Raw genomic sequence first — 131,239 nt, forward strand, 5'->3', positions numbered from 1 at the left:
TTATTGCAATATTCAAGCCACCGTTGACGCCATACGGCCAGATTTATTTAAAAAAGTAGTCAAAAATTGGACTGATCGAATGGACCATACAGATAACTCGTAGCCTCGCGAACATATGCCGGTTATCAGATTCAGTGATTAAATGCCATGAAATTATCTACCAGATTATAATAAAAAAGCCATTCTAACATTATTACAGGGTCCACCACTCGAAGTGCAATCACCTTCAGACCGTTCGCCCAGGCTGATGCACAAATACAAAATAAACTAGCGAGCACGGGCTCTCAAATTCATCAGACGCGAATCCGATAGATTATTCTTTTTGGGATATTTTGGAGAGCAAGGTCCAACCTAAAAGATTCACTAGTCTCGAGACGCTGAAAAAAACCATTGTTCGCGAGTGTGCCAAAATACCTGCAAGTCACATTCGGGCAACTTGCGATTCATTTCTGGACCGTCTCAAGGCCATAGTCAAGGCAAAAGGTGGTCATATCGAGCAAAAGTAAATTGATTCTTAATTTTGTATTATTTTCACACATTTTTTACTTGAATAAAAGTAATTTTCCAAACTATATATTTTAATTTGTTACACTTCGAGTGCCGGACCCTGTATTTTTTTGTGTGAAAATAGTGAGTGACGCTTGTCAGAAAAATTAAATTGAGAAAAGCTGCTTTCGATTCACCAACCACCTAGCGAGTAGTGAATAAGACAAAAAATGCCTCTTCTATTCGCCACTTCTCTGCTCGCTATCTCCTTACTCGGCTCACTGTTTTCAAAGCATCCCGCCTGAAAATATGCAAAATATAATTTACAATAATATGTATACATATCGCACTTGTTACGTTAAAGCGTAACAACTTAAAATTTCCAAATTTTAGTTTTTTGCAAGAAAACAATGTACAGTGGTCATCTTTACCTACTGTAAAAATCGTTCAGTGCTTTGTCTAGTCTTTCATTAAAAAACCGTTATGGCTCTCTCTTTGTTTTCAGAATGACTTCTTTTGTCTCAACTAAAGAGTTACATTTTTCGTTGTCTCCAAGTGTTTGAACAAATTTGTGTCACATAAAGTGTAACATTTTGAATTGTGCCTGTTTACAACTAAGTGTATAAAAAAATTTCAGGAAAAGAGTAACAACTCAAAAATTTGTTATTTTAGCGCAACTACTAAAAAAATAAGAATAAAACAACCGATATATTGTTTTTAATGATATTTTCGTGCAGATACATATTTTTTTCCTTGTAATATATTACACTGTGCGACAATTTTGGGGTCATCAAAATCAAACCGCACCGGACCTGTTTTTTCTGAAAATATACCTATTCAATAGCAAAACCCTCGCTGTGTTTTTAAAAGTTAGCTCGATTTTTTTTTTTATTGCGTTTTGAAGTTTTCTATTTTCATGAGATTTTGGAGTTTTACCTGTACGCTAAATTTGACTTATAAATCGACCTTTGTTTGATTTAATCGATTTATTTTGTCATAGCTTGATGCAGAAATTTCGTACATGTACAAATAAACTTATTTTGCGAAGAACCTATATCTCAATACGCAATTTTGAATACCAAAATTTCGAAAAATTGTATGTTTTCACCATTTTTTACTGTAATTATGAAAATAATTAAAATTTCTCACTATTTCTTTTAGCAAAAATGTTGCAAAATGTACTAAAAAAGTCATTTATAAGATAAAAACATAAAACTGAACTTTAAGTTTGTTATTTTCTAAAAAAATAAATTTTTAACAAGATTTATCTTCATAAAAATAATTTTTTTATACTCTGCTTTAATTTTTTTTTTAAATATCTAAAAACTCTGTAGGTAAAAATATTAAATAGATTAAGTAAAAAGAATATAGACTTGAATTCTTATAATTTTTTTTTTTTTTTATTAAAATAAAGAATTTTTACGTACTAAAACCTTAGAGACGAGCTCTTTTCGACAATGATTGAATTTCAACATCATCATTATCAGAGTAATCAGATTCATCAGTAAAGAATTCCATGCCTGTCTCTTCTTCTTCTACTTCATATTCTTTTTCCTCCTGGATACTCCATTTTCCTTCATTTTCTTCCTGGTCGTATTGAAAAATATGTTTACTCCACCAACATATTTCGGCTAGTATGGCACCTGGAGCTCGTTTTCCTCGGTATCTTGACTCAAATGGCATCGCAGTTTGATGGTAGCGCTCTCCTTGCTCATCTGATTCTGTCGATAATTGTTGACTAAAATAGTCCAAATGTTGGTGAAGAAAGTGAATTTTTAGCGACATATGAACCCCAATTTTGGAAAAAGCGGGTGGTTACGTATAAAATTATTTTCATAATTACAGTAAAAAATGGTAAAAACATACAATTTTTCGAAATTTTGGTATTCAAAATTGCGTATTGAGATATAGGTTCTTCTCAAAATAAGTTTATTTGTACATGTACGAAATTTCTGCATCAAGCTATGACAAAATAAATCGATTAAATCAAACAAAGGTCGATTTATAAGTCAAATTTAGCGTACAGGTAAAACTCCAAAATCTCATGAAAATAGAAAACTTCAAAACGCAATAAAAAAAAAAATCGAGCTAACTTTTAAAAACCCAGCGAGGGGTTTGCTATTGAATAGGTATATTTTCAGAAAAAAAAGGTCCGGTGCGGTTTGATTTTTGATGTCGCACTGTGTTATTAATATTTACGGAAACAGTTTTTCGTCTCTACTGAAAATGTTCAGATTGTTACGCTTTAACGTAACAAGTGCGATATATAAAATATACCAAGGAGTATCTCTATTTATACTTGGAAGTATTGGCTGCAGTAGGTGCCCATTTACACAGGGAAACATTTAGAAGAGAAACATTTTGTTCAGAGGAGAAGGACAGCCGCGGAAGAGAGAAGGGAATTTGTCTCCCGTACTGGCGACACGCTTTGCGTTTCTTATTCGTATTTTCAGTCTTAAAGTAAATTTTGACAGTTGCCTCATTCGTTTCCTTCATTTGTGGGAGAAAGTTCTAAATTCTGTGATTTCAATCACACACTACTAAACCGTAAGAAAATAAACAAATTAGCTGTCCTACTGATGCCACCTTTTGCGGATGCTCCTTGATCTTATTTGAATATAGCAGCTTTACGTTTAGAATTTCAAATTTGCCAATTACTTTCCAGGAGCCAATTCGCAATAGTATTTATTTTTTACTTTACAACACTACTACTAATCTACACGGGTATTGTTTAAGGGGGTAGGAGTAGTCAGAGACCAGAAAAAATTATGATTTTTAATAATTTTTTTGCTAGTCAGTTGCTTTATTTTACAAAAATAAAAATACATCAAGTCTCGAATTGACTTATTTAAAAAAAAAAAAAATTATAATTGTAAAAGTTATCGCAGTTTGTGTGAAGCCCGTTTCTCCAGAAGTCCCTTGCGGAGATCATCACAAGTCCTTCGAGATTCATCTAAAATCAATCGGACAAGAGAAATTAATTCTATTAATAGATAATCTGGTACCTGATCGAAGCTTTGTCTTCAAAATTAACCATATAGTGGAATCAGGACATATTTTTCAGATTTTCGCGAGAAAAATCGACAATTAATTGTTAAAAAAAAATCGAAATTTTTGCAAAAAAATCGTTCGATCAAGCATGAGTTTTTTATGTTTTTCAAAAGCGGTTTTTAAGTAACAGTGATCACCAATTAAAAAAACATAGTTTTGAGAGAAACGCATTTAAAGTTTTGCTATCGGTTTATATACTTGCTATCCAAGTTTTAAACTTGAAAGAAAAAAATTGTTTAGAAAAATTTATAACTCAACTCAATTTATAACACACTTAACATGGCTTACAAATCGTGTAGATTTTTAACATACTTTTTTTTTGCTGGCGATCTTAAGCATTTTCTCTATGTAACGAATGATCGACATTTTTTTATATGGCATAAAATACGCATCACAGAGTAGCGAAAAATAAACTAGTAAATTGAAATCAGCTGTACAATGCTCAGCCTGAAAAAGATAGACTACCAGGTTTTGCCATCCGAAGCGAAATTGTGAGAGTAAGAGTCCATTCGCACGATGGCCTCTTTTGTTTGCACTTTTTGTTTGCGGCTTTCCTTGAGTGTTCTTGACATTTAAGCGGACAATTTTCTTTAGTCACTCGTTCGTTGAGCGCGAGCCGTCCAAAGTGCACTTGAATAAAAATACCACAATGTGAATACAATGAAAGCGAAATGTCAAAAACTTCTCGATTTCGCTGACCATGCGTGCATGCCTACCATCCAGGGTGAAAAGTAATCCAGGTAAATTGGCTCTTACTTAGGCTGCCACATAATCAGGTACTCATCATCAGAATTCGACACGATCATTTTGTACATATTCACTGTTTACACTTTTTTCGTGTATATCACCAATACAATCTCAAGGCGCTGACCCCAGTTACGTCAGCCAATCAGCTGGTTCTTTCAAATTCGCTGAAAGCCGGTTAACGGTCTGATTTTGTGCCACACCTTTTAAACTTTTGTCCACCTTAGCTCACCCTCACTTTTTGTAGAGGGTAGAGAATGCCACACATTTGATTGACCAAAGTGCGAAAGTCTGACAAAAAAGAGCACGCAATCCTAGAGATATGTTGAGAGAAGAACTTCAATCTTTTATAGTCCAGAGCTGAATACTCGTAAAACCAAAATTGTTGCGCATTCTCGTACTTCTGCTAAAGAAGATTTTTCGGTGACTTTATAATTATCGGACCCAGTCCGAGCTGTATGGTAAAGAACTTCGTTTTTGTCGGGACAGGCTAACAAGTACAGCACTCAGACACAATTAAGTCCATTGTACCTCACTATATACTAGTTTTGTTCTGCATCATGGCGTCGTCAGAGCGTTGATCGCGGCTTTCTATCGGAGAAAATGTTAATATCTCCCTCGTTCCCTATGCATTTTGCATGCCTGCTGGATCGCAAAGACTTATGCCTGAAAAACACTAGCAGTATTCGGCACTTTAAAGGAGATAGATAAATTGGCTGATTTAGAAAAAAAAGCCCAGATCCGACTCCCGATTCCATCTTGGAACCGTCAGTGAAAACAGAGGTGCAAGCTTCGGTGTAGATTTCCCCCTTGATCCACTCCTGCCTCTTTGCAAAGATTGCCCTAACGCGACCCTCAAGCTCTAGCTTGCGGATAGAGAGATCTGTTCGAAGTTCGGATAAATACGGTGTTAACTGCTCAAAAATGCTACCATATCCCTTGAAAGATTGCCGCCAGAGGCCAATCTCCTTAAACCTGATTGCACTTTGAGCTACGATGGAAATAACGTAAAAGTCGATGGGAAGTAAGTGCAAAAGGGCATTCAGGGCAGCTCTGGGGCAAGTTTTACATGCTCTGGTGATGCACCCTCCTCTGTTTAGTGATATTATAGGCCTTCCGAAGAGCTTCCTACCAAACCAGGTATCCGTGTAACTTCATGACTGAGGAAAACGGTTCCGAGATCATCAGGACCAAGTCGTCGGCGTATGCTACTATCTTAATTTACCCACCCTTATTTAGCATTTTCAGAACTTTGCCAATGGCAACTAGCCAAAGTAAGGGCGAAAGGACACCACCCTGTGGCGTCCCCCTGTAAATGAATCTAGTGACTTTAGCCCCTCTTGCCATAGCATTAACTTCCCTGCAGCCAAGCAGGGACGAGATCCAGAGACGGATAGGTCTTTCCACCTCTAGTCTCCCTGCCCTAATGTTATTAAAAGCATCGTATTTATCTATGAAGGTCGCCAAAGTGAATTGCTTGCCTTCTAGAGATTTTTCCACATTCCCTACCACCTCGTGTAAGGCTGATTCCATAGATTCCCTTTCAGGTAAGCATGTTGGGCTGGAGATAATTTGGATTCGATGTGCTCTCGGATATGATAATATGGGAGTATATAGCATAAATATTTCTACAAGTCGTATTGGGTATACTCCATGTATGGGCCATGCATTTGCTTCACATATTAACGTGGTTATATTAGATCTTTTACATAAAATCCTCAACGTGGTATCGTTTTCCTCTGAATTTTCTTCTTCACTTAGCTCTCCCAAGACAGGCTCAAGTTCGTCGACTCATCGATTCACTAATATCATCCTCCTTAGCCAGAAATTTTTCAATTTCGCCGTCAATTAAATTTGTATAGAATAAGTATGTATTTCCCTCCATTTGCGGGAAAATATCAAGACCCATAGATTGGAGGAAGAGCTCGGCTAAACACCCAAAAAAGGGTGTAAGCGCAATTATCTACTTATCTAAAAATGTAAATAAAGGGTTTTTCGATTGGCGCGGGTCGATTTTGGCGCCCAGTGGCAGCCATTTTGTTTTGGTGACATCTGTCAAATCTTTTGTTTGTTATTCAGTTGTTTATACCAAATCGTCATGGCTAGTTACACGATTGAATAGCACGTTAATGATAAAACTTTATTATCAAAATGAGTGTTCATTAATGCAAACGTTGCGCGCATTGCGCCCATTTTTCGGTAGACGTCGTGGCCCTTCCAATTTCTTATGGCCCATATTGAACCATATGGACCTAGACGACATGTGGTTCCAGCAGGACGGCGCTACGTGCCACACAGCAAACGCCATTTTATTCCATTTCAACATCTACCCGCCCTTATTGAAAAACCCTTTATATATAAAACACATAAATAAATCGATAAAACGGTACTTACAAGCAACTACCACACCTGAGCGTGCGCACGCAACTTGGCCTCACCAACGACCAAAGCTGCACGAAAAATTAAAGCAAAATCAATGGGCGAAAACAATAATAAAATGTAAACTACCTTCGAGCGCCGACGAAACGATGAAGAATGTACGTCTAAGGTAAGAAAAAAAAAATCTAAATAATCGATCTTAACAGAACACCTTGCACAATTGTTTTCTTTCTGACCGCCTAGGCGAGTAAACTTTATGCAAAAAACAAACAACACTTTTTGTCCACAGTTAACATAGTAACGGGCAACCAACATTGGAAGAAACGGCCTTGTGCCACTGCAGCCACCAATTTGGCATAGACAATCAGCATTGTTCCGCGTGCAAGCTGCCATTAAAAACATTTCTCAACACAGCCAACGTTTAGATGGCTTTTGGCAAATTTTTACTGCGAATTTTGTTTTTATTCTTCAATAATAACTTATAAAATTACACTCAAATATTCATGTAATTTTGGTGGTTGCTACTTAATACTGGTCAGTGCGCGTTGAACTGCTAGACGAGTACAGCAAAGTTTGCGGATAGGTTTAATGCAGCTGTAATTTAAAAATATGCATACACTGATATATGTATATGCAACTATTTTTGGGCTTTAAAGAAAAAAAACTTCTTTGAGTTTAGTAATTTATAATTGTCCAGTAATAAATCATAAGCTTTTGTGGAAATATTTTTGTTTTTATTTAATTCTTGGAAACCCAGGTGAAATCACAAACGAATCTGTCCATTTATAAATTTTTATTTCTCTAACATTTGATTGTATTTGTTTTCTTTTTTTTTATAATATACTAGGAAATAAATCTTTATCTTCTGGTACTTTTAGCGATGATTGGAAAATCACAACTGTGGCTAGTTCTTCCAAACATCTTCATAGCTGACAATAACAATGGTTTTTGGTTAATTTTATTCATCGGAATTGCATTCAAATTGGCGCTAAACACAAATAATCGGACAAACCCTTTTTTTACCTTATATCCGGCCAAGGACTGTCAGTTCAGCAGCATTCTCCGTATATGTATGGGAAATTTTTATGTTGCTACAACAACAACAACAATGAATACCAACTGGATGCTTAACACTTCGGTGAAGTTGTCAATTATCAGTAGAACACCGGGACCAACGTATGCAACTATTCGCTCAAAAGAAAGATTCACCCGGCAATGATACGTTTGCCCAATTCCATTCTGAATTTGCCTTACCCCATGCAAGTTTTTCTTCAATATGTAATATTGAGAACAGCGGTTTTTTTTCGACATGTTCCGGAATTTGAAATTCTTTTACTAGTAAACGTCCTCGAATCGGTTTTTGGATACATTAACACCACTTTTCCTTGAAACTGCTTCCACTTAACGCAACAGTAAGTTTGGCTTCGTCACAAACAAATCAAAGATCTTCTGACCTTGCTTTGGAGAGGTATTTTTTTGTTGAGCCTCGTCCACGAACTCGTCAACGTTCTTAACTTCGGTATATCATTGCACTCGTTTATTTACGGACAGGACATTTTTGGACCTTTAGGGTGCGCACATCGGAGCATTGCTTCAAATCGTTTTTCATACGTGGCATCCATTTTGTAAAAACAACGTACGCTTTTTAATTTTCTCACAAAACTAACAAATTGCACAACGTGTATTGTGAAAGGATTCGCCTATTTACTTACTTACATACTTAAATGGCCGTAACAACCAGCTAACGAATTACAGCCTGCCGAATAATGGCTCGCCAGGTGTCTCTGTTTTCCTCCGCCTATTTAGCAGCATTTACATTTTTTGCAACATTTTTTAACAGAACTCTAAGTTTGAATTTTGCCAGTCATGCAAAGGTCTGCTAGACGGACTGTAACTATAGCAGTAGGACTTATTAACAAGTTTTGACAATTTTTTTTGTAATTTTTTAAAAATCAAATAAATCAAAGTTTCAAACCTTGTGGAAATTTAAAAAGGGGAACAAATTTTCATCAAAATTTTACACTTTTTAATCAGCATTTTTATTAAAAATTCAGTTATGCAGTTTTATAGCCCATTGAACTTTGGTATAATAAGTAGAAGTTTTAAATGGATCAAAAATTTCATTGATTTTTGAAAAAAAAAAGTTTTTTTTTTGCTGGCAGCCTTTTGATTTTCTTCTTTTTATAACGAATGGTCAGGTTTAATATGAAAAAAAAAAACACTGAACAGTGTGAGTGATTTTTGAGCCACTTCAAATTTTCCCTTCGAAAAATTCAAAGAGCTATAAAGCCGCATAACAGCAATTTTTATAAAGAAACGAATTAAAAAGTGTTAAATTTTGCTGCAATTTTTTTTTTATTTATTAAATTTTTGTAAATTTTACAAAAAGTTTAGAACTTTAGAACTAGAATTATAAAACGATGAAGGGACTAATTATGTGAGCACAAGTGAATATCTCACTCAGTTTTCGGCTTTTAACACCTACCATGTTTTCTGCCCATAATCCATCGGCTGCCCCTTCTCTTCGCCATCATCCGAGACAACGTTATGAGCCGATTGACCTTGCACAAAAGAGGCATCGTATGGTGTTTCACGAGACATCTTAAGTACCTGGACTTCGTCGATGACATCTGCCTCCTCTCTCACAAGCTCACTGGCATGCAAGCGAAGGCGGATAGACTTAGTCACGCTGGCACGCACTGTCAGACTGGAAGTCACCAACGCCAAGACGAAGGTTATTAGAGGGAACCATAATAAAGCAAGACCTATAATGGTTGACGGCTGCCCGTTGGAATATGTCGATCGCTTCTGCTACCTCGGCTGCACTATCACAGCAGACGGTGGAGCAGATGAAGTTGTCAACTGCAGGCTAAGCAAAGCAAGGTCGGCGTTCGGGCGAATGCATAGAGTATGGACGAGTTCGCGAATCGGCAGGCCTTCGAATATTCACCGCATGATTGAAGTCAGTATTGTTGTACAGAAATGAAACATGGCTGGTATCTCTAAAACCATCACACAGAGGCTACAATTTTTCGTCAACAGATGCCTCCACATCATCTGTAGAAAATTTTAGCCGAAACAACGACGCGCAGTGAATATCAACGAATGAGAAGCCCATCCTATGGCAAATCAAGCGCAGAAAGTGGCAATGGATAGGTCAAACGCTTAGAAACCCACCAGATAGCATCACGAGAATGGCACTGATCTGGAACCCGCAAGGGACCAGAAGTCGCGGTCGGTCAATGATTACTTGGAGAGGGTCGATGTTGCGCGAACTAGCAGATGCCGGCAAATTATGGAACAGCGCAAAAACAACAGCCCAGAACCATATAGGATGGAAGATTCTTGTCGGAGTCCTATGCTCCCGAGCGGAGTGAATAAAGATAAAAAATAATAGTAATCCATATACATAATATAATTATGGTTATTAGTAATTCAAGCCTTTCTTCGTTCAGAACTATTAAAGTCCACAAAAATTGTGATAATACACCCCTTTGCGTCCAGCCAAATGGCTGAAAACTTCTGTTTCTTCGTCAGATTCGCAGACGAAAAACGGAATATTTATTTTTCAGCCAAAAGATATGCCAAAAGTCCACCTCAATTAAATAAATAGTTGGCGCGTTCACTTCTGTTTGGTGTTTGGCCGAGCTCCTCCTCCTTTTTGTGGTGTGCGTCTAGATGAAATACACTCGGAGGTTTGCCATTGCCACAAAGGAGCGACCGCTATTAGAAAAAACTTTTTTTATTATTTCGTGTTTCACCGAGATTCGAACTTACGTTCTTGACCGCCAAATACTGAAATACCAACTACACTGCATTAAGTAAGTATATCCCCAAAAGTTCAACATATTTTCATAAAAATTTCACACTTTTTAATCAGAATTTAAAAAAAATCGTGTATGCAGTTTTATAACCCATTGATATAAAGGGTGTTTTTTTTAGAGGTTAGGTTTTCAAGTTGGCACTACTTTTTTCGTAGATGGTCTTTTTGACAGCTGTCACTTGATTTATGCTCAGTTTGGTTTGCCATTTCATAATGAATAGACTTACACCTGAACAACGTTTGCAAATCGTGCAAATTTATTACGAAAATAATGGTTCGGTTCGCGCGACGCATCGAAGAAAATTTTGTTCAGCGATGAAGCTCACTTTTGGTTGAATGGGTATGTCAATAAGAAAAATTGTCGCATTTGGAGTGAACATAATCCACAAGCCATTGCTGAGACGCCGTTACATCCTCAAAAAGTCACTGTTTGGTGTGCTCTATGGGCAAAGGGAATCATTGGTCCATATTTCTTTAAAAATGAAGCCGGCCATAATGTTACAGTCAATGGAGAGCGCTATAGAGCCATGATTAATGACTTTTTCGTACCTGAATTGGACGATGTTGATGTGGACGACCTTTGGTTCCAACAAGACGGCGCTACATGCCATACAGCCAACGCAACAATCGATTTATTGAAGGAAACTTTTGGTGAGCGCATTATCTCGCGCCGTGGACCTGTGGCGTGGCCTCCAAGATCGTGCGATATAACACCGCTGGACTATTTCTTGTGGGGCTATGTGAAGTCGCTTGTCTACGCAGATAAGCCCGAGACGATTGACGTCTTGGAAGAGAATATTCGGCGCGTTATTGCTGACATACGGCCCCAATTGCTGCAAAGAGTGGTCGAAAATTGGGCCTCTCGGCTGGAATTTTTTCGAGCCAGCCGCGGCGGCCACTTGCCCGAAATCATTTTTAAAACATAATGGCAAACCCTTATCTTTATAATAAAGCTAAATTCTTGGCCATAACATTAAATTATATACGTTTTATTTCATCTTGAAAACCTAACCTCTAAAAAAAACACCCTTTACTAAAGTGGAAGTTAGAAGTGGCTTAAAAATCGCTATGGTGTTGAGAGTTTTCTTGCATATAAAAAATGTTAGGCATTTGGGAAAATACACAAGGCCGCCGCAGCAAAAAAACAATTGTCAAAAATCAACGAAACTATAGAGCCACTTCAAACTTTCACTTAAAAAAATGGAACCATCCCTGCATACTCAAAAATTTTCCAGAAGTTTTGATTAAGGCGAATCTATTAAAAGTGGTAGCTGTAGGCCAGCTAATTTGTTCTTTTTTTCTTTCACCGTGTACATTCGGATGCCAGCACAAAATTGAATCACGAAGCAAATTCCTTAGAATCAAATTTGTATTTTGAATATTGAAATTTTGTAATGAATTCAAATTCAGAAGTTATTATGAATATTTGAAATTTATAAGACCAAGGCGTATCTATTAAAGGTGGTGTTGGTAAATCAGCGGAGTTGTAGGATGGGACGTTTGGTTGAACGGTTTATGTTGCAAAAGTTACACATTGGCTGCTGACTTCTTGACAAATTGTGTTGGTGTGTTAAAAGAGTATGGCCCAGTCTTAATCGTACAAAACATCGGTTCGTCCAAGTAGTAGTCGAGGTGAGAGCGGAACCGTGGCGATTTACGTCTTTGTATTCGTGCTGAAAGAGATACCAATCAGTGTTGTACTAAGCGGGTTACAGAAGTGCAGGCACGATTTTAAGGCCAGTTTTGCGGCATAGTCAACATGTTGATTGCCGAGTATACCCGAATGTCCAGGTATCCACATTAGTTTCGTGTTTGGTGATGACTTAATTCACAATTGTTGCAGGTGGTATATTGGGCCTACATCCATTCGAATGTTTCTTGCAGAATTGAACACTGATTGGCGTGATAACGTCTTATAATTCTATGTAGCCGGCTGCACGCACCAAAAAATGCGTCGTTATCTTGCTCATGCGTCGTTACCTTGCTTGAACAGCATGTTATGTTATGTTATGTTATGTTATGTTATGTTATGTTATGTTATGTTATGTTATGTTATGTTATGTTATGTTATGTTATGTTATGTTATGTTATGTTATGTTATGTTATGTTATGTTATGTTATGTTATGTTATGTTATGTTATGTTATGTTATGTTATGTTATGTTATGTTATGTTATGTTAACTCATTCTCTATATCCATACAAAATATCTATCAAACAAATAAAATTAAAATTTTCTTTTGAAAAATGCAACCATTCAATCAGTATTTTCTTATGACGTTATCACGTTGAACTATCGTCAGTAAACCGACTTTACAGACAACCTCTTTTTTTAGTTCAGTCTTTTTTTTTTTTACATCGCCTTGCATTTTGCCTTCACAAATCGCTTCTTTGTTTTCTACTTTGACTCAAAAACATGTTGTTGTTGGCCTAGTGCCACCGTCATTAATAGATTTACCTTGGTTTTGTTTAAAAAATTTGAAATTTTGATGCAAATTTGTTAATTTTTATTTTAATTTGCACAAAGTGTGAAACTTGAATTTATGTATATGGTGTGGGTTTTTAGAAGAATAAACTGTATTTTCATTAAAAAAATTAAATGTGAAACAAAAATTTTTCAAAACGTATCAATAAGTCCCTGTTCTACAGTTTTTTTAACACACTGTAGTTCTGAAGTAATTGAAATGCTCACTATTGCAGGCTTTTCCTGCAGGGTATGCAGCCACATAAATTCCTACATTAATAGTTGTTAAAAAGTATAGATATGCACATAAGTTTGTATGTACATAATTACAATAGGAACATAAATTTTGCTCGAATTTCGCATTTGAACGACGACAAGTGTTGTATAAATGCTTCCACGCGCACATATTTTCGTTCATGGAGGTCAACTTCTTTTCGTTATTTGCTTTGAGTCGTTGCGAAATTTACACCAATTACATGCATTTTTTGCATTAGCACTAATAAATGGAAGTGCAAAAATAAAAAGCTGAAAAACAAAGTAAATATAAAATTTATAAATTTAAGACCACAACAAATTAATTTGTGTGGCCAACTCGCTTCTGGGTAATTACAAGTAGATTGAAAAGATTGTTGTGTGGACGCGTACATTCGAAAACTTTGTTGGTTGTTTTATTACGAAAATCGCTGCTTATATGCAATTAGTTAGTGAGCTTCACAAGCTCACTAACACACATACATACAAGTATAGGTGTGTGGTATATACTCACATACTTACAATACATAAAACATTCACACATACAATGATGTGCTTGTATGCGGATATAACAAATACATACATATATACAGGGGATAATCATATGATTCTTTTTGGATTGTTGTTGGCTTAATTAATTAAGACACAATTTCTTTAAATTACGCAATAAGGTCATTATAATGTGATAGTGTGTGTGTGTGTGTGATGTATAATTTTTCAGCGATAAACATGCTTGATACATACATACATACATACATATATGCACATACATATATCCTAATGCATGTGTTTGCGCGTGTATGAACGGAATTCTAGCATAATAAATGACAATTTTTAATTCTAAGCAACATTGGACAATTATTAAATACAAAAATCGCGCTTTTTAATGAGTGAATAATTTAGAATAATCGCTGTGTGATGTACATAACTGTCTATATGCATAATGCATATTTGAGTAACATAACAATTTTAGCATTTAATGCACTATTCATAGGCCAGCTGTGGTCTTTGCATTCATATTCTTACATAAATACTCGTTTGAAGAAAATTAGTATAAGGAAAATCGTTTTAGTAGAATAAAGAATAGACACGAAAAAAAACTAGTCGTTTGTGTTTACACATCACTTGCGTAAAACTAACTGTAATTAGGCTGCAGATGGACACAACTGATGTCGAACCTGTCATGTCCGAGCGACTGTCGCAGTTCCTCCTGTCACTGAGCAGAGGAGACTGTAGGCAGCTTATTGGACTGATGACGGGCCACTTTCTATGGGCGAAACACATGGAACAGGTAGGCATCTCAGACAGACAGACCCTCTGCCCAGCATGTGGAGAGGAGGATGAGACGGCGGACCATTTTCCGTTTGCAGCAATGATATTAATAAAATTCCGAAAATTAGAATGGGAGCGCAAAGCGATATACATAATACCCAACAGATGCTCGGATGCGTCGCCCAAAGAAGCTATTTTGAAACAGATCTCCTATGGGAATGACACGAACGCGTGAGGTAAAGTCTTAAGACGAACCCAAACATATGACAAGTCGATATCGAGTAACGATGTTCAAATTTTCCGATGCCCCATTGGAGACAAATGAATGGATGCTATCGATAGCGTACAACCCCAATACACAATTAAGAGCGGAACTTGGACGCAGGTACCTGGTGTGTCTAAAAGGCATAAACACGGCTCCAACTTGATGAAATTTCTTTTAGCAGTCCCAGGGTGGAATCAGCCAAGAGGAGAGGAATGATATAGGGTGTGACGGCACTTTTGATGATGTTTCTGACTTTTTCGATTTTAACCTAATCTACAAAAAAAAACAAAGGCTTGAGGTCTTTGGCACTGATATGTTAAGACGCGACCACCTTGGCTCCTTGGCACCGCAAGATTGACTGATATTTTTTCGGAGGTCGGGTAGATTTAAAGAAAATTAAATGGGAGTCCAAGTGTAGTACAATGGACTTAAGAAAGACTAATTAAAAAATTAAAAAATTTGTAACTAAAATATAAGTGCACATATTCACAGTGTTTGTTGTCATTCCACAAATATGGCTGTGCGATTATGGACGTTGAAACATACGTCAAAGCGGGCTTTAAGCAGATTCAGGGTGCTGAGTTTTAAACTGCAACGAAGAGAGGCGGAATCTCAGATGCCTTTAAGCTAAAAATATTGGGCAAGTGCCCTAAAAAATGTTTGGTTTACCAAGCCAACTGCCAGTGTGGTATGAAAAGCAAAATGTTCATTACCACGGACATCATAAATCAGGAAATTTATAAGAAGATGTGTTTGCAAAAACGTTTGCTGCCATTCATTAAACAACATAAAGACGCAGTTCTGTTCTGTCTCGATTTTACATCGTGTCGTTATAGCCGTCTTAGTATGAACTGGTATGAAAACAACAGGGTAAATATTTTTCACTATAGGACCACTACCCACCAAACTGTCCATAACTGCGAGCAATTGGAAAGTGATGGCCACTTGATAAAAGTGAATTGTTGAAAGAAAATTGCTTAAGCTGAAAAAAGAAATTAAAAATGAGCAGCAGTTTAGAATTAATTGGCAGAAAGCGGCAGATACCGTAACAAAAACCGATGCCCATCGCTTAGTGAGCGGAGTAAAGAATAAATTGCGTTATTTTGTTTATAATTCAAAAGAGTTTTTTGTTAAAAAAATACGCTTAACAAGGAAATATGAATTAAAATTAAGAAAAAAATAACATTAAAAAAGATTAAAATAATAAAAAATTTAATTAAAAAATAGATAAATAAATAAATAAAAAATACAAAAAAAAACAATATAAAAAATGATTTCTTTGTTTAGAAAATACGTTTAATAAAGAAATATGAATTAAAATTTAAAAAAAAAACTAAAAAAATGAAAAATTAAATTAGAATAAAATATTATAGGTAAACAAAAAAAAATAAAAAATAAATAAAAATATAAAAACTTTAAATAAAAATATAAAAACTTTAAATAAAAATAAAATTAAAGAAAATTAAAAAAAGCACAAAACAAAATTAAACAAAAAAATAAAAAATGAGCTTTTTGTTTAAAAACATACGCTTAATAAAGAAATATGAATTAAAATTAAGAAAAAAATAAATAAAATAACATTAAAAAAAAGCATTAAAATAATAAAAAAATAAATTTAAAAAATATAGATAAATAAATAATTAAAAATAAAAAATAAAAAAATAATTTAAAAAAAGTAAAAAAACAAAAAACAAAATAAAAAAATGAGTTTTTACGCGGAATACAAAAATATGAATTAAAATTATAAAAAATAAAAAATTGCATAAAAAAATAAAGAATTAAACTTAAAAAAATTGATAAATAAAAAAAATTTAAAAAAAAGTTAAATAAAAATAAAATTAAAAAAAATTAAAAAAAAATAAAAATAAAGGAAAAAATAGTTTATCTAATTTTGATGTTATAACGATATTCGCTCGATCAAATATTTTTCGTGTCCATTCTTTAACTGCATTTCGCATGCAAAAGTAAATTAAAAATTTACACAAATCTATATAATTAGCAGAATAATTTAATTCAGTACAAATATAATAAACATTTTCTGCGTTTTGTTTTTTCTTATTTTTTTGTGTTCTTTCTACAAAAAACAAAACACAAAAAAAAAAATAAAAAAAATTTAATAATACAGAAATCACTACAAACATAAATATGTGATGTCACAAACTACTAGGTAGACTTATTCTAAAAAAGTACATACATACATACTAAAAAAATAGCATTATATTTCGAAACATCAGTCGCTTGTAAAGCTTAAGACAAAAAACGAAAAAAAAATTTGGCGCCTAACAGTATGCTAAACTAAGAGCATACTTGGAAAATGCCGCACCATTGCTAAGGCATTCACTAAATACCCCTACTGTAATTCATAGTTTTAGGCTGCTCTTCATTTGCATTGCTACAAAGCTTCTGACCCATTGCAGCCTCGCCACTCTGTAGGTACTTCTTTACTTTGCACCATTCATATGCTCAAGCTCACGTTTTCTTTTCTTTCTCTGTACTTTTCACACGCTTCGTCGACTCTTCTGAGGGCGGCCGCACCCAACCACCGTAGCGTCGTTCCATTTCGCGCGCCACCGCCAAACAAAGATGATCTTGCCCTGGATTCGCGACCACCTGTATGCCCATTGGTAGATTTCGCCTATCCAAACCGATCATACAGTTGGTGACTGGCAGTCCCAGCGTATTGAATATCGCCATATACATGGGCTCCAATAGTTTGTGATAAATTTGATAGTGCCGATGCGCCGTATTCGGGAAGGTTGGATAGAGGAAGACGCCATCGGTGCCGAGTAGCTCTTTGAATTCAGTCTTGAGCGCCTCAATGATGGTGGCCAAGTGCTTGTGGCGTGAATTTGGTATAATCTTCATGAAATTCTGCAAATGTCCGAATATCACCGACGGCAGGATGCTATCCGAACAACCGAAGAAATATTTGACGGTCTCTGTGCAAACTGTTTTCGGGCGTTCGCCTTCCTCTGTCTTATAATAGATAGTCTCGATATTTTTCATGGTCAACATGGCGGAGAGTGAAATGTCGAGCGAAAGTTTCATTTTTCGTATATTCACGCGCTTCGCATTGAAATCGGTGGCCACGCGATTAATGGCAGCATGCAAATCGCGACTCAGCGGGCGCATCATGCCCGACGGGCCATCATTATCCATGAAAAAGAAACGTATGCTCTGTATGCAAAGCTCGCGTTCGAGCGTCAACTTGGGACCTGTTGGATCCAACATGCATTTAAGTAGTAATGGCAGATCCTTCGCATAGCGAGTCATCGGTGCAATGGTAAAGAAGTCACCCCACTTGGGATAGTCACTGGTTGGATGATGTCCTTTGAATGACACTGAGTAGGGTGTGGGCTTATGGCCCCATATGCCGCTAAACATGGCTGGCAGACGTGACGAGCCGCCAATGTCGGAGGTGAGTCCCAATAGCGATGCACCGCTGGCCAATAGAGCGGCTTCTCCACCCGAAGAGCCGCCAGGTGTGCGCTTCAGATCGTAGGGATTCTTTGTTTGGCCCGTCACATTATTGTAAGTCTCCCAGAGCAAGCACAGTTCGGGTGTGTTGGACACCAGCAACACTATGCCACCACAGCGCTTGATTTGCTCCACCACGGGCGCATCTGATTTGGCAATTTGTGGCGTCTTGAAGACACGACCCGCCTGATTGGTCAAACCTTTGACGGCGATGCTCTCCTTCACCGTCACTGGTATGCCCAGCAGCGGTGTGTTCTCCTCCATTTCCTCGATGGTGTTGATGCCGGACGCAATAATACGATCGGTTTCGCGTGCCTCTTCGAGCGCTTCCTCAAAGCGATCCTGTACGATGGCATTGATCAACGGATTCACCTGCTTACACCGCTCGATATACGCTTCGACTACCTCTTCGCTTTTAATCTGAAAAAAAGAAGAAAAAGGTTGATCAGTTTATTGCGATTATTTTAAGTATTCTAATGGATAGCTGCATATCAAATTATTACAGTAATAAATGCGTTTTATTTGAAAGAAAAGGAGAGAAGAATTTAGTTTGAAAGAAAAAAAATTTTAATAAATTTATCAATAAAAAAAAGTTTCAAATTCCCAACACCAAATACGGGTGAAACGCAAGTGAACCAGACGTGCGGCCAGCTCAACGGAATGAATAAGTAGTTTGGATTTATTTATTTGTTTTTGTTGTTATATGTGCAAGTAAATATTAAAATCTGCCTACAAATACATTCGCACAATCATCAATTAAATGGAATTCACCAATCGTTAAACTGAAGCTGTCATTGACTGCTATCAATTTGCATAATTTCCAGTAAATTATAGTCAAAACTCTCATTGTAACGAAGACTCTGTTCTGTTGGCCCTGCAACCCTGAATTCACGAGAACGCTAATGCACATACATACAAGCTACTTACACTTGCACATACATATATTTAAAATTCATTGTTTCTAAGACAACTTGTTGCTAGCGCCAATAAGGCTGCTCCGGCTAACTGGGTGACTGTTGGAAAGGCTACGTCGGGTGCTTTGTATGAACATTTCGCCTTTAATTGTCTGCTGTTAATTTTAATGAATACGGTTATTACTCCATTTCATTGCGACCCATCATTAAAACTGACATTAAAACCCCATTAATGGCGCTTCCGAAGGCGATGCGCACGCGATTGAAGGTTTGAGTGCACGAAACACTCGATTTTGCATTTTGGACTTTGATTGAATTTCATAGAAAATTTCAATTGTGATGAAGAAATTTCTCTAGAAAGATGTAGCATTGAAAATGTGTGTAATTTGGAATAGTAGATAGTAAAGGCGAATACTGAGAAGAATATAAATTACGAAATTAAATTAGCAATACATTGAATGAGTCGTACTGAGATTTGCTTACGGAAGATATTTTCCATCAAATGACTACAACGTCACGTGAAATGGTTCGAAACCTGAAGAAGCGACTTGAGAGAAATCGCCGACGAAGTGCTAATCAAATGGTGAAAGAACTGAAAATATCTGACCGTAGCATCCGCCGCATAATGAAAAATGATCTCAAAGAAAAGCCTTGCAAGATCCAAAAGGTGCATGATCTCACACCACAGCAACAACAAGACAGACTAGAGAGAGCGAAGGAGTTGCTTCGCTTCACCGAAAGCGGCCAATTTCCGAACACATTGTTTTCTAACGAGGACATTTTTCAAAATGAGGAATTCGTGAACTCCCAAAACGATAGGGTTTTTTGACCGGCCGTTCATACGAAAATTTTAGTCATCGATCGGCCACCAGGAGGCAGCACCCGCCACAGGTAATGGTTTGGGCCGCTGTAACCGCAGATGGGCGCTCTCCAATCATTTTCATTGAGCCTGGCATCAAGGTAAATGCGAAATGTTATCGGGAAAGTATTCTGGAGGTTGCTTTGAAGCCCTGGGCAGACAAACATTTCGGTGGCAAACGATGGCCGCTTCAACAGGACTCGGCACAATCTCACAAAGCTCGAGTGAACCAAGAATCGCTAAAAAAACAACGTTCCGAACTTCATAACGTCTACTCAATGGCTCTCAAATTCACCAGACGCGTATCCGATGGATGGATTATTCTCTCCGAACTAAAAGACTCACCAGTTTCGTGGCGCTGAAAAAAAACCATTGTCCGCGAGTGGGCCAAAATACCTGCAAGTCACATTCGGGCAGCTTGCGATTCGTTTCTGGAACGTTTCAAGGCCATAGTCAAGGCAAAAGGTGGTCATATCGAGCAAAACTAAATTGATTGTTAATTTTCTATTATTTTCACACATTGTTCTCCATTGAGATCAAAGTGCCATGAGATGGAAAACCAAATTTTCGTCAGAGTTCACAATGAAAAATGCAAACAAATTTATCCGAAAGTAAGCTTATGTACCCTTCGGAATTCTTGCGTGTTGATGGGAAGATGATATTAATCTTTTAAAGTGTACTCACAGCTCACCACACCACCATAGAGATCCGCCGCCTCTCCAAAACTTACTTAATCCATCAGGCCCAACTAAGTTAAGCTTTTTTTCATCATAAAAGATATTCTTAAAAAAATGCTAAAATTTGGAAAACTTACATTTTCGGAATATTTTCATTTGTTTTACTCTGCCAGATCCTAATTACGATCCATATTATTGTATAACGAGCGAAGGTTTTCCGTCTCATTTTGTTGTCAGCTGCAACTTTTGGCGCTGGCGTCATTTTAGAGAACTTAACATTTTCCGAACGCTTTAAAACTCGGCTTAACGTAGGGCGAGAAGCATTGAGGTCACATTCAGCCGTAAGTTCTTTGTATTGTTTCGCGCCACGCGAATAACTTTTTGCACTTAGAGGGTGTTTAAAATTTGTTTTCATTCTGTAGGTCCGCAGAGTGAAATATGATTGTTTTGGATTGATTAATGTAAGAAATTTTTGTTTCATAGTTTTTAAAAATTTTTGAAGTAAATCATTTTCTTAGAAAAAAATTTAAATTTTTTAAAGTGGTCCTATTGCGTGAATTTTTTTTTTATAAAAAAGTCACTCTTTAGATAATTTATTAAACTTTAAAAAGCTGCTGTGTGTCTTGACATTTTTTCACAAATTGAGGGGACCTAAAGTTTCAATGCCGCCTCCGAATGGCAGATTGTTTTTCATGCGAAGCTTTTTCATGGCAGAAATACACTGGAAGGTTTGCCATGGTCTGCTCAGGTGCGATCGTTATTAGAAAAACAAATTTCTAACATTTGGTATTTCATGTCTGGGGTTTTTACTTATTCCAGATAAAACAAAATTCCATTGGCTTTAACGCCTATCATGAAGGACTGTCCGACTCACGCGGAACCATGTTTTTGTGTTTTTAAATTCATGAACGTGGAAAAGTTCTAAGTTTATTAGTTTCCTGGTGAAATAAGTTTGACGAATTGTTAGCAAAATTAGTTGCAGATAGGTAGGTAGGTTATTTACCCGTCTACCCTAGCTTGGTGATAGGATGTCTATCGGTACCTCCAAGCAGGTGTGCGCTTGTTTTGGTACGGGAAAGATATTTTATTTCCTACCTACTCCTATGCCCCAATAGGAGTTAAAGGAAAAAAATTAAAAAAAATGCAATAAAAATAGTCTCTCTCAATAACAATTTATCCGTAATCAAGCTAAAGAGGTGATCATAGGAAGAAGAAAAGTGTGGAGGGCAGAAAAGTCACGTTCGCAGAAGGTTGAGCAAAGTCATGGCAATTATGGCGATGAACGGCAGAATAATCCACATTCGACCAACCAAGCGGCCACTGAAGAGATGGCACGAATGCTGGACTCCGAATCCATTGAACTACAGTAAAAGTTATCCGAATATATTAGTGTAAACAGGAATTTTCCTAACTAAACGAAGAAGAAGAAATGAAAAGTTTGTTCACCATTCAAATAAACCATCTAAGGTTCTTTTTCAATATTCAAAAAGGGAGGTCTTAATTTGACGCTACATAAAAAGTTTTTGAATAATAAATTATGACAGTAAATTATAAATAATGAGATATAAAACACGAACAGATTACAGCAATCAATAAAAGTACCTACATACGTATACATACATATATGGATACATGTTTTGTACATTTATTTATAGTTCAACTCATTCAATTATTTAGTCGACTATAAAAACGCTTGCATTTTAATTATTGACACTTTCAACATTAATTAAATACAATAACTATAATTATACAATATAATAATTAATATGTATGTACGTATGTTTATACATGAGTGCTGACAATAGTGCAAAGTTTTGGCTATATATATATTTTTTTATAAAGTTTTTGGGGCTATAAAATTTAAAAAAATCAAAAAATATTCATAACAATTTTAAGCTCATTAATTAGAATATATGTATAGAAAAATATAGAATATGGAGGTGAATCTGTAGAAATCAGCAATAATGATGTTTGGGCATGGCGGAAAATTACCGCGTCGGGAAAATGGCAATTTGGACGTAATACTAACTCTTAAGGGGTATTCTGGTCAAGACGCCTTAATTTTAGATATTTTAAAAAATAAGATAAAAAAATTAAAAACATTTTTACTATCCATTTTTTAATGTTTTTTATTAATATTAAAAAAGTATAAAAAAAAATTTATAAAAAAAAAAAAATGGTGGGTATGATTCCAACCCTTGTAGCGATGTAAAACAAACAAATTAAAAAAATTCAACATGAGTTAGGATGTCGCTATCGGATTACGCCAAAGCAAAGAAAAAAAAAATCACAAAATGGCGTCAATTTGAAAAAAAAAAAAAAATTGTTTGCTCTGTTTTTTACCTTTTCAAATTTTTTAAAAATACTTCAAAATCGGAGGCAGACGCGATAGACAGATGTATACTAAAAAATTCATATCAAACTTCAAAGCAATCGGTGAAGTAGAATCATGACGACCATCTCAAAAAAGTAGTTTTGAGAAAATCGCGTTTGAAGTTTGAGCAACAATTCCAATAGAATAACTTAGATCATAATATTTACTACTCACTCTGCGATATATTTCCTGGTATATGATATATTATAGAAGTATAAGGTATATATATAATATACTATACGTATAGAATAAATAAAGGTTGTGTGGGATACAAAAGATTTTCTGAAAAGAACGAGTCTTCAAGTCGTCCGATAACATCAGTGGTTCATTGTGCGATTCGCTCCACTCGGCCGACTTAGACGCCACGTCACAAAATCCGCTGTATCTCCGAAAATAATTCGAATTTTGAAAAATCCGTTGAAGAGCATATTTTTGAAGGTCTAAACTTTGAAAATATGTAAAAAAAAGAAATCGATTTTCCCTTAAAGTGAGATTTCAAAAACACTTTATAAAGCGTAAAACTTCCACAAAAATTATTGTAGTATAAATTCAGCTTGGACAAGCCGCTTTTCTACAAAATATATAAATCTCAGCTCAAAGGTGGCATATTTTTCAAGTCATACGCATGTCACTCAAAGTTATGCCGCTCAAGTAGGGGATGGGACTACCCTCTACTTGAAAACTTAAGCAACTTTACTTTGTTAAATAAATTGTAAGGCTTCCGGAATGCTCGCCTAATTATGCCACAATTTTGAAACCGAATTTGGAAAGTAGGTGCATCTACACTCTTGCACTAAATCTGAATTAATATACAAAGAAAAATTTTTGAGTACAGCAACAAAAGACTACCACATAATCTGACACTGAAAGTGTTGCGAAAAAAGATTTTCTAGGCTGAAACACTTAGTACAATAGGAATGAAACTCAATTTAAGATGGGAAGATGGGAACCCAAATGTTTTGAAATGAAAAACGGAAACGCTTCTAATGATAAGGAATAATAAAATTCGAAATAGAAGGAGGGAACAGTACCAAAAAATTATAAAATTGGTAGATAAAAGATATCCATAATATCGGGTCAGTCCATAAGTTCGTGCGTATTTTACGCATAATTTCACTTTTGTACGATTTTGGCATACAAAAAATTATTCGCGGAATATAACGGAACTATTTATATTTTCTTTGACATATTGTGCATTCAACAAGTGATTCCAATGGCGGATAGAAGCACGTGTTGTTAAAAAATAAAATGGAATCTTCGAACGCGTGTAAGAGGCATATTTTGTAATTTTTTTTTATAAAAGTAGTAAAAATGCAACAACTGCTACTACAGAAATAAACACTGTTCACGGAGAAGATACCGTGAGTGTGAGGACTGCGCCAAAATGGTTTTCAAAATTCCGAAGTGATAACTGCGACGTGGAGAATATCCCGCGCGTTGGTCGTCCTGAAGTCTTTAACTCGAGCTCGTGGAAGCTGAGCCCAATTTGACAGTCGATATGATATGACTCAGAGGTTAAATTCATCGCATGGAACAGTTCACAGGCACCTGGTTCCAAAAACTAGCTTCAACAAATTATGATATAGGGAATGTGTTGAATGGAAAAAATTATGAGTTCTGAAAAGAGCTAATTTCTCACATAACTGATGTTTTAAAGTAGAGAGAATTAATTGTAAATGCAATTACGCGATACTCTAAAAGTATGTATAAACAAATTAAATTAAAAAAAATTCATATACAAATACTTCACTTAAAATTAACTTGAATATCTAGAAATGGAAAAAAACATTTAGAACTCAACAAAACCATATCACATAAGTTTTTTAAATCATGCCTACTTTAGTAGTAAAAATCACCCTGTATTCCCCAAGCAACGCTCTGCTGTTTGCCATCGTTGATTTATTCTAGAACTCAGAACTTCCCACAAAGGAAGAACACGAAGCACCTGTCGAAAATTGTTTTGCAGACAACTTTATATTTGGCTGTACGAATAAGAAGAAGCACAAAGCGTGTCGTCAGTACAGGAGACAAAATTCCCTCGCTTCCAAATGTTTCCCTGTGTAAACTTAAAAAGTTATTAGGTGTGCAACTAAGTTCTCGCTGTTTTTTTTTTTTTTTTTTTTTTGAGAAAATACAACTTTGATCGAAAAAAATGGTTACCAGTGAATCATTGAAAGTATTGCCCATCGCTGGCTACTAATTTTTCCCATCTTTCTGGTAGATCTCGTATACCGTCGCGGTAAAATTGTTCATATTTTGAGGTTATCCATGGATCAAGCCATTTTTTGATGTCTTCATATGAATGGAACTGCTGGTCAACTAGACCATGTGCCATCGATCGGAACAGGTGATAATCAGACGGCGCAATATCTGGAGGATATGGCGGGTGGGATAGGATTTCCTATTTCAGTGTTTCCAGGTAGGTTTTAACGAGTTTGGCAACGTGAGACCGAGCGTTGTCATGCTGTAGAATCACTTGTTCATGCCTCTCCGCGTATTGCGGCCGCTTCTCGCACAGGGCTCGGCTCAATCGCATCAATTGAAGTCGATACCGATGAAGTCGATCCCCAGTGATGGTTTCGCTTGGTTTTAACAGTTCATAATAAATAACACCAACTTGGTCCCACCAAATACATAGCATAACCTTCACAGCATGAATATTCGGCCGAGGCGACAACCTAGAAGCATGACTGGGCAGTCCCCATGACTTTCATTTCTTTGGATTGCTGTAATGAATCCATTTTTCATCACCCGTCATGATGCGATGAAGAACACCCTTCCTTTTTTGCCGCTGGAGCAGTTGTTCACAGGCGAAAAACGACGTTCAACATCCCTTAGTTTTAACTCATAGGGAACCCAAGTCCCCTGTTTCTGAATCATTCCCAAAGCATGCAATCGCTTGGAAATTGATTGGCGGGTAACTCCTAATACTGAAGCAAGCTCTTTTTGTGTTTGACACGGATCCTCATTGAGCAATGGCTCCAGCCTTCAATTCAGCGTCTTCGGAGGTTTTTGGCCTTCCTTCACGCGGACGGTCGTCAACATTAAAATCACAGTCTTTGAAGCGATGGAACCGATCTTGGCACGTTGTTTCACTTAAAGCAGCATCTCCATAAACTTTTTGTAGCTCTCGATGCGCTTCACCCGCCGTTTTTTTTTAATGAAAGAGGAAAATCAACTCTTCCCGCAAATTACGATTATTCGGCACAAAATCAGAAAATTTCACAAAAGCAAAAGTGTATGATACCAAAACAAAATCACTAATGTGTCGAAGCAGTTTGTTTACCATATGTCTAAGCTTGGTTTATGACGTTTAAGTTATGTTAGAACCAACTAGCACACACCGCTGGCGGCGTCTATTGGCAAACAGCGGGAACTTGCGGGGAAGTTGCGCACCTAATATTACAATATCAATTAAAAAAAATGTTTGTAAGCTAGCGGAAAATAAATAATGAAATTCGCAATTTGAAATATTGCTTAACTACGAGTATTAACTTGAGATTTTAATATTAATAAAAATATTGTAGTACTAAAAAATATAAAAAAAATTCCAAAATGATTTATGATGGTCGTAAAATTAGCTGAAGTGATTTATAATAGTGATGACTTGATGATTTTGGATATTTATTTATTTATTTAAATTTTTTTATATTCTATTTTTCTCTAAGTAAAGAGCCAAGTCCAAAATTGCATTTTAAATGATAGTGAGGACAGACACAGGTATAATTAACACTAAACATACCGGAATTTTATGTATTCCTTTTCCTAGCAATGTGGGTCAAATGACCCGTCTTTAAAATATTATATATATTATTAAGATCACATATACTTCTCGGTAAAACAATTAGAAAGAGAAGAGCAAATCTTGAAAAATACATTCGATGTATTTTTTAATAAAAGTCGTGAAGGCAAACGACGATTTAATAATGTTATTTCTAAGAACTTCTGACAAAAAGTTTAAAATGGGTCAGTCATTTGACCCGTCCATGGTAGGTTTAGTGTTAAATATATCTATGTACTTGCATTATATACTATTTTATTATTTATATTTAGTACCTACTATATAATACAAAATTAAATGTGTGTAGCAACAACAATAATTGCACATTTTTCTTTGTCTAGAAGAAGCTAAAGTTTCTGCTTGACTAATTTTCAACTTCATGGCTACGGTCTAAAAACTTCTATGTATATATACATACAAACACATACTTATGCATTTACCCGCAGTAAGCCGAAGTGGTACACCTATAAAATAAAGTTACATGTCTTCGAATAAATTTAACCATTGGCAGCTTTTACAAGTAAAATAAAGACGTATACGCGTTATGTTTCTATTAACTTTAGCTTAGGTAAAAATAAGCACCTAAATATAATATTAGGCAGTACGGTGATCGATCATATGATTTTTTGGTTTCTTCGAAGAATTTCCAATTTCACCATTTACTTCCAAAAAATATTTAATATCTTTTGTAGCTTATCATAATAGAGAAAAGAATAGCATTGATTTGAAGTTTGCACTTCAACTTCACGACCTTTTATGCACTCTACTCATAACCGTACCTCATCTAAATCCAGCTTCCTTATAAAACTTATAATACCAAAAATATTTACAGTGAAAAAATATAGTTCCCCAACATTTTAATAAGTTTTGAGTATTTAATTATTTATTTTTTACGATAATTTAAATTATTTTTTTATATAAATATATTTCATTCTGTAGTAAAGACCATAGTAAGACGCAGATAGTTCGTGGGACTCCTCGCCATTCCATTTCCAAACTCGTAGCTGTGCTTACCACTCATTGGGCGATCGGCACTCATGCAGAAAAGCTGAGTTTACCAATTAATCCCCATTGCAGAAGCTGTGAGACCTTTTAGAGAAGGAGACTGTTGAGCATTTTCTCTCGCCTTTGGCAGGTAGAGGATTGAAGTCACTGAGTGTTCCTATTCGATCAATTGGATTCTAACAAATTCCATTGTATGAGGGTATAATACTTATAAAGGGTTTTCCAATAACAGGTGTTATTTTGAATAGCCTGCTATTTAGGTAGATGTCACTTTTGAAACTGCCATTTTTTGATATTTGACAAGTAGAAGCTACGCCATTAGTAAAAATGGAACGATACAGGCTTAAACAACGCATTGAAATTATTTAAATTCACTACAAAAATTTGGCAGAGACGGTTCGTAAAACTTGAACATGTTTCTGTCATCGTGAAGCACCTTGTCGGTCCGCAATACAGAAATTGGTGAAAAAATTCGAGCTGTTGGGACAAGTTAGTGATGTGAAGAATAAAACCCGTGGATGTCGCTCAAGAACAGCCGAAAATATTGCTGTTGTAGCCGAAAGTGTTGAAGAAAACCCAGGTTTGTCCATTCCTCGTCGTTCTTTGGAATTAAGCATTCCACAAACGTCATTACACCGTAGTTTGCATAAAGATTTGGGTTTTAAGGCTTATAAAGTCCAATTAACATAAGAACTCAAGCCGGCCGATCATCAGCAACGTCGTGTCTTTGCTGATTGGGTCGTTGAAATGTATGAAAATTTTCCGGAATTCGATCGAAAAATTATCTTGAATGATGAGGCCTATTTCCACCTCGGTGACTTCGTCAACAAGCAAAATTGTCGGATCTGGGGCTCAGAAAATCCTAAAGTTATTGTTGAAAAGCCTCTCTATCCTCAACGTGTGACTGTTTGGTGCGGTTTATGGGCCCACGGAGTCATTGGACCTTAATTCTTCGAAAATGAAGCTGGAGCAACAGTTACGGTGAATGGATTACGCTATTGCGAGATGATTAACGATATTGTATAGCCGAAATTGGATGGTATTGATCTGGACAACGTTTATTTTCAACAAGACGGCGCCACGTGCCACACAAGCAACGAAACCATCGATATTTTACGCGATAAACACCTCTTATTGGAAAACCCTGTATAATACTTAAATAATTTAAAGTCAATAGCCACCACCATAAGCTATAATGGCTTCACGCCTACGAATAATACTGCGCAAGTTGGGAAAGTAATCGGCTCCAAATCAGCCGAATTTGCTTGATAGCAGTTTGACGGTCCATATTTGTTTTTCTTAGAGTTTTTGCTTAATTATTTCCGAAACATTTTCAATACGGTTGGCATCAGACGATAGTGAAGACCAATCCAACATTTCAATCCCATTCTGCTGTTTCCACTCTACGCACCTTCCACTTCGATGCTTGTGATCGTTCTCTTCTTCTTAAATCCAAACTTGGCTAGTTCTTCCAAACATATTCGCAGCTGATAGTAATAATTTTGGTAAATTTTATTCACCAAAACTGCATTCAATTTGACGCTGAAAATAAATATAGCGCCAAATCCTTTTTCGAAGAAGCAGCCCCGAACATGAACCTGAACAGGTTGGAACTGAAAAGTTCCATGAAGTTGCCGGTTATCAGCAAGGGGTCGTTGGATACAACAATTCGTACAAAACGAAGATTCATCTGTGAATATTACGTTTGCCCAATTAGGTTCGGAATTTGCCTTATTCCATGCAAGTATTTTTTTAATGCATGATAATGAGACCAGCGGTTTTTTCAATGTGCTCCGGAATAGGAGGCCTTCTGTACGTGAAAAAATTCGAATCCGATAACGCGGAATTGTGGAGTTCCGCGGAAGCCGATCTGCAGCCTACCGGACGGTTCAAAGGCTGCGAATAGTGATACGAACTTCAGATATGAAGGGTAGTTGTAAATAAGTATTTAATTACAAGTAAGCGGACAAGCAGCGGGTAGGAATAATAGATGTGGGTGGTCTTGCCTTGGGGTATGGCAAGTCCTTCAAAAAATCTACAGCGCCCGATAATTCCTACCGACAAGGCGTACAAATGCCGTATTCAAATAAGCATTCTGCCTTGATTCTATATCACAGCGTCGGGGTTCATTTGAGGAGCGGCTCAAACAACGTCTGTCTCATAGCGAGGGTTGAGCGGAAATGCTATTACTCGCGATGCTATACCAGAGATTTTAAGCTAACAACCTATTACTCCAAAATCACATTGTTACTGAAATCAGACTAGCACTATACGCCCAGTGATCGACTCGATAGCAATTAATCATCATCATTAAAGGTCCTCGAATCGGGTATTTGTATACATCAACACCACTTTCCCTTGAAACTGCTTTAGCTTCACATAGCAATAAATCCGGCTTTGTCACAAACAAATCATTGGTCCTCTGATCTTGCTTTGGAGAGGTATTGTTTTTTTTTTTGCCTCGCCCGGGCAAGTCGTCACCGTTTCTAACTTTGGTATAGCATTAGACCTATTTATTGATTAACGTCTTTGACTGCTTTAAATACTCGTATTTTGCTGCAGATGGATATGAATGTTTTGGATTTGTTCCGATGTACTCGGAGCACTGCTTCATACGCGGGACTCATTTCGTAAAAACCACTTACGCTTTCTATATTTCTCGCAACACTAACAAATTGCACAACACGCCACGATACGCCCTTTAGCAGCCTTGAATTTTTTTTATAACGAAACTCAAAGTTTGAATTTTGTTGGTCGCGCCTCTAATATACAGCTACAATATTTTCACAGGTGACAAGTTGTGGATTATAGAATTTGATTTGATTAGATTTGTATCAAAATGTCAATTACGAAAAAATGGCACATACGATAATTTCGCGCAAAGGGGTTAATATACTCGAGTGCAAAAAAAACAACAGATTTCCAATTGGTTGCACAGGAGTTTGAAAACTGAAACGTGAAATTTTCAAGTATCTACATGATGAACAATATGAAGTGTTACCTATTGAAAATACCATCACTTTTTTGTGTGAAATCAGATTTATTGATTTCAAAGACAAAATTGTTCAAAAATGATTACAATTTAGCATATATTCACTTTAGCTCGATATGACCACCTTTTGCCTTAACTATAGCCTTCAAACGGTCAAAAAATGAGTTGCATGATGCACGAATGTTATTTTGAGGTATTTTGGCCCATTCTCGTATAATAGCTTTTTTCAGCGCATCCATACTGGCATATTTTTTAGTCCACACGTTGCTCTCCAAAATGGACCAGATGGAACAGTCCATCGGATTTGCCTCTGGCGAATTCGTAAGCCATTGTGTGGACGAAATGAAGTGTGGAACATGATTTTTTAACCATTCTTGGTTCACACGAGCTTTATGAGACGGTGCCGAGTCCTGTTGGAACGTTCAAGGTCTACGACCAAATGTTTGCATGTCCACGGCTCTAAAGCAGCTTCTAAAACATTTTCTTGATAGTAAGTCGCATTCACTTTGACTCCAGGCTCGATAAAAACGATTGGAGAGCGTCCATCAGCGGTCACTGCGGCCCAAACCATCCATTTCGACGTGGATTTCGTTCAAGTCGAGCCTTCACTTTCCGAACCATTTCTGGCGTTGTTGGGGTTTTTTTGATCCACATCCATAGCGTTTTGCAATACTCCCAGTATCATTGCAAAGTTTTATAGTGCGATACATAAACATTTTATTCACTTTGAGGTGACTGAGCTCACGAACAATGGCTGGTTGTGATTTTCCAGCCAAATATAACACAATCACACTATTACGTTTGAATTCCATCACACAAAAAAAAAATTAACAAAACTGAGACGCAAATGCTTTCGATGGCTAATAAACAATATATTGAACTATCATTAGAACAATTTTGACGTTGATGTCATAAGCTGTTTTACAGATACAAGCAGTGTGAAGTTAGTAACACTTCATATCGTTCACACTGTAGATTTCAGATTTTTTGACGGGAAAATGTTCATAGTAGAAGTAGCGTAATAAAAAAAAAATTAAATTTTGTCGTTCGACTTGAAAACGTTTTTTCCGACTAAATCACTGCAGGCACCGAAAAACTTATTCATCCAGTTTTATTTATTTCCTTATGGACGAATATGACCACTTCGCGCCAAGATATCGGACTTTGAATCAAAATCATTTGATGATCTTCGATATCTTACCTAGCAATGAGTCCACAGAAAATTGAAGAGTGATTTCAGAAACTCAAATTAATTCTCGGCAGGGATTGACCATCGTTTTTTGGAGAGCAAGAAAAGCAAACTTCTTTTGGAAAATCCAGCGCTAAATTACAAATACTGATAGAGAGACTAATAAGCAATGTGCTTTTTACAGCTCACTGTAAAAGCACCCACAAACAAAAACGTGGAGTAGCTGCAACTATCATCGTTCGCTAGTTCGGAGTATATGGCAACTCGGTATAGATGTTGTTTAAATTCTTATCTAGACTCCGGTTATTTCGAACTGGTTTATTAACGGAACTTCCTAAAAATTGTCAACTATTTTGCATTTGTTGTTTGGTAAGTGAATACCGGTTTTCTGGTCTTCTAAGCTGATTTCTTAAAGTGCTAAAGTTTGTATATGAATAGGGCACTTTGAGCGAACTTTGTATGAGCTAGAATAAATAATTTAATTACTAAACATTTTAATTTTGTTGGCGGTGACCACTTTTTGGTAAGAATAAAATATAATCTGAACTAACAAAAAACTAGTTTTGAATTATGAAATGTATTATTATACTCGTACTAAATAGTTTGCTTTGAGTCTATAGGGTATAGATGAACATATCGGGTGTTTTTTTCAGCTGCTGTGAGAACTACCGCCATACGACCAGATTTATTGGAAAAAGTAGTCAAAAATTGGACTGATCGAATGAATCATATGATTTGTAGCCGCGACAGACATATGCACGAGACATATCATATTCAAAAAATAAAAGAAGGTTGCTGGGACTTAGGTGAGAGCACTGCCTAGGGTACTGAAGAAAGGAGCATCCATCTAGCTGCCAAACTGTGACATTTACAGAGAAATGGCTCAACAGTCCTCTTCTCTGAAAGGTCTCCACAACTTCTGCAATGGGGATAGGTAAGCAATTGGTAAGCATAGCTTTTCCGCGCGAGTGCCGATCGTGTAATGACCGAGCTACAAGTTTCGAAGCTGAATGGCGACGAGTCACAAAAGCATTCTGCGCCCTGCATCTATTATACTAGGGCCAAAAGGTTTTCGAAATAGCACACGAAGAAATGGAGCTCCATTTGTTCTGCGCTTTTCAGAAAAATGAGTTGTGCAATTCCCCTATAACAACGGCCAGGCAGATGCCGATGGCCGGACGGCAGACCTCTGAGGCTAAGTCCGTCGACCCATTCCTGGTAAGCTAATCAGCAAATTCATTTCCATCTATGTTCCTATGTCCTGAAACCCAGATCAGCGATATGTTACCTGCACACACAACCTTCTCTTTACAGGAGTTGGCCAGTTTGGATGTGTATCATGTCATCGTCAGTGCCTTGATCGCGGCTTGACCATTAGAGAAAATGTTAATATCTCCCTCGCGTTACCTAAGCATTTTGCATGCCTACAGAGTTCTGCCTGTAAAACACCAGCAGTGTTCGGTAATTTTAAGGAAATAGATAAATTGGCTGATTTAGGGTAAACCCCTGCTCCGATTCCCGATTCCATCTTGGAACTGCCAGTTAATACAGAGATACCAGCTTCGGCGCTGATTTTCCTCTCGTTTCAATCTTGCCTACTTGGAAAGATTGTCCTGGCACGACTCTAAAAATCCAGTTTCCGAATAGAGAGATTTGTGTGCAATTCCGAAAAATGCGATGTTAACTGCTTAACAATGCAACGATGTCCCTTGAGAGATTAACTGATTATAAAAAAATTCACACCAACAATATTTTTGTTGTATAATCATTTGAAGTTCTTAAGCTCTTAAGCCTCATACATGCGTGCCATCAATTTTCCCATTCGCCCAGAAAGGTTAATCGAGAAAGGTTTAAATGCATTGGCATTTATTGCCACATTAAGGCATTTGCAGGTTATTGCCTTCAGCTGTCACAAAGTTCATTTACACGCAGAACTGTGTGCGGTTAACTCATTCATGTTTTGTTTAACGACAAGTTTGAAGTTGGTAAAAAATCGAGTTAATTTTTTATAATTTTTTTTTTGTTGTCGTGCAGCTGTTAAAAGGAAAAACACCATCGAGCAAAAAAAAACAAAATTATAAAAATTAAGGGCATTTTTAAGCAACTTCAAGTCGGCACCTTAGTACACTAAAATTTAATATATAATAAAACTGCATATCACAAACAATTGAATTGGGATGAAAAGTTTGTGGAATTTTTCTAGTTTTTGTATAACATTTTAAAATTGGATTTATAGAGTTTTTGTTACGCAATGAACTATACTTTAAAATAAAAAATGAAAATAGGAAAATTTATATGAAAAAAAATAGTCAAAACCGGTCAACATATTGGTGTATTATCTTTTTATTGCAAAATAAACTGATTGCAGAGAAATTACTTCTTATTATTTTATATCTTACGCTTAAGAATACATATTTTTAATTCATTTAAATTCGAAATACTTTTTGGTTGTAAGACTGCGCATAAGAGTTCATTCTGGTCGCACGTTTTTTATTTAAACCGTAAATTAAGTACATACTACATCATCAGCAGCATAGAGAGGTTAATACAACCGCAGACCAGTCACCGTTCATAGTCCACAAACACTCAACCCTCCCCAACCCTTTCCCTTTCGTCCTATCGTCCTTTTCCTTCACCTCTTTTTCCCCTCTTGCAATGGTATCACAAAGGATGAACTAAACTCTTTCGTCCAAGTGAGCCCACTCTCTGGGCAACCATCGCTAACTAACCTAGCCTAAGTACATACATATGTAGGTATATTCCTAATTGAGCTTCATATCTTCATTAAATTCATGTACAAAAGAAAGCTTGTATTAGATGTATATCAGTAAAAAAACTTCGAAATAGATTTTCTTCATAGAATAGGGGGCATACAGTAGCTGGCCAAAGTTTACGTTCGTAGAATACGGATTATTTTCCTTCTTTATAAATAAAAGAAAGTTTTTGTATATTCAGATAAGGGCTTTTTTTATTAACTTCGACTCTCCTTACTACACTAACGCCTCTTCGACTCTTCGATCGCTGCTGCCTCTTCTCGCACGAACACAGATTAAGCATTTTATTTCATTAAAACTTACATTAAACAAAAAAATATAGTATACAGTTTTAAATAAAAATTAATTTCATAAAAAACATTAATAAAATATTAATATTACGAGAAAAATACCATATAAAGCCATCTCAGAAAATTGCATTGCAAAATGAAGTTGTCATATACTTAATAACCACAATGACCATAGTTACGAGCATTCAGCCAATTCATAGTCGGAAGATGTAATTCTTTAAATTTGAAAACCTTTGAGGCTTATCCTGATCATTTTTAAGGTTGCCCATGCGTTATCGGGGCTCTACGATGGTCACTTCAAAAAGTTAAGATTAGTTTGGGAAAAAATGTCCATTATTTTCTCGGTAGATGGCTGTAATGATTGATATCTCGTAAAGTATCGATCAAACAATTTAAAGTTCCCAAGGTCAAATTTCTCGCTAACAAAATTCTTTTCCTGCTTTTTTTTTGAGTATTCCATACAGTTGTGAGTTACAGAGTGTTAATAATGGTCGTCAACAAAGAGAAAATTCGATAGATTTTATAGTTTGTCTTTAATAGGCGAAAATGGAAGATAGGGCGCTGAAATTGTGTATGGTGTTTGTGGTGCAATTTTGGTTTCGTCGATTCCGTTCAGGCATTTTTGATGGTAAAGAAAATGTCGATAATGTCGAAAATGTCGTTAAAATCATAGAAATAATCGAAGTTGACCGACCCATGAGCTAAAGATCGACCATAAAATAGTTTTAAACTATTTGCGCAACCTAAAATTATTATTTCTACTGTGAACAAAATTTCTACTGTAGAACAAAATTTGTGCCTATTAATCAATCATCTTCCCTCCGGAATGGCGTTGTTTTCTAGTATTTTTAAATAGACATCGACGGTTATGTCACCTTCTAAATTACATTTTGTCTCTCCCAAACCCCTCTTATCCGATGTAATAGTGGGTAGAGTACACTTATACCAGAGTTTTTCGGTAGATCGACGCCATACCGCATCATGCGAATTTTTTAATCTGATAACAGACTATCGGCCCAAAGTAGTCTAGTAAAAACTTTGAAGTTTTATTTTGTGCTCCTCATAAAATTCACGTCTGTTTTCTACAGATTTCGCAGTTGTCTTCGTACTGTAGAGGATTTAAAGTACGGTTTTCCCCTCATCAATGAGCTGGTATTGAATTTTTGTGGCAATTTTTGTGCGTTTGTCAGCCGTTGCCATGATACTCGAAGAACTGGTTTTGCAAAAGACACGCTTGCATTTTTTGTGAGATGAGACTACTTTCTAGATCGAGTTTGGAGTCTTACTGAAAATATTTGCAATATATCTTTAGGAATGGCTATCTTTATTGAAATTAATTATAGCAGAATGCTGCTGCTCCGTTAGCTAATTGAATTTCGCATTCTTGGTATTTAACGAAATTTTTTTGAAGAAATGTAAGTAAAAATGCAATTTTTGTATTGCAAAACTCATCAAATTAATGAAAAACAACTACTGAAATTTATAAATCTCCACTGATCCGCACAGATATTTTTTAAGAAACCCAGTTTTTATCAGAATGAAACTAACTTTTGCACCGTCTCTTTTTGCACCATTTCAGTTAAACATAGCCCCAATAAAACATTTCCCAGTAAAAAGGCGGTAACCCTATTAGTAATAGATTAATTTTATTCTTGGCGCTTACGGTGACAACTTCATTTTGGCACCTACTGTATATACTATCAAATTTGGAAAGATGGATAAAATGTAAAACCTTCCACTTGTAAAATTACCAAGAAAGCATAAACAAGCAAATTACAGCATTCGTGTGACTCTGGCCTAATTTATTAGGCGAGAAGGTGACTACCGAAACATCTGCCAGATGGATGGTTAAAGTGCTAGTCCAATGCAGTCTTATTTTACTGGCTTTACTTTATTTTGAAAACTTCTTTGACCAAATTTTAGCTTTAAACACTGTGTGAATAATGCACTATGAACAAAGCAATGCGAAAAATTTAAATATCAGACGCCTATAAAGCGCTGTCAAATAGAATTTTGCGCGCTATTCGAAATTTTGAAATGTTTGAAACAAGTGAAGCCATTGGTCCAACCTTCGTACATTTCAGTACATTACTTTTCCTATTTTATTTGTTTTTTTTCAGCTCTACTTTTTCACACTTTTCAGATCAGAGCAAACGTCCATATGGCCAAACCGCTTTAAGGTAATTGTCAAAAACATAATGAAAATGTGGGGTAGTGTTGTTATGTCGAAGGTTGCCATGAATCAAGTAAGCACAAGGGTCACTGTTTATATTATGAACCTTGGCAACCTTAAGTGCTGTTTAGTGCTAGCTGACATTATGACTGGAAGTTTTGACTTTTTAGATTTGCGTTGTTTACAGTTACGCGAAAGATTTGTGCCAGCAATAACAACAAATTAAATGAATACAAATTTTTATGTTCAGATTTATTACAACTGTCAAAACAAACGTAAGAATTACCTATTGAAACCCTAAGAAGATTTGAATGCCTGTGAAGAAGAGATGTTCAAAGAAAAATACTTTTTTTTTTAATTTAAATTATTATTTTTTATATGATTAATTAAAAATCCGAAAACTCTGTTTTTGCATTTCCAGGAGTGTAGCATAAATATTTTGTATATTTTCGAGATAAGTAGCTAATAATTTTTTTTGCTGATCTGCTAGCTAAGCAAACTCGACTGAGAAGCAGAATGTGAATATCGTTTCTGACTATGAAAAAAACATAAAACGCAACTTAAAATTATTAAAATTGCGGCGCAAGATTTGCACCGTACGGCGGTGAGTAAATTTAAGTAAGAAAGTTCAAGGAAAAGATAAATAATTTGCTATTGTCATAAAATAGGTACAGATACATATACATGTACACGTCTAATGCATATTGAAAGGGAAAATTACATTTAATTCGGTCTGAAAAAGGAAATGCTTTGGTTCTTGTTGGAAGAACAGCCCATTTGACGCTTAAATTGCCATTGGATTTGCATTGCTTGTTGGCTCTAATTTGTTACGTTCTAAAGGTGTGGCATACCAACTTTTTATAAGGTTATAAAAACTTGCAAAGTAATTGCATGGAACGAATGCATCATGGCTCATAAGATATCGCCTGAATACTATAGCTTGATTAAATAGCTAAAATCTTGTCTTAAAGCATCCCATCTGTGGAGACAAGCTCGAAAATTCAAATTAAAGGCGAATATGCGGGTACTTTTGCAGCGCCATGCATCGCCAGTCACAATTGCAAAACCGTTTTTGCACATTGGTGAAGGCGTTAAAAAGCATAAATCATTGGGCGTTATTTGAAGTGACTTTTTGTTTAATTAAAATTAACATTTTTTATCTAAATGAAGTTTGTGGTTATAAATTGTGATAGCGTAAAAACACGACGTAAGTAACAAATCTTCAGGTGTTTTCGGTTTTCCATCAGATGCGGCTTTGTTAGGAAAGTAGATTGAGTTCTGCCAGAGGAATAATGCATTCAATCCGAAAACAAGTCGCATATTATTTATTATTGTATTATCCACAAAGCATTTTTCAATTGAATACATCGAAAAGGAGATGGAATTTAATTTGGGCAAAAAATAGTTTATTAATTATTTGTGCAGAATATATGTAGAATATCTTAAGATTTGCGAATAAGCGATTTCTAAGGAGAGATACTGTGTACTGGTAGTATAAAATACTTGAACATGTTTTTGAAATACTGCACTGTGACACAAATATAGCTGCAAAATGGTGCGCCAATTATGCAATTTCCTTTTGCCAAATTCCTAAATTTAATTTAAAACCCACAACTTTTCACAATTTCCGAATTTGCTAACCACGTTTGTTTTTTGTTTTTTATTCAACTAACCACAATTTACAGTATTTGTTAGACATGCATTTTGTATCCATTTCATTAGTCTGTCCCAAGTGACGTGGCAGCCAAAGTTCCCCTCACAATTTTTTTTGCTCACTATAGCTATCAAGCAAACCTTATAAATCTATTATCGTTGTATGGTTATATCTCATAAAACTGGTATGCGCTTTCTCTTTTCCCGTTGTGTTCTACCACCTTGATCAAAAAGTTCCCGGAACAACTGCCAGGTGACGCCCTAAATCAAATGGTGCAAGTTCTATTTTTTTTTTGTTAGGCTCTCACATCTTCAGAAAAGAGCGTGACTCCATCGAGAATGACGAACGATAACTGATGAAAAAAAGTGATAAATAACCGCAAATTAACAAAATGCTCATGCAAAACAAGAACCGCATTGATATCGCCAAAGCCATGATTTACAAGGCTGAATCCGACCCAACATTCATCAAACGCATCATTACTTTGGACGAGGTGTGGGTTTATAAGTACGACAAGCACTAAAAAATCATGTCGTTTTCAATCAAAGAATATGTTCACAGTTTTTATGAAGCGGTATTCTACACAACGAATTTTTGCCAGAAGGTCAGACAGTTAGTAATGACTATTATTTGGGTGTTATGACACGATTACGTGAAGCAATTTAGCAATTCGCTGAAAAAGAAAGGATTTGTGGCAAAATATTCGTTCATTCATTATTCGTGATTTTTTTACCACAAACTAAAAGAATACCAGTCAACAGCAGTCGCAGCCATCGATTTCACCTGATTCATCTACGGCTCCCTGCGACTTTTTTCTGTTTGATCGAGGCAAAAAACCACTACGGGGAACTAGCATTAACAACCGAAAGAAAGTAATGGAAGAATAAAAGACGGCTCTGATGGCTTCACCGAAAATACAGTTCCAGAAATGTTTCGAGAGATGGATCAAATGCTGGCGAAAGTGTGTTGCAGCTGATGGGGAGTATGCGGGATGGGAATAATACCACTTTTGAGGAATAAACTTTTATTTTGAATTTTCTGAATATATTAATTAATTAATTTCTAGCACACAATGGACAACAACATTGAGAAGAACGAGAACAGAGGGGATGTTGACAGAGCAGGATCATCAAAGTAACGAGTTGAAGCTACAAATGTCAACGCAGTCTTTGTAATAATCATTAAGAGCTTCCAAATAAATGAAGTTTTCGACAACTCCCTCACATATGCTTATTTATGCCAGTTATTCATCTACTCGCCACTAGTTAAGGAATGATTTCCTTCACAAATAATAAATAAAAATAGTTAAGTGAGTTTATAATCATGCAGGGCTGAGCAAATCCAAACACATGTATTTTAAGAATACCAAAAGGTAAACATATTGTAAGAAAAACAAGAGATAAACATGTTTTCCTTAACAACAGACCAAAAAACGAATATACAAGTCGTGTACCTGAAACAGTAAGATGAGCTATAAGTATAAATACGACTGTCAAATATGTTGGCCGTCAGTCCAGTATTAACATAGTGTTAAGAACTACCCTAAAATTAAATTCATAAAAATAAATCTTTATATATTTTCCAAAGACGAGCAAGTCTTTAACTCACTTGACGAATCGTAGGCGCTTTTTATCAGTTTCAACAGCAAATTACAGTCAATATCGAAACATCCGAAAATTAGCAACTTGGCATTTGCCAGAGGGTGCAAAAGTTTATAAATGCTGCAAAGCTGCCCCTTTTATTAATATACATGCCACAGAAAACCTCAATTTTAAATAGAGAAGATTGGTTTATAGGTCAAACATTGCATTCGTTATAATTTAACATCATTTACGAATAGTGGATGACTCCACTATTGGTAAGTAGTTTACACCGGCTGAAACCGTATTTGATCGCCTTTGGTGTGCCACGGATGATAGGTCATTCACTTATTCACTCGTTTAAGTTTTGAAGTAGCATAAACTTACACCTTAAATAAGCAGTATTAGACCAATCCTTATTTGATAATTATTTGTTGCATGATTAAATCAACAAAAAACACACACACATACACATACATACATACATATGCACAGACACATACATACGTACGCGTGTGAGTTATGCGCCAAAGCAAAAAACCACAAAATAAAGGCTATTAGTTTCAAAACATTTTCATAATAGAAATATCACACGAAGCCATTAAATGCGCTACAACTACAATTACCATACACACATACATGTATATGTACATATGTATGTACATACATATGTGCACAAATATGTCAAACGGCAATATAACTAATAAAAATGCCAATGAAAGACGCATCACTACCTTCATCAACGCTGGCAATTAATGACCTCAAACGTGCATGTAGGGCAGCGACCGCAATCTCAAGCGTTTGAGCAAACGCAATCGTAGTCAAATGCGCGAATTTAAACACCCAGGCGAATGAGTAATCCAAGCAAGTGACAGCGGAGATGGCAGCGGCGTTATTACGAACCTATACATATGTATGTGTGTATGTGTGTCCATATGTATGCTGCAAGGGAAAAATATCTACATGAAAACAATCGCGGCCATAGATCAAGCAACAACTCAACCTAATAGGCAATAGAAGCTATCCATATACTTGCATACTCAAACTCGTATGTATGTGTGTATGTGTTGCTGTGGCATGCAAAGGGCACCGTTCGCACACGATATTGATACCTTTGGAGGTCGGTCGGCCATCAGCGGCAATAGCGTAACACTTTAAAGCATAACAAAAAAGAAAAAAAAAGAAAACGAAAAACAAAAACAATCAAAAAAAACTACTAGCTAAGCAGCGTCTGTACGTCTACCGCCAAGACCGCCATTCAATTTGGCATACGAGTGTAATTTTTTGTTATTTGCCTATTTGACAGCAAGTTGGGCTCGTTCGCATTGTGTTTATGTGTACTTAGATTGCTGGCTAACTAAATGACAAATCTGCAATTTATTTTTGTTATTTATATTTTATTTTTCACTTTTGCTGTTCTTCTCTGGGCTTGTTTATGGTACAATGTGTTTATGTACGTGCCGATCGCTCACATTTCATGCAAAGATTGGCCCGCAGCATAGTTGCAGTTGGCAATGAAGATAGACTTCGTTTCGCTGTGGTGTATGAGATGTAGCGTTACGAAAAATATAAACATAACATTCTACATATGTATGTATGTACACAACTTCTACAATGTAACCACAAAACCAATGTTTCTACTTTTATTAAGCTACATATATATGTATGTGCATGTGTGTGTATGTGCGTTTGCTCGTTGAATGCACAAATGCATAAACAACCAAAACCAAGAGCGTGAAGAGCAGCCCAATTATTTAACTAACTACATTTGCTTATGCTTACATATGCACGCATACATACATACATACACGCATTTTCATGCACAAGCCTTTGTTGTCTAGCATCGGCTTTTTATTATTTTTTGAAGGCAATGGAAACGTCAAATTTGCGACACATAAAACGATTGCTAAATATCCAACAAATTTAATTGTTTCTGCAACTTCTATTGAAAAGCAAATCGACTTTTTGAATTGCTTGCAAAATGTTGCAGGTTTCTATTGCACAGTGTGGCGCAAAATTAATCATCCAGTTTTGTTTCTGAGCACTTTTTTTACTAAATAAAAAAAAAATAATTTGAGAAAATCTTTATTTGAACTTTTCATGCCCCATTGCTTGTCTATTTTTATGCTGCAGCTTTCTATTTCACAAGTGACAAATATGATTGCAAAAATTATAAGTCTTCCTATAGGGTGATTAATCTTGCACCACCTTGTAGTATTGTGCAAAATATTACCAATTTTTTCTTTTAGCTAAAAATGGGCTTCTATAATACATACAATTTTTGAACTATCAGGTTAGTCCATAAGTTCGTGCGTTTTTTAAAGGTGGTTTTAAAATTAATAAAAAAAATGTTTGAAGTATTTTTTAATCAATAATATATTTTCCTTCATTATTTACAATGTCTTCCCAACGTTTAGACAAATTTTTAATTCCCTGCTCAAACAATTTTTTGTCCTTGGAGCCAAAATACGTTTCGATATCCCTTTTTATAGCTTCTTTTGAGGAGTAGTTCTTGTTACTCATATGGGATTGAAGTCCACGAAAAAGGTGATAATCACAAGGTGCAATATCCGGAGAGTATTGTGGATGCGGCATTAGCTCCCATCCGAGCTCGTTCACCTTGTCTAATGTTTGCCTTGCGGTATGAGGTCTTGCGTTGTCGTGGTGAAACAAAACTTTGCATCTATTCACTAAAGACGGTCGATTTTGGTTCAGGTTTGATAGCTGATGGAAATAATAATCAGCAGTTATCGTCTGGTTAGGTTCCAGAAGCTCATAATAAACAATACCGGCCATATCCCACCAAATAGACAGAGGAATCCTCTTGGGGTGAAGGCCATCTCTAGGGGTCGGTTCTGGTGTTTCATCTTTATCTAACCATTGGCGTTTGCAAATAAGATTATTGTAAAGGACCCGCTTTTCATCACCAGTAACGATACGGTTCAAAAAACTTTCTTTTCAAGCCGTTGCAGCAGCTGAGAACACACATTCACTCTCTGCTGAAGGTTGGCGACGGAAAGTCTATGCGGAACCCATTTTCCCAGCTTTGAAACCTTTCCCCAAGTGAAACAGGTGCCTGTGAACTGTTCCATGCGACGAATTTCACCTCTGAGCTATCATATCGACTGTCAAATATAAATAGTTGCGTTATATTCCGCGAATAATTTTTTGTATGCAAAAATCGTATAAAAGTGATATTTTGGGTGAAATACGCATGAACTTATGAACTAACCTGATATAATTTTATTCAATTTAGCCTAAAATGCCGAGGGGTTCAATATTATCACAAGAGAAGCGTGAAAAAATTTTGGCCTACAAGGATTCAGGTTTGTCAATCCAATTAATCGCAAAAAAAAGCAGGCAGAAGTCGTTGTGTTATCCAGCTTTTTTTACGGAGTCCTGAGAATTACAACATTTTGAAGACCGTTCGAAGAAAATTATCACTATCAAGTCGAGAACAGCGAACAATCACAAGAAAAGCTTCTAACGTGGCTTGGCGCAAGACCAACTTGGCTGCTGTTGTTCAAAATAAGGTTTCAAAAACAACAGTTTGGCGCACATTACAGAGGGGCAATAATTTAAAATTATGAAAAATAAGAAAAGGACCCCCACCTTTTGCCACGGCAAAAACTGGCGCGTCTTCAGTTTGCAGAAAAACTCCTAGACACCAACTGGGGCACAGTAAGATATTTGGAATATTTTCAATGTTTGCCCAATTTCATATTATTTTTTAAAAAGGTTATATTCTCAGATAAAAAAATGGAACCTTGATGAACCCGATGGTTTTTAAAATTATTGCGCATGTGCCCCCTCTTATTTTCCAAGTGCAATTTCAGTGGAGTTTCTGTTATGCTTTGGGGTGCATTTACATCGAAAGCAACTCTTGATATACAGTTTACATCATCGCGACTGAATAGTGGGGACTACAAAAACGTTTTGAAAAACAGTCTCCTTCCTTTTATTGAGGATAATCGGGAACTGTCCTTCGTTTTTCAGCAAGACAACGCCCGAGTCCACGTAAGCAGAGAAACAAGGCACTATTTGACTGATTGTTCCATAGAAACTATAGACTGGTCAGCGTGTTCTCCGGTTAGAATAGAACACATTTGGGATATATTAGTCAGCAGAGTTTACGCCAATCTGACAACACCAACGAGCTTAAAGCACCAATTAAGGCAGAATGGGCTGGAAAAGGTTATTTTTTTGTCGCTAAAGCAAAGCTTCCATAGAATACTAAAATATTCTAGACGACAGAAAAAAAATTCGAAAAAAATACTTTTGTTAAACGATCACTTTAATTAAACAGTGTCTTATAATTTTGAAACGCCTGGGAATACGTTTTTGTATGTATTTAAAAAAGTTCTAAATTCTTTAATGAAACAAATAACTTTTGTTACTTTAATCGTTGCGTAAATTTTTTATTTTCCTCTGAAATCTATAAATTAAAATACTTTGAAAAATTAGGGGTGTCTTACGATTATAAAACGCGCCTGATCTTTCTTTGTTTTAATCAATCCGAGTAATATTGGAAGCTTACAATGCACAAATGGAAAAGTAACTAAATGATTATCAGCAATTTAATGATTAAAATAAAACAGATATATGACTATTAAAGTATTTATAAACAACCCAGGCAAATTTTGTTAATTTGGTATATAATCATTACCATCTCGCTCGTCTTGCTTTAAGCCGCATGCCCTAAAAGTAGTCAAAAGCGCGTTTTCTTTATACTTCGCCAACAAGTGCCAGGCATGCCTGCTTTGCCATAAACGCACAACAGGTGGGCCAACACAATAACAAATCAATCAATACAACCCAGCAAGCACATGAAAAAATATTATCCAACGTTTGATAAACCTTGATTTCTTAAGTTGAGTTTCAGCATTCTTTATCAGCTGATATTAAACATTTTCAGAAACTTTATGGTATATCTCAACTAGTGCTGGTGTTGGTATATGGCTGAGAAATCATTGACAACTTTCTGGCAAAATTTATATTTTCTTACAATTTTATTTTATATGCAAAAAAATTAATAATTAAATAAATAAAAAAAAGTGGCAGATATTTTGGGTCGGGACGTGCCCCACTTTGTAGATTTACTCTACTTTGGTTTTTTGTTTGTTTGGAGAAATCTCAAACCCCTAATTTCTCAACTTGAAATCTAAGAGAATTTCTATAAAAAAGTTTCTTCAAGTTCCCTCAGTTTCCCTTGTTGGGATGCTGTTGAGAATTAACGTTGGAGATTTGAGAAGGCTATTTCATATCAAATGCATTTCAAGTTGATATCAAACAAAGCGATTTGTTGGGAGAAATCAGAGATCGTTTGATTTACCTGTTTATTTCCTCATAATCCCACTTAGTGGAGTTTAACATAGAAAAAATGCTCCATTTGTTTTCAAAATTTAAATAGTAATAGGAAATAATTGACAAATTTGATTATGACACTGACAGCACATAAAGGGTTTTCCAATAAGAGGTGTTATTTTGATATTCAAAGAAAAATGCTATTTTTTACTATAAATGATCGGATGTTTATTCCATTATACGATAAAGAGGAAGGTATGCCGCTAATAGTGGAAAATAACATCAGACCACCACGACCACACTTACAGGACAATATCCTGTTCATGAAATTTTCCAAAATCGAATCCCAAAGTGGCTTCCATCTTTGAGGTCTTGAATCGACCCTCGGCTGTTGGCATAGAGCTTCTCTTTCACGTAGCAGCAAAGAAAAAAGTCACAAGGTGTTAAGTCACTAGATCTCGGTGGCCAATTGTGATCACCTCTTCGAGAGATAACACGGTCCGGAAACTTTTCCCGTAAAAGATCAATGGTTTCGTTGCTTGTGTGGGAGGTAGCGTCCTCTTGTTGATAGTAAACGTTGTCCAGATCAATACCATCCAATTCCGGCCATAAAAAATCGTTAATCATCTCCCGATAGCGCAACCCATTCACCTGTTATTGGAAAACACCTGTTATTGGAAAACCCTTTATATCAAAGTTAAAAAAAAAAAAACAAAAACAATGATTCAATTGATTGATCAATTTTTGATTTACTGCAGTTAGGAAATTCCTTGTATGACTTTAAATACATATAATATATGGACTGATAGGCACGTCTCTTTTGTTAGTTTAAGTCAAAAAGTTTAAAGGTATATAATTCAAAAATGACCTTCCAGAAGTGACTAGCTTTAAAATGCAGAAAACTCTATATAAACGTCTAATTACTTAGTACTAAGCCAATCTACACTTACTGAAATTGGTTGAAATTTTTTGGTGTTCAAGGGTCGTGGCGTATAATTATTTTATTTAATTTCACGAACTGTCCAGTTCCATGCTCAAGGACTGATATTCGAGAACTCCTAGACAATTTTTTGTTAATTTCTGTAGTGCATTTTGACCTACTAACTGCCTTTTATTTCGTATTCTGGTCCGAAGTAATTTTTTTTTTATTTATTTAAGAGCTTTTTAGCCTTCTTTCGTTTCTTTGAGCGCCTTTCTTTTCTTAATGGCTTTTTGCTACATCTGAAGAACTTTTTTTTTTTTGTTTGTAATTTCCCAGTATCCCTAGTATAATTTTCTATTTCAAATTTATGTAATCAATTTTAAATGTGGCCCTTTGTTACTTTGTGAACTATAGGAAATAATAATAATAATAATTCCCTTTATCAAAAACTTTCATTAAACTTATTTTCAAAAAGGGCACAAAAGACCGATTCAAGTAAAAGCTATGAGGTTGAGATATCCTACAAAATAACTGCATGCTAAATTGCGAACTACCTTTCTGAAGTGACACCAATGAAATTGATATATAAAATAATTCAATTAAAATAATTACGTTCCGGTTCGAACTAAACATTGTGGGTTCGAATACCACGAATGGCATGTATACTGTATGAGGGTCGTTTGAAAAGCACGTGCAATGTCAGAAAGATGACACCACTGGCTCGTACCGAGGTTATGTTTAGCTAATAGCATCTCTTGGCGGGGCACACACCAAGTTTCAGCCAGATCGGTCTATTTCTTTGTGTTTGGTATTAGTTTTAATCGAGTGATTTTTCTTTTCCATCACGACAGTTATGTTTGCAAAATTAATAGAAATATGATTCCAACTTGTTTCACATCCACTCTATACTCCAGACTTGGCTCCATCGGATATCGCGGACTACTAACATATTTTATCCCCAATTTGAAGAAATGACTGGTGGGAAAACGATTTTATTCATACGAGGAAGTGATTGCAGAAACGAATGGCTGCTTCTCAGACTTGGACCAATCCTATTATTCGGAAGGGATCAACAAACTAGAACAGCATTGCACGAATTGTATACCTAAGGCTGAAAGGAGATTATATCGAAAAATAAAAAAAGGTTTACCCCAAACAACTAAGTAATTTTTATTTTTCCATGGACTTTTCAAAGGACCCTAGGATATATCGTATGTTTTGGGATTGATTTAGTTAAGACTTCAGAATATTTTAGAATAGCTGTTCCACTCTCTATGTAATTCAATAATTTACGGATTTCATAAATTTCTCCACATCTCAACGAATTTTAGTATTAATGGAAAAAAATTCAAAATTTTAGTTATCTGAAGAAAAATTAAGACATTTGCCGAATTAAAAGTATTCAAGTATTTCATATTTTTTCTTATGTCTTGATATAGTGCTAAAATCTTGTTTGCAGGATTTACAATAGATCACATCAAGGCCCACACCTATAAATAATTATAAAGCCCACTTTTTACGAACTTAATTTGTAGGTGTCTTTGTGGTTGCTTTGGTGTTGTATAGGAACTTATAGGAAAATACAGCTGGCACAAGAATTGAAGCCGAACGACCTACCGCAACGCAAAATTTTTGGTGAATGGGCTCTTGGAAAGTTGGCCGAAGATCCACTTTTTTATCGAAAAATTGTGGTCAGCGACGAAGCTCATTTTTGGATCAATGGGTACGTAAATAAGCAGAACTATCGATTTTGAAGTGAAGATCAGCCAGAAGAATTGCAAGAGCTACCAATGTATCCAGAAAAGGTCACAGTTTGGTGCGGTTTATGGGCTGGAGGTATCATTCGGCCGTATTTATTCAAAGATGCTGCGAATCGTAACGTAACTGTGAATGGTGAGCGCTACCGTGAAATGATATCCAACTTTTTTTACCGAAAATGCAAGAGCTGGACATGCCACACAGCACGCGTAACAATGGGCTTGTTGAGAGGCGAGTTCGGTGAACATTTTATTTCACGTTCGGGACCTGTCAATTGGCCACCCAGATCGTGCGATATAACGCCTTTAGATTATTTTTGGTGAGGCTATGTTAAAGCTCATGTCTATTCGTCTATTCAGACAAGCCTGCTTCAATTAACGCATTGGAAGGCAACAGTAAAGCATTTATATGTGAGATACCGGCCGAAACATTGGAAAGTGTATGCCAAAATTGGACTAAGCGGATGGACCTTTTGAAGCACAGTCGCGGTCAACATTTGCATGAAATAAGCTTCAAACATTAAATCATATGGACTGTACTATGCCGGTTAGCACGAGAAAGAAACGACTGGCGCGCTTTGTTAATCTCGGCCAAAATCCCGTAAGCGGTTATCGCGCCAATTAAGAAGAAGAAGACTATCGATTTAAATAAAAATTTCATGCATTTTTCTGAATTTTACGTGTGTTTTTTTTGAAAAACTTTCCTGAAGCTCTTAAAAAATCTCCCTATATAAGATTCAAGATTTCAAAAAAAACACTATTTCGAATCAGCACAAAAAGTAGCTCAGAATTTTTTTCACTATACTGTATCTTGCACACAAAAAAGGTCAATTGCGTCGATAATACAAAGCAGGCATTTTTTCGTTCGAAGCTATTCATAAAAAAATTAAATATTGTGCAAAGAAGTGCTAAGGTATTGAAAATGATTTATTTCTGTATCCGAATTTATGTATTTTTGCAGCTGTACAACGGATGTAAAGCTCCTCAACTTTGCAAAATATTTCCAATTACTTAATTTTAGAGGTGGTTTAATCGTTTTTTATTTAAACCTCGCACACTTGTACATAGCGCACTGGGGTTATTAAAACATAGTTCACATACGAGTTGTTTGCAATAAGCCTGAAGACGTTGTGGTAAATGAAGTCTTGCTTCTTACGATATAATGGAATTTTCCAAAAATGTAAAAACAAAATTATGTTTAATATGACTTTTTTAAAATGAGCTTAATTATTAATGAGCTATAAACAAAACTTTACTTTCGCAAGATTTATAATTTTTGAATTTTGTAAATGGCGTCGTAATTCAATCATATTTGACACTTGCAAACATAACAGACAAACAATGAAGCGCGTAAAAGTCAAAGAAAAAATTTCCATTACTCAAATTTTTGTTTATTTACATAATAGAAAAGGTATTCAAAAACAAAATTGGATGATTAATTATGGTCCAAAAGGACAAATTATCAACACAAAAATTTAAGAAATTGCCCCGCCATCCAAGCGTTTAAAAAAAATTTTCATTTCAAAAACCACGACATTGCATTTGATATCATCTTAACATAAGATGATGATGATTAATGATTTTTTATGGCCGAAATTGGATGATATTGATCTGAACAACGTTTATTTTCAACAAGACGGCGTTACGTCCCACACAAGCAACGAAACTATTGATCTTTTGCGGGAAAAGTTTTCGGATCATGTTATCTCTCGAAGAGGTGATCACAGTCGGCCACCGAGATCTTGTGATTTAACACCTTGTGACTTTTTTCTTTGGGGTCACGTAAAAGAGAAGGTTTACGCTAACAGCCCAGGGTCGATTCAAAACCTCAAAGATGGAATTCGTGAGGCTATCGAGGACATCGGGCAGCCACTTTGCAATCCGGTTATGGAAAATTTTAAATATATATAAAATAAATATCATGAACAGGATATTGTCCTGTAAGCGTGGTCGCGGTGGTCATTTGCCTGATGTTATTACGAGTATTCACTATTATATAAAAAATAGCATTAAATAGTTTATATTAAAAATAGCAAAATTCTTTATGTTATCTACTTAGATATCATCCATAGTATCTATAAACTTATTTATGCGTTGTGATTTCGCCTAGTATTCCGTTTTGAGTGCTGAAATTGATGGTCCTCAGATCACTCCTCGCAGCTACCAACATAGCGCATGGATTGAATTACTGCAATTTTTTGTAATTTGAAAAAAAATTTAATCAATTCGTATTTTATCGAAATAAGTAATCTTGTAGTGGAAATTATCAGAAATCAACACGACTCATAATGCTGACAAGAATGCTAATGCACTTCGATCTTCCTTCTGTCAGTAAAGAGACCACTTATTGCGCCATTAAAGATAATTTTATCTGAATGAACATTTATACCAACACATCAATGGAGGAAAGTTTGTTTCGATGTATTTCTTGATGTTGCTCGGGCATATGTAGTTTTACAAATATTCCTGAATCCCATATTGAGTAAAGCGTGGACAAAAATATTCACAACTACGTTAGTTCGACGCTGGAGTACCCTGGAGGTGGTAGCGATAAGTATGAAGCCAATGTTATGAATGAATCAATGAAATCTGAAAAATCGAACTCGATGAAAACCAGTCGGTTAAGATTAATTTGACGCACCGGAACATTCGAAATAAATTTAAAATATCAAAGCTTAAAGTGGATCATTGGAAGGAATAATATCAATACAGAATATTATATCACGACAAATGTTTGTTGAAAGATCTGCATCACCCTTGAATCATCATCTTATACTTCTACGAGGTAGCGCCGTTCGAGCTGGAAACATCCACTATCTTCATTAACAGTGTGACTGCACTGAAATCTCTGCTCTGTAAACGTGCAACGAAATGTTGTAGTGAGCGAAATGATGAAATGGCTGGACTTGGAACAGATATAGAAATTTGCAGGTCACACACCTCTTTACTACCACATTTTGGCCAATCATATTTGACACTTGCGAACTAGACAGCTGCCGTATACACAAACAGTCAAGCAATGCAACACGTAAAAATAAAAATAAAGATATTCTTCGTTCAAAAACATGTTTTTATTTAGAATAGTAAAAACTGTTCATTTATTTTTATTCAAAAACGGAATTGGATGATTAATTTTGAGCCACCGTGTATTGAATACAATCATAAAGATTGCTAACCCACGCTGTTCTTCGAAAATAGTCGGTGAATGCAAGAACAGTGTTGCAAAACACAACAAAGTTAGTCTTATTTGGGTGCCAGGACATTGTGGCATTGCAAGGAATGAGTTGGCTGACAAACTGGCTAATGAAGGCTTTGAAAGCACATCCCTAAGCCTTGAACGCTTTCTAGGTGTCAATTCAACTATGGATTGACGACTTCATGAGGTCTATCCATAGAAGGCGTTGATCTGAATTGGGCTCCTGTAGAGTAGTCATGTGCTTTGTGAAAGAAACAAACAAGAAACTAGCGACCTTTCTGTTAAAACTTAGATAGAACGACCTAAGAGTACTGGTGGCTGTAATCACATGGCACAACGCCATGGCACCAGCATATGGCTATCATGGGAACCATAGACTATCCAATATGCCTATCCTATCTTGAGTATGAGGACACTGCAGATCATTTTCTCTTTTGCTGCCCGGTATTTTCTAGAATCAGATATAGGCTGTTGTAGGTTGCGATGTACTGAGTATGGATAAGGTTCATACTCTTCTTCTTGCAGATCTTTAAAGATTCATCAATAAATCCAAAAAATTTGCGAAAAAGTAACCTCATCGTCTTAATCCTTACTATCCATAGAATATCTGTGAAAATTCTTAAGCGTTTTTAAGAGAAATTATTTTATGTGGGAAGGATGCGCGAACACAACAATTGCCTGTTAAATAAAATGCGAACGCGTTCGGTGGTAACTTTACAAGTGATTTGTTTATTTCAGAATTCAAGTTTTTATAATGTTTTAGCCTAACGGATTAAGTTCATATTTATGTAATTATAGTAAATATGTATTGCTCTGTTACGTTTATGTAATATAGGTGTTTATACATATAGTGCTATTTTTATGTACGAAAATTGAACAGTATTTTTAGAAAACAGTAAACTTAATTTGAAACGTTACGAGAAATTATGGAATTTAACAAATTCTAATAATAATGATTAAAATTAAATTAAATATATAAAATTAAATTAGTAATTAAAATTCTAAGCCATTTGGCGTAACAATCTGTCTTGTCTCTCTATTCTTTTAACTGTAATCTATCCGGGTGTAGCACAATGGTCTTCCTAACTGAGCGCTTGAAATTGTCCAACCACCTCAACAAATCTAATCTAATCTAACCGAAGATTGCCTCAAAATATATGTATGAGAAAAGTAACTTTTATATTAAATCACAAATCTTGCTTAAGTAAAATTATTACATAATACCCATAGCGTAGCTGTTCGTTGTTAAATTATTTTAATAATATTATATTTGTTTTTTTTTAATTTTAATTTATTGTCTACCTTTTAACCCCAAAATTGCACGTAACTGTGAAAATTGCATCAGACCGCCATGAAACGTGGCTTATGGCTTTAGACAATACCGAGCTTTGTATGCAGTGTGACTGAGTGAATGAAACTCACCGCAATTTACGTATCGCACAAGCCACATTTTTAGCTATATCTGATGACTATTCAGGTCTCGAGCTGTCATTCACTGCAAATGTCTTACTCTTTTAATTTGTTATTGTTTTATGTGATCGCACTCGCAAGTCACAGCATACGAGCGGTAACATGACAAGTAGTGTGTGGCGTATAGCGTGTGGCACGTCTCCATTACGTATATTTATTTAATTGTATTTTTTGTTCGAAATTCATTGATGCAATCGAAAGAAATTACAGCAAATGGTAAAATCTTTCTTTTTATGTGTAATTTGTTATAAACAGAAGCAAGTTTTCGAAAAGAAAGTACTTTTGGATGAGTCTCAAATACACGAAAAACAAAAGTTGCAATTGGATTTTTTGTGGTGGCTGAAGTACGCTGATCCGTTTTACCATAAGTGAGCTGCTGCTTTGATGCTTCTTCACCTTTCCATAAAATATACACTTAGCAAAGCTTAGAATGTTAGTATTGTTCGATAGCCATTCAAATAAGTATTTCTTTGATGTAATAATGTATCATCGTAGTCAAGGCGCTATAGCGGCATAGGTGATGTTCCACAATTTTCACTATCTTTTCCTCTCTTCGATCCAATTTTGCGTGCGAAATTTGTTAGAATGTGAGCCTTACATTGTACGCCCTTTCCCAGGGAGGCTCTTACAGTTTCATAAAGTCTCCAAAGGATTTTTTTTAACAGAAAAACATTCAATTGGTTATTTACTGCTTCTAAACACAGAAGAAACAATAAACTTAAGTCAATACTTCGAAGCTGTGCAAGCTTTTTGATTTTTTGATATAAATATACCGCCTAAATGCCATAAAATCAATATACAACCCCGGTGGCTGATAATGAATTCAAAATTGATACATCTCTGCACACTTTAAATAAATCCAAAACCTGTCATCAAATGTTTTTACAATTTGTTTTGGAAATTGTCAATAACTACAAACAAAGAAATTTTGTAACTATTTTTACTGACGGTTCTAAAGCAACAAACACTGCCTTTGCAGTTACCTCAGCGAACAGCAGTACCATTAAAGGTGGTACGCTCCCTCCACACGTATCTGTGTCTACGACTGAGGCTTTTGCCATTCACAAAGCGCTAGAATATATCATTCATCAAAAGGGCAAATTCGTTATATGCTCCGATAGTTTTCCTGCTTAAACGCCTACGTTCAAATCATACGCAACAGCTCACCAATACATAGTAGTCAAGATCCGTGACCTTTGCATTACATATAGGAAAAAATTGCTTTGCTCTGGGTACCTGTCTTTGACGGCATTCCTAGTAATGAACAAGCAGATAATGGCGCGAAATACTTTGAATTAGCACCTACTTTTCAATATGAAACATACAACCATAACGACCTGAAGAAAACGTTACAACACTCCCACCAAAGGAAACTCACAGAATAGAAACATCACCAGCATCGATACTCCATCCTTTACCCGACTCGCGATAAACTTCTCTAGCCTAACAATATTACTCGTCCACAAGTAACCATTTTCAAACGTCTAGGAATCGGGCATACGTAAATAACTTACCAACATCTTTTCACCGGAAGTCCAAAACCAATATGCCCATTTTGCAGCAATATTGTGTCCGTCGATCATATATTCAACACTTGTTTGGTTTTAGAGACTAACAAACTAACAAAACAGCAAAAACATTTTATTACTAATTAGTATAAAAAATTGCTAAGAAAACCATCCTTTATAAATATTTTAAGAATCTATAATTTTTTAGTAGAATGTAATTTGTGTAATTTCATACAATTTTAATGCCAAAAACTTATATTTTTGAGTCGATGGCCATTGTAGCTTGAACTCCTACATGCTATTGGTTTTAAAACCTAATCATTTTCCTAGTAAATAATAATAATAATAATAATAATAATAACTTAGAATTTAATTAGCACATTAAGCGTCATGATGTAAATCACCAATATGTGAATCATTTTATTTCACTTTAGAATTCGTGAAATTCAAACACCGATCAGTATTAACTAATCAGCTTCTCATAGAATTTCTTCCAAGTGGTACCACCAGTTATTCACCAAGTTTTAAAGAATTATCAAGGGAAGTAAAATAAAATATTTATTAATATTTAAATTAAATAATATGTGTACTTTTAATTATATGTTTTCAATATATATAATTTTTGTAAAAAAATTGTTTAATACCCTTTTGCATACCTTTTAAAAACCTATTTAATTGTGGCTTGCGAAAAATTTCTAATTTTGAAAAATGATTGGGACTATCAAGGAGCTTGGCCACGCCTGCCATATACTAGTTTTGGGGAAAATAAATCCATTAATTTCTCGGTAGATGGCTATAGTGATCGATATCTCGTAAAGTATCGATTAAACAATTTATAGTTTATGCTCGTTGTCAAGGAGACATTTAACATTAAAACACTCGTTTACTGTTGTTGGCCTTTTCGCTCGCCTTTTAGCAAGAACCTCAACCGATTGAGAGGCCTATACAGTCAGTCAACGAGCTCGGTAATCGATTTGCAATCTCCGACTGGTGATGCCAATGACAAAAGTCCTGCTTGGCTATTTGAAATTGTTACCCAATACTTTAGAGACCTTCTAAACTCATATTAAGTTCGCTTGAAAAATTCAAGCAAAGCAAATGGAAGATGAACATATTCTTACTCCCTTTTCGATGTATTATAATCCTCCCCAATTACTCTGTTTCTTCTGCAGTTCTTTCTAGAAGGGAACTCTATGAGATATGAGAAAGTTTTTCCTGAAATCTAGCGATGGAAGAAGAATCGCGGTTGACTGTCTGACTGATCGATTAACTGTTTCAAAAAAAAAAGTTCTATCATTTGCTGTGTAATATTCGCAACTGCCATCGAACCTAGGGCATATTGCTAGTACGCAGCGCACAAAGAAACTCTGCTTCAGTTGAAGAACACCGTTTTAGTAATTTTAATCGAGCTTAACATAATGCGCCAGTCATTTCATTCTCGTGCTAATCGGCGATAGTTTAGCACATCAAGTAAACCAAGTCCTTTTCCAAGTGATCTTTTTTAACGCAAATAGGCCTTTCTCCTCCTCGGCTATCACCAGCAGGTACCGCATCCTCCTATTTATAGTGTGCGTTTTGATGTAGTTCCACAAATAGATATTTCACAAAAATATACCTCCCATCCAATACTCAAACTAGCTGAACGTTAGGGGCATCGAATACTTTTAGATATAAAAGGAAATTAGTGATTTTTATTCATGTGACAGCATAACACGTCCTCCATATGTAAATTTTGGGGGGAATGCTGCTCAGCTAAAAATACGGCGTCTGGTAAACGATTCCCGAAAGCTTCTCAATAGCAGAAATCTTTACTATATCGTATTTACCATGGGATTAGCAGCAAAATTCTCTTATTACTATTAGTTTAACCTGGTAGGGTTTCTGTGATCAGTAGATTTTGAGTGTCGCGAGATGCCCTTCTGCATTCCACTACCTAACCTAGTATTTACATTTGACGCGTTTTAAATTTTAAATGCTTGAACAATTAAATTATTGATTATTATTCGTTAATAAAGCCTAACGAAAGCATGGATAAATACAAACCTACGTAAACACATAATTAACCTGTCCACTCAAATATACTATACACATACACATATACACACACCACATATAATATGTATATAATATATCCACATAATTAAGGCGCTGTAGTTGTTTACAATATTCACAATATTTTACAAGGTGAATTTTTTTCGTTTATTTAAAAAAAATATATATAAAATTGTACAACAAAAACCTTATAAAACAAAGCTCTAAAGTTTAACAATTTAAAAAAAAAATTATCATCAATATTTTCAGCCTTTCAATCATAATTTTTTGAGAATTTTTTGAGAATTTTTAGGTACGTACATTTATAACCCAATCATTTTTAGTGTAAGTTTTAAATCACCTAAAGTGTAACTTTTAAGTAGTTCAAAAATTGCGCTGATTTTTTTAAACTATTTGCAAACGATGTTAAACATTCGGTGCCATATAAATGACTTCCAAACATGTTCTTTATATAGAAGAAAATTCTAAACAACTATACTAAAATTTAATGGGCTATAAAAATGCTTAAATTTTTTCTTTAACTATTACATTTTTGTGAATTTTGTACGAAGTTTGGAACTTTGAACCATATGAATTTTATTGTAGAATGAACTATGCTTTTATAAAAAAATACACCAGTCCCTCGATTTGTACGCTACTCGAATTACACAATCTCGCTTTTACCCGGTTTTTAAATCACAAGAAAGTGAAGAAAGGAAGAAACTTCAAATTCATTTGTTCTGTGCAAAAAGTCAATTTTTCAATTTTAAAAAATATCTTTCGTAATAGTGATTCAACTTTATTAGAGTGCCAATAAGGTTAATAAAAATAAAACCCAATGAAAGAAAAACCATCAGTGTGGAGCAAAAAATTGAAATTTTGGAGAAAATAAAATCTGGCCAAGGCTCAACAACCGCAGCAAAAAAACATGAAAGGAATGAGGCGACTGTTAAGACAATAAAGCGAGTGGCAGTTTCTATTCGAAAAAGTGTAGCCAGGAGATTTTTTTTAAGCGAAAAATTTTCCACCACGAGGTGATTTAATAGAAGCAGTAGAAAAATCCCTAGTACCTAATTTGGATAGAGGGCAATAGTAAAAAAAAAGTACCGGTAGATACTAATTCGGTAAGACGCAAACCGCTTAACATTTTTTAGCTCTTTAAAATAAAAGCCACAAAATCCATCAACTACAGAATTCATTGCAAGCAAGGAATGGTTTGAAAACCTAAAAAGACTCAATCTCAAGGAAGGAAGAAAACCCATCTACAGCCATCCAGTGCAATTGATGTAGAGAAGAAGAGAAAAGGGATCTAGGCGGGCGAGCAGTCTCAGGCTATCTCCAAAAGGTACACTAAGGAACCTCAGACCCGGACATTTGCAATAAAAGTGTTCAAGAGCTTCTTTTTCTGCAGTATCCCCACAGCTTCTGCAATGGGGGTTGTGCGGAAATCCAAGAGTCTCCGTATGAGTTCTGATCACCCGGTGAACACCGCTATAAGTTTGGAAGAATCTCCAGCTTTAAGCCTGCCTCTGTCGTACAGAGGCCAAGATAGCACACGATAAATAGATTTCCATCTCTTTTTCGCTTTTTTAAGAAAGAAATTGTGCAGTTTCCCTTTAAAAACGGTCAAGGGGACACCGATGCCTGCGATGGGGAGAACTTAAACCGGCAAGCTCATCGGCAATTTCCTTTCCCTCGATGCTCCTATGCCCTGGAACCCTGATCAGAGAAATATTTTCCGCACATTTGAGTTGTTTGATCTCCTTCTTATAGGGAGTTGACCAGAATAGAGCTGCAACGGGCCGACGACCGCATTCCATCTTGCATCCGTCGATGAAACATGGGTACTTATGGCGGTGAACACCAAACGGTAGGCACGATAGTCCCGCACAAACCCGTTCGGCTACGGCGGCTGCTAGCCCATTTACACAAGGTGGCGCAAAATTAATCATCCAATTTTGTTTTTGAATAACGTTTCTAATAAATAAAACAAAATGATTTTGAGTGATGGAAATCTTTATTTTGACCTTAACGCGCTCCGTTGCCTGTCTGTTTGTATACCTACTACAGCTGCCTAATTGGCAAGTGTCAAATATGATTGACGTACGACGCCATTTCAAAACTTATTAATCTTCCGATAGTGTGCTGAATTTTGCGCCACCTTGTACATATACATACGTATATAAATCCACTTAAATAATGTTTTGCTAGATAAGCGCTAACTTCATTTATGATGCTCATTTCAATCAACTTCGTCATTAATTATATTTTTGTGGTTTTTTTTGTTTTTATTTTTTTATTTCTATGGTGCTTAGTTTTTACTTTTTGTTGTGTATTTAAAGTCAAATATTATGACGTAGTTTTTTTATCGTAGTTTTCTTTACAAATTATTTTGATTGCTAATCATTTTTTATGTGTGTCCCATTTGTTATATTTCAACAGGCATACCAGCGCGAAAGGAAAAGTGTACGAGTAGTTCAATTTTCCACAGCCGTTTAGTTTTGTTTTGCTGTAATTAACACAAATCGAAATGAATAAGAATGTCTTACGCTTTATCTATACCCATATTTTAAAATGTTATTTTATAATTACTATTTAAGTGGTGCAACTCATAACAAATCTTTCCGTGTTCTAACTGAGACTAAATATTTGCTACAAACAATTTTATATAATCCTATTATAAGCGAGTATGTTCGGCTACGCATAAAAGTAATAGTGAAACTAATAACACCCATTGATCTGTCCTTCAATAAGCCAATCACTAACCCGTCTATCATTCGTAATATATTTCGAATACCAGAAGATTGAAGTGCATTCTGACTCTTCAAATATGTATCACCCAATAGTTTGCTTTCACAAAATCTACAAGCTTTTAACCTCGGTACTATAAATATACGAGTTATGAACACTGCACGTGAAATAGTTTGATAACTGAGGAGTAAAAAAAAAGAGAATTACTTAAGAATACAAAGATTAAGTCATAGTTGATACAATAGCCGCTGTCTGTTAGTGGGCTAAATGACATTCCAGAGTATTGTTTACAAGAGCGCGGAAGCATTTTGCTGAGAGTAAACGCGAAAAAAGAAAATCAGTAATGGATTTCAAACTTAAAAGTTTTATTGCATTATCTTCAGCTGGTAAACGGCAACCAGCGATTTTTCGTGAGCCATGACTTGTTGCAACGATACTGATAGCATCGCAACGTCACGTGAAATGATTCAAAAAGTGAACAAGCAACTTGAGCGAAATCCCCAACGAAGTGTCTATCAAATGGCGAAAGAACTGAAAATATCTGACCGTCGCATCCGCCGCATAATGAAAAATGATCTCAAAGTTAAGCCTTGCAAGATCCAAAAGGTGCATGATCTCACACCAAAGCAACAACAAGTCAGACTTGAGTGAGCGAAGGAGTTGCTTCGCTTGGTCGAAAGCGGTCAATTTCCGAACATTGTGTTTTCTGACGAGCAAATTTTTCAAATTGAGCAATTCATAAACTCCCAAAATGATTAGGTTTATTTGACCGACCGTTCATACGACGTATGAAGGATTTGAGTCATCGATTGGCCAGCAGAAGGCAGCACCCGCCACATGTAATGATTTGGGCACCGGTAACCGCAGATGGGCGCTCTTCAATCGTTTTTATCGAGCCTGGCGTCAAAGTAAATTGCGAAATAATATCGGGACAGTATTCTGGAGGTTGCTTTGAAGCCCTGGGCAAACAAACATTTCGGTGGCAAACGATGGCCGTTTCAACAGGACTCGGCACCATCTCACAAAGCTGGAGTAAACCAAGCATGGCTAAAAAACAACGTTCCGAACTTCATAACGTCCATTCAATTGCTCTAAAATTCACCAGACGTGAATCCGATAGATTATTCTCTTTGGGTTATTTTGGAGAGGAAGGTCCAAACTAAAAGACTCACCAGTCTCGAGGCGCTGATAAAAGCCATTGTTCGCGAGTGGGCCAAAATACCTGCAAGTCACATTCGGGCAACTTGCGAGTCGTTTCTGGACCGTCTCAAGCCCATAGTCAAGGCAAAAGGTGGTCATATCGAGCAAAAGTAAATTGATTCTTAATTTTGCATTATTTTCACACATATTTTACTTTGATTTGAATAAAAGTAATTTTCCAAACTAAATTTATTGCCTTTTCAATTAGTTGCACTACGAGTGCCGGACCCTGTACATTGACTATCGAATGCCATTTAAGTATTTGGTTGAAATCTCAAAAGTGTGTAAGGCAAGCCTGCATATAATAGAAGCAAAAGTGAGACACTTCGAATAGTTTAAAAAGTGGGTCGTAGAATATCCAGACAAAGAGAGGTTTGCCAGAGGACTCCCTTTCCCTCTCAAACAATGAACCCACTGAACAGCATACTAAACGACAATAAATACCAGTTTCACCTTAAAACTGATTAAGAAAACTATAGAATTACTGTATATGGATGATTTGAAGCTGTATACCAAAACAAAACAACAGTAAAGCAAGATGATAGGCATCGTGAAAGCTTGCAGTGAAAAAATTAGAATGAAAAATCACTAAATGTCAAGATACGATTGAGCACCTTGAGCTTGGTTAAGCATAAGCATTAACCAACTAAGGAATATTGTCCATTCTGTTAGCAAACCAAAGTTTACAGAATCATTTGGGAATTGGTTTCAAGGCGTCATAAAAAGTAAACTGACAAACGCAAATGCCACGCATGTAGTCAACACATACGCAGTACCCACTTTTACCTATTCATTCGGTACTATCAACTGGCCAAAAACGGATATAGACAATATTTCAACCAAGCTAAAAACATTGCTGCCATCCACTTGTACCAGAAAGCCTAAACCACTGATTGAGCGAGGCACTCTACCTCTGGATATAGGTGGCAGATAATTGATTAATCTCTACTCCTTGCTTCCGCTCACAATTTCATATAAGACGAAAATTATTTGGTGTAACGTGTTTGCCACTCAACCAACCAACATCACTTAACAGAAGTCCGGCAGATCTATATGTGTATGCAACGACAGACAAGCTGTGCTCATCTCCTTAGACAGCCTCCCAACCACATCAGGTCAGAAGCAACCACCTTGTCTCCTTGGCACCACAAAATCTACTCAGATGTACTTGCTAGTCTGTCAAACAAAAGAAAAAGCAGTGGAATAATAATAAATCGTCGAAGGCAAGCGTCTCTTATAAGCGCATGGTAAACAATTATTTTCTACCAATATTGAGTGAACATCCTTCATCCCGTATACACAAATGGTTTCAGTAAAATGATGCCACGCCGCACACGACCAGACAGGCCAGAGCGATACTGCATGATCTTTTTCCCGAACAAACCGATAAGCGATTTTGGTGACATATCCTGGCCGCCCAGGTCGCCCGATCTTACCCCCATGGACTTTTTTCTGTGGCGTTACATCAAAAGGGAACTCTATGAAACAAACCCAGCGACCATCTCCGCGCTAAAAGAAAATATCGTTCGCAAAGTTAATGACATCGCGACATAACTTCTGGCGCGGAGTACGGAGGCTAGTTTCCAAAAGTGTATCCCACGTTAACGGTCAACATTTAGAGAAAATAATTAAAACAAAAACTCCCACCTGTCTGGTTTGTAGTAGCTTTCATCATTAGCGATTCTTTTTTAATTCCTAATTCTGCCACCGGACACCCTGTACATAGTGCCTTTGCTAATTTCATAAACAAAAGAAAAATATCAATACCAACCCACTGCAAAAGAGCATAATTTAAATATAATTTGAATATTTCGTTAATTAAAATTCATATTTTAGTCTGTAAGAAGGGGAAAGTTATTTATGCAAATCGGATTAACTCAACCGGTTCGTAGACTGACTGCGCCTTCCCAGCCGCATGCAAATCGAAAATCACCAAAATTAAACGAAATATGTAAAACCATGTATTTTAACGATTTGGACGAATTCTCAATCTTAGCGAATTAAAAACTTATAAAGGTGTGGGTATAAAATATAAAAATATACTCTTAAAGAATAAAAAACGAATTTCCAAAAGCAAATAATAAAAATATAATATTTAAAATTGGTTTAAGTAGGGCGGATATGTGACTGCCTGCACAGCAACACTAATGAGTTGTCCGAAAACAGGTCAAATATTATATATTATCATGCATTGTACACTTACTGTTATAATAATGTGAGCCTTAACTAAGCTGCACTTCAATGCTTTGACTTTTAAAGTCCGGGGATGCCAAGTCACACAGAGAGAAGTATCTAAGCAGTTAAAAAGACTGAACTCTTTTACTCGGAATACAATCAATTTCCGGCCCTAACTCCTTCGGCAGTCGAAGTAAATGCTGAAAAATGGCTAGATGTATGAATCTGCAGATGGTTCCCTCCGTATTCTCAGGCCCTTGAAGATCTATCTGCACTAACTGTACAGATGAGCCTGCTTTCATTTAGTAGTTTGCGAATTGGCTATTTTTAATAGTTTAAAGGTATGCCTGTGATCGGTTTGCATGATAACCTTTTTTGCTCTGCTGACCAAAATATTATTAAATGGCGAGATCCTTTTTGCTCAAGTACACTCGGTGATCAGATTGAAGGTACCTTTTCTCATAGGGTTTTGTTGCCAGATCACGCGTGACTACTGTCAAACTAAATACATAATTTTTTCACTATTCAGTGACATTTCATTATGGGAAGACTTACACTTCAACAACGATTACTAATCGCTCAATTGTATCACGAAAATCGACGCTCCGTGAAAAGTGGTCATCGCGCGATTAGGCCAACGACGAAGGCTCAGCGATGAGGTCCATTTTTGTCTGAATGGCTACGTCAATACGCAAAATTGCCATATTTGGGCTAAAGAGCAACCCGAAGCCATTCAAGAACAGCCATTAAATCCATTGAAAACAACCGTTTGGTGCGGCCTATGGACTGGAGGAATCATCGGTCCATATTGCTTCAAAAACGAGACTGCCCCCAATGTAACAGTGCATGGCGAACGCTATCGCGCCATGATAAACGACCTTTTGATGACGAAAATTGAAGTTCGTGATCTCTACAACAAACGATTCTTAGTTCCAACGAGACGGCACGCTTTTCCATACATTTTGTGAAATAATGGATACAGTGTCTTACTTTCGGTCAGCAATTTATCTCTCGTCACGGACCAGTGGATTGGCCACCAAGATCGTGTGATATCACCCCTTTGAACTTTCATTTGTGGGGGTATGTAAAACCTAAATGCCTTGTGGACAAACCAGTTTCGATTGAGGCATTACTAAGATTATTCACGAGATGCCGACCGAAGGCCTCCTGCGGGTCATTCAAAATTGATGTTTACGGATGGCCCAATTACGGCGCAGTTGCGACCAACATTTGAAAGCGACTATATATAGATATATAATTGGCACGTACTCCTCTTATTTGTGGCGTGCGTCTTGATGTTGTTCCACAAATAGAGGGACCTACAGTTTCAAGCCGACTCCGAACGACAGGTATTTTTATGAGTAGTGTTTTCATGGCAGAAATACATTCGAAGGTTTGTCATTGCCTGCCGATTGGTGACCGCTATTAGAAAAAACTTTTTCTTAATTTGAGAGGGATTATCTTTAAAAAATTAATCCCATAAAGAATTCTACACAAAAATAATAAAGATTGCCTAATAAATTTGAATTTTCGTTGTTTTATTTCAATTTAAAATCCGCTACACCTAAATTGATCACCCTTTATTAGTGTTAGGCTCGTACAAATGCACGATTTGTCTGTCTAAATGCCATAAAAAATATAAATGCGAAATAAAATTTCAAAATTTCTACCTTCATTATGTTCACGAAAGCTCAAATTAGAGCCTTTATGGGAATTGAGCTTAAAATTCTGGCAATCATTTTACTAACAAAATAAAACAAAAATCATCTCACTCACCTTTCCTGTGCGAATCAGTTTGGCCAAATCGACAGCGGGTATTTCCAGCAGATGACTTCGTATTGGCGGCAGCTTTTTACGGCTCACTTTGATGTTGGTAAAACGACTGTAGGGTACAACGAACCAACTGAAGACGATCATGGCCGACCGCAGAAAGCGCCGCATGATGTACCCCATGATCCTGGAACAAAGTAGCACAGCAATTTTGGCGATTTTATATTAACACGTTTCACAAAGAAAAAAAATATGCGTATATAGGTCACAAAGCACACATATGCAAGGTGTGTGTGTGTATGTGGGTTTAGTTGTTATACTATTTTGCTTCGTTTTCCTACAACTGCTTTGTTGCTAATTTTGTTTTTGCAGCTTGCAATTTTTTCTCTGCTTTTTATGCGCTTTAGATTTCTCAAACTTTTGGTAATTATTATTATTACTATATTTTTTTTTTTTTTTTTTTTGTTTTAATTTTTGGCTTTTGCGTTTTTTATACTTTATTGGAATTGGTTGCAATTACAAAACCAATACACCAACACATTCATCACTGCTTGTATTTTGTATATGAGCTTTAGTGGGCATACACTTGAATGATGGACACAAACACACATGCATTGACACAGATACACAAGTACCGCACTGGCTCTTCCAACACAGCTCAGCTGTGCGCGCAGTTACAACGCAGAGTGGAGACTACATATGATTACAACAACATCTGGCGCATATGTGTATGCAACAATGTGAATAGAGTGAAGCTAAGCGGAGCGCAAGTGTGTGGGGAGAGGCTGGCTTGGCTTGGCTTGGCTTGGCGTGGCGTGGAGTAGAGTGGTTTGGTCGGGCTGACTGGCAATCGTTGTATGCACTTAATTGCTCACAAGTCGTCGACGAAGGATTGTGCAATATGCGATGCATACACATATACACACATACATACGCAGACGAAAATAAGCACAAGCGCGCAGATGAACACAGAATTGCGAATATATGATTCTACGTATGTAGACGCTGGTGTTTTGGCTGTTCGAGTTATCTGTTACTAAAGTTGTTTACATTCCTTTTTTCAGCATTTTTATTGTTTTTGTAAAATTTTGTTGCACAATCAGCAAAGCAAGTAGCATGCAGCACAAAGTTCCTTGGCTTTTTTTGGTTGCTGGTTGGCCAACTAGCCAGCTTTCGATGTATTTGAGTGCAGGTGTATGTATATATGTATGTAATGTTAGAGGAGTGGCAGTGGTAGCTTTGGACTCTTTCCAACGATGTGGCAACTGGTGGTGATAGCAGTTGTTTATTTAGAATTTTAGCACTGCACTTGTAGTGATTAACTTAAAACATGTGGCTGCAGGAGCAGGATATTGTGTGCTATTCAAAACTAAGAATTGTTGGTACATCAATGGGTTATTGTTCGAAATAATTAAAATTACTTTAAAAGCATGTATACATTTTTGTTATTAGTACTCAGTCTTTTCAGTATATTTTATGTATTTTTTTTTTTAACTATTTTTCAACTCCTGGCTTCAGACCTGCTTTCATAAATACATTTCTTTTCAACTTCTTTCAAATTATTTTTTCATTGGCCTTTCCTTCCATCACCTCATTCATATCTGTTCATTCGCAATTCAATCGTTAACTCGTTTACTGCTTTTTTTTAATTGCACTAAAGTTGACTAAAACGCATTCTCGCCCCAAATTCGCACACAAAAATTTTTTTAATTTTTTAACACAAAAATTTCCATTTGTATAAACTAGTTTTGCTTAACGTTTTGAAATATTTTTCGTTAAATGATGCGCACAAATTTGTATATTTATTTATTTTTTTCAAATTTTTCCAGTCTTTCATTATTGCTTTAAGCACAAAAATGCAAACAAAAAAATGCCTACGAATATTTTATCAACTTTAAGCTCAGAAATTACAGTTTTACAGTATTCCTTAATGTTTTGTTTATACTTGATTAAACATGCGCAATCACGTTGGCTAGCTATGCCTATCACCAGAGCGTTCGGTGCCTGAGTCTTTCGTTCGATTTCACTCTGATATACAACAAAATTATTCCGATTTCTTGCACTTCTCGCAGTGTTTTTTCTTTTGTGCACAAATCAAAAAGGAATCCATTCGCAAAAGAATGGTAATTGCATATGTACGAGTATAATGTGAAGTCACACACACACGCGTTCATACACAACGCTGGCAGGCACAATCACGGCTTAGCAATATTTAATACTCGGTGTTTCTCTATTTTATTGTACTTTAGCGCACTCCACGAAAATTCACACCATTCATGCTCGAAATACGTTGAGCAAATAATTTCTGCAACAACTTGGCAATATCATTTAAGCCCAACTCTCAAACAGCAACCACTTACACATAACAAGCCAGCGATCATATAACGGCCGCACTGAGATCAACGAGTTGATGGATGTAGGTAGGAAAGTGTTGCAGTATGCGAGGGGCTTTTATTACAGCTTTTTAGTTTTTGCACATCTCATCGCATGCATACATATGTAACTTATTTGGGTACGCATAAGTTGAGTAGAGCGAAGCGTAGAGTACGAGAGTGAATGCAAAGCGTGCGTGTGTGACTTACCTACGAATATTACAATAAATTACTATAAAGGGTATACTCGTACATGAAATATTCTCTTCATCAATTCTCAGAGATTATATTATTTTTGTTTTCAGCTACTTAGTGCGCTCTCCGGTGGCAAAAGTCAATAGTGTGTTTTATACAAGAATGTTATTCTCTCCATCGTGTGTTTCATATGCACTTGCTTCTCTTTTCTGAGCAGTCATCTCACTTGTTGTTTTGCTGCATAAATGATAAGCCGCTCGTTATCTCTCATTTAACTACAACCAAGTACTGCTTGGCGGCCTGCTTTCATCAAATGGCAACAACGGAGCTAAGCTTTGTATTATGATAATTAAAATCAACAACAATAACAACTTTTTTATGTCGTTCTTCTTCCTTTTCGGCGAGTTTCATTGGAAATATTTATAAACACGCAAGATACCAGCGTGTGCACATACAATTACACATACGCATTACTTTGCTGTTGCTCTTATAGCTTGAGTATAAGAATGGATTAAAATATCGGAAGTGGATTGTCGATAAGTGGAGAATATCATTATTTAACCGGTTGACCTTAATGCAATGGGCAAGATGCCATGATGCCGTACACAGCTTTTGAAGCAAAAGTTCTAAAATATATTTTATAAAAACTCCAAACTTGATGAGGGTGACAAGGCACTCCGGTAACGTACTGAGCTTCTTAATGAAGAATTCTGAGGTGAATTTTGTAAAAACTCTGAACTTCATGAGAATAAGGAATTCAGGTACGGAATGGATTTTTTAAATGAGAATTCTTAGGGAAGTAGCCAGATACTTAAGTGCCGGATTGGGGTTTTTAATCAAAAATTCTGAGAACGAATTTTTGTAAAAAATCTAAGCTTTATGGAATAGGTAGAGTACTTCGGCGCTAGACTGGAGTTTTGAAATTAAAATTCTGCCTCGTATTTTTCGAACTCTCATCGAAAAAGTTAAACTAACTATTATTCTGTAGGCTTGTCATTCTGTCAGGTGCTACAATGGAAATTTTTTTCTTAAAAAAACAAAATGGCGGACTTTTGGAAAAAGGTATGTTTCTCGGGTGGAATCAGACTGTAGTATAAAAAGTTAGAGCTGAAAAGAAACGAAAGTAGCACCTGCCAGAACTACTGATGTGTGGAATAACTGATGAAAATTTCAGATCACTCAGATGTCCTGAAGAGCCAAAAGTCTGTTCACAAGCCTCCTATCTTTTTTTAAGACGCTTACTTTGGTGCCACACTACTACAGAAAAAATATGTAAAAAAAATAATGGTTTTTGTATACTATTTGGCGTCAATAATAACATACTATAAAATAAAAACGATTGCATTTTATTTTCTTAAAAAAACCAATACCTAAAAAATATCTATAAAAAATGAGTATTTTACCAGACTACTACCATAAGTCTAAATCTTTGTGGTAAATCAGCTTAAATTGAGTCATTGGGGGCCAACATTACTAAAGTTTTTCACGAGATACTGACCGAAGTTCCCCACCGAGTTTACGGATGTGTTTACGGATGGTCGAAATACAGCGCAGTTGCGGCCAACATTTGAAAAGGACTATCTTTAAAAACTAAATGTCCTGAATGTTTTTACACAAAAATAATAAAGATTACCCAATCAATTTTAATTTTCGTTATTTTATTTCAATTTAAATTCCGATGCCTCTAAATTGATCACCCTTTACAAAGCAGCAATATTTTGAAATGGATTTTTCTTTTTTATAATCTGCTAAATAATTTCATGCAATTATTATTTTTTTTGTTCCGGCAAATCGATTGTTAAGTGCGCTATATAGCAAGTTGTGCCATCTTGTTGGAACCAAATATTGTTTTGGAAACAAATACTCTGTCAGTATGGCTCGATAGCGCTCGTCATTTACCGGAACGGCAGTGCTCTATAAACTTCGGATATATATTTATTTTTTCTTTTGAAAGTAAATATCCACAATTTGGAAGCGTTGTTCTAGTGTTAAACGATTCATGATGACTTATCAAACCTTCTTCTTCTTAATTGCCGCGATAACCGCTTACGCGATTTTGTTTAACAAAGCGCGCCAGTCGTTTCTTTCTCGTGCTAACCGGCACCAGTTGGACACACCAAGTGAAGCCAAGTCCTTCTCCACCTGATCTTTCCAACGCAGAGGATGCCGCCCTCTTCCTCTGCTACCACCAGCTGGAACCGCATCGAATACTTTCAGAGCTGGAGTGTTTGTATCCATTCCGACGACATGACCTAGCCAACGTAGCCGCTGGATCTTTATTCGCTGCGCTATGTCTATGTCGTCGTAAAGCTCATACAGCTCATAGTTCCATCGTCTACGATATTCGCCGTTGCCAACGTGCAAAGGTCCAAAAATCTTACGCAGAATCTTTCTATCAAACACTCCAAGCGTCGCTTCATCGGATGTTGTTGACTACTTAGTCCAAAGTATCACTAGTTGGTAAGAGAGATTCTACGTTGGATTTCAAGGCTGACATTGTTATCGATGTTAATGCTGGTTCCTATATTACATAAACGAAGTCCTTTACAACCTCGAAATTATAACTGTCTACAGTGACGTGGGTGCCGATACGCGAGTGCGCCGACTGTTTGTTTGATGACAGGAGGTACTCCGTTTTGCCCTCGTTCACCACCAGACCCATTCGCTTTGCCTCTTTATCCAGTTTGGAGAAGGCAGAACTAACAGCGTGGTTGTTAAGGCCGGTGATGTCAATATCAATCGGCATACGCCAATAATTGTAAGCTCTTATAAAAAATTGTGCCTGAGCGTTTAAGTTCTGCAGCTGGTACAATACTCTCCAACATTAAAGAAGTCACACGACAGCGAGTCACCCTGTCTGAAATCTCCTTTGGTATCAAACGGCTCTGAGAGGTCCTTCCCAATTCTAATGGCGCTGCTGGTGTTGAGCAACGTCATCTTACATAGCCGTATTAATTTTGCGGGATACTAAATTCAGACATCGCGACATACAGGTAACTTTTCGTACTGTCGAATGCAGCTGTGAAGTCGACGAAAAGATGGTGTGTGTCGATTCTCATTTCATAGGTCTTTCCCAAAATTTGGCGTATTGTAAATATTTGGTCGATGGCAGACTTTCCAGGTCTAAAGCCACACTGATAAGGTCCAATCAGTTGGTTGACGGTGGGCTTCAGCCTTTCACACAATACGCTCGCTAGTACCTTATAGGTGATATTTAGAAGACTAATCCCGTGGAAATTGGCACCGATTGCAGGATCTCTCTTCTTATGGATTGGGCAGAGCACACTTAAATTCCAATCGGCAGGCATGCTTTCATCCGACCATATTTTGCATAGGAGCTGATGCATGCACCTTACCAGCTCCTCGCCGCCATGTTTGAATAGCTCAGCCGGCAGTCCGTCGGCGCCCACGGCTTTGTTGTTCTTTAGCCGCGTTATCGCTATTCTCACCTCGTCATGATCGGGTAGCGGAACGACAATTCTGTCGTCAACGATTGGGGTATCGGGATCTTCACTTATATATAGTATGTATCGGAATCATCTCAATTAGCTACACTAATATAAAATGTAAATTTTTTGTTTTTTACTTTTCGAGTAAGCCAAAATCTAACCATGCGACTGATCTTCGGCGCGATTTTTTAAATGACAATTTTTTATAGTGGTTATATTATTTTCGCCTTCACCACCAAATTTAAATATGATGGCTACCTGTACATTATTTTCGCCGTCAATTAAAAATACTAACCTTAACTTTACGAGCACTAGGGCACCGGGTCCTCTTAAATCACTATACTTTTATTTTAATCTTAAATGGATCTTTTAATTTTATATTAAAAAACACTTATTAAAGTCTTAATATAAATATCTTAAAAACTTCGCTTATCTACGCCTTGTTTTAGTCTGCGGTGACAGCCACATGAACACAGCGAAAGAAAAAAGAACAAATCAGCTAATTTACCATCACTACCTTTAATATCATAGATTCGCCTTGCAAAGGATATAAGGAGAGTTTATGAGGAGCTTTTTCATAGCAGAAATTCACTTGGAGGTTTGCCATTACCTGCCTTTTTTCTGTTAATTGATGTTTCATGCCCGGAACTTCAAGCCTGAGCACGTTCGAAAGGTAGTCACGCATCAACTCATTCAGCTACGGCGGACGCCAAGGGTTCTAGTGATGAGAAATGTAGTAAAAATATATGATTTACGGCGAGCGGGTCAAGCGATGATTTTGAAGCTAGCAAATTCGTGTGGCACACATTAATCTTTACTGTGAAATCTGTTTGAAGAAATCTTTGTGCTTAGCCAAATATTGCTGAAGATTTCCCCTCAAACTAATGGCTCTTACAAATTTTGAATTTATGTGTGAATTTTTGTGGATTAACAGAAAAAGTACAGAGTTCCATGAACGAACGATGGATGATGCGATAAGGATAAATATACTTTGTGGGCTTCCCCGCCAAACTTCTTTTATAAGTATACCAAAAATTCCTTGATTTTTTTTTTTTTTTGTAATTTTATGATTGTTCAAATGTACATGATTTGGTATATACAAAAAAATGACAAAATTCTCAGAGTATTCAATTGCGTGTGTCTGTGCTTTATGTACTAGTCACACTTCGCATATTTACATATTAATTTTGACACTTTTGAAAAGCAAATAATTATAAATTTTTTAGAACTCACGTCAGTAAGTCAATTATATAATATGTACGTACACTCATGAGCTATAAAATAGGTGAGCCAAATGTTGAGCAGCTTTGGCTATTTTACTTTTGTTTATTTAATGATTATAATTTTTTTATTTTTAAAGTAAGGAAAAAAATTGTTAGAAATGAGCAATAAAACTGCCTTCTAAGCAATATTCGAAACATTTTTAATAAAAAGTTTGAAATTTTTGGTGAAATTTTTTAGAATTTTCTTAATTTTCATAATTTTTTAACAAAGTTTGAAAAAATATTTCCACTCACAACTTCCACTTTATTGCACTATGTATATTAAATGAGCTATAAAACTGCATTCCAAGCATAATTCGAAAAAATTTTATTAAAAAGTTTAAAATTTTGGTGAACATTTTTAAAAATTGCTGAATTTTCATAATTTTGCACAAGGTTTGAAAAAATGATTTGTATCGTTTTTGCTATATCGGGTGCTTTTTGAGAGCTTGAGAATTTAAAATTATTATACCAAGCAGAAATATTATTGGAATGATTTTTTTTCTTGTTATCATCTGGCAGAATTTTCAATTCCAAGTCTATGAGAATATATACCAGTTCCATCACCATAATCCATTTTACTGCCATCTGTATAGACTGTAGTGTCGAAGTTGTTTAGAGAGAATCCCTTATTCCTTAGATGGAAAAAGTGTGGCGTGTGAACGTTACCATCGGGACGATGTAGTCAGTCCTCATCCTGATTAACTGAGCTTGTCGCAATAATAGACTAGCGTGACCTTAAGTTTTTTCTTTCCAGCGACCCGCTTCATTTAACCTAAATACACTCATGGTTGCCGTCTTCTTTTTTGTATGTTATCATAGTTCCCCACACATTTTCAATGGAGTTGGCGTCTGGGGACTGGGAAGGCCAGTCCAAAGTGTTTTTCTGAGAGTAGTGGTTTTGATGATGTGCGAGGGTAGGATAAGGCGAACACCTCCTTCAGTCGTCGTTCGATGGTGCTGATACATACATCTATTCCCTTTTTAGCAAGAACTGATCGTGCTTGGTGTAGTCACAAAGAAGGGTCCCGCTTGAAAAGTTGGACGATCACTTTATCCTGTGTTTTTGTCGTCACTCGCTTCAACCGCGCTTGGAAAAGTTATCAACATTTTTGTACACCTTATACCGCTGATTCCACATCACCTCAAACTTTTTTTGATTTTTTAATCACTTTTGCAGCCGCGGTGTATGATAATTTCGGCCTTTTCGAATGAAAATACCGCCTCGAAACGCTTCGCGTATTTCTCACTCATTTTTGTTTGGTTGCGTTTACGGGAAAGTTTCGAATGACACTAACCTGAGTTAGCACTGGCGTCGTAGCCTTTGAGTGGGAGTATTACGCAGCAAAAAGCAGAACGCAATATATCTTGAAGTTACAAGAACCGGTTCTTTTCTTCTGACACAGACTGTATTGAGGCTCTTTTGAATTTTTGATCATCTCTAAGCTTTTAGCTGCGTCTTTTAAAAATTGTGTTTAAAATGTTTGGCAATTAAAATCGACACATGACAAACAATTCCAGTAATGAGTTCCTTGTGACGCGCATGGAATCAGCCACTTTAATTTAATGCTTCGTATTATTTAATTTTTTTTTTTTATTTTTATTAATTTTTTTTTTTATTTTTATTAATTTTTTTTTGTTTATCATTCTGAGAAAGTGCACATTTTTATTTAACTCGCAATCTGTAATTACAATAACTGCCTAGTTATGCAGAGCGCGATTGGGATGCTTATTTTTTAGTGTTGCCTAACCATATTTGTCCGTTTTTTATTAAATGAGTTTATCACATATACATACAAACACATTCATATGCATGAGTGTGTAATACAAAAAATTTTTAAAAGCTTCCTGGAAGTTTGCTGCAACTACTTTAAGGTCAGACTTGCGCGAATTTCCACAGCGCCGTTGCGAGTTTAGAGTGTCATTTAGATTACTCAAGCGGAAAACCCCATATGAAATGACCTTTGTGGCCAGCTCCAATTAAGAGCTGAAGTGCTCGCTGTAAGAGTAAACCACAACATAAAGCATAAAAGTACGCATGCGCAACTGCTGAGTCATTTAGGCGATGTCACTTTTGTGCCGCCGTTACAATATAAAAAATTTAACCGCATTGAGCCTTGGCTATGCTTTTTTAATTATCGCAATCAAATTTACACATTTGCATTCATTTAAGTAAATTTCCATGAGTGCTGTCAGAGAATTTGCCAGATATGGCCCGGTGAGCATTTATTTTAATATAAGACTTGAGAACTTTGCAAATTCGCACGAGACCTTTCCAAATTTATAATTTACCTGCACATTAATTTCATTTCAAACTCAAAGGTCAAAATGTGATAGTAGACAATTATACTTGAAGGCTCATTAAATTAAAAAAAAAGTTAATAAATATCAAAATAAATTCAACGCAGAAGAATGAGTTTGAGTGATAGAAGCTTTCAATGTTGAACTATGAATTTGTGCCCATAATTATGAAAGTGGTCTAAGTCATATATTTCTTGTTTTGAGATATTTAATGAATTGCGTTTGAACGCGTTAAAAAATATTTTTATAAAGGGTGGTTAAATTTCAAAGGCCGATGTTGACTGTGAACCACACCTAAACGTCAACGACACCGTTGGACTCCTTTCTTTGGGGTTATTTGAAAGAAAAGATGTACGCCGATAAGCCAGCAATAATTCAAGAGTTAAAGGATGAGATAATTCGGCACATTAACGACATAGAACCTCAATTATGTCTCAGCGTCATCGAAAATTTGGACCATCGGTTGGAGGTGTGCCGCCGAAGCTGCGGCGGCCATTTGGCCAATATTTTGTTCCACACATAATTGAGCCATACCAATATTATCATAATAAAGAGAAATGATAATAATTTCCTAAAAAATTGTATTTTATTCAAAATTAACACCGGCTCTTGAAACTTAACCACCCTTTATTATGCGACATTTTAATTTATAATTTTGAAATGTATTATCAATATGAAATTGTTTACGAATTTCTTACGTAAATGTTGTTTTTAAAGCTCTAAAGAACTATGGTTTCAGGAATGTTTCCAACCACAATCCGTGAGATTATGGAAGGAGCTCTGGTATTACTCAACAATCGGGCCGCGGACTGTGGTTTAAGTGTAAACCCGAGAAGAACTGAAATGATGCTATTCACCAAGAAAACCAAGGTACCAAACTTTAATCCTCCAAAACTGAATGGTGTTAGTCTCACGCTAACCCAACAGGCAAAATACCTAGATGTTATTCTAGACCCCAAACTCAGCTGAAAGTCCAACGTAGAGTACAGGGTAAATAAAGCGAATATAGCACTTTACACATGTAAGATAATGTTGGGTAAAAAATGGGATCTCCAACCAAAACTATCCAATTGGTTCTACACAGCCATTGTAAGGCCAATACTGACTTATGCGGCACTAATCTGGTGGCCTGCGAAAGAAACGAAATACAACAAAACTAAGCTGAACAAGATACAAAGAACAGCATGTATCTTAACTACAGGAGCGCTTAGCACCAGCCCTACTGAAGCGCTCAATGTACTAACTCATCAGCTACCATTTGATATAAACATTAAAGAAATCGCTACTTGCGGCGCGGTGAAACTCAGAGACATGGGAAGCTGGACAACAAGGTCGTACGGTCACAGTAAGATCCTCCTACAGGTACCCTCGCTGCTCAAAAACAGATCAGACTACACAGTCCCCGACCTTAACTTCAAGAAAGACTTTACGGTACGTTTTCCACCGAGAGCCGAATGGAGAAAGGGAAGGTGATTGGAAGATACGACATAGAAATCTGTACCGATAGTTCTAAGATGAAATGTGGTGTGGGAGCTGACTTCCATTCGCATTCGGAGCCACTCAACCTATCTCAGTAAATTCGTCTTCCTGATTATGCCACCGTGTTCCAGGCAGAACTTTCATCGATCAGAGAAGCATGCAAATCACTAAAACTCTACAAGGAAGTTGGTGCACGAGTACAGGCCTTAGATTCCGACTTCATTTCATTCAAACTAGTCTTACAGTGTAGAGAGGAGCTGGAATTGCTTAGTTATTGGCTTAAAATTACTCTGATAAGGGTTTCCGGTCATAGGAACATACGGGGGTAATGAGATAGCGGATGAGCTAGCAAGAAAAGGTTCGACACTAGACTTAGCAGAGGCGGTGACAGTCTCCACCCCACAGAACACAATAAAAGGATCCATTGCTTCACACTATCATGCTTTAGCCGAAAGAAAATGGATGCAACTAACTGCATGCATTACAACAAAAAACACATGGCCGTCATACAAAATCCAAAGGACGAACCACCTGTTAGGATGTTCTCGACCAAACATCTCACGCATCACTGCAACCCTTACAGGTCATTGGAAAGTAGGGGAGCATGCAGCCAGACTCAACCTCCCCTTTAATTCCATCTGCAAAAACTGTCAAGCGGAAGGGCGAAGGAAAGTCTTTTCCACTACTTATGTGAATGTCCGGGGCTAGCTAGGGCTCGACTTGGCTCCTTCGGTAAGCCTTTCTTACAGCAAATTAAAGAGATCTCAGACATCGAGATAAAGGATTTGCTGTTATACTTGGACCTCACTAAATGGATCAGACTTGGAAACAGAAAACAAACAAACAAAACAACAACAACAACATGAGTTTTATTTGAAACAATAGGTTAGGTTGAAGCGATTGTCCATTGTAGGACACACTCAAGCTCATGGCCCATTGTGATGCCGCGTGGGAAACTAGTCCTTATCCCCTACTGTTCAAAAATTTCGCAAGATCCTTAATTTTGACAGAGCCGAGGTCTTCTAATTCGCTAAAGAAGTGTCCGCCCAAAATGGCAAGTCCACGTCTAGATAGTGACAGTGGATAGACAGTAACACAGAAGATCCGTGATCGTCTCTTCCTCTTTCTCGTCCAGACAACTTCTGCAGAAGTCACGTGTTTGCACACCTATTCTCTGGGCGTGCCTACCGATTAGGCAGTGCCCGGTAATAACTGAAATCAGTGTGTTAAGACTATGCTAATCTCTTTTTAGTAGAGGTTCTGCGCGTTTAGCATTGAGAGTCGGCCACATCTGTCGAGCTATTTTGCAAGTGGCTTCGTTGCGCCATCTTTCATTCGTTACGCTTACAATTTCTTCGGGGATACGTAGTCTACATGTTTGCAAGGGTATGCCTATATCATTGTCTTATCTGTCTTATCCTATATCATGTACTTATCAGTCAATTTGGTACCGATTATCGCTAGTTCATCGGCTCTGCAATTCCCCTCAATGGCGCAATAGCCAGGAACCCATGCTATCATTAGGTGAAATGACTCAGCCATCTCGTTAAGAGATGCGCGGCATTTCATGGCTACCTTGGAGGTTTTGAAACAATAACTTTAATGAAATAATTCATGAACATTTATTAGGTTAGGTTAGCCTGGTTGGCAATAAGCCACGCATAGACCTTTTGGTCCCTAGCGATACCAGATGGAGACCGACCTCTATGAATACCTAAAGTAGACATCATGTAGGATGTCGGCGCTTTTGGCGAATCTAAGTAGGGCTGGGAGCTCCGCTTTTGAGACGTCTTCCAGACCCTCAAACAGTGGGGCTCCCAGGCATCTTAGTCGCGTTTTTGATAATGCCGGACAAACGCACAGAAGGTGTTCTAAAGTCTCCTCAACATCCTCTCTGCATTTTCTGCATTTGTCCGTGTTAGCAATCCCTATCTTGTACGCATGTGCAGCCAATAGATTGTGACCTGTTAGCATATCTATGATAGTTCTGCATTCCTTTCGCGAGAGCGTAAGTACGAATTGAGTAAGTTTTTTGTCGTTAGTTCTACACATGACTTTTGCTGTTTTGCATGTGGTCAGGTTAGTCCACCTAGCTTCCACTTGCCTTTTCATGTGGTCGTCCATTTCGTTGTATATTGTGTTTAGCGGTCTTGGTATGTCGTTCTCTTGCTCAAATGGTAGTCTCACATTTCGTTCCCCATAATGCCTTTGTGACCACGTATCCAGTAGATATGCAGCCTACTGTTTGCGGCTATCCTTTCTATGGCCTCCCTGCTCCGTCGAACATTTTTGGACTTAATACAATATGAGCTTATTGCTCTTATTGCTGCTTGACTATCCACGTATATATTAATTGTTGAGTTCTTTCTTGTTCTTGTGTAGGCTAGCTCCGCGGCCTTCCCCACAGCAAAAACTTCCGCTTGGAAAATACTGCTGTGGTCTGGCAGCTTGATAGACTGCCTTATTCCTAGTTTTGAGCAGTAAATACCCGCTCCCACTCCGTCTGGAGTTTTCGAGGCGTCTGTATAGATGTGAAAGGTTCTATGGCCAGGCTTCATGCCTTTGTGCCATCCCTCCTCTTCAATTGTAGTGCGAAACCTTCTCTCCCCACTTTCCTATTGAGCTGTGACCGAAGGTTCTGCAGGTGAATACCCCCGCAGCTGTTAGCCTCCTCGCGGATTTCGCTGCCAGGTTTTCCGTCATGAGGTCAATAGGTCGCATGCTGAGTATCATTTCCAGCGCCGCCGTTGGAGTGGTCTTCATCGCTCCTGTTATACACAGAGCAGCGAGTCGTTGAATCCTTTCCAGCGGCATTAAGTATGTCAGTTTTTTTGTCGCAGTCCACCATACTAAGGTTCCATACAGCAATATCGGTCTGACTACTGCTGTGTAGCACCAATTCATCAGACAGGGTGATAGACCCCAAGTAACGCCCAGCATTCTTTTACATGCGTACAACGCATTACTGGCCTTTTTCACCCTCTCCTCAACGTTGTGCTTCCACAGCAATTTGCTGTCCAGTATTACTCCGAGGTACCTTGCATAATCTTTGAGACGTAGTTCGTTATTGCCTAGCTTCGGGAGGTTCCACGCCGGAACTTTGTACTTCCTGGTAAAAAGTACCATGTCCGTTTTTGCGGCGTTTATCCCTAGTCCTGCGCGAGATGCCCATTGGTGTATCGTTTTGAGAGTGCTGTTCATCACATTGCTGATGGTGTCCAGGTACTGTCCCGTAACTACTATAGCTATGTCATCGGCATATGCCACTAGTTTTGGTGCCCCTCTGTCAAGTTTCTTAAGAATTTCATTTGCTACAAGTAACCATAATAGCGGCGATAGTACCCCACCTTGCGGAGTACCTCTGCATGCATATTTGGTGACGCTCGCATCGTTCCACTCCGCTCTTATCTTTCTGCTAGCTAATAGCTGCCTTATCCATAGATAAACCGCGGGTTGCACATTAAGTGACTCTATTGTATTTAAAATAGCATCTTTTGTCACGTTGTTAAAGGCCCCTGATATATCTAGAAATACTCCTAGAGCATACTCCTTATATTCTAACGCCTTTTCTATGTTTAGTACAAGTGAGTGAAGTGCAGTTTCAGTGGATCTGCCTTTAGTGTAAGCATGCTGCGCTTTGGATAATTCGTCCGGCGCAATTGTGTCTCTAATGTATGTATCTAGAATCTTCTCTAACGTTTTCAGGAGAAATGAAGTCAAACTAATGGGCCTGTATTCCTTTGAGTATAGAGGGTTGCTTTTTCCTGCTTTTGGAATAAACACAACTCTCGCTTCTCTCCACAATACAGGAACGTAGCTGAACCTCAGGCATCCCCTGAATATCGTTCTTAACCATGGTACCACAAGATGGCTTACCATTTATTAATTATTTGTAAAAAAGTAATCCATTCTTATCACTTTTTTTCTAGTTTTTAAGATTCTTAAGATGTTCATGATAAACTGGAGGGATGTCTGGTAGTTAACAAACAATATCTGTATGTTTTTCTTCTGTTACTAGTTAAGCGGTGGTGTATAATGGAAGTAATTTAATATTTTCGTATATTTTTGGTCTTCCTGTTTTAGGTGAAAGACCCAAAACGTGGAATTTAGAATCATCTAAAAAAGTTGAGTAGAACATTTTATAAGGTTCATTTTTCAAGAAACGCATTCATTGAATTTTCAGCCAAGAGACAGATTCACCCGCTATATTTTTTACTCTTTTTGTTATTGATTCTTCTAAAGACTTCGTCGAAATAAAATCCGGCTGCGACATTCGTTTTACCGAAAATGGCTTTTTTCTTCTAAATTTTTCGATCAATTCACAATAATGCTCAGGGTTGTACGAGTATAAGTCAGTTTTTTTTTCATTTTTGTCGAACCGAAATCACGGTCGTTCGGTAGAAAGGAATGACGCGGTACCAAAAATGTGTGGCCCTCCGTTTCAATATTATTATTATTTGACTGAGCAATTTTCAGGTTGTTGTTGTTGTTGTTGTTGTAGCAGTATAAACATTCCCCATATGTATATGAGGGATGCTGCTAAAGTGGCAGTCCTTAGCCGGATATAATTCCGCGTCGTTCCGGCAGCGTAGAACCGACTGTCGTGGGAACGGAGCAATTTTCATCCATGTTAATGCTACTTTAATTTTACGATTTTGGCATGAACACACATCACTGTAAGCTATTACGTGCTTTTGAGTAGTTATAATATCCTCCACATGCGCTAAAATGCATGATGCTACTTCCTGTACACCTCTTGATGCTATAGTATCATCTCATACATACGTCTTGAGATTGTCATTATGGAAGCCCAAGTTATAAACGTACAAATTTTGCGGCTACGTTGGTTGGGTCATGTCGTCCGAATGGATACAAACGCTCCGGCGCTGAAAGTATTCGATGCGGTACCAGTTGGTGGTAGTAGAGGAAGAGGAAGGCCTCCTCTGCGTTGGAAGGATCCGGTGGAGAAGGACTTGGCTTCACTTGGTCTGTCTAATTGGCGCCGGTTAGCACGAGAAAGAAACGACTGGCGCGCTTTGTTGAACTCGGCCAAAATCGCGTAAGCGGTTATAGCGCCAATTAAGTCGAAGAAGAAGAATATAAAATTGATTTGCTGCAAGAGTGTCATAATCCGAACAAGTTTTTTTTTAATGAGTATTGTCAAAATGATCCCCAGCACTTCTTTTACGCCGTGTAAGGTATCTTTTAATCATAACGCATTAGCTGAAAGACTGTCTTTACTTTACTTAGGATGCTGCTTAGTAAATTGAAGCCCTTAAAGCTGTTCTACTCGCATTTTTTAATTTTTGAATTATAAAATTCTTCCAGCACACGAGCGAAGTCCATAGAAGGACAGGAAGAAGAAGGAAGGAAGAATTTTTGATTAGAGCGATGCTGACGTTGATTATCTGCGCTTCACTCAGTGTTTCTAATTGGTACCGATTCACCTTAGATAGAAAAATTATCGGCGTGTTTTTTCTCTAATGTGGGCAAAATTGCTTGGCAGCTATAGAATCCATTAAGAATATGAGGCATAAAAATAAATAAATAAAAAAAGAATAAGAGTCATACTTAAATTTATTTCTACTTAGCGCTATTTCGCTGTTGGTATGCTTCAAATTTGCATTCGATTTTGTCAACTCATTTATTTGATACGTGCGAATTTGCATGGCTTAAAATGTGCATACGTACAAAAATACATACATACGTACAGTCATAAACAATAAAAAAGAAATAAGTATACATAAATAAATGTTCAACTAATTATCCGATTTTATTTTTTAATAACTTTTTTACTAGGTTAGTTTTGGCAGCCGCATCGCATATAGAGACAGCGATGCCGCTTAGAGCACGAAATGGGTACGTTGTGAGTCGCAGGGGATGGGCTAAATTTCCCTTTCCATATGGAACCATCTTGAGCTTTTGACAAAGCGTAACAGTTTGATGATAATTAAAGTGTATAGATTATCTATATTCATAAAGAATTAGGCTCTTAAATCTATCGATTCCTGCTTCTGGCTAAAGTCGGGTATGTGCAAAAACGGTGTTGAATTGCTTCCAACTCCTCTTCATTCCTGCAGCTACGACAGAAATCATGCGTGTAAACGCCTAATCTCATTGCATGATTTCCTATGCGGGTCCTGTGCGGGTCCGATAATTTGAAGTCTACTCAATTTTATGATATTCTTGGATGGACGTAGATTTAGCCTTGGCCATGTTTGCCTCGCAATATCGCAGGTATTGGCCCTAATCCATCTTTGATTTACAGAACTGATTAGTGCGTCCTTAATGAGAAGCTTACAAGTTGCGAGAGGTACCCCCATAAAATTAGATACTTCTGTCTGGCATGCAGGTACCTTTTCTTGCAAGTTGGTCTGCTCTACAGTTTCCTGGTATAACTCTGTGGCCTGGAACCCAGCATAAGATTATACGATATTGCTTGGCCATCTCATTTAGAGATTGGCGAGATAATATAAGACACTCCTTGATGTTATTTGGAATGCATCCAGGGCCAGTAGTGCAGCTTGGATGTCTGATAGAATTCAGATATCTGTTGATGATATTCTGTTTATCTCTAACACTTTTTAAGGCTTCATGAATAGCGTTTATTTCCGCTTGAAAAACGCTACAGTGATCCGGTAATTTAAAGGATTCGCTAATAGAAAGCTCTTCGCAATATAACCCTGATCCTACACCGATCCTATGTTTTAGATCCGTCCGTGTAGATCGTAACGGGTGTATTGGGTAATGGACCTTCTTCAAGCCATTCTAGTCTAGAGAGATTTTCATTAAGAAATTCCTTTCCTTTTTTACTAAATAAAAAAAAATATTTTGAGTGATGGAAATCTTTATTTTCCTTTGTAAAAGTTGAAAAACTTGCGATAGGGTGATTAATTTTGCGCCACTTTGTATCGAGCGTTTTTGCATGAGAATTATCGATATCTGTTTTAAATATGGTTTGATATCTGAGAAGGGCAAACTGTCTTGACTTTTGTGTTCAGTAAGGTTTGGCAAATCATCATGAATCGTTTAACGCCAGAGCAACGCTTCAAAATTGTGGAAATTTATTTAAAAAAATTAATCTGTTAGAGAGGATAGAATAAATCTGTTCGTACGACTATCGAGTCAATGAATTTTTGTTTCCAATAATTAATCAGCTAATCGACGGCATTTGGTTCCAAAAAAATACAAATCTCCACCTTTTAGACATCCTACATTAAACAACCAGTTAGTTCTTTCTCGTCCGAAGTCAACTATCTTGGTGTTATACTTGACCCCAAGCTCCATTGGAAGCTGCAGTCAAACACAATTAAGTCCATTGTACTGCAGTCGGATTCCCTTTTAATGTTCTTTAAATCTACTCGACCTTCGAATAAATCTGAGTAGATCTTGTAGTGCCAAGGAGCCAAGGTGGTCGCTTCTTAACACAACAGTGCCAAAGGCCTCGAACTTGATTCGAGCGAAGGCCGGGCAGACACACAGGTCCACCGTCCCATCCTCCTCTTGTGCTTCGCCCACAGAAAGTGGACCGCCATCAGTCCAACCAGCTGTCTGCAGTGCCTTCTGCTTAATTGTGATAACCCATTTGCTAACCGTGGCTTTGATGGCTGCAGAAGGGAGTGGCAGATGGTGCTCCGGGCTAAAGAAGTTGGCTTCAGAGCCCATCCTAGCCAAGGAGTCAGAGGTCTCGTTTACTTACCCGACTAGAAATTTTGGTAAGGCGGTGATTAGGCGCAAATAAGGCAGACCGCATTCCAAATTTGCGCCTCATAAGGCAGCCAAACTAGGCCCAAGCCCCGAAAGTTATCGCCACACATCTGCCTCATTAGGCGCAGGTTCGAAAAACCGAACTTCGGTAATACTCCGGATGCCCTTCTACAAATCAGTTAAGGATTGCAATTTATGCCTAAGTGAGACACTGCCACAGATTTTCGTGACCACAACCAAATTTGATATTTTTCTGGCATGCCAATCTTTACCTTGCCTAACGTGGGCCTGGTAAGGTAATAGTGAGGCGTGCCTCAGTAAGGCCTGCCTAATTCGGGCCTAACTGATTCTTTGGCATGCCTCACTGTAATTCTAGTCGGGTACCAGTATAGCTTTCTACTCCTGTAAATCAAAATGGAGTCGCCGCTATTGAATTCCCAAATTCATAGCAGTGTTCACCGGTCACTGGGTGATCGAAACTCATATGGAGAAGCCTGCGAATGTAGAACACTTTCTTTGCAAATGTTCGGGCCTGGCGGCAAGTAGAATTATAGCGCCGCTCCATGCCAAAATAAAGCTTCCAAACTATTAGGTCGGCGTAAGTTCGCAGCGTTTTTACCGAAGACTTTTATTTAAACAAAAAAAGTTATATTATACCTATTAATAAGCTAAGCTATTATATATTCGTCGTTGCTGTTTACAATCTCTTCCCACCTCGTAACCAATTTATTGATGCCGTTTCGCCAAAAATCGACTGGTCTGGTGTCAAAGAAGTTTCTAAGGACCTCTTTGTTATCGGAAGTAAAGTCCTTCATATTGTTTGACAGGGAGCGAACAAGATGCCAATCGTTCAGTGCATGATCCGGCGAATACGGCGGATGCAGAAGGACACCCTATCCGGCTTGACTCTCATCTTTGGCGTATCTCCTGGAGCCATCCACTCCTTTCTTTGCTTCGTATTGATGTATAGGCGCTATTTCTCATCTCCCGTGACAATTCGACACAAAAAGTTGAAGATTGCAAAAAGATTGCACTTATAACACATTATTACAACAAACAAAAAAATATTGATTTTTCATCTCTAAGATCTGCGTTTAAATCTTCCATTGATGTAAGGTTTTGTAACCATAGATTTAATAAAACAAAACACATAAAAAAGTAATTACTTGTATGTGGCATTTTATCACCCTTCCACAGAAGTCAGATCTTAATTTCATCGAAAAAAAAACGTAGAGAAACCACATACGACCTCACGGAATAAGGTCAAGGATCTACCTAAAACACAGGTTCTATCTATTAACAGAATGCTCGAGGATAAGTATTAATTGCCTTTATAAATTGGGTGTTCTATGCCGGATAGACTAAAGACTTCGTACAAAGATTTTGTATAGCAGCCTTAAAAATTCCATTTATTAGGACTTCGGAAAAAGGGATTTGGTATTTCTTGTTCTTCTCTTTAAATCTTTCATTATTTTCCATTCACAATAGATATTAAATGTCATTTGTCGGCAATGTTGCCATCGAAAATTCTCCTAATCCGCTTACCATAAATTATGAGAATTATTTCTAGTTGTAGAATTATTTCTTAGTTGCGCTTAATACCTGAGATAATTCCGAATTAAGACAGTAAAAATGGTTTCCAACTGATTATTTCCTAACTGAGCCGGATTTGCAATAAAATTTGTTGTGCGAAGAGTTTCGTGGCGCACTGTGTATGACATAAAATATTTTGCTAAGCGATTTTTTTTTCGTATTTTTACGTGTATTAGTAAAAATGTACACTTATTTTATTACAGCGTTTCTCTATTTTTTGCATTCATTTTAATGTAGGTAAAGGTCAGTATTTGAAGTTGTTAAATTTTGCGTTTCCTTTTTGTGCTTTAAGGTTTGCTTCACTTTTACTGCCTTGCATACACGCAATTTGTGTTTTATATTCATCTTTTTTCGAATGCATTTCTTTCGTTATCTTCCTTTTCATGCTCGTACGGGTTTGACGTGCAAAATCTTGAACCAGTTTAACCGCAAAAAAGCATTAATTAATGGCTAACAAAATATTGCACAAAATAAGAAATAAAATAAAAATAATCTTTTTATCATTGCAAAGTTTATATTACGAAATAATTATACGAAATATCTTGACCTTTCTTCCCATATCCCATCTCCCCCAAATCCCATCTCCCCCATATCGAATTTATTCACAAAGCGAATTGTGATTTATGAAGTATTTCTTCCGAATCAGATATTTATTTTGCTTCAAAATAAATGTGAATAAACCAACAATTTTAAAACAATACAGTCTGGCTTATTAAAAATGTTATTACAGTTTTTACTTATTTGCAAGGTGGCGCAATGGCGCAAGGTGGTGCAAATGACAAACATCAATCATATTTGTCACTTGTGAAAAAAAAACAGCTGCAGTATACAAACAGACAAGCAATGGAGCACGTAAAGGTGAAATTAAAGATTTCCATCACTCGAAGTGTAACCAACTTCATACCGCTCGCGCAGCTGATGCACGGGACCATAACATCCGCCGCATACTGAAAAATGATCTGAAAGTCAAACCTTACAAGATCCAAAAGGCCCATGATCTCACACCGAAGCAACAACAAGTCAGACTTGAGAGAGCGAAGGAGTTGCTTCGCTTGGCCGAAAGCGGTCAATTTCCGATCATTGCGTTTTCTAACGAGACAATTTTTCAAATTGAGCACTTCGTAAACTCCCAAAACGATTAGGTTTATTTGACCGACCGTTCATACGACGTATGGACGATTTGAGTCTTCGATTGGCCACCAGGAGGCAGCACCCACCACAGGTAATGGTTTGGGTCGCTGTAACCGCAGATCGGCGCTCTCCAATCGTTTTTATCAATCCTGGTTTCAAGATAAATGCGAAATATTATCGGGAAAGTATTCTGGAGGTTGCTTTGAAGCCGTGGACAGACAAACATTTCTGTGGCAAACAATGGACGTTTCAACAGGACTCGGCACTGTCTCACAAAGCTCGTGTCGATGGTAGGGCACTATCGAGCTACTGAACTATCGATGGTTCAAAGTCTCGATAGTGGACGATAGTATCGTCAAAAGAGCGATTTACACATCACCAAGCAAATATTTGCGCTTTTTTATTTGTGGCGTCGTTTGTGTAGAAATATTAAAAAGTGTAAAGTTGTACAGTGTTTAAAATAACAATTCGTAAAAATATATAAATGGATCGCTTTCTTAAACGAGGTAATACATTTTTCAAATAATTAGTAAGAATGCTTAGAACACTTTTGTCTAATTTTAGGACGCAGTTTTGCTGCAGCAAGTTGCGATTGCAACAGCAGCGACAGCGAAAAAATTTTGTGTTGCAGAAGCCTGCACAAAAAAAGAAAAGTAAAATTTCGGATGTGTAGAATTATTTTAAAAGATCTGATGATAAGAAATTTGCCAAATGCCTTAGTTGCGCCAAGGAGTATAAAACCAGTGCACAGTAGTCCGACCAGAAGGCGTTGGCGGACAAAATTCAAAAACTCATTTAATTAAGCTGAAAATATATATTTAGGGGTTTTAAGGATCAGTGATGACGAATCTGACCTTAGTTTTAGCAAATTTTAAATTCATTGAATACTATAAATACATTTTTACTTCCGTAATTAGCTGGTGAGTTCATTTTTACATTTTTCACGACCCCAGAGAGTACCACGTGGAGGCTTACGGTAAGGTTATTCTCTCCTAATTTTTTTTTTGGTTTTTAGATTTTTTTTATTTTTTAATTTTTTTTTGCTTTTTAATTCTTAAATTTTTTTTTATTTTTAATTTTTAATTTTTTTTTATTTTTAATTTATAAATTTTTTTTTGTTTAGTTTTTAAATTTTTTTTGGATATTTAGTTGTTTTTTTGTTCATTTTTCAAATTTAAAAGCGCAAGAACCTTTTTTGAAAATGGTTTTGGCTTGTTTTTCGGAACCTTAGTTTTTGATATTATAACTACATCTGACGAACAAAGCATTTAATAATTTTTTTTTTTTTAGTTGTCTCTTAATTCTGATGGGGTCTGTGATGTCTTTTACACAAAATTGCCATATGTAACGTTTTGCCTGTGGGTAAATGCACAAAAGCTACATTATTTTTAATTTGCGCAACTTTGCGCAACAGGTTTCAGTTTGAGATTATAGCTGAAATATGTGGCAACATCACTCATGTTGATTTCAAGTGGACCGGTGTGGACCACTCGAAAAAATGATCTTTAAAAAAAAAATTTTCGAAAAATTTTGAAATTTCCAAAACAAAAATTGGATTTTGTACCACAACTTAAGAGAATTATTACTGTTTCCGTTAATATATTCAATTGTCTTTTTTCTTTTCAATATTTGGTTAACAATCAAATGGTAATATTTATTTGCAGACATGAAAATAAAACTCTTGCATGAAGTACGATTTGCATACGATTTCATGTTTAAAGTCAAAAAACTAGAATGAAAAATTTTTTAAATTAAGTAATATTTTCAGAAAATCTGCCTTGAATATTTAAGAAAACATCTGCATTATCAAATTTTTATTTCAAAAATGTTAAAAAATTGAATTTTGTCCGGCCGCCGGACCACTGTGCAGTAGCAACACATCGAACCTGCATGATCACCTTAAACGGTTTCACCTGAATTTGGACAGAAATGCTTCTGATACACAAGTTGCTGAAGAAGTTGTACAAGACGAGAACATTGCGTCTTTCAGCAGCAGCTGCAGGTCAAGAATGCGGTCAGTGGGGTCATACTTTAAAAGGGCTGTGTCGTATGATGCAAACTCCAAGCGTAAAAAGGACTTAGATGAACTCGTAGCAGAGATGGTTGCTGAGGATATTCAGCCCTTTAGCATAGTGAAGGACAAAGGATTTATTAAATTAATTACACACAGTAAAAAATGATGGTTTATATTTAATACCAGTTGCTATTGAATTTATACAATTTTGGAATTAAATTTGATTTTTAATTCTAAAAAGTTTTATTTTAAGACGATGAAATATTCTTGCAATTATTTTAAATCCAAAATGGGTTTAAAACAAAACTTTAATTGGTGCTGAGCGTTGCGTTTTTGAAATTTAATACCTATTAGATTTAACGTAAGACCGAAAAAGCATTAAACTGCTCTCTTTAATGTTTCAAGCTATTTTGGTTTCAGTTTAAGTTTCAATTATATTCAATTTAAAATTTATTGGTTTAAAAGTAAAACCAAAAAAGTATTAAAAAAGTCTCTCACTCTCAATTAATTTCAATGTACTCTGAACTTTAGTATTATTTGATTTAAAGTAAAACCAAGAAAGTATTAAAAAATTCTCTCACTCTCTGTCACTCACTCACTCTCAGTGTCATTTTTTCCACTATTCTAGAAGCATGTTTTTAAAAGTGAAATACCACGCGGAAGTGCATTTCCTTAAAATAATCAATCCTGAAAGTGAGGAGTTCTCGGTGGATAAAACAATTGCATCAAGTAAGTAATCGAAACAATTGTTGAGATTTTATAAAATTTAATGGTGTTTTTTGGCAGTTGTATAACAATTAAATATTGATACTGAGTATGCACTAGCATTTAGAGACCGCGACGGAGCTGAATTTTTTTTTGATGATTTCCAAGATATTATTCGCCAATATAAAGGCTGTAGCTGTTTTTTATTGGAAATAAATGAAAATTCGCCAAGGAAAGAAGCATCAGCTGTTTCAAGCTTAAATCATAAGGTAAGTAGCAAATAAAGTGTAAGATTTCTCTAGTATTTTTGAGGAATACAAAAACACTAACACTTTGAGTGATAGTTCCCAACGTACCTTAGTGCGTGAGTCTACGAACTTTTTCCCCCAGCGTTGTGGAAATCACCCCAAGCGTGAAGAAAAAATTGCACTAGCCGAGTCAATAATACGTTTTTTTCCTGCTTATAAGATTACCAATAGCAAGTTTGGAGGAATTGTAAGTATGCGTAACATTGTGCTAATACGTAAAAATACCATCTGATTTTAATTAAACTCCAAAATCATTTTAGGATTTGTTCTTTAATCCAGAGAACAATTCAGCTTATTTAGTTGCAAAACTAAAAAACATAAACACTAAACTTACAAAACTCGGTGGCTGTAGTTCCAAAAAACGTAAACTGTCCGAGGTCAACAAGGAAAGCGATGATAGTGAGGTAATTTCTGAAGAAGATCTTCGTTTTTTTCAAAACTGCGTAGTTAAAGACGAACTGAATTTGGTGCAGCAGAAATTGCGAGAAATGTTAAAATCGAGGCAAAAATTTATCGCAACTGCGTGCAATGTTTTGGAAAATGTCCTAATATTTGTATTTGAATCGTCACTGGTAATGCATAAACAATTATATCACCTACATTTAAATAGTAATAATAATTTTTGATTTTAATCTTCGGTATGGGGAGGCGATTTCAAATAGGTTTTTAGAGAACTGTGGGAAATATGAAAGCAGTGTGGAACAAATTTTTATTGCTGCGAGTGGCGGTTCTAATTTGGGAAACTGTACAGAATGGACGTCTGAAGGAATACCTTATTTGATTTTCTTAAAGTTGCTGCGAACAAAAAAAAGCAAAATTCCAAAAATCTGTCGACAGTTTTATTTCTTTTGAAAACGTAATTTACTATAAATTTTTTGTTCTTAATGGGCATAAATAAAAAAATTTGTTTTTACAGCTTAACACACCATTAGAAGAATATAAAATAACGTCTAGTCAGCCCACAATTGTTGCAGTTGGACAAGACAAAGCCACAATTTGCCAATATTTTATAACAATTGATGGTAAGAAGATAGAAGTTCCCGAGCATTATAAATTTAGGCAAGTTTTTGACTTGTATTTTAAAGCATTTTACGTATTTAATATACAGTTTGATGTAACTTTGGCTAACTTTTTGGGATTTATTGCCAAATTTATTTACAAAATAGACGATAAAAGTAAGAAATTTCTTTTTGATAAATTACGTAGTTTAAGTTTTGAAGATTTAGGTTTAAGTGTCCAGCATTATTTGTCTAAGACATTTACTAGTAATAAAATGCCTCACGTGTTTAAAATAAAAAAATTCGAATGTACATATGGATATTGTTATAAGTCAGAATTTACGTTATAATAAGAGAAAATGGACTTCTTACATTTGGAAAAATAAAAAATATATATTTTGTCGATAACGAAATTTACTTAAGTTTAGAAATTTTTGTCACTAAGGAATTTAATTCCATTTTGCAGTGTTATGAAATTATTTCAACAGATCATTCAGAACTAATAAAATTTAATAGCCTTAAAAATGTAAGACCATTTGAAGCGTACTTTATAGATTCAAAAATGTTTTTAGTAATGCCTTGTGAAATTATAGAATAAAATTTAAAAATGTATTATTATTTCACTTATGTATATAAATTTATGTCATTTTAAATAAAACGTAAATTTTTAATTAAAAAATTTATTTTGTTTTTTGTTTTGAGGATTCGTCAGCTATGAACTAAATCTACTACAATTTTGGTTTGGATTCAATTCCTTTTTGGAATTAAAATATCATTCAAGGGTTTACTTTCAATTCGAAGAAAGTTCTACATTCAATTCAATTTTGGATTAACTTTAATTCTAATTATTATTAAATTTATTTCAATTCTCGGATAAAGTCAAAACCATTTTAGCTTTATTTTTAAACCCTTAAAAGTATATATTTTAGTCTCATTCTTGGTTTTTTAAAGAGAATATTTTAATTAACTTCTCTCTCTCTTTTCTGAAACCGGAATGGTTTTAAACTTATACTTTCTGGAATTGTTATATATAAACACCAAATTGGTATTAACATTAAACTAAAATTTTTACTGTGCAGCCTTAGATCCACGTTGCAAGTTTCCCAGCCGGAGTCATTTGAAAAACGTCCTGATGACCAATTTGTTTAAAAAAACGACGGAAAAATTGTCAACAATTTTGGAGCAGGTTTCGAACATTGCTATCACTTGCGATATGTGGACATCTAGTGCTAACGGTTCATTTCGTACATGAATACGGCATCAAAACGGCATCGCTAGCAACCAAAAAACTGATCGATACTACAAATCACTCGTCACAAAATATTGCAGACACTTTAAAAGATATATTAACATCTTGGCATATCTTTGAAAAAACTGTCTGCATTGTAACTGACAATGCAAGCCCAATGCTGAAAGCATGTAAAATTTTAAAAATCCAAAATCTGCCATGCTTTGCTCATACAGTTAATTTGGTAGTCCAAGATGGCTTGAATCTCAATCACAAAAGTCACAAAAGCTTTGTTTGCAAAATGTAAAAATATTGTAAAATTTTTTAAGAAAAGTTCAATTGCGAACGAAAAATTGAAACAAGTTCAAGAAAATTTTGCATATATCTTGTTGCAAGAAACCCCAACAAGGTGGAACAGCTTCCACGACATGATTGAGAGAGTTTTATTAACCCATGAAGCCATTGCCAGTGTGCTATTATCAACAACAAATGCACCATTACCATTCCCTGCAGAGGAAATCAACGTGTTGAAAGATATTGACAAAATATTAGCATTATTTAAGAACGTGTCCCAAAAAGTTTCTGGTGGCAAATACGTTACAGTGTCATTAATAATACCATTGGCATATGGACTATATCGGCAAATTGCAAATCTTTCATCTCAGTTGGCAACTGCGGTAGGCAAATCTATGAAAGATGCTATGTTGGAGTCGATTAAAAAACCACTATCTATATATGAGCTACGCCCGGTAACAAGGATGGCTACGATTTTGGATCCACGCTTCGAAAAAGATGGGGTTCAATCCAACGCAAATGCTGAACAAGCAGCAAGTATCTTGGAAAATGAGTTGGCCAATTTGGGCAATTTGACTCATGTTGAAGACCCTGTCAGTCTGGCAGCAAGCACGACCACTACGGACCCAATTTTTGATTTTTTCAACCAACGATGTGCTACTAAAAAGATTAATGTTCGATCTGATGCAATCATTATTAAAAGGCAGTATCTGGAGAGAGACATAGCCCCACAGGAAATGGACTCTCTTTTATGGATCAAGGTAAAATTAATAAATCAATCTTCGATACATAAAACTAAGTTTTGCTAATACATTTGATTGCAGGTCAACCAGGTGGATTTCCCTTTATTAAAATTACTGATGTATAAATATTTATGCATCCCCGCAACGTCTGTGGAGTCGGAAAGAGCTTTCAGCAAGGCGGGACAAATTGTTTCTGATAGGCGAACACGGCTTAAAGAAGAAAATGTGAACGTTTTGTTGTTTTTAAACAAACATCTTTCGCTATAATAAATAAATCATATTATAGTTTTCAAGTTTTAGCTTTTAAGTCTTTTATAAAGCTTTTGTATTTTTAGCTTTTCCCTTAAGGGGGTCTTCTGGTCTCGAGGCCCTGAAATGAAGGGTTTTTTTGGGGATTGATTGTGACAAATCCTGTGAATATTTAAAAAAAAATTTTTTTTTATTTTAAAGGTACATGTCTTGGCTTTTAAAAAATGGTTTTGACTTTGAAAAAAATTAACACCCGCTACCTTGAAATGGCGCTGAAGACGTCCACCTCCAAACGAAACAGGTCTCCATTTTGGTCACGGTTTTTCCACCTAGGTAATCAGAAAGCAAAAATTAGATATGCGTTGTCTTCAGAGTTGCCCTGGTTAAGTTTTCCCGTGACAGATTTTTTTTTTTAATTTTTTTCAAAAGTTATGCAACAATTTGCAAAAAAAATTTTTTTTTTGCTCATTTTTTGAACTTTAAAAGGTTATAAAAATGGAATGAAAAAAAATTTCAAAAATCGTACACGGGGAAACTTAGCGGTAAGTTTTCCGAACCTTTTAAGACCAAAACCATTGAAATCGGAGTATAACTACTATGAAAAGTGTGACCAAAATGCTTAAAAAACACGATTTTCGGGGAAACGCGTTTAAAGATAAAGTTTATGATAAAACGGCCGGAGGAGGGTACACTTCGGTGCCCAGAAAAATGTGAAAAAATGCGATTTTCAAAAAATCCTTTCTGTGGCGTATTCTCGCATACACATACAACAAAATTATGCAAAAAAAAAATCGCTGGATTTTCGCTGGAGACCAGAAGACCCCCTTAAAATGTAATTTCATAAAATGTAAGCAATGTTCCTTAAACTTATAAGTTCAATATTTTGGCAGAAAAAACCCATAGCCTGTACTCTTACTCTTTTTTTCCAAATGTAAATAACTCACACTTGTGAAAATATATAGTTGTTTTAAAGTGTTCCTTATGAATTAAAATAAAATTCAATTATTTGTTTTTTCTTACAAATTTCAATGATTTTCAATCAATGTTTTTTATTGCGACTATCGACCACCATCGATGGTTTGAAAATTACTATCGTCCACAATCGATGGCGCCCACCATCGATAGTTTGGCACCTCTAGTTTTCACATCTCCTACAGACCCAGTTTGCTCAAACTTTTGCACAATTTTTCCGATTTTACGCACATTTGGACGATCAAATTGGCCGAAAAAGTCACGAAGTGCGCGATATGCATTTTGATTTGAACGCCCGTTTTCATAATAAGCCTGAGTAACTTTAACGCATTGCTCGATTGTGTATCTTTCCATGGTTCAAATTGAGTTAGTCTGAAATTGAAAAATGTCAAATGAAATGCAGAAAAAAAACTTGACGTTTAGGTGTGGTTTACATTCAACATCGGCCCTTAAAATTTAACCACCCCTTACGTACGCACGTAAACGAGAAAGCCAGTAAACTTCAACACCGCAGGCCTAACCCGACAACTTAGATAGTTAGTGTGAGGAAGAGATTTTAAAACTCTCTTTATAAAAACCCCACAAAATTGTTAAAATCATACTTCTTGTTAGTTTGCTTAAACTAGTTGTAGTGTCAACAAACATTGTATGTACATATATATATTTAAATGTTTGTAATAAAAATAAAAAAAATCCTAAAGGTCATAAAAAATTCATACAGTAGCAATGCAACTGAGTTCATTTGATTGACTTCCAAGTAATTAGAAATAAATTATTTACCTAAGCATTTAGAAATAAATTATTTAACTAAGCATCGACTCACTTCCAAATACTTAAATATTTGCCAGTAGAAAATTTCTTCTCGCCTGTATTACTCTGAGAATTTAAACCCAAGGCATAGAGTGAGTCAAGCGCACAAAGAGTGGGAGATATGATAAAAATAGCAACTCATATTCAAAACAAATTATAATTATTGAGAATGCGGGCAGCCACGAACTATTTGAAAAAGCATAAGCGATGAGCAAAAAATAAAAACAAGACCAAAAATTTGTGAATATCGTACAAGCACATATTTTAGATAACTGATAAGGCTCTCCCGCAGAGATGAGTCGACAAGACACGCCAGTGGAAAATATCGTATTTAGTTGTGCGAAAAACTTGAATAGAAGCGGTTACGTGATACACTTCGCGCTCGTTCAATTGGATTCGCAGAGCGAAAACATCGAATAATAGAGGAAGCAAAGCCAACGATTAGCAGCGTACAAAAACAAACACACACAATCACGACTGTTTAGAACAACAAATACGCAGAGTGCAATATCAAATGCTCGATTGAACTAAAAGATAAATAAACAATTAAGCAAAATTTAAAAGCAAACATAGAAAATGATTCCCAATACTGCCCACTTATCGTATTGCCTGCGCGTTTTACTTCGACGCACAGCCAGCCCAAATGTCATAGGACGCCATGGTTTCGCCACAAGCAGCGAGAGCGGCGCCTCCACAATTACCGCCGCACACCCGCTCAGTGGCGTGCGCATTCTCGATATGACGCGCATCATTTCGGGCCCCTACTGCACCATGATATTGGCCGATATGGGCGCAGAAGTAATCAAGATCGAGCGGCCTTTTTATGGTGGCGATGAAACGCGTAAATGGGGTCCACCTTTTTTGGCACAGAGTAAAGACTCGATTTATTTTCAAGCGGTTAATCGCAATAAGAAAAGCGTCGCCATTAATTTGAAACGCGGCAAAGAAATCATCTATGAGCTGGCGCAGAAGTGTGATGTGCTTGTGGAGAATTATGTGCCTGGCAAGCTGGCTGAGTACGACTTGAACTATGAGCAATTGCGTAAAGTGGCGCCTCACATCATCTACTGCTCGATGACGGGTTATGGTTCCGTGGGCCCCTACGCCAAACGTCCCGGTTATGATGTCATTGCATCCTCCGTGTGTGGCCTTTTGCACATAACTGGCGAACGAGCGGGTCAGCCCAGTAAGGTGGGTGTGCCTGTAACCGATATGGCTACGGGTTTGTATGCGCATGGCGCCATTTTGGCCGCCTTGCTGCAGCGTCAACGCACTGGAGTAGGTCAAAAAATCGACGTCGATTTGCTATCGACGGGCGTGTCGCTATTGATAAATGTGGGCAGTAATTACTTGAATGCTGGCATCGAGGCGCAACGTTGGGGTACCGCACATTCGAGCATTGTGCCGTATCAGAGTTTCAAGACCGCCGATGGGTATCTAACTATAGGCGCTGGTAGTGATGATCAATTCCGTGAATTATGTCAACTACTGCAAATAGCAGATATTGCGGAGAATGCAAAGTTCAAAACAAATAAGGATCGCGTTAACAATCGTGTGGAACTTATCGCCCTGCTGGAGGATATATTTGCGAAGAAAACGTCAAAGAGTTGGATGCAGCAATTTGAAAATGCCTCATTTCCAGCGGGTCCCGTTAATTCGATACGTGAAGTTTTCGAGGATGAGCACATAAAAGCGATTGGTTTAGTAAAAACCCTACCACATCCGCGCGATGAAAGTGTAAAGGTGGTGGGGCCGCCCGTTGTCTACAGCGAGTCCAAAAATGATGCACGCACAGCTCCACCAACAATGGGACAGCACACAGACGAAGTGTTGACGCAGTTGCTGGGCTACAGTGCAGAGCAGATTGCGGAGCTCAGAGATAAGAAAATTATCGAATAAACAGATAAAAAAAAAATGAACAATAAGAGTGCATTTCTAATGTAGTTTATTTAAGAAACCATATTATCCATTCCCATAAAAAAAAAATTAAAGAAATAGAATTTTAAGAAAGCGTGAACATTTCTCATTTGCTTCAAAAAAGATATACCAAAACAAAGAAAATATAGTACTTCTCCTGTTAGGCTGTTGTAAAATTTCATATCTATCTACATCTATTAACTGTATCTCACCCAACGGCAGCAATGACAATCCTCCGTGAGCATTTTTGCGATGATGAAAAAAAGTTTGTCATCTCTCTCAAAACCATCTGTCATTCGGAGGCGGTATAGAACTGTAAGTAGGCCGCTCCATTTGTTGGAAATCATCAAAACGCGAGCCATAAATTGTAAAGGGTATACACACGTACTTAGTCCTGCCATAAGTTCTGTTACAAGTTAAGTCAGTTATAAAGATGAAATTATTACTTTAACGTTTAATGCTCTTATCGAAACCCATTTTCCGGCTAGTAGAACTCTCTCTGAAGAAGAGAGTGGCATGAACAATAACGGTAGCATCGGTGAAACCTCTAGGTACAGCTGGTATATTGCTAGTCGGATATTGACAAAAGAATCGATAAGGTTTTCCTTGTCTTCCTTTGAGAACGTTAAGTCCCCTGGACCTGACGGAATATATCCAGGAATGCTTAAACAAGGAGGAGACAGGCTGATTGAGGCCCTGAAAAGGATCTTCACAGCCTGTCTTGCATTTGGTTATATACCATCCCAATGGCGACGCGTAAGAGTAGTATTTATTCCGAAACCAGGAAAAGATCGTTCGTGTTGGAAGGTCTAGAATGAGTGGTGGAGAAACATATGCGAGTGGGGGTATTGCCGAGAAGTCCCCTTAGGAGAAATCAACATGCTTACCACAGTGGAAAATCATGTGAATCAGCCTTACACGATCTTGTTAGCAAGATTGAAGCCGGGCTGGAAGCTGACGAATACACAATGGGCGTGTTCGTGGACATTGAGGGGGCTTTTGATAATACCACATTCGGCTCGATATGTTCTCGCGCCGAACGACACGGAGTTAATCAAACCATTGTAACATGGATATATTCCATGCTCTCTAAGGGGCTGCTAACCGCTGGTGGGAGCGGCGACGAACAAATCACAGTCAGGGCCAGGCAAGTATGTCCCCAAGGGGGTGTTCTTTCTCCGCTGCTGTGGTGCTTCGTCGTATACTATCTACTAGCGGACGATGTCTGTGCGCTAACATCGGATAAATCCTTAAGGAGGCTTTGCACGAAAGTGCAAAGGATTCTTGTCAAAATCGATGACTAGTGCATGAGACACGGAAAACGGAAATTGGATGGACTCAGTCTGCCAACACTGAAAGGTGTGACAGTTGGTCTTTCCGATGAAGTTAAATATCTAGGAGTAATCTTGGATAAGAAGCTGACTTGGGACACACACGTTTCACTGAAGGTGAATCGCGCATTGAGGATTTTTCAGCAATGCCGTAGAGCCTTTGGTAAGACCTGGGGTCTGAAACCTGCTGTGGTTCTATGGATATACACAGCACTTATCAGACCAATCATCACTTACGCTTCTGTGGTATGGTGGCGACGGAGCATGGTTAAGTACACAATCCGGGAACTATACAGGCTACAAAGAAGTGTATGTATGTGCATCACGGGTGCCATGAGTACAACCTCTGGCGAGGAACTTCGGGACACAGAGAAATCTTTAGGTTGCTATCTGAGCAGTATCCTGTGTTTTTGGCACCTAAAGACGACCTGATACCCATAATTTCATTTGGAAGGAAATTTGATGTCAGATTTCCATTGCGTGAACAATGGAGCAATCCAGAATGCATACAGGGAGGTTTGACGGATATTTTCTTTGCTGATGGGTCCAAGAATGAAATAAGGTCAGGAGCCGGATGGTACTTAAACGATAGTAATAAGTATCACTATGCTATGGGGGAAATGGCAACTGTGTTCCAAACAGAAGTTTTTGCCATCCTGAAAGTAGCCGAATGGATAATCGAGAGGAGATGAAGCGGGAAACAGATTGGAGTTTCCAGTGAGAACGCGAAGCAAACCTCAAAGATTGTTCAAGAATGTAAGAAGAAGCTCAATTATGTCGCAAGACAAAACAGGTTTGTACTTATATGGGTTCCGGGACACTCCGGTGTTCAAGGAAACGAAATCGCCGACGAATTGGCCAACCGTGAATCAGCGGTGCCCCTATAAGGGCTAGAGCCAATAATCGGAATCAGTTCCGCGGGAATCATGAATTGGATCAGCGATTATGTAGGCAATCTACATAAAGAGCGATGGTCCGGTCTAGGACTGGACAAACAGAACTGCAAAGTGTTTTGTGACAAGTTCGAACAGAAAACTGTCAAACTTTCTACTAAAACTTAGAAGGAAAGACATTCGGTTTAAGGTCGGTATCATTACAGGACACAACCCATAGGGTCAGCATATGACCACCATTGGAATCATTGAGGACCCAGTGTGCCTGTAGGCGGATAGCACTGAGCACTTTCTCTGTGAGTGTCCTGCCTTTGCTAGAGCACGACTACGAGTTTTGGGTTTCGATGTCATGAGAATGAGGAAAATTCGTTCTCTAAAACTGGAGGATATTTACAGATTTGCCAAAGAATCTGGAAAATTCTCACGGGACTAACCATCTCTATCTCTGTCTCTATTCTTTCATATATCTTTCTCTGATACTTTTCTCCTTTCCTCCTTGACTATCCACCCCTTTCCAGAGCTTTAAATACAATGGGCTTTTTAGCCTGAGTGTTTTAGGAGCCACCAAATCTCCTGGTGTTCCTTGACTCGACCTTTTCAAATTTCAAGATGAAATTATAATACTTTTTCGGTTTCCATGGATATTGACATCGCTGTTAGAACCAAAGATTGCTTGAGATTCTCCGAATTTCGACAGGCCATGTCACCAATTCTGACCACAAAATGTAGTCCATTGGAGTCAAATCTGGACTTCCAGACGGCCAATATTCTGCGGCTATGAACCCAATTTTTAGCCACTGCTGGGTAGTTTTTGATTCATAGGCTGGAGCGGAATCTTGCTGGAAGACCCAAAGTTTTTCATTGAAGGGAGTACTGCTCAACTGCTTCACCACGTCTTCTAAAACATCATTCTGGTACACTTTTGCCCCGGTCTTAACCCCCTTTTTGGCAGAAATGAAGAGATATATTATAACATTTTTCGTGTCTTTGGAAGTGTTAACTTAGATTTTGTCGTTTTGTTTATTAAAAATTTCTTCAACAGTGAACATTTTTTCATCTGTGAAAAGAATATTTTCATGGCCGTTGACCTCGTCCCGCCAAAGAAGCTGCTTGCATCTGTCGAGTCTAATTTTTTTAAACGCGTTGTCAAAAGATAACCAGTTAAGCGACGGAAGGATCTTTACATGGATCTGGTCGACACATTCATTTCCTTGGACATGACTTTCTGCATTCTAAGGTGATTTCTGCGAATTTATCTCGAACGGCTTTTATTGCTTTACTGGTTCGAACCACTCGATTACGACTACTTCTTTTTCTGTCTGTCACTTCAGACGTTTGGAAAAAACGGTTGATCGTGCGATACAAACATTCTCGAAACATTAAGTTTTTTCAGCAATTCGTAAATCTCACTTGCACTTTTACCACTTTTATGTGATGCAATTACTGTAATGCGACTTTCCTAAGTTCCACACTTTTTTCTCTCCGTAAAAATTGTAAAATTGTAAAATTGTCACAGAATTTGTGGCAAGATTACGTCATTTGGAGCGACGATCCCTTGCACTTTTCGAGTTTTGATATTTCCTTGTTGCAAAAATCTGGCCTATTAACCTTTATTGTGGGGGCGGAACTTGTCCTCGTTATAGACTTCAGACACCCTTATTTTACCAGTAACCCTCTTCTGCTGCTTGTAACACCAGAATTGACTCGCAAGTGGCTCATCCGCCGCCATTTCTATATGGACAAGGATTTGGTGTAGCTCTTAGTACTTATGCCAAACTCGACTTCAAGTATGTTAAAGAAGCTCAGAATAGGAAAAAACCAAGAAATATAAAAAACCAACTACCGTTTTCGAGTGAGCTAACGTTAACCTTGCCGTTGAGTTCAGCAGGAAGGTCAGAGAGTTCATCATCTTACGAGTAGCACTGTATTATTCCATCCGCGTGAAACGTCTGGATTTTCGGAACAAAAAACTGACTAAAGCACAAGCATTTATTGGCCTACATACATACAAGTGACCTACATACAGAAATAATCGTTTAGGAATACAAGTTCAGCGCGTGAGGGACAGTTTACTCGACAGGGCTAAACCATATACATCGGGATACCCTTACCATCTTTCTAAACTCCCGACCCCCGAATGCGGTTATCGGAATCTAATCGCCACCTACTGCAGGCGAAGAACTTCAGCTTCCTCGGGAGAACGGCGTAACTTTGGACCTATTGCATTCTGGATATTGTAGCAGATTAAACCTGACTTACATATGTTCAGGATGTGAAGACACACCACTCGATACTAACCATCTCTTCACATGCCCTATTCATCTAACACTCCTCTCCCTCTGGAACCAACCTGTCGAAAGCGCAGTTTTTTCGGGGTCTACTGTTAGATGAGTTAGACGAAGACGACTGGTGAGTCCGTCGCACAGACAGTAAGTAGTAAGCTGCTAAAAAAACAACAACAAAGTCAGTGCGCTCCCACAGTTTATGCCGCACTTTTTTCATCAATCCTGGTCACATCAAATGGACAGCTTCCTTGTATTTCATCAATGACTGACAGTAGAGAATCAGTCGTTTGGTAGCCGGTTAAAGCTCATAATATTCATAATATACCCTTCTAATCCCACCAAACACGGTGCAACACCTTCCTTGGGTCAATTCCGGCTTTACTATCAGCTTCAGCTCTTTTACCGCACGCAAAGCGCATTCATTAAAGGTGATGGCACTAGACCAACAACACTGTCCTGTGAGCTTTGATTGTCGAAGCAAAGTATTGAGAAACTAGAAAATAAATCATGAATTCGCCTTGTTTCATTCTGAGGTGACAGCCACATGGACACGGCGAAAGAAAAAAAACAACTCAGCTGATTTACCAACACCGTCTTTAATAGATTCGCCTTGTAGGTAGCCATTACTCATCACCAGTAATAATTCCCCTCAAAAATTGCTTTATTTCGCTCACTTAAAATTGCCTAATTTCGATTTTAGGAGCTGAAAACTCATTCTATTAAATTTCTCACTGCTAAATCATGCGCCACCCAAGCAATGAGTTCAGCTTTTTTAAATGCTGCCAAACACTTTGTTCCCAAACAAAGCCTGGACTCAGGTGCTGCTGAGATACTCATCTACATTTTTTTTTTAATAATTTTATTGATCTTTTTAAAGATTGCACCCAGATTGGGTAGAGATTGCAACAATGTGAGTACTAAAATTGACATCAAAATCCATCAAAAAAAATAGTTTTTTATTCTCTACACTGCACTACATCCGTAAAGCTTAGACAATTTTTTGCAAACTCATGCCGCATTTATCCCTTATTGCAAATAATAAAAAAGAAGCAAAATGTGAAGAATATGCTCACAATTTTTTATCAAGAATAATAGAAGATTACGTAGATTAAAGTGGAAAAATGAGCGCAACTTTGGCGTGTCGTAAATCAAGGCACATTCAACAAGGTTTGAATCAACAAGATAGTGATGAATGTGCCTTGATTTATAGTACGCCAAGTACTTTCCGCATTTCTCTCTTTTGAGTGGCGACTGAAATATCAATGCTTAACTCTTTACAATTCGTAGTTTAAATTTTTTTATTTACTTATTGGATAATTTTTTAATTACTAATTACGATCTAGGTAAGTCTAGGACCACGCCATGCCAACAATTTCTTCCACTATTGGATCTGAACCCCAATCGATTTATTGATGAGTGTTAGGATTTCTCTGCTTCAGACTACTTGCAAAACTTTGTAGCAAAACCACCGTAGCCGGTTGGGTTGATGTGCGGCTACCATCCGGTAGTGCCCAGGTGCGAAAATCCGGGCATGAAACACCAAATGATAGAAAAAGTTGTGGTCGCACCCTGGGAAGCCATGAAAACTCTCCTCATAAAAAAACTGCCTTCCTAATCTCTCTAGCTCATTTAGACTGAAATTGTAGCCATTAGTGGGGTAACTGGGGTAACTCTGGTACTCCGATAGCCAAGCGGCGATAAAATCTCTTGGTGGTAATACCACTAATCTCTTAACAAGATGGCGGAATAATTCCGCATCCATTGGTATAAGGGTCACAGGGCACTACCACTACGCCACCAAGACTTCGAAAAGAACAGGGCCTTGAGGCGGCTTTTGAGAAACTCAACGCTGCCCTAACCGAATGTTTTGAGTCAGCCTGTCCAATTCGACCTCTCCCTAACCGGGCTCCCGTTCCTTGGTGGAATCGAGAGCTCCAGATGTTGAGGCGTGAGTCGAGAAAACTTCTAAACCGGGCCCTCAAGACTAACCTTGCAGAGGACTGGGAGCGATACCGTGATGTTCAGAAGAACAACAAGAGGCTTATTCGGGAATCAAAAAGAGCCTCATATAGGGAATTCTGCAGCGGTATTGAATCTCTGAGTGACACGGCGAAATTGGTTAGGATCCTGAAAAGGGACCCTACTGCAAAGCTGAGGTCACTTAGGAAATCTGATGGCTCCTTCACGGAGCGGCAAAGTGAGACACTCAGCTTACTGATGGAATCTCACTTTCCTGGTAATCAGATAAGCGTCAGCCGGCAACAGCCCTTATTGATAGAGGCAGTTGTCGGAGCTGTTACACCTTCTCGGCATGACTGGTTCGTTGCCAGATCTGTGGTGAATGAGGCCGCCATTCGATTTGCCATCAAATCTTTTGGCGGCTACAAGTCGACCGGACGAGATGGCATATATCCTGCCATGCTGAAGGAAGGCGCAGAGTCCGTGACTGCAGCCCCGAAGAAAATCTTCTCGGCATGCCTGGCACTGGCTTACATACCACGCTCTTGGAGGATGGTGAGGGTCGCTTTCATCCCAAAGATTGGAAAAGACGACTACATCAGCCCCAGAAGCTTTAGACCCATCAGCATGACCTCTTTCATGCTGAAAAGTCTCGAACGACTGGTGGAATTGCGCATACGTCAGAAGTCGCTGAAGGCTCACCCTCTGTATCTATTTCAGCATGCCTATCAGAGTGGAAAATCCTGCGAGTCGGCACTGCAAAACCTTGTTGCTAGGGTAGAGCTGGCCATCGACAGGAGGGACTACGCTATGGGCATCTTTTTAGACATAGAGGGGGCGTTTGATAATGCTACTTTTGGCAGTATGTGTAACTCTGCTAGTAGGCACGGCGTAGACCGGGTGCTAGTAAATTGGATTCATTCGATGCTGGCCCAAAGAATCGTTTCGGTGCGAGCAGAGGAAGATCTGCTGGTGTCATCTGGGGTTAATAGAGGCTGTCCCCAAGGCGGTGTGCTGTCTCCATTGCTCTGGTGCATGGTAATCGATCCTCTACTTACCACCTTAAACGATTCGGGAGTCTACGCACAAGCATATGCGGGCGATGTTGCTTGTTTGGTAACAGGCCCTGCGCTTATGAACATCTGCAGGAAAGTGCAGAAAACTCTGGATCGGATTGACACTTGGTGCTGTGCGAATGGGATATCGGCAGATCCCGCCAAAACTGGTATTGTCCTCTTTATCAGAAGGAGGAAGCTTGATGGACTCGTTCTGCCAAAGCTAAAAGGAGTCACAATCCAGCTATCCAAGGAAATTAAATATCTTGGAGTAATCCTCGATAGTAAGCTCCTATGGAAACCACTTGAAACAAAGGCATCCAAAGCACTGACAGCTTTCTGGCAGTGCAAAGGTGTCTTTGGGAAAACGTGGGGTCTCTCTCCTAGCAAGGTCCTATGGATCTACACGGCTATGATAAGACCCATTATCACCTATGCATCAGTGGTCTGGGTGAGTAGACTCTCCCTAGTGGGAGTCAAGAGGACCTTATCGAAACTACAACGCACTGTGGCCATCTGTTGCACCGGAGCTTTTCCGACTACTTCAGACCCGGCATTAGATGCTCTGATTGGTTTACCACCACTCGATGCTTTCATTCAAGGAGAGGCCTTGAAGGCCATCTGCAGACTGAAACACAATGGGAACTGGTACGGCCACTGTCCGGCATTGGAACACAGAGAAGGCATGGACGTCGATCCAACGACTCTCTCCATGCCCCTTGACTCCATACCATCAAGAGTCGTACTTGAAAAGAGATACAGTGTAGTGCTACCAGAGGCTCAGTTGTGGGAAGACTCAGAAAATGAGCCCGGCAAACAGTGTTTTCGCATTTTTACGGATGGCTCCAGGACCGAGCATGGCTCCGGCTCTGGGGTCTGCATGGAATGCCATCAAAAGTCGTACTTGAAAAGAGATACAGTGTAGTGCTACCAGAGGCTCAGTTGTGGGAAGACTCAGAAAATGAGCCCGGCAAACAGTGTTTTCGCATTTTTACGGATGGCTCCAGGACCGAGCATGGCTTTGGCTCTGGGGTCTGCATGGAATCCAGCGGGACAAAACTGCACTTTGCTCTTGGAATGCATGCATCTGTGTTTCAAGCTGAGGTGTATGCAGTTCAAGAAGCGATGAACTTTGTTGTGGAAAAACGATGGAGAGGCAGATCTATATGTGTCTGCAGCGACAGCCAAGCTGGCCTTAGACAGCCCTCAAACCACATCAGGGGCAGTCAAGTCCTGTAAATCCAGGCCGATCTATATGTGTCTGCAGCGACAGCCAAGCTGGCCTTAGACAGCCCTCAAACCACATCAGGGGCAGTCAAGTCCTGTAAATCCAGGCTGAACTATGTCGGTAGACATAATAGCTTGATGCTGACATGGGTCCCGGGACACGTGGGTATCGCGGGTAACGAGACCTCTGACTCCTTAGCTAATATGGTGGAAGAAGAAGTTGGCCTCAGAGCCCGTTTTGCCACTCCCTTCTGCGGCCATCACAGCCACGGTTAGCAAATGGGTAACTACCACCCACAAGCGAGCTTGGCAGACTGAGAGAGGCTGCAGATGGACTAAACTGATGTTACCTGTCATGTCCGATCGACTGTCGCAAACCCTTCTGTCATTAAGCAGAGGGGAGTGCAGACGGCTGGTTGGACTGATGACGGGCCACTTTCTGTGGGCGAAGCACATGGAAAGGTTGAGCATCTCAGACAGTGTACTCTGCCCAGCTTGTGAAGAGGAGGATGAGACGGCGGGCCACTTCCTGTGTGTCTGCCCCGCCTTCGCTCGAATCAGGTTTGAGGTCTTTGGTACTGATGTGTTAAGAAGCGACCATCTTGGCTCCTTGGCACCACAAGATCTACTCAGATTTCTTCGGAGATTTAAAGAAAATTAAAAGGGAATCCAAGTGTAGTACAATGGACTTAATTAATGTCTGAGTGCTGCACTTGCTAGTTGTCCCGACAAAAAAAAAAACCACTCGCCTGCCACGTTTAGATATACCTTTCTCAACATACAAACTGCGTGATACACAAATAACATTGTCACTTCAGAATGAGACGTCAAGCGTTCAAAGGTACTACTCAATCGGTCAAGGAAAGACGTGTCTACATTAGTTGCTTAGACCACAGGGCAGTCTCTTAAGTCGACATGCTTAAAGATTGAATGTACCTCATTTCGACTATTGCAGAGGCAGTAAGAATGAGGAGGAGGAAGAGTCGATCAGACATCTTCACTGTTACTGTCACGCGTGGCATGCCACTCGGTTTAGAAACTTTGGCTCATCGTTCTTGAATGATACTGATGAACTTAGGGATATATGTATGTAAGTGTCAGCCAGATCAATGGGTTTGCACTTAAAATAAAATGATTTAACGTGGAATAGGAGATAAACTGCTACTGTGGTATCACAATGGATCGAAAACTGTCTAAGTGAGTTGTTGAGAGACCAACTGCCACTTCTACCTACCTACATATCTACCTACCTAAGCCATTTGCCTTTCTGAGGCGGCTCAAAACTATAGGTTTTTAAAGAATCTCAGCAGTTATGTCTTTTTCTACCGGTTTTTACAAGTAATGGAAAATTTTGCATTTCTTAACTTTTTTGCTGTTCCAAGACTTTGGGTGAAAGTTGTCGCTTGTGCTCCTGATTTGGGGTGATGTCTGGTAATGGATGATCTTGAAGGCGAACACAGCTACTAACTAAATATATATATTACATATTCTTTGTGTCAAGCTTCTTGAGTAAATTATCTCGGAAAAGCACTCCGCCTTCTAATGAATTTCCGCTCATTTCACATTTATACACATACACGTTCAACCAGTGAGTGGTCAGACGGCAACGAAGTAACTTTAGCGAGGACTGTTTTGATTTTTTTCGTATATCACGAACACAAGCTCAGTTTTTTCGTAAGCAAACCCGCTGCGGTGACCCCGTTGACCAATTTTTTTCAAATTCGCTGAGAGCCGGTTAACGGTCTGATATGGGAATTTTTCCCACCATGAATTCAAACGACAAGACAATCAGCTGTCTATGAAACGTGTAAGATTTCTCTCCGCTTACACTTTTGTATCTTTCTCTCTTCTAGAGAGTACATCACACAATTCTCCGGAATTTCGTTGCTTGACAATTTTTGCTAGATTTTTACGCAGCACAACAAATGATTGGTTACAAAAATGGGCGCGTATATTGAAAAGATGATCCAACATATACATGCATGCATGCATACATACATATGTACGTACATGTATGTACATATATGTATAATGCACAAAGTAATACGTAAAGAAATACACAGCTTATTAAAATAAACATAACTTAATAAAATATTAAACTTAAATACAAACGAATAAGTATGTAAATATGTATATTATATAAAACAAAAATATTACTTACAAAAATAAAACTTCACTCAGATGTTGCTTGGCGAATGTCACAATCGATTTTATCAGATGCACTGCAGGGTCCAATGTAATATTTTTTTAGAGTATTTTTTGTATGTAAAAGATGTAAATTGGCGATTTTTTAATAAATCAAATACAGGAAAATAAACAACGAACAACATACATAGGTATGTATGTATGTGTGTACACATGTAAATCAAACACGAACATCCAAAGAAACCAAAAATAAAATCAGAGAATTATTGATAAGCAGAATTTTAGTGAATAAGACTTACTTTTTCTTTTCCTCTATTCCACTTTCTGGCTCAACAACTACACAAATGAATGCAATGAGAAATCACCGTAATAATTTTACGACGCGTCTTAAAAGATTATACGAAATACATCGAACACATCAAACACCCACTGACGACATTCGTTGCCGAAAGCGAAATGAATCTGCAATAAAAATTGCTTTGGAAAATTCATCTATCTAAGCCGCTGCACTAGCAGAGGCATCAGTGAAATCGCGCAACCAAACACCGAACAGCGAACAGCGAACGTAGCAACGTTGCCGATGAATGACAGCGCAGTTATTACTAGTTCATGCAGTATAAACACAGGCAACTACCGGCAAATGAAAACAACAACAACGGCCAGCAACGAAGTGTTAGGTGTAGGTTTTACTGTTTACATTTTGTGTATTTATTTTCGTTTCAATGCTCAGATGTCAATGTTGGTGAATTGCGTTGAACGCCCGCTCGGTGCCACCAGTGCCACACTTTCAATTCAATGCACGACAGCAGACCGCTGACACCGAACGTCAAAGCCGACGCCAACCGCAACGGCTATATCAATAATGTTTTTGTTTGATTGTTGTTGCGAATGTTTATGCGTTTGAGTGATGACAAGACAAGAGTGCGCAGTGGTGGTGGTGTTAATGGGTGAGGTTACAGTGTTGTTGAATTACAAGTGGCACGGAAAACAACAATGCAGCGCGCGAAACGACGACGCCAACGTCAACGTCATAGGCTGCAGTGGGAGCGCAAATTTTCGCAGTGCATTGTTACCTTGTGGAAACCAGGGGTACCAATGTTGAATGTAACTTATTTTGACACTACTTTTGTTGTAAAGGGTGAACAATTTAGAGGCATCGGCTTTTAAATTGAAATAAAACAAGGAAAAATCAAATTAATTGGGCAATCTTTCTTAGTTCTGTGTAGAACCATTTATGACATTTATTTTTTAAACGGAATCCCTTTCAAATGTTGACCGCAACTGCGCCGTAATTCGGTCATCCATCCGTAAACACCAATTTTGTATGACTCGCTGGAGGGCTTCGGTCGGTATCTCGTGAATGACTTTAGTAATGTTGTCATCCAAACCCTCAATCGAAGCTGATTTGCCCAAAAAGCATTTAGACTTTACATAACCCAACAAATAAAGGGTGTTTTTTTTAGAGGTTAGGTTTTCAAGTTGGCACTACTTTTTTCGTAGATGGTCTTTTTGACAACTGTCACTTGATTTATGCTCAGTTTGGTTTGCCATTTCATAATGAATAGACTTACACCTGAACAACGTTTGCAAATCGTGCAAATTTATTACGAAAATAATGGTTCGGTTCGCGCGACGCATCACAAGAAAATTTTGTTCAGCGATGAAGCTCACTTTTGGTTGAATGGGTATGTCAATAAGCAAAATTGTCGTATTTGGAGTGAACATAATCCACAAGCCATTGCTGAGACGCCGTTACATCCTCAAAAAGTCACTGTTTGGTGTGCTCTATGGGCAGAGGGAATCATTGGTCCATATTTCTTTAAAAATGAAGCCGGCCATAATGTTACAGTCAATGGAGAGCGCTATAGAGCCATGATTAATGACTTTTTCGTGCCTGAATTGGACGATGTTGATGTGGACGACCTTTGGTTCCAACAAGACGGCGCTACATGCCATACAGCCAACGCAACAATCGATTTATTGAAGGAAACTTTTGGTGAGCGCATTATCTCGCGCGGTGGACCTGTGGCGTGGCCTCCAAGGTCGTGCGATATAACACCGCTGGACTATTTCTTGTGGGGCTATGTGAAGTCGCTTGTCTACGCAGATAAGCCCGAGACGATTGACGTCTTGGAAGAGAATATTCGGCGCGTTATTGCTGACATACGGCCCCAATTGCTGCAAAAAGTGGTCGAAAATTAGGGCTCTCGGCTGGAATTTATTCGAGCTAGCCGCGGCGGCCACTTGCCCGAAATCATTTTTAAAACATAATGGCAAACCCTTATCTTTATAATAAAGCTAAATTCTTGGCTATAACATTAAATTATATACGTTTTATTTCATCTTGAAAATCTAACCTCTAAAAAAAAACACCCTTTAAAAGTCCAAAGGTGTGAGATTACACGATCTTAGTGGCCACTGCACTGGTCCGAGACGAGAGATAAATTCCTCACCGAAACGACGACGCAGCAAATCCATTGTTTCACGGGCTGTATGGCACGCAGCTCCGTCTTGTTGGAACTGAGAATCGAATGTTGTGAAGATCACGGGCATCAATTTCCGGTATCAAAAGGTCGTTTATCATGGCGCGATAGCGTTCACAATTCACTGTTACATTGGCGCCTGCCTCGTCCTTGAAGAAATGTTGGCCGATGATTCCTCCGACCCACAGGCAACACCATACGGTTGTTTTCAATGGATGTAATGACTGCTCTTGAATGGCTTCGGGTTGCTCTTTTGATAAATTTATTGAGCCTGAGCCTCGGGGGGATTTTGGAATTGGCATTGTCTACTCCTAAATTATACTCAGTTTCGTGGCAAATTTCGCTTGTTAACAATGGAGTGTAGAGCTAAGGAAAATCGCATTGCAGTGATTGCATTACAAAAATGTTGTAAAAGTGTAAATGAGATGTAGGAATTGGTGAAAAACTTAATATTTCGAGAATGTTTGTATCGCACGATCAATCGTTTTTTCCAAACTTCTGAAGTGACAGACAGAAAGAGAAGCGCTCGTCTTCGCGTGGTTCGAACCAGTGCAGCCATAAAAGCGTTTCGAGAAAGAATTCATAAAAATCCCCTTAGAAACCAGAAAATCATATCCAGTGAAGTGAATATATCGACCAGATCCATGTCAAGATTAATTAGAGACTATTACAGATTACTATTTACAGATCAAGCAAAAGATGATCAATCCGAAAAAGAAGAAGAAGAAGCGAAAGAAGGTGATGAGTATTTCAGATTTGACGCTGAATTTTCAGAAGATGAAGAATCACGAAATTCTTTCTTAGAATAAAAATGGAAATTCTTATACTTTTATGATATATTATTTTTTATAAATTAACTAGCAAACCCGGCCCCCTTCGCTGGGCACACTCAAATAGAATAGATATGGTTTAGAACAGAAAAGATATGGTTTTCATATTATTTCATGATTCAATTATACAAGGTTAAGTAAAGTTTGACAACTGATTTCGGATGCTACTTAATCCATTGATGCAATTTGGAAGCAAGGGGAAAAAGGGCATAAGTTGATCCCTTTTCGGAAAATGTAGTAAAAAATTGAAAAAGGTCGTTGTAAGCCATTGAATAATTTTATGTTATTTTATAAGTGGTACTTAATTATTTATATTTTTAACTTAACTATTCCCATGGATTTGTGTCATATATATATGTATTTTGACCATGCATCGGATTGGAATCTATAGGTGCCATTTGTAAACCTACACTGAAGTAATAAATATAATAAAACAACTTGAGAATAGTGGAAACTCTTAACGAGGAAAAACCACTTTTATTTCGTCACGTCCGCTAATCATACATTTGATTTTTTAACGAGATTACCTGCAAAGTTACAAGTATAAAATCTGTGTTAAAAAAAAGATAAATTCATATATACGCAGAAACACAAGTAGACGCCCAAAGCATTGCATACTTTACTTACAATTATCTTATCGAATGCTCATTAATTTGAACAATTTTTGTAAAAATGATATCCCACCGTAAAGCTCCCTGCCGTTGAACTGGTTAAACGCTGATTCCAACATTTTAATTTTGTCCAAGAACTCGGTGCTTGGTTTAACTAATCCGCCCTTAGATAAAGTGTCAACCCAAGTAAATGTAGGCTCATTGCATGAACAATTGGTCAACTTTAATTTGCGTATTATGTAACCGGCAATATATTCAAGGGCATCTTCGTGTAAGCTATCAAAGTCAGCGTCCTCATTCAATGAATCGTTGGTATATTGGTTATTACTTCTACATTAAAACAAAACAACAGAAAAGTTATTGTTTTTGTTTTAAAGCGAATATAATATTTACTTAGAATATTTTGGATGTTTATCTAACACAAGAGCACTCACAAATATGTGATGTTACTTATGTATGTGTTTTAAGTTAGTTCGCAGTTGTAAAACAAATATTAGTTAGATGGGAAACGAGACAAAAGTAAAAAAATAGAGTCTCTAAAGGAGTATTTTCATTACATTAAAATGGAAATGCAGCTAGTAAACAAAAATATTTAGGAAAATTATTTCACTCTTATGCATATAAAGCCATGTTTAGTAACCTTTGCATTACGACGTGTTGCAAATCTCCTCATTTCAGTACCGTACGAACGTAAATGTACGTTTCATACCTGTTTTTACAAACTTTTATTCCTGAAATAAATGCTGACATTTAGCATCCTTCATATGCATTAAGAGAGTAACTTGTTAAACCATTGAATTTGATATAGATTTGGCTGCCATGATATGTTAACGACAGGAATGAGATAAAACAGAAAATTTAATTTCGTATTTCGAGCATAACAATATATGACAATATATGTATGTCCATTTGTTACCGTAAAGACATTGCAAAGGCAGAAGTTCAGTCGATCATTCCTCCACGTAAGAAAAACATTGGAGTTAGAAGAGTTAAAATTGAAAAAATTACAAATTTATTAGTTTATTGTTTATTTATCTTGCAAACGCTCGCTTATCAACTCTGAATTGCTGGTCAACGTTACAAAGGCGCTCCTCTTATCCTCTATCAACTTTGGCGTAGAAATATATGGCCAACATGCAAAAATAATATCAAGCTCCTAGTGTCTCCTTACCATACTGCTGTCCGACGATCTTTACGTGCATTTCCTACTTCGCCAATAAAAAACATCTTGGCAGAATCAGGTCTACCATCACTAATCGACAATGTGGAGGACAATATAAGGAAACTTTATCCTAAGCTTGCTCTCACTTTTAATGCTTTGCTACAAAAATGCTTTCACTCGGCAGCCGTGCGTGCACGGGCTCCTAAGATAGCTTCATCAATTTCCAAATGCGCCTCTTTTGCAAAAGATAATGGACTGCCCTTAAGACTATTATCGACGAGACATGGCCATTACCCGCCATGGGTGCTAAAAAAATCATCTTTTATAAACGACTTAAGTTACATGCAAAACTCTACTACGACATCGGTAGAGTATTGCGCACATTTTTTAGAAATTTCATCTCGCTTTAAAAGCACTAGTTGGCAGCTAATCTTCACCGATGGTTCCAAAGCGAATTACACTTCCTTTGCTGTCGTGAAAGAGAATGGAGAGCCTATATCGTATTGACTACTACTTCCGTTTTGTTCAATTTTCACCGCAGAAGCAACAGCAGTTCTCTACGCCATGCAGTATTCGTCAAAATCGAAGGGGAAATACATTATATGCACAGACAGTATGTCCTGTTTTCAGGCCATAAAGAACTATAATAATTCCAACCACATATTGGAACCATAAGAAATATCCTGATTTCTCACCCTCATAATATCAAAATCATGTGGGTACCAGGGCATTCATGCATCAACGGCAATACAATCGCTGATAATACTGCCAAGGATATGAGCATTACTCCTACGATCACATCAAACCTTTTAAGTAAAAATGATGTTTATCGACTTATAAAGCAGCATAGGCAAACCAAACTAGTAGCTGACTGGTTTCACTATAGCCACCATTACTCCAAGATTAATCCTAATCGTACTAAACCAACTTATCTATCATCGCTCCCATTTAACTATACTACGCCATATACTCGCCTACGCATTGGTCACAGTGTAATCACCAATGCATATCTACTGCAAGAGAGGCAACCAAGCCTGTGTCCATTTTGTAATACTCCAGTAAGTATCCTGCACTTGTTAGCCTTTTGCCCTGGACTAGATAGACAAAGACAGCAGAATTTTGACGGTCATGATGCACTATCGCTATTAATTAACCCTTCCGATTCCAACATTTCGAAAATCTATAAATTTCTGAAGGACTCTGATATTCTACGACGTATATACACCAGGAATTCTTCACCAGCCAGCTGAAAGCCTCCGTTGCTAGCGCTGCGTTATCTTTTTGTGTATTTAGCAATTGTATTGTTATTTAAGCTTTTAAAAAATAAAAAAATAAATAAAATAAATGATTTTCACAGAACTTTCAATAGAATTGAAAGATGCGAAAGTCTAAGCAAAATGGAATAGGCAAAACAGTATTGCCTGCTAACTTTTTCAGCAAAAGTTTTAATTTCTAGGCTTTTGAGTACTTTTTCTTTAGAATTTGCTTTGAAATAAAAAGTAGCTTTTCCAAGAGGACAACACGGATTTATAAAGTAGCTTCAAGATGGCTAACACAGGGTGAAAATTGGCTACTTACATCACCTTTAATTATTGCTTCATGATATTATTTAATTCTTTATTCTTTATTCAAACGCTTTGTCATAAACAATATTTTTTGTTTTTCTATTTGTTTTTGAGTAAATATATTATAAAATATAAATTGAAAATCAGGAAAAAAGAAGATTGTTTTTAAATTTCAAATCAACGCAAATGAATAACTAAGAAACAATCGTATTTTTTCCTGATCATCCATGAATTTTTCGTTTCAATTTATATGTTTAAGCATTGGAGCTTTTTTAACCATTATCCATTTACATTTTTCAAAAAAAAAAACGAAAAAAATTGTTTTTTCCACGAACACACAATTTCATTCGGATTTCACATTAAATTCTCGAATTTCGTAAGAAATTATTCACTGTTCCAAAATCCACTCCAAAAAAATTCACAAACAATTTTTACAAGTTGCACTTACGTTTTTTCCTTATGGCATCCAAATCAGAAAGAAATATTGACACATTTTAACTCACACTGTCAATTTGACAGTTCAGTTCCGCCCCAAGCGTTAAAAAAGTAAACGACATTATGGCTGGTTCAAAAGAACGCTGTACCCGTTGCCAGTTTTCCGAATTACAACCAAACTTTACGAAACCCATTTTCAATACCTCCTTAACAATGTGTGTAAGTTTGGTTTAATTCGGTGCAAAGACACGGTGGGTCCACGTTTTGGCATATATTTCCAGACCCTAGTCATCAATAGGTATGAAAATTACCCTGTATTAAAGCACTTATCAACAGCTTTCATTTGATACCCATATTGTACATACACAACCAAAGGTTACCCGGGTCCACGTTTTGACCTATATCTCGAGACCCCAGTCACGGAGTGGCATGAAAAATACTCTGAACTAAAGCATTCACCAACAGCTTCCATTTGATACCCATATTGTACAAACACATTCTAGGGTCCACGTTTTGGTCTCTATCTCGAGACCCTAGTCACGGAGCGGTATGAAAAATACTCTGTACTAAAGCATTCACCAAAACAGCTTTCATTTGATACATACACGTCCGAAGGTTACCCGGGTCCACGTTTTGACTTATATCTCGAGACCCTATCTACCAATAGGTGTTCAAACTATATGGAAATCATCTTCAATACCTACTTAACAATGTGTGTAAGTTTGGTTTAATTCGGTTCAAAGACACGGCGGGTCCACGTTTTGGCATATATTTCGAGACCCTAGTCATCAATAGGTATGAAAATTACCCTGTATTAAAGCACTTATCAACAGCTTTCATTTGATACCCATATTGTACATACACAACCAAAGGTTACCCAGGTCCACGTTTTGACCTATATCTCGAGACCCCAGTCACGGAGCGGTATGAAAAATACTCTGGACTAAAGCATTCACCAACAGCTTCCATTTGATACCCATATTGTACATACACATCCGAAGGTTACCCGGGTCCACGTTTTGACCTATATCTCGAGCCCTATTTCCAAAATAAAATATGATCCATGTTACCCGTGGATGATGTAGCTTTCGAATGGTGAAAGAATTTTTAAAATCGGTCCAGTAGTTTTTGAGCCTATTCATTACAACCAAACAAACAAACAAACAAAGTTTTCCTCTTTATAATATAAGGTTGTCAAAAAAGTCTTGCGGTATTTCCGCAAGCTTGTCTTTGCAAGCGCGTAGTTCTAGTTGTATTCGTCGCATCGGTTCACGCTAGAGCTTTTTGGAAAGCTCTTTTCACGTGCTAACACGTGTTTGATTAATTGTTGTTTGCTTTTAGTCGTTCGCGAGTTATAGCGTCGCAAACATGGAGCAAAATAAAGAGAAAATACGGCATATTTTGCAGTACTACTACGATAAAGGCAAAAACGCATCTCATGCTGCCAATAAAATTTGTGCAGTTTATGGACCCGATACAGTTTCCATTTCCAGCGCACAACGATGGTTTCAACGTTTTCGTTCTGGTGCAGAGGTGATCGAAGATGCGCCACGGTCCGGAAGGCCTGTCGTCAAAAATTGCGATAAAATCGCTGAATTGATCGAAAGAGACCGGCATAGTAGCAGCCGTAGCATCGGCCAAGAGCTGGGCATGAGTCATCAAACCGTTATAAACCATTTCAAGAAGCTTGGATTCAAAAAGAAGCTCGATGTATGGGTGCCACACGACTTGACGCAAAAAAACATTTTTGCCCGTATGGATGCATGCGAATCGCTTCTGAATCGCAACAAAATCGACCCGTTTTTGAAGCGGATGGTGACTGGCGATGAAAAGTGGGTCACTTACGACAACGTGAAGCGCAAACGGTCGTGGTCGAAAAGCGGTGAAGCTACCCAGACGGTGGCCAAGCCTGGAGTGACGGCCAGGAAGAGTCTTCTGTGTGTTTGGTGGGATTGGCAGGGAATCATCCACTATGAGCTGCTCCCCTATGGTCAAACGCTCAATTCGGACCTGTACTGCCAACAACTGGACCGCTTGAATGCAGCACTCATGCAGAAGAGGCCATCTTTGATCAACAGAGGCCGAATTGTCTTCCATCATGACAACGCCAGGCCACACACATCTTTGGTGACGCGCCAGAAGCTCCGGGAGCTCGGATGGGAGGTTCTTTTGCATCCACCGTATAGTCCGGATCTCGCACCAAGTGATTACCACCTATTTCTGTCCATGGTGAACGAGCTTGGTAGTCGGAAGTTGTCCTCAAGAGAGTCCTGTGAAAATTGGCTCTCCGTGTTTTTTGACAATAGGGAAGCGAGCTTCTATAAGAGGGGCATTATGAAGTTGGCATCTCGTTGGGAACTCGTCATCGAACAAAACGGCGCATATTTGACTTAAATCGCATTATTATAACCAATTTTATGAACAATTGAAAATTCAATAAAAATACCGCAAGACTTTTTTGACAACCTTATATTAGTATAGATTAACGTGTACTGATTTCATACGAAGATCAATGTATAAAAATTATAATTTTTGATTAAAATTACAATTTAATATCTTTTAATACTACTCCAAAATTTAACTGTACGTCACGTGGTCTTACCTTAGCCAATACCACCGCAGCATTGAAGGACGCAAACAGCTGCCGATATACGAGCTCTCTCACACTGCGCCCTACCTATAGCACTGCTCACTCATCACACTCATTTTTAACTTTCTCGATCACCTGGCAGGTAAAGAATCCCACCAGAATGATCTGTCTTTTTATTAATATTTATTTTCCATCGCTAATAATATGCTGTTAAATTTTCAGCGTGCCTCAAATACATTTTTTTTAATTTTCCGCAAAATACTTTTGCAATTGTCTGGCAAACTATTTGGCTCGACTAAATAATCTGGCTTTTTTATTTTTTCACTCTTTGACTATAAAATTTTCAAATATAAAAGTTACAGAGTGCTTCAAAAACATTTTTTGCCAAAAAAATTGTATTGTTTCTAAAATATAAGGGTCCGTTTTGCCCCGCTACCTGCCAGCCAGGTGTCCGGTTCTCGATTCAAGTATCAAGGAGATGTATTGAGGAAGTTTTCATCGTGCCTCAAATACCTACCCAAAAATGTTCACCAGCTCTCGGACTATAATTGGAAATGATCTCCATATGAAAGTTTTCCGTCCCTCAACTGGTCATCTTTTGACAACGCCTTTCAAGAATATTAGAGTCGACAGATGCAAGCAGCTTCTTTGGCGGCATGCGGTCAACGGTCATGAAAATATTCTTTTCACAGATGAAAAAATGTTCACTGTTTAAGAAGTTTTCAATAACCAAAACAACAAAATCTCTGCTAAAACTTCTAAAGTCCCAAAAATGTTGTTCCAAGGATTCATTGTAGCCACCATCCAGCCTCCGCAAAGGTTTTGTGGGGAGTGTCTTGTAAAGGCGTTACATATCTTCATTTCTGCGAAAAATGGGTTAAGACCCGGGTAAAATTGTACCAGCAGGATGTCTTAGAAAGCGCAGTGAAGTAGTTGAGCATTACTCTCTTCAATGGAGAGCGTTAAATCGTCCAGCAACATTCCGCTGCAACCCATGAGGCAAAAACCACGCAGCAGTGGCTAAAAAACAATATTCCTGGGTTCATAGCCGCAGAAGATTGGCCGCCTGGAAGTCTAGATCTGAATCCATTGGTCTACAATTTGTGGTCACATTTGGAGAACCTGTAATGTCGAAGATCTTACAGAAATTTGGAGAGTCTCAAACAATCTTTGGTGTGGGCAGCGAGCAGCGGCGTCAATATCCGTGGAAACCGTGCGTGCTGCAATAGCTGAATGGAATAATCGTTTAAAGGCTTTTGTAAAAGCAAATGGTGATCATTTCGAATGAAAATTAAAAAAAAACAAAAATTTTTTAGTATTTATATGATAAAATAAAATAAAACTAACTTCATTGAAAAAAGTATATAATTTCATATCTATAACTGGCTTAACTTGTAACAGAACTTACGGCAGGACTGAGTATATTAAGTTTAATAAGGGAGCTGGGTTTGAAAAAGGTACTACGATGAGAGGAGGGCACGAAAGGCCATGAGATCGAAGTGCAAGCCTCAAACCAAATGTATGTATGTATCGATTCCTCCCGTAAATCTTTTAGCATAAATACTCGTATGTATAGTAAAAGGTGGTTAAGTTTTTGATTTTGAATAAAATACAATTTTTTTAGGAAATATTGTCATGTTTCTTTACTGTGATAATATTGATATGGCTCAATTACGTATGAAACAAAATATCGGCCAAATAGAGAACGTGGCCTCGGCGGCACACGTCCATCCGATGGTCCAAATTTTCGATGACGCTCAGGCATAATTGAGGTTCTATACCGTTAATGTGCCGAATTATCTCATCCTTTAGCTCTTTTCTTTCAAATATTCCCAAAGAAAGAAGTCCAACGGTGTCGTTGACGTTTAGGTGTGGTTCACATTCAACATCGGCCCTTGAAATTTAACCACCATTTATTTATTTCCATATCTATAGTATCTGGATCTGGTTGCACTGTTATAAACAACCGTTAAGCGACTGCTTTTGCACTAAATATTACAATGATTTTCAAAAAGATTTACTACAAATTGTAGAACTATTTCGGTTCAATCGCGTCAGGCTTCAAAGATTTTTTATTACGTACGCACAGGCATACATAAATATATTTTTATTATCATTACTAAATCACTATGCGCAAAATCGTCGAGATACTGTTTGTAAATCTAAGACTACGGTTGTTTATTTATTTTCCACTTTTGCAGACGCAATGTGAATTCCGAATGCAGAATTAACAAAACCAGTGTATACTACATGTGATTATATATATACAGTTACGCGCAAAATATTAGTAGTTCTCTGAAGAGCAGTTTATCTACTATTGTAGTTTTCCTATTTTTTAAGATTTTGAAATTTTTCTTTTTACCCGAATAGCGGTAGGGTGGCCGGTTGGTTGGTTGGTTAGCTTCAGTAGTGATTCTTCCAAAATCCAACTAGCGCTTCCGCACCATTTTGTTGCCACATCCTCGTTACCAACTTGTTTAACAGTTATTTACAGCAAGACTATATCCAGTCTGTGCGGTTCATGAACCTTATCAGGTTGTTGACGTCTAAGCCAGACAGTTGCTCGAGACTCTCGAACAGCGGTTTGCCCAGGGTTGACATTCTGTCCTTCCATAGGGCAGGGCATTCACAGAGGAAATGGGAGATTGTTTCCTTTTTCTCCGGTTGTTTACAACTGTGTATTGTATATGTGTTGTGAAGGATGCCCATTTTGGCCGCTTGCTCCCCGATAGACCAGAAGCCAGTTATGACTGCCGTTAGTCTCCAGGCATCCCGTCGTTTCATGTTTATCAATGTTGACGATTGCTTGAGGTTGTAGGTGGGTCATAGCATTCTGCTAATTTTGCATTTCGTCTTGTCTCTCCATCTGTAATCTGCGATTCGGAGGTATTCTAGGGAAATTGTATTCTGCACCTTCTTGACTGCACCTCACCTAATGGTGTGAATACCGATTCTGCAAGAGCGTTACTCATGGCAGATCCACCTCTTGTCAGTTCATCTGCTTTCTCGTTACCTTCTACGTTCCGGTGTTCCGGGACCCAGATTAAGGTTAATTTATGGTTTTCACTCAAGGTGGTGAGGCTATTCCTACTTTGTTCCACCTTTTTAGAGGTTGTCGTAGCCGAACCCAATGCCTGGATTGCAGCTTGGCTATCCGAAAAAATAGCTATGTTGCCCTTAAAGGAGATACCTGCGATTAGTAGCCTACAAGCTTCCCCAATCGCCAGTACTCCCGCCTGGAAGACACTGCTGGTATCAGGGAGACGCACAGATTTTTCAATTTTAAATCTATGATAATATATACCAGGTCCAACACCACAATCCATTTTACTGCCATCTGTAAAACGCTTGTAAAATAGCAGAGAAAATCAGAGGAAAATGGATTATCTGCAGTGGCTCACTTTCAACTTTGACTTCAATAAAAAACATAAACAACAATGATATATTGATATCTCAGCCAAAGATACGCTAATATCAAATCCCCAAAAAATTAAGTTGTTTTGGATCCCTAGCCATATTGGAATATGTGGAAATACCCTAGCAGACACAGCAGCAAAACTTGCCACCAAATCGCCGTTACACACAACATACAGCTTTAACAAGGTCGACCTAAGAAACGCTACCAACAAAGCAAATCGACAACAAATGTCACAACGATGGCAAAACATAAACCATTATTATAAATGCAATAATCGAAGCTTCATCCCTCCAATCTTTCCAGCAACAACCACAAGACGAAACACGATTATACAGTGTGAACGATATGAAGTGTTACCAACTTTATACTGCTTGTATCTGTAAAAGAGTTCATGCTATCAACGTCAAAATTGTTCTAATGACAGTTCAATATATTGTTTATAAGCCCTCAAAAGCATTTGCGTCTCAGTTTTGTTGAATTTTTTTTTCTGTGATGGAATTCAAATGTAATAGTGTGATTGCGTTATATTTGGCTGAAAAATCACAACCAGCCATTGTTCGTAAGCTCAGTCACCTCAAAGTGAATAAAATGTTTGTGTATCGCACTATAAAACGTTACAATAATACTGGGAGCATTGCAAAACGCTATGGAGGTGGACCGAAAAAAATCGCAACAACGCCAGAAATGGTTCGGAAAGTGAAGGCTCGACTTGAACGAAATCCACGTCGAAGTGGAAGAAAAATGGCCAAAGAACTGAAAATATCGAAAGGCAGCATTCGACGCATATTAAAAAATGAGCTCAAGGTCAAGGCTTACAAGTTCCAAAAAACACACGATCTTTCACCTCAGCAAAAAAAAGTTCGGTGCGAAAGAGCAAAGGAGTTGTTGCCCTTGCACGAACTTGGCGAATTTCCCAATTGAGCAGTTCATAAACACTCAAAACGATCGTGTTTACTTGACCGAACGCTCATACGAGAATTTGAGCCTACGTATGGTCACTAGAAGCAATTTCCAATCGCTAGTAATGGTTTAGGCCGCAGTGACCGCTGATGGACCCTCTCCAATTGTTTTTATCGAGCCTGGTGTCAAAGTGAATGCGACTTATTATCGGGAAAACATTTTAGAAGCTGCTTTAGAGCCGTGGACACGCAATCATTTCAGTAGTAGACCACATAGACGTTCCAACAGGACTCGGCATCGTCTCATAAAGCTCGTGCGAACCAAGAATGGTTAAAAAATCATGTTCCACACTTCATTTCGTCCACACAATGGCTTTCGAATTCGCCAGACGCAAATCCGATGGACTATTCCATCTGGTCCATTTTGGAGAGCATTTTTTGACCGTTTGAAGGCTATAGTCAAGGCAAAAGGTGGTCATATCGAGCTAAAGTGAATATATGTTAAATTGTAATCATTTTTGAACAATTTTGTCTTTGAAATCACACACAAAATTTCACACAAAAAAGTTATGGTGTTTTGAATAGGTAACACTTCATATCGTACACCCTGTATATACCCCTTTTCGACTTGGACATACACGCCTGACCCACAGCAACCTCTTTCAAAACAACAATCCACAAAACGGCGTTTGTCAATTCTGCAACGAAGAGATACTTTCTATCAAACACATCGTTAGAAATTGTGAAGCATTGCATTGAATAAGGCAATTAACATCAAGCCACACAATAGAAGAACTCCTATCCGAAGTAAACGCAGAAAACATTAAAAATGTTATGCACTTTATTTGCAAAATTAATTTGTACTTTGAAATATAAATGATACACGAACATTAATGTACTTATATAAATATTATACTTGTGATACGTAAAGCTGATGGCCTAGCCGCTAATGCTTTAAAATCATTCTGATTGTAATATATTATATTACTTTTCCAATTTTAAATAAAATGAAAATAATAATAATAAATAAATTAAATTATTGCAAATAGTTTTTTTAAGTGGCTCGTGGAAAACATTATAGACCCCTGAGAAGCGTAATTTGATAAAAAGTCTGACGAGTGACGGTAAAACTTATAAATAAGTACAAACATTACTAAGTTGTCCTGTGAAAATGATGTCCGAGGCACTTAAAGAAGCTCGTCTAAAAATACTAATTTTAAAAACAAAAAAAATGTGTTAAGAAATATAGATTGAGCTCTGCTATTAATATGCTCGCAACTGTATGTATAGTATAATGCGGGCCACAAACGGGAAACAAATCCAAACAATCGGTTGACACTCATTTTGCCACACACGTGTGGATTTGTTGACAATTTTAGGTACAGGCGTATCGTCGATGAGTAGAGGGAAAAGAAGAGGGGAAAAAAGCGTTCAATTTGGGTGCAGGACTGCTTAATGCTGCCACTTGTCCGCTCATGTGCACAATTCAAAATTTCAAAAGAAATGCGAAAAATCGTCAACTTCCCCACACACACGCAACCGATTGCAATTTTTGCCGATTTTCAATCGGTTTGCCAACTGCGCCACACATGCATTAATCTGTTGAAATTTCAACCGATTGTTTGGATTTGTTTTCCATCTGTGCCCAGCTTAAGCATTAGTATTTCCACACATATTTGGCACGTATTTGCAGTTGACAGTTGCGCGCGAATGATGCAGCCCGCAAGGATTTAATAGAGTATAAACAAATATGTGTGTTTGTTGTTGTTTTTGTTGTTGTACATACAAACATAAGTACTTGTTTACCGTATTCACGAGGTGTGGCAGTTGCAGTCCACAGTCGTATGGATGGGTGCGTTCGTCGTACTCAATAATTACAGCAATATTGCGACCTTGTTACCTTTCTGAAGGCTGCCTGTTGCCGATACTCAGCTGATGAGCTATCGCAATATTGCAGAAATTATTTCGCGCCTAATGTATTTTTTTTTAAGTATAGAAATATGGATCGATAACTTCGTTTCATTGAACATAATTTTGTGCTAGAAGCAATAAATAAAAAATATTGTATTAAACTTTGAATTGCTATTTATTAAATAAAAATTTACTCCTCCTCTTCTATTTCTACTCCGCAGTAAAGTCTTTTATACAAGGTGAAGTCCAAAATAAACAAGGCTGAGCTAAAATAGAAACGATAGGAGCTTTGTTCTGATCACTTCAAGTTTATTTATTCAAAATAGTCCGCTCTGGCCTCGATACAGTGTTTTGCGCGATCTAAAAGCTTTTCGAAGTTTTTCATTGACCGGAATGTCCTTCAGGATGTCGGTACAAGCCTTTTGGATAGCCTCTATGGGTGCAAAACGTTTTTCTTTCATGTCCAAATGCAATTTTCCGAATAGGTAGAAATCACAGGGAGTCATATCAGGCGAATACAGAGAGCGATTAAAGGTTAAAATGCGATTTCTAGTAAAAAAAATTGTCACAAGAGTCGATCGATGTGACGGTGCATTATCTTGCAATAAGCGTCATTCAGGGCGAATTCGACCAATACGATGCAACAAACGCTTCAAAACGCCAAGAGAGAAAATTGCATTGACGATTTGGCCCATTGGCACGAACTCCTTGTGGACAATTCCCTTGGAATCGTAAAAACAAATCAGCATCGACTTGATTTTTGACTTCTCCAAACCTGATTTTTTTGGTGGTGGCTCGTCTGGGGCCTTCCATTCGGCACTTTGACGCTTAGTTTCAGGTTCATGTTGGAAACACCACGGCTCATCACCAACTACAATGTTGTAAAGGAAGTTCTCGTCTTTTCTCGCCTCTTTGATGAAGTCTTTCGCATGTTGAATTCTGAGCAATTTTTGGTCCTCAGTTTACTTGTGCGGAATGAAACGTGCACAGACCTTTCGTAAGCCCAAATGATCAGTTAAAATGGGATAAATCAATGTTTTGCAGATATTCAACTCCGATTCCTTGAGTTTCAACGATGATTTCGGTTCATTTTTGATAAATTTACTAACAATTTCGATGGAGTTTTCGGTGATTACTGATTTTGGGCTGCTCGTATGTTCATTGTCATTTAACTCACAACCGCACAACCATCTCTGAAACGTGTAAGCCACTCATGAACTCTAGCACGAGATAGACAATCATAGCCATAAACTTTTTTCATCAATTCAAATGTTTCGGTAAATGTTTTACCGATTTTAAAACAAAATTTGATATTAGCTCTTTGTTCGAAACTCATTTTTGTACCGATGACACAAACATACTGACACTTTAGATGCAATAACTTCGCTTCCACAGAACCAAATTTCACCTACATAGCTTTCAGTGGAAGTCATCTAGGGATGTAACTTCTCACGCTCTAACTCATTAAAAGGATGGCGCCATCAAAAACATTTTTATGACGCCAGTCTTGTTTATTTTGGACTTCACCTTGTATAACACCGCGTAGTCTGCTTCTTATAAAATGAGTCAATTTTTTAGCATTACAGTCATGCGTTATCTTGTGCCATTCCTCGAAAATAACGTTTTTGAGCTCTGCTCATTGCTTCATTGTTTTACGTAACTTTTTCTTTAATTATACCCAAACATTTTCTATTGGATTAATATTCGTGCTTTGGGCATATGTATCCAATATTTTATATTTATATATATAATTGGCGCTTAGACCCTTTTTAGGCGTTTGGCCGAGCTCCTCCTCCTATTTGTGGCGTGCGTGTTGATGGTGTTCCACAAATGGAGGGACCTACAGTTTTAAACCGACTCCGAAGGGCAGATACTTTTTATGAGGAGGTTTTTTTGGCAGAAATACACTCGGAGGTTTGCCATTGCCTGCCGAGGGGCGACCGCTATTATAAAAATGTTTTTCTTTCATTTTGGTATTTCACCGAGATTCGAACCTATGTTCTCTCTGAATTCCGAATGGTAGGCAAGCACCAACCCATTCGGCTACGGCTGCCAGTCCAATACTTTACTGCAATAAAATGTAGCAACATTCTGACCTTCTCAGCTTTATAGTTTGGGTCGTTCTTCTGGTAGAATTTAAACTGAAGTTTGTTGGAGCCAAATTTTGTTACACTATTTGTCAAATGGCATTGCAGAATATTAAAATATTATCATGCATCTTCACCTACAGAACCTTCGGTCACAGCTCAATAGGAAGTGGAGCTCAGGTTGCACAGACTACAAGACTCCGTACCTACAATTGAAGAGACGGCTCTAAAACTTCAAATGGAGTGGGAGCGGGTATTTACTACTCAAAACTAGGGATAAGGCAGCCTATCAAGCTGCCAGACCACAGCAGTATTTTCCAAACGCAGAAGTTTTTGCTGTGGGAAAGCTGCGGAGCTGGCCTACACTAGAACAAGAAAGAACTCAATAATTAATATATACGTGGATAGTCAAGCAGCAATAAGAGCAATAAGCTCATATTGTATTAAGTCCAAAAATGTTCGACGGAGCAGGGAGGCCATAGAAAGGCTAGCCGCAAACAGTAGGCTGCATATCTACTGGGTACCTGGTCACAAAGGCATTATGGGGAACCAAATAGTAGTTAAGATAGCAAAAAGCGCTGTTAGACTACCTTTTGAACAAGAGAACGACATACCAAAACCGTTAAATACTATATACAATGAAATGGACGACTACATGAAAAGGCGAGTGGAAGCTAGCTGGACTAATCCAACCACATGCAAAACAGCAAAAGTCATGTGTAGAACTAAAGGCAAAAAACTGACTCAATTCATACTTACGCTCTCGCGAAAGGACTGCAGAACTATCATAGGTATGCTAACAGGTCACAATCTATTGGCTGCACATGCGTACAAGATAGGGATTGCTAACACGGACAAATGCAGGAAATGCAGAGAGGATGTTGAGGAAACTTTAGAACACCTTCTGTGTGTTTGTTCGCCATTATTAAAAATGCCTGGGAGCCCCATTGTTTGAGGGTCTGGAGAACGTCTCAAAAGCGGATCTCCCAGCGCTGCTTAGATTCGCCAAAAGCGCTGACATCTTACATGATGTCTACTTTAGGTATTCATAGAGGTCGGTCTCCATCTGGTATCGCTAGGCACCAAAAGGTCTATGCGTGGCTTGTTGCCAACCAGGCTAACCTAACCTTATCTTGCATCCATCTTATCTTCTATAAAATTTAGATCACCCATTCCTTTGCTGGATATGCATTCCCACATCATGACTGTTAAATCTCTCTGCCGGTATAATATTCCGCCTTCCCAGTGCTTCTAATGACTGCCTCCATACTCGATTGGGCTTAGCGCTTAATACAGCATGATTTTAATCTCATCGCAGAATATCACATCGTCCAGTAGCTGTCGTTCTAATGAAAAATAACTCCCTTTCAATATGCTATTCAGAGTACGACGATTTTTTTCGAGCGTCGCGTGAAGTATGACTGCACTCTTTCAAAGCTTGGCGGATTGTTTCATGAGATGAAAGTGTGGAGTAGTTATCTCTACGTCCTATATCAATATTTTTTGTTGAAATCTGCGGGTTTGGTTTACTTTTTTCAGCAAAATACGATTAGTGCGGTCAGATATTTTCCGTAGTCTTCCCCTTGCAGCTTTTCGCTCCAGTCTATTTCCATTTTTTGCACGATTTATCATATTATAAATAGTTTGTCGGGTTAAATAAAACATTTCTGATAACTTTTGTACACTTTTTCCTATTGCATAATTTTAATAGGCTGACTGAGCCATCTCAAACGATGTATGTACGTTTTCCAGGCATTTTCGCGTTCTTCATAATTTACGTTCGATTTGATATTTTAATCAACAAATCACTCCTTACGATTATTTTATGACTGAATAATGACTGACGCGTGTGTAACAACTCAGTGAGATAACGGGTAAAGGGTTTTCCAATAACAGGTGTTATTTTGAATAGCCCGCTATTTCGGTAATGTCACTTTTGAAGCTGTCATTTTTTGATATTTGACAAGTAGAAACTACGCCATTAATAAAAATGGATCGATATAGGCTTAAACAACGCATTGAAATGATTAAAATTCACTACAAAAATGGTGAAAATTTGGCAGAGACGGTTCGTAAAACTTGAACATGTTTGTGTCATCGTGAAGCACCTTGTCGCAATACATAAATTGGTGAAAAAATTCAAGCTGTTGGGACAAGTTAGTGATGTGAAGAATAAAACCCGTGCACGTCGCTCAAGAACAGCCGAAAATATTGCTGTTGTAGCCGAAAGTGTTGAAGAAAACCCAAGATTGTTCATTCCTCGTCGATATTTGGACAAACCATATTCCACAATCGTCATTACACCGTAGTTTGCATAAAAATTTGGGTTTTAAGGCTTATAAAGTCCAGTTAACACAAGAACTCAAGTCGGTCGATCATCAACAGCGTCGTGTCTTTGCTTATTGGGTCGTTGAAATTCATGAAAATGATCCGGAATTCCATCGGAAAATCATCTTGAGTGATGAAGCCCATTTCCCTCTCCGTGGCTTCGTCAACAAGCAAAATTGTCGGATATGGCGCTCAGAAAATCCAAGAGTTATTGTTGAAAAGCCTCTCTATCCTCTATCCTAGTCACACGTTGACTGTTTGGTACGGTTTATGGTCCGGCGGCGTTATTGGACCTTACTTTTTTGAAAATGCAGCTGGAGCAACAGTTACGGTGAATGGATTGCGCTATCGAGAGATGATTAACCATGTTTTATGGCCGGAATTGGACGGTACTGATCTGGGCAACGTTTATTTTCAACAAGACGGCGCTACGTGCCACACAAGCAACAAAACACTTGATCTTTTATGGGAAAAGGCCTCCAATAGCACCTCTTATTTGAAAACCCTTTATATAAAATCATCTTAGTAAACGATGCCAAAAATATGTGTATAAAAACACTTTCTTGACTGCTGACTTGCTTTGGTGGATTCAAAAAGTTTACCGTTACAAAGCACTGGTAACTATGTAAGCTGTAACTATGAATTAATTTTGAACGGCTCTCCAAATTCAATAAGAAGCTCTGGTTTTAGTTAAAGAAGGGCAAATGACTTGAATAAATAGTTTAGTATGTCAAAACATTTTCTTGACAAACTGTACATAAATGTTGGCTTTCTAAAGATTTCATCGTAGTCATGCCTGGTGAGAATTCCGCTCACAGGTCTTGTATAATTCGTTTAAAAGATTCGATTAACAGATTAAAAGCAACGAGTACTCTTCCTCCTCGCCGTTTCCCTTTCCAGTTAGTTCTATGTTATCTGAGCAACCCAGACTTATTTCGAGGCAAGAACTGTCACTTCGGCAGCATTCCCTTAACATTATAGGGTTTAAAGTTCAGACCTGGTTGCCAACTTTCCGAGGTCATGGATAAATGATGCTGAAACTCTCGCCTGTTTTGTGCTAAGGTTGAATAATATAGATGAGATGGACAGGTGGATTATACAGGATCCGGGACTTGAAGTGTAACCAATTAAAAGGGCCATAAATTTAGTTTGCAAAATTACTTTTATTCAATTCAAAGTAAAAAATGTGTGAAAATAATACAAAATTAAGAATCAATTTACTTTTGCTCGATATGACTAACTTTTTGCCTTAAGACGGTCCAGAAACGAATCGCAAGCTGCCCGAATGTAACTTGCAGGTATTTTGGCCCACTCGCGGACAATGGCTTTTTTCAGCGCCTCGAGACTGGCGAGTCTTTTAGTTCGGACCTTGCTCTCCAAAATAGCCCAAAGAGAATAATCCATCGGATTCACGTCTGGTGAATTTGAGAGCCATTGAGTGGACGTTATGAAGTTCGGAACGTTGTTTTTTAGCCATTCTTAGTTCACTCGAGCTTTGTGAGACGGTGCCGAGTCCTGTTGAAACGTCCATAGTCTGCTACCGAAATGTTTGTCTGCCCACGGCTTCACAGCAATCTCCAGAATACTTTCCCGATAATATTTCGCATTTACTTGACGCCAGGCTTGATGAAAACTATTGTGGGGCGCGCATCTACGGTTACAACACTGTGGCGGGTGCTGCCTCCTGGTGGCCAATCGATGACTCAAATTCTCGTATGAACGATCGGTCAAATAAACCCTATCGTTTTGGAAGTTTACGAAGTTTGAAAAATTTTCTCGACAGAAAACACAATGTTTGGAAATTGACCGCTTTCGGTCAAGCGAAACAACTCTTTCGCTCTCTCAAGTCTGACTTGTTGTTGCTTTGGTGTGAGGTCGTGCGCCTTTTGGATCTTGTAAGGCTTGATTTTGATATCATTTTTCAGTATGCGACCCTCAGATATTTTCAGTTCTTTCGCCATCTTGTCTTTTGATGACCACCTCCATGACGATGAATGCTACTAGTATCATTGAAAACTTTATGTACTTTAAGGTGCTCGAGCTCACGAACAATCGCTGGTCACTATTACGTTTGAAATCCATTACTGATATTATTTTTTCGCGTTTACTCTCGGCAAAATGCTTCCGTGTGATTGTTAAGAATACTTCGGACTGTCATTTAGCCAACAAACAAATAGCTGATGCCCGTGCAACAGCTGCGCGAACGGTCTGAAGTTGATTACACTTCGAGTGCCGGATCCTGAATAAAAATTTCTGTAGTACAGTCACAAAACGGAAGGAAACAGCTAGACTTTATAAGACCCTTCAACTAGACCACTCTGTAAAGCTGTATTCCATTCGAAAACCTGACGGTTCATTTCCATTTATGTATGCAATTTACGTAAAGAGCGATGGTCAGGTCTAAAACGCATTAGAACGCTTCCAAGACTTGGAAGAAAAGACGTTCGGTTGTTGGTCGGTCTTATTACAAGACCCATTCCATGGGGTCAACATACAATATGACCACCATTGAAATCATTGAGGACTCGATTTGCATGCCTTAGAGGACCGTTGAATAATTTTGCGAACGGTTACAAATTCACTAGACGGTTAACCTAATATCGACTTGCTAGGGTTATTTTTTAAGGCAGAACTACAATCGGAGATTTGCGATGGCCGCATGATTGTCGACTCCAATTAGAAAAACTCTCTCTGTGGATGATCATCGTATGGTTTGGCGGAGGTCAAATGAAGAGCTATGAATCAAATACCTTAAATCTACGGTGGGAGTTCTGTCATAGTTTGGGGTTGTATGCCAGCGCAGAGAGTCAGAAACTAGTTTTTATAGCTGAAATGATGGGTAAGTATCTTTATTTGTCCATTCTCAAGAAAAATGTATATGCCAGTGCCATAAAAATGGGTATGTCTATAAACCCTGTAGAAAATCGTTGAGCCTGTCTCGAAGATAAAGTGCGTGAACACACAATTTCATTAGAAAGTGACTTAGAAGCCTGTTTTGTTCTAGGAATGGGAAAAGTATTTGCCGAATTTTGTCAAAAGTTAGTAGAATCTGGGCGAAGCCGCTTAGAAAAATAATGGATTCAGTGTGTTCAAAAAGTATCGCGAATTTTTTGTTTTTTTTTTTCAAAAATTATTTATTTATTCATTAATATCTATTTCGTCCTCTTCAAAGTAATCCCCATGAGATATTATGCACTTGTGCGAACGTTTTTTCCCATCTTCGAAGCAATTCAAAAACTCATTTTTTTTATCTTGTTCAGCTCGATGCCGTCTTTATCTCGTCAATCGTTACGTAGCGTCGTCCTTCCATGGGCCTCTTCAGTTTCGGGAACAAGAAAAAGTCACAGGAGGCCAGATCTGGGGAATACTGTAGCTGTGACATCATGAGTGTGTGTTTTTTGGCCAAAAAGTCGCGCACAAGCAACGATGTGTGTGTGCAGGGGCGTTATCGTGATGCAAGAGCCAATTTTTGTTCTTCCACAAATCCGGGTGTTTCTGACGGATTGCTTCGCGCAAATTGCGTATAACTTGCAGGTAATATTCTTCATTGACCGTTTTACCCTGTGGCAAGAACTCATGATGCACTATGCCCCTGCAATCGAAGAAAACGGTAAGCAAACATTTTACATTCGTCCAAACTTGGCGCCCTTTTTTCGGTCTTTGTTCGTGCGGCAGCTTCTATTGAGATGATTGAGCTTTGTTTTCCACGTCATAACCATAAACCCATGATTCGTCACCAGT

The 131,239-nt window shown here is 37.5% G+C and overlaps 2 protein-coding genes across 2 annotated transcripts; one reads left to right on the top strand and one right to left on the bottom strand.

The window, feature by feature from the left end:
• Nucleotides 1–16,972: 16,972 nt before the first annotated feature.
• Nucleotides 16,973–107,615, bottom strand: LOC129240621 (fatty-acid amide hydrolase 2). The gene is made up of 4 exons (XM_054876543.1): nt 107,479–107,615; nt 107,196–107,256; nt 64,564–64,744; nt 16,973–18,631 (listed from the first exon to the last, which is right to left on the bottom strand). Coding segments are annotated over exons 1-4 (1,671 nt in total). The 5' UTR covers nt 107,480–107,615; the 3' UTR covers nt 16,973–17,203.
• Nucleotides 94,721–96,319, top strand: LOC129240631 (succinate--hydroxymethylglutarate CoA-transferase). The gene has a single exon (XM_054876555.1). The coding sequence runs from the start codon at nt 94,944–94,946 to the stop codon at nt 96,264–96,266; it is 1,323 nt and encodes a 440-aa protein (XP_054732530.1). The 5' UTR covers nt 94,721–94,943; the 3' UTR covers nt 96,267–96,319.
• Nucleotides 107,616–131,239: the final 23,624 nt, after the last annotated feature.

This window comes from Anastrepha obliqua, chromosome 1, assembly GCF_027943255.1.
Source record: "Anastrepha obliqua isolate idAnaObli1 chromosome 1, idAnaObli1_1.0, whole genome shotgun sequence".
NCBI lineage: Eukaryota > Metazoa > Arthropoda > Insecta > Diptera > Tephritidae > Anastrepha > Anastrepha obliqua.

Excerpts from the sequence above, each read along its gene's own strand:
- LOC129240631 (XM_054876555.1), top strand. The coding sequence starts at position 94,944 with ATGATTCCCAATACTGCCCACTTATCGTATTGCCTGCGCGTTTTACTT.
- LOC129240621 (XM_054876543.1), bottom strand. Across the intron at positions 64,745-107,195 it reads CTGAGTGAAGTTTTATTTTT|GATCATGGGGTACATCATGC; the intron begins GTAAGTAATATT and ends ACTTTGTTCCAG. Across the intron at positions 18,632-64,563 it reads AACTGATTCGCACAGGAAAG|ATTAAAAGCGAAGAGGTAGT; the intron begins GTGAGTGAGATG and ends TCTTTTTTTCAG.